This window comes from Grus americana, chromosome 27, assembly GCF_028858705.1.
Source record: "Grus americana isolate bGruAme1 chromosome 27, bGruAme1.mat, whole genome shotgun sequence".
In the NCBI taxonomy this organism is placed as follows: domain Eukaryota; kingdom Metazoa; phylum Chordata; class Aves; order Gruiformes; family Gruidae; genus Grus; species Grus americana.
Genome location: NC_072878.1, coordinates 4,257,716 through 4,385,072, shown reverse-complemented (window position 1 = coordinate 4,385,072; position 127,357 = coordinate 4,257,716). Strand labels below are relative to the sequence as shown.

Here is a 127,357-nt window from a genome sequence, read left to right as displayed (position 1 = left end):
CTGTGCCACCTCTTACTGTGATTTCCAGCCGAAGGGGGAAAGGGGAAAAATTGGGGAAGCAATAATACTAGATAGGGAGAGATCCTTATTTCCTCACTTTTCCTGTGAAAAGGACATGAAAGAACAAAGGGACTTGGATCTCATAGAGTTAAAACGCATGACGTGGTGTGAAGTTTCCTGGTCTCACTGGCATGACTGGGAATTTTGCCGTTGACTTCACCCACGTGCTTCGTGCTGCACTCCGTGAATACAAGGAACGGTGGGTTTTTCTGGAAGGCAAAAGTGCAAAGTTTGTTTTAAACAAGGTTAACTGCATCAGAAAGCATATGAGGTGTAAGTCTTTAGGGACAATTTTTTTCTCCGGCAAATATTCCCTTAAAATTGCATCTATAATGCTGCCCAACTTCAAGCTGTACTTCAAGCGGCATGGGCCCAGAGTCCCCTGCAGAATACAAGACTTACGTCCTAATGTTTGCAATGGAAGATGTGTTTCCTTAACCTTAATTATTTTGGAGTGTTACCGAGCAGTGCTGTTAATGGCAATGTGACTCTATTTTTTTTCCTGGTTTTACCCTGCCTTTTTCCTCTAGTGCTTTTTTTTGTGTCTAATTGTTACGGAGCAGTGACTTTTGCCAGAAAGTAAGTAAAAGTCAAGCATTTCTCAGTGAAAAAATGGTAGAAATCCTGTCTCTGTCATCGCAGAAAGCGACTGTATTCCAGGTACAGGATACTTCGCCGACACTGTGTTCCAGATAAACAGAAATGCTGACTTTAAGAAACTTGTGTCGTTCCAGATTCGTGGGGACGCCGTACGACTCGTGGGACACATTCTCAGGCAGAAGAGCAACAGGTGACGTGTGCCGATAAAGCCAAGGAAATTTTCACACAGCCAGTGATTGTGGATTACTATGAGCTCAAAGTAAGTCTAATTTCAATTTTGTTAATACTGAAACAGGACGTTGCCTTGCTACGTGTGAATTAAGTCAGTTAACCAATGCCAATTAAAACAATGTATGGGAAGGATATAAAGCTTGTGAAAGAATTCAACCTGTAATGGACTCTGACTGCTGTGTTGCCGCAGCTGGTGTAGGCTGCTGTTCTTGATTTTGGTTCTCTTCCTCATCTTTAATTTAAAAGGGCTTGTTGAATTTGAAAATAGCCCACTAACAGCCTGCTAGTACTGTTGGTTCCTAATGTCTTAACAGTTGTTATGATGGATTTGGGGGCTGGGTTTTGGGTTTTGCATGTTTTCAGTTATTAGGAACCTGAAAAGAACCTTTATTTCTAGCAGTGATGACTCGAAACCTGAAGTTAGGTTGCCATAAAGCTCATCAAGGATAAAATACTAATACCTACTTTTCTGAAATTCTTTCAAAACCCAGTGTGAGAATTTTACATTCCTACAGTTACAGTGTTATAAGGGTTTTCCAGTCCCTCGTAGAAGCCGCTATCCTAGGCTACAGTTGGGGAAAGGGTTAAAAATGGCCTAGCTGCAGGGGGTAAAGGAGATTCCTTTGCGTGGATTGCAGAGGGTAGAACAAGGGCCTCATCTTCAGGGGATATTGCAGTGAGGAAGTTAGGAAAATTGCTAGGTTGGAGTCCTGGAGGTTGGCCAAAGCAGAGGAGGCCTGCTCTTTACCTGCCCTGACGAGAGAGGGAGTAGTACACGGCTGTTTCCCCTGTGTGGGGAGAAGCCAGGACAGGCTGTGATGATGGGCATCCCCCAGCGAGTCGTATTCTAGGCAGAGGCCCTCACTTGGTCTGTTCGGTGACCCCAAGGGCTCTCCTGCCTGCACCGCTGGGGGGGTCCCTCACCCTGGAGCTGGGCCTTGGGCTGAGCGATGGCCTCACAAGGAGCGGGGCCGGGCTGTTCCCCTGGTGCTGTGTTACTGGGGTGCCTCTGCCCACCCGTGCTTCCCCGCTGCCTTTTGTTTATGCAGATTAGCCTTTAATCGCATAACCCAACATTATAGGCAGTTCCCAGGCATGCCTATACATTTTGTAGGACGATGTCTAAGCCATAGGCATCCAGCTGTAGGAATACTATGAGTACGTTTGCAGGTGAGATTATTTCTTGGTCTAGGGGTTTTTTCTAGTTGTCTCAGTGGCGAATGCTGAAAGTATTGGTTTAAGTCTTTCTATACTCCTGTGTGTGAGTGTGCACAAAAACTGCCTTCAAATAAATGTAGGGCTCTGACAAATTAAAAATAAGTTGACAGGCTTTCTGTTACAATTTCTTTCTTAAACCTTTGAGAGGAAGAATGTGAAAAGTGACTCTGACAGACCAGACTGCCTGTCATTAAGCTTTAGGTCTTGTTACATCCATCTACGCTGGATCTGAGAACTATAAAATAGCTTCAGGGGTTTCATCTCAGATGCCCCAACTTAAAGCCAGATATGGGAAGCATACCACGAGGCCTCGCTCCACCAGCTTGGAGAACTGCAGGAAGCGAGGCGCTCTTTAAAACGAGCGATGAAGGAAAGGTGATTGAAATCCTCCTCGTCGGAAGGTCTGTCTTCTCACGGCCAGTTGTGCGGTGAACGTTGGGGATGACTTGTTCAAGGCTGTCTGAAGAGAAGACCGTCAGGATCGCCCAGCTCTGTGGCTCAGGGCTGACCCTCCAGCAGCGGGCGGCCACAGCTCTCGCTGTGTGGCACTGCAAGGGCATTGCGTGTGCGTCATTGCTCTCCTGTAGCCGCGTTCTTCACGCTTCTGTTATCATCTCCATCAGCTACTAATGGAAGTACCTCTTGGTAAAGTTAGTGTCAAGAAGTGAAAGAATCTGGTCTGTTTTCTGCCCTTTTCGGTGTGAGACTTAGTTTGGCGTACTCCTAATGAAACTTTGGGTTGGCTGAACAAACTGAACAAGCCCCCTCTCATGGGTATAGCTTTCCCCCTCACATAGGAAAGGTGATAGTACTCACCCTCCTTGCAGAAATGCCAATGTGAACAAGATCAACAGCCATAAAAAAGTGTATCTTGAGTTCCCTTTGGTTTCCCGGGGATAAATACCGTCCTCTTGAAGGAAATCTTTTCATGTGCCTCTGAATGCAGTTATCAATGGAACAGAGAGAGGAAGAGAAACTCTCCTAACTAGATTTTAATCCCCGAACATGCAAAGTCAAGCTTGACTGCTCCTCTGAACCAACTTTTGAAATAAAAGATTTGGGGGTTTTTAATGAAACACTAAGTTTATCTGACAGGCTTTGCCGCAATAACTTTTTCAAAGGATATTAAGCTCAAGTTGTCCACAAGAAGAGTGTGGCAGAGGGGAGCTTTAGCTTTGCAAGTTGGGCTTTTTTTCTGAGAGCTCCTTCCTGGTGTACAAGTTACCTGCTGTTAGTTGCACCGCTATTGAATCAGGAGTGTTACAGAATAAACTTGCCTAAATGAGGCAGAAGTTCCTTCTTAACTCAATACATGTGGTTCGGATAAATACATTCTTATTTCCTTTTTTATTTTCCCTAGGATTTTTCCTCTGGCAAAATGGGATGTTTCAATGGACACTCTTTAAGATCAATGAGAAAAAACATGCCGCCCTGTTCAGACTCTAGCTTTGACAAAAGCATGGAAATATTAAGTGAAACCGTCAATCGAAGACACTTTAGAAGGTATTGTATTTCCAGGTGTTCAATCTCTGTTCAATTTCTAGAATGAAAAGTGAAAGCATGCACGAGTCACATCACGATACACCTACAGCTAAAAATCTGCAGAGGGATACGATTATGTTAATACCAGTGCCAGTATCTTAGAACTGGAATCCCTCTTCTTAGTAAAAGTCTTCTGCTTGTATAAAAAACATGTGTATCTTCCCAACTCCTTTGAGATCTCTCCTCCGCTTTGATTACTGAGATGTTATTTGTGCTGTTGAGACTTCAAGGTTAGCAGGTTAGGAAATGTCTGTCCTTATGGAATTGTGCATACGGTATGCAGCAGACATCTGAATCCTTGTGGTCCACAGGCTTTTTTTTGCATGATGTGGAGCACCGGATTGTAAACTTGGTGAAGTTCCCCAGTCTTGAGGGGGAACTATACAATGCAATACGATATGATATGCTATAATACAAAAATTGTAATACAACAATTCTTTTCTCCTTTTCTCTGTCTTCTTTCTTAACGTAGGCAGTTGGCAAAGCCGAAATCAGACCCAAAAAAAGAAGAATAGAAAGAAGGTAAGTAGTGATAATTCCTTAGGATTCCTTTTTAGCCTGGTTTCTGAGAAGGATTGTCTTTGGTCACTCTGTTGAACTTGGCTCCCAAAACTTCTGAACTCATCAGCCAAAATCAGCGGAAGTTGTGAGAATAGGTACCTCAAAGGCAGTGAATTTCCTATGAGTTGTATGAAGAGAGGTAGGTGCAAACAGGAGGATATGCTATTAATTCCTTGCAGGCTTGGGGAGAACGCAGTGTGAATCCCAGCCTGCTCTTAGGCACTGGAGAACCTGTTCCTTGGCTTGGGTTTCTTCGTGACATGGATTTTCTGGAGTCTGCAGGACACAAATTGATTGAAAATCAATCGTTCTTGCAAATAGGAGGGAATATTGCAGTATTCTATGTGAGTTAAAAAGTAATTCAGTCATGAGAAGCACAAACCCACAGACATGAGGAAGGTGTCCCTGAAGTTCAGCGATTTACCTTGGAACCGAATTGCGGCGCGGAGCACACGAACAGGCTTGGTGTCGTGAAGCTGCTTGCTGGCAGCTGGGAAAATCTGTTATTTGCAGGCAGAATCCTGCCAGGCGCAGGCTGAACACGGGAAGGGGCCTGAAATGCACTTTGTCTGTAGTTATTCAGGTTCTAATTGTGCTCTACTTTCTCATTGACCTCTCTTAATTATTTTAATGACAGTGTGTGGTGGCTTGACCCTGGCTGGAGGGCAGGTGCCCACCAAAGCCGCTCTATCATTGTCCGTCCTCCGCTGGATGAATAGAATGAAAGGCTTGTGAGTTGAGATAAGGACAGGGAGAGATCACTCACCAATTACAGTCATGGGCAAAACAGACTCAACTCGGGAAAATTAATTTCTTACCAATCAAATCAGTGTTAAGTAAGGAGAAATAAACCCAAATCTTAAAACACCTTCCCCCCCGCCCACGACCCCCCGCCTTCTTCCCAGGCTCAATTTCACTCCTGATTTCTCTCCCTCCTTTCCCCCCACCAGCGGCACAGGGGGACGGGGAATGGGGGTTGTGATCAGTTCCTCACATGTCTCTGCCACTCCTTCCTCCTTAGAGGGAGTACTCCTCACACTCTTCCCCTGATCCAGCGTGGGGTCCCTCCTATGGGAGACAGTCCTCCACCACCGTCTCCAACACGAGTCCTTCCCACGGGGCACAGTCCTTCACGAACTGCTCCAGCGTGGGTCCCTTCCACGGGGTGCAGTCCTTCAGGAATAGACAGCTCCAGCGCGGGTCCCCCTGTAGCCCTGCCCCGCTACCAAAACTTTGCCATGCAAACCCAGGACATAGTGCAAGTAACGAACCTGTGGCAAAGGATGCTGCGTGGTAAGTACTGGGCGGATGTTGTTTTAAAGCAGCAAGCGTTTGAGCTCTTTGATATTGGGGCGTTTATCTGGAGACATTTCTTATCTTCTAGAGCTTTTGTGTCACCATGCAGAAAATGAAAGTGATGTATGCTTAAACAGTGTACTAAAACTATGCATTTTAAGAAGAGACTTCCCACATAAACATTTTTTAAAAAAACAAACTATCAGATACGATTTTACATGAATGGAGTGAAAACACCTTAGAGAGACCTGTTAGTTGTTTTCACTTTTCCAGAAAGAAGTAACTGGAATAAACTTGCCTCCTGCATGAAACAAAAACTGCGTGTTTGTTTTCATCAGACTGGCTTTCTAGACTAATAAAAAGTTGCTATACAAGTCGTGCTTTTAACATAAGTCATTTAAGTTGAATGCTGTGGTCGTGACAATAACTTCTAATTCAGTATTTAAAGAAAAAATCCACGGCAGATTTTTTTTACATTTTACTAGAATAACGGTGAAATAAAGGGAATAACATATGTTCTGTCTCAAAATATTTCATCCATTAATGTATTTTAGTCAACAGGACACTGAAGACTAGAGCTGATGCAAAAGCTGCAGAACAAGTCCATGAAGAAAATGGGGATTTGGAGGTCCGCCGAAGCTGCAGGCTTTGACAAAGCCATTACACCACTACAAATCAATCTGTTTTATTTGACAAACTTATACCAAAGTGAGTGAGATTTTTGTCATCATCTTGCAAAGCTACTAAAATGAGCCTTACTAGCAAGCCTTTGTGCTATGGCATAGTATCAGCTAGCACCTTTCTCCTTCTTTTGACAACAGAAAAAGGTATTACTGTTCCTGGTAGCAAGAGCTAAATGTATTCAGTGGTTAGGCTGAGACTACATATAGGATATGGCCTTGTGATACCTGCTGGGCTCAGGTGCCCTCCACTGCAGAGTCCCACCAGGGTCGCACGGCTCGGAACTTGCAGGATGTTGTTAAGCAACCTCTGCTAACATTCCATTGCTGTTGGTCAGGTAGGGTGTCCTCCTCTGCCTCTGCCTCTGCCAGTATGTCCTGTAATTATTGTTAATACAGTGATTTAGGTAACGTGTGGGCCTTTGTCCTTCGCAGCCAAGCTGTTTAACCCGAGTCTTTTGGAAATAGATGCCTGTGGCTGTTTAAGACTTCCAGGTTGGAGAGTGTGTGTGTGTGTGTGAGGATGTATTTGGGAAGTGCTTCACGTGTAAAGAGTTTGGGCACAGCCAATGTTTAAATTGGCCCCCGGTGTCTTCATTTTGTGATTGCCAGCTGCAGAGAGATCTTCATACTAGAGCACCTTCTATGTCCGGGCTGGGTGGGTTTATGTGTTGTCTTGTGAACCAAAACACTCACTTTACGGTGTGACTTTCAGTAGATTTAACTTGCCCTCTAAATCGATTTTCTTAGCATCAGAAGCGCCTTCATTTTTAATTAACTTTTCTTCCATGCTTATGAATATTTGTCTAATGCTCGGTTGAGTTGAGATACTGAGGAAAGTTGGATACAGCCAAAGTGACGTAGTCCTAGTGTTTCTGCCTGTCTGTCCAAAGGGTTAATGACCTTTGTGAAGCCCAAATTGACCTTGTTTTCTGAAAAGTTTGTGAACTGGAACAGGAGCGGGATGGGGTTTTTTCCAGCATATACAGTCATGGGAAATCAACATGAAACTTAAATTACAGTTAAGAGAAGAATAAGCAACCTGTTGTCTGAGGAAGGCTGTGAACTAAACATGACTTAATGCTATCATGCAGAGCAACTGAAGCGCTATTAAAAACCGCTATAATTTCTTTCTGTTACATTACTATGATCTTCAGAATTCTTTTTTCCTACTAAATTAGATTCTTTTTTTTTTTTTTTTTTACTGTGTTCAGTGAGAGGGGAAAATAAACCCGAAAACAGTGTCTGCAAATCCTCAATTGCTTATTCTTAACTCTCTCTCTAAAAAAGTAAACATTTGACCTGATTTTTAAGTAGTGTTAAAAAACTTGGTTAAGCGTCAACGACTCTTACTTTGTGCATACTCTATTAAAATGTCATGCTGATTATGTGTACTGTTTTAAATATTTTTGTTTGTACTTGCCTATCTTTGTTCTTACATGTCAACTTTTTGTCGTAGTACTGCAGAAGCAGTCTTGCAAAAAATGGATGACATGGAGAAGATGCGTAGACGGCGAATGATGGAAGACCTTGGGGTGTTCCACGATGTAGGAGATACTAATCTATTTTACTCTTTTTGTATAAGTAGTGTATTCCACATAGGGAAATTATTTAGTTGCGATTTTAATTTGGCTGAAATAACTTATTCCAAAGAATAGTGTAGTCTACAATAACATTTGGTTTTGCTCTCTAATTATAGTTTAACATCTTACTGTTATGGTCACGCTACAGATACACTCGAAGGGTGGGTGGAGGAAAAATCTTCAGAAGACATGAAAAAGCAGTACTATGCTGAAATACATGTCTTATACTACACTTTCTGAATGGCCTTCTGATTTTTGAATGGAGGCTCTTTACAAACAGCTGTTTCAGGGCTTGGGTTTTCACTGCAAATCTTACTAAAAACTGAGTTCGTCGATGTCTGATTTATCTGTGTTTGGTTTTGTGCCAGCCTGGCCTGTGAGCTTAAGAAGTCCTCTGTCCCTAGATGAACTGAGGTTAAAATTATATACAGCAATCATATTTCCTCTTAGTTTTGCTCAATAAATTAAGTTCTACTGTCCTTTTGAATGACAGGCACTTCATTTTTTAAACATCTTCATAGCCTGCTTTCACAGGTTTTTGCTTAGATCTAAATTACTTTTTTTTTTTTTTTTAATGAAACCAGAATTGTCCATAGTACTTTGTACATCATGTCTCAAATGCCCATATGTGGGTTTTGGGGGTTTTTTTTATCTGCTAGAAATTGCTTTTTCCTGGGTTCTTGGATTATTAACCTGTGATTAATTGATACACTCGGTTTTGTATTTAAGCATTTAACTATCACATGTACAAAACCCTATTTTAGAGCAGAAATTCTTGTTATTAATCCTGGGTGCCAGAATGATGTTCCTGTTCTCCCGTACCTTAATTTAATCTTTTGTGTACATGGAGTGCTTTGATAATGTTACTGTATAGGCACTAAATATGCCCATGTCAGGTTTTCTGCATGTTTGTGACTGATCCTTCTTGTTTCTTTTATTTAGGAGAACCTCGATATGTATGCACAAGGAAAGAAAGAAATCCAAAGAGCTGACAAAGAAATAGCTGATAATCAAGGTGGCATTGTAGGTTAGTTCTGGTTTAAATTTTTTTTACTATGCTCTAGCCAAGAGCCTTGTCTTAAACAATTGAGATGAGCTGAACTACTGAGTATTTTTCTTCTGTTGAAAGAATCTGTGTTGCTATTGACATTACAAGCCATAGTCACGGACTCTAGAGCTGCACTGTAGTGAGCTCAGAACAGGTATTCGGAGGAAAAAAAACCAGTGCTTGTCCAAAATGCTGACAGGATAAAAGGCAACAGATGGCTGTGGACGGGTGGGAATAGAGAGAAACGGACAGTATTCCTCAGAATGAGAAAGAGTGATCTTGCTGCAGCAGGAGCATGACAGTTTTCACGGTTTTTGAGCAGCGCAGCAAGAATTTTCAGGCAGGCAGGCAGGCTGCCAGATGAGTATGGAAAGCTCCTCCAGAGTGTGACGATCAGCAGGGGAGAAGATAGTGGTGTTCATTTTTGTGTTTAGCAGGTAGTCGGTGGAAGCTGCTGTCTGGGCCTGTAATTAGGAGCTGTCATCCCGGCACTCAGTGGGAAATAAGATGAGGAATAAGGTGAAATTGTAAAAGGCCATATTAACTTTCTGTTTGAAGTGAGGGGGAAGAACCTCTAAGGTTTTAAGGAGAAGGATAGTTGTGATTAAGGCAGTCAGTCCAACAATCCTTGTAGGAGATTTCTGGATGGAACAGAATGGGGCGAGACTGTACTTAAGGATAGAAAAGGATGCGGCAGTAGTTGAGCTGATCAGTGTTAGGTTTTGTGACAGACCTCCTCTGCACACTCGCTCAGAGAGACAGCGGCAGGAGGGGGAGCCCGCATAACACCCTGCCGGGCTACTCCCAAGGCCATCAGTCCATCAAAGCCCTATCTGCACAAGCCCGGAGGAGCGCGTGGGTGTGCAATGGCAGACACCCAGATCAAAGCGAGGAGGAACAGCCACCCTGTCTGGGCCTCTCCCAGGGCTGTCCGTCCCATCAGAGCTCTCAGCCCCAGCATCCGGGCGGGAAACCTATCTGGAGGATTCATCGGGGGCAGCTCTGCATATCACCTTTTGGACTAGGGGGTTACTGCCCAGCAGTGGGGCATTTTGTGGGATGCAGGGGAAAAGCAGTTCACGCAGGACTTAAGGGATCTTAAGGGCAGGAACACGGGAGGCGTTCCGGTGACTTTGTGAGGAACAAGAGTAGGAAAATAGAGGGGCAAGGGGATAAAACGGGCCAGTCACATGTAAATAGTTTGCTGGTCAGTACTGCCTGTGCCCTGCGTCTGGTCACCTGTCTGACCATCAGACTATCAGAACTTGAACGAGAGGGGATTTATGCAATCTCCAGCGCGGGCGTTATCTTGTATGTGTTACACAGCCTGTGTACGACTTAACGACTGGCAACGGAGACCTACAAAAAGGTTCAAGCTAGATGTCCAGGTGTTAATGAGCACTGGGGTGATCTTGTTGCTAATCCCGATCAGGCCAGCGAACAGTCCGTGGCCTGGTTTTAGGCCTGTTGTTCAGCCTGTCATTAGTTCAGACCTAGCCTGTGGCTCCCGGGTGCGTACCTCGGTGACCAGACCTCCTCGTAGAGCAGTGAGAGAACACCTGGAGCCACAGCAGGAGTCCAGCGAGAGGCTGACTTCAAGAAGCCCAGGTAGAGCAAGGCATTACCAAAAAGAAACGACCAAGTGTGCCGAGGACATTTGACTGGTAAGGGAGGACAGCTGACTCATTTGGAGATCTAGTTAGGAGAATATCAAGTCAAGGCTTTAATAAGAGCAGCTTTAATACAAGGTACGGGCAGTCTAGAGGGAGGAACTGTATGGCTTGGTTCAAGTGTGTGGATCTCGAGGTGTTGGGCAGGAGAGACTTGTAGAAAGTAATTACAAATAGTATGTTGAAAGGGAAATAAGAGTATGGGGCAGTTCATTTGTGGTCAAAGTGATAACTCTGGAATTTTAAATTGGGAAAAAACTAAAATATACTTTTAGAATGAAACGTGTGCCAAGAAGGAGTGAGGAAGGTGTGTTAGTATAAAGAAAGTGAGTGGAACAAGGGGAAGGACTCGAGGAGCAGAAAAGCTCGTGCCTTTGTGACAGGAGTGTTGGAGAACCATGGACTGGGGATAGTAGTGATGCCAAAATAATTTTTCACTTTTCCATGTGCTGTCTACGTTATCTTGTGTAACTTATCTTGCATTCAGAAAGCAGTGTGACATTTTAGGGGGAAGAAATAAAGCTTAGTGCTTTCCAAGGAATCAAGCGTACTTAATTTTAGTGAGCAGGGAGGTGAACAGAGCATGTACATTCCTCACCCGGTGTGTAGCTATTAATGTGAGAGGGTGTTACTAGGAACCTGCTAGGTAATTATACTCTGGTTGTTGCATTCTTACCATCCTTCATGAAAAAAACATGAAGTTACTTTGCAGAAGCTAGTGGCATAAACTGTATGCATTTGACATTATTTTCTGATTGGGGAAGTTCAAACCTGAGACTTGCCCATTATTGCTTACGTAATCTGTGGCAGAGCTAGGGCTTGGAGCTAGCTTACCATGCTTAGTCTTACCACTATAGAATATTAAAAACATTTCCTTGAAACGCTTTCTCAAAATAACAAGAAATGACTTTCTGAAATAGCGGTTTTCATAGGAGCTGCATCTTAGCTAAGCAAGATGACAGAATTGGTGTTAGTAAGGCTGATGAGAAGTCACCCAGCAATTTCAGCGAGCACAGAACAGTATCTATATGTACGCTCCTCTGTGTTTTGTAATTTCTGGAATGTCTCTTGCATAAATTGGTCGTAAGGTTTTGCCAGTTTTCAGATCTATCATCATTAACATGAAGGTAATAGTAAAACCTATAGGCATCTGTGGAGTGCATTTTGAATTTAGTATCATTTGCAACAGTACTTAAACAGTTTAACGTTATGTCAATGTACAGTAGTTTCATCAGCAGAAAATGAAGAGAAAGATGATGGTGAAGACACTCGAAAGCGTTATGACTTTCGACAGAGGAAAACCGTTGAGCGCTATCAAGCTCCATTGGAAAGTAGGTTATATGCACAGTTTCTCTGAAGACCTAATTCCTTGCATAGACGATTTTTTTTAATGAAATATATACCCACTCAACTTCTATTTAAATTTCTTACCTTCATTCTGCAAGTAAATTTTATTAAATGCATGTAGCCTGTGCACGTTATATTCCTTTGCCATTTGGCATACTTGTTGTTGTTTTTCAATAAAAAAAAGGCCTGTGTATCCTTGAAAGAATAGTAATTAAGCAGACTTGATAATCTTACTCTTGTGGCTTTCAGTTCTCCTTAAAACACAAGTGTGTGTTTTTTCCCTTCTACTGTGCACTGATTTAAAAAAAAAAAAAAAATCCCCCCCCCTCCCCCAAATCACTTGAAACTTCCCCTGAAATTTTCTACCTCCTCCACTATCCTGCTTTCTCTTAACCTTGTTTGTAACATTATTCTAAATTCTTTGCTTTCAACAGAACCAAGACAACGTAAGAGAGATTTTTCGGGCCGGTCTTCACCTGTCAGACAGAGATACTCATTTAGAAGTGCTCAGTCAGAAGGCTCTTGCTGCAAAAGAGCTAACAGGTTGGTATATGGTTAGTGATAGTTCTTACTTATCAATAGTGCTGTTGCTCACATTACTGAATAATGCTTTCAAGGGTGTTTGGATTGGTGGTAATTACAGATTAATAGTGTGATTATCGCTGTGGTAGTCCGAGGGTATAAAGAAAACAACTATTGAGAGTGTAAACTGTACTTTTTATATTAGCCATTAGGTATTTTAAAATGCAGTATTGGTGGTCACTGATAAGGTAATTCCGGAGGTTGTGCTGAGATTACGTAGCTGCAATTCTTTTGTTCTTGAACCGAAGCCAGACTCTCTCTCTGAAAATCTGAGACTCATCCTGAAGAATACCAATTATTTTCTTAAAACTGAAGATAATTTAGTTAGAGGGAGAACCTGTGTGGAAGTTTTAATGGATTTGTTTTGTTTTTTTTTTTTAATCAGTCAAATACTGATTCTGGTTTCTGTCTGAAATCAGCTAATGATTCTGTATGAAACTATCCTTAAACAAGAAAAATGCTAAATGAAATTATAAATTATGAATTACAGTAGTAATGACAAAGAGGTTTTGGATCCTGTAAGCAGTTAGAGCATGCAGAATGCTGTCTCTTGCTAGATATGAGCACTTTGTTCAGCGTCTTTGAAAGCAGATAGTTATGGAAGGAAAGGTTTTTGAAGCCAAATTTGTAAACAAGTTAAAAAGGTTTATGTTTCACAGAGTGGATATATAATGCTAAGTGAAACTCCATTTATGTGTGTGTGTGAGAGAGAGATTGGACAAAATGAGTAATTTATTTTATGAAATTTCTTTTAAAAATAGTTAAACATTTTACCTTCCTCAGAAAAATTAAATTTTACTGTCACAAGGAAAATCATGTCATATACTTTGAAATCAGATTCAAAAGGAGTACAATGATCTGGAAACTTAATAGATCTCAAAGTAAATTCTGAGACAGAATTCACTTCAGTTTTGATACTATTTAGCGTGTACTTTAATGTTTTACTTGTTTGTTTAAATGTTTGCAGACGGAGACACGCAGTCCACAACACAGATTCCACATCCGCTTCATCCACATCTGATGACGAAGAGCGTTTTGAGAGACATAGGAAGCGCAGCCATAACAGAAATTTAAGAAGGTTAATGAAATTGGAGAATAGGGGAGGGAGAAATCTATTTGGGGGGAGTTTGCATCTGCCTGACTGTGAAGTGTTAGCCACTTTCTCTTGTACAATTTCTAAAAACTATTTTAATAACAATCTAATAAATAAGTTTTCAGCCCAATGTCTCTCAGACATGTGTGTCTTCTGGCACATGGATCCCAAAGTCCTTGGGAAGGACCAGCAGTAGTGGCCAGCCTTTATAATGTTAATCCACACTGAACTAAGTAGCCCCTTGGGCTGTAAGTCTTTGAATGTAGACGCGAAAAAATCTTTGAAAGATGTCAGTGTGTTTTGAGGAGTTCTTCCGTCACGCAAATCAAGGTCAGGTCACGGTCTCCACATATGGAGTAAGTTGTTTGAAGCTTGCATTCCTCTATATGCTGTGTGGTCTGGCATGGATATTTAGAAGTGCTAAGAGTTATTAAAATAATTAACGCAGTTTAATGTCTGGAGTGACATTTTCCTTTTTTTACTCACGGACATTAAATGTAAACCAACTTGAACAAATATTTCATTATTTAGGAAGTTTATCTCATTTATAAGGTCTTCTGCATTCACTTGCCATCGTTATAAAAGCAAAAAGCTAGCTGCATCCCAAGTTAGAAAGTGCCTTTCTCTTTCTCCTTAATTCAAATCAGGTGTCTTCCACTAAACTTTCGAAACGATGAGCTAAAGGGAATTCACAAGGATCGAATGAAAATTGGAGCAAGTCTGGCTGATGTTGATCCAATGCAAATAGATTGTTCAGTAAGTAATTTTAGTTCATTGTGTCCGTGAGATGTTTCCAGTGTTTCTGAAAGCTTTCAATAACGTGCTGTCTACAGCTACCTTGGTTTACAGTTTTCTCTCCAGCAATTTGAAAATTGCCCAGAACATTTCCTTTGTGCTGACATGTACTTTCTGATGGAACCTCATCAAGGTTGCAGCTTTCTTTAACATATAAAACGTGTTCCGCTGACTTTATTTTTAGGTGCGATTTGATGGTGTGGGTGGTCTTTCTGACCACATTTCAGCTTTAAAAGAGATGGTCGTTTTTCCACTGCTTTACCCAGAAGTCTTTGAGAGATTCAAAATTCAACCTCCAAGGTAACAGATATTGTTTAAAACTATGAATTCTAATTCACCCATTTTCAGGAGAATATTCAACTGAGGTATCAATATGTTTCCACGCTTCAGAATTTTCAGCAATGTTGATGGGGCTTTTTGGCAGTAGTAAAAAGCAATTTCTTAACAATGGAGAGAATCCAGAATATATGTAGGTTCAAAGATGTACCGTGTGGTGAGAGTATACTTTAAAAGTGTCTTGCCTTTAAAAGGTGGGGCTGAGTCATTTTTGGTTTGAGTTCGATGGCCACGTCCGCTTGATTAGTTTATAAGCAAGAAGGAATCATCTACTGGTAGTCAACTGTAATTTGTTGCTTGGAAGTCCAGTTGTCTCTCCCACCAACTGTCTTTTTGTTCAAGTGATCAGGGATACGTTTTAGAATTGACAGGACTTGCAACTAGAACCTTGCCGTGTTTGTCGTGCTTGGGCTAAAGTAAGGATCTGACCACTTTTTACACAGCTAAATTAGTTCTGCGTTATGACATTATTAGAGATTTAATTGTTAGCTTTATATATTCTTGATCAGCGCAGTTCAATTGTGGTATAGTGAAATATGACTTTAAATTCTTTGCTTTCGGTAACTTTAAAAGTATTACAAATAATGAAAAGACAATATTGCAGTGGGTTTGCTTCTTTATTCATTGAAATTCTTTTTGAAACAGCAGTGTATTGGCTTTTCTAGTTGATGGCTGTATTTATCTGGAAATGCAGAATACTCTCCCAGGTTTAGACTTCCACCTCATTTATCATCAGCAATGGATGGCCTGGGAGACCAAATCCAGTAACTTAAAGCTTTTTAAGGGAGAATGAAATGCTTTACTAGCAAATCTTGCCTTTTGTGAAAACAAGCATTTACATGCAGCGTATCATAAGTTAGCCAAGTCTCAGATTCTGCGCTCAAGTTTGTTCTGGTTTGGCTCCACTGTGCTGTAACCACCCCTGGTAGTTTGTCAGCAGTTTTGGAAGTGTCCTTCCGGGACACTAGGATCTTTTCTCGAGGTTTGTACGTCTTCATTATCCTCTTTATTTGTTGCGTTTACTGCCTTGTTGAATTGTGTAGGAACACAAAACTTCCATCTCTTTTCACTTTTCTCACACTTCAGCTGTTACCGCGATCTTATACACAAAGTGTTTTGGTTAGGAGAGAAGAGGGGTGTGGTTTAGGGATGAGGACTGTAATAGATACTTTTCCATCATATATGAATCTTTTCTTCTTTTTCTTTCTTTCTTTCTTTTTTTTTTTTTTTTTTTTTAATAATTGCAGAGGCTGTCTATTCTATGGTCCGCCAGGGACTGGAAAGACACTGGTTGCTCGTGCGCTTGCTAATGAATGCAGCCAAGGTGAGAGGAGAATAGCCTTTTTTATGCGAAAAGGTGCCGACTGCCTGAGTAAATGGGCGGGGGAATCTGAACGACAGCTTCGGTTATTATTTGATCAGGTAAGGTTGAAACGTGCTGTGTGTTCTGTCCGAGTGGTAACTGTAATCTTCTGTGGTCAGTATTTTTAAGAACAACTCACTCCTTTTTGGTTTTTGTCAGTTCTTTCCACTGAAACGGGTTTGTTAGTGTTTCCTTTTTCAGTGGGTTTTTTACGGGCTTGAAATCTTGAGATGTATTAGGGAAGATTAATAAAACAAGAAAACCTCGCAAAGCAAACCCCTGCTACCCACCTCAGAAAAACCCCACCAAAACCCCCAAAATAACCATCAACAAAAAAACCCCACCAAACCCAAACCAAAACAGCCACAAAAAGGGTTTCAAGAGGCAAGAGATGGATGGTGGCTTTAGATCCGAGGGAAACAGATGCAGGCTGACGGCATAGTCATTTAAATTCCTAATGGAAGCTTGCTTTCAGAACCTGTAATTGAATTAAGTCTCGGCTCTGTTCTCAGCGGTTGCCAAACAGCTGTAAAAACTACTGCTCTGATTTGTTTCCTGTCACCCGGTCTCAGTGGCTTGACACAAGCTGCCGTCTTCTGTTACTCGTGCCCCTCACTCCATTAGCCCAATTAGTAGAGATCCCTGATGCCAGTCTGAAAGATCTAGTTCCAGTGACTTCCCAACCAAAACATTTTTAATGCATTTTCTCTTTAAAATAGTCCCGGTTTACTTATGTCCATATTCCTCTGTTTTCATTCGAGGCCTACCAGATGCGACCTTCAATTATCTTCTTCGATGAGATAGATGGCCTTGCTCCTGTGCGGTCCAGTGAACAAGACCAAATTCATAGGTAGTACATTTTTGGTATCTACATAGAAGCTGCTTGATCTTTGTGAAAAGACCACCACAACCTGTTTAACTTTATGTGATACATTAATTTATCCTGAAAACTAGTAATTCAATGCTACTAAAATTCAGATGATTTTCAAACAATAACTGAAACCAATTCACTCAGCTTGATATCAGCACAAGGCCTGTGGTAGCTTACTGGTTTTGTTATGTCCTAAATTAAGTCTTTCGCTAATTGGCGTCTCATCAAGAAAAGCTTGTCCTTTTTGAGTGGTCATTGCAGAAGATTGCGTAGAATGTAACAAAATTTACTAAACCAGTGAATGAAAATTATATTTTTTCTGTTAGCTCTATTGTGTCAACTCTTCTGGCCCTTATGGATGGCTTAGACAGCAGAGGAGAGATTGTGGTCATTGGAGCCACCAACAGGCTGGATTCTATAGATCCTGCTTTACGAAGACCCGGCCGCTTTGATCGAGAGTTCCTCTTCAGCTTGCCAGATAAAGAGGTCAGAACTTAAACACAACCTTAATGCTCATGTGACAAAGTCCCTCTTTATAACAAAACCACGTAACAATGCAGGATTACAGAGCAGTTAAAGTCAAACCCAGTGTTGGACAACTTGGGCAAAAGAGAGACTGTGGGGAGCAGATCCGGTACTGAATATATACCATTAAGAGGATTTCCACAAGTAGTTAGTTCTGTAATTAGTTTTGGTTTCACTGTGACCAGCCAAGAAAATGGGATGCTGCTAGTCACTGAAACATGTAAGAAAGAGTGAATGCCCCAATTAGCTGTAAATTACTGCTATCTCATCTTGAAAATGAAAGAAATGGTGTGCGCACAAGAATTCCTTTTTGCAAGCAAAAACTTTTCTCAAGGCTGGTGCTGGAGCGATTGAATTTTTTTCCATTCCCAAATCTGTCCATGTTTGCTGACTGACTTAATCCACTTAGACACTTTCATCCTGAAGTGGTCTTGCTCTCAGTTCTTGGTTTACGAATGGATAGTGGATGTACCTGTGCTGGATCGTTCCCAGGCTGCGTATCCTGGGAGGGAAGTATTTTGGGAGCTGACATTCTTACTGGTAACTTCTTATTGGACAAAGATGCGAGGTACGCTGGACAGGTGTGGGGCTTGGGAAGCTTCTAGTTCAATGGCGATAGCTAAGCAATGAAAAAGTAGGTGTATAGCAACCAAAAAATATGGGGAGGAAGATAGTGTGGAACCCTGGTCTTGTGTGTTTTAATTTGGCTATGGTTGAAGGCTAGTAAAAGTGCACTAAACAGCATCTTTAACAGAAACATTTGTCTCCAGTTTTTATCTCCTTTCAGGAACAGGAGAGGAGGTGCCGTGAAACACATACACTATATGATTCCCTACTGTGGAAGAATTCTAGAAATCTGCCGTAATTAAACTGTGTACCAGGGAATACTTAAATAAAAGATCTTGCTAAGATCGGAGATGAAGACAGGCAACGTTTGACATTTTCTGGATCAGTGACAGTAGTTTGAGTCATAATTATTGTTCGTCTTTGTAGTAATTGTAGCAATTACTCTGCAAAAGCAGAGAGCGTATTAATCGAACTGTAAAATACTTAAAAGTTTAGCAGATAAACCAAGTATTTGTATTAATGGGAGGGTGTGGGGGGTTTTGTGTTGTTTCGGGGATTTTGAAGAGAAAACTCTGGACAAACTAAAATGCGACCATTTTATTTCCAGGCTAGAAAAGAGATTTTCAAGATTCACACACGAGATTGGACCCCAAAGCCATCGGACATGTTTCTTGAAGAGCTAGCTGAAAAATGTGTTGGTAAGTTTGAAAATACAGTGAGTTACTGCATGGGACTGAGTCCGAAGGAATCTGAGCTTGTAGCAGGCAGTACTCGAGCTCTTGCACCTTGCTGCAGAGTGAGGCGGCTGGCACGCCGTGGGAGCAAAGAAAGTTAGATGCTTCTTTTCTTTTAATTTTCTTTCTGTCTCTCAGAACGTTGAATGGGTTTTGGGCATCTTCCCTGGGAGCAAAGTTTTGATTAGGGGGCTGCTTAATAAGCGCAGGATATCAGGCTGTGAGCCACGTAACAAAACTTCTCTGCAGTGCAGTAACTCTTTACGTTCTCTCTTAAACTGTTAATTTTTGGCCGCATACAAAGTCTTTCAGTGTTGCGCTTGGGGAACGGAACCTTGGCCTTGACTTCTGTGTTGCCTGAGACTGATGTAACATTTGATTCTTGTTTTCTTTGTTAGGGTACTGTGGTGCTGATATTAAATCCTTATGTGCTGAAGCTGCCCTCTGTGCTTTGCGCCGCCGCTATCCTCAGCTATACAAAAGTAGCGAGAAACTGCAGTTAGATGTTGCTTCTATCAAAATAACAGCAAAGGATTTTGTCATGGCAATGCAGAAGACTGTTCCAGCTTCACAGAGGGCTGTGGCTTCACCTGGGCGAGCGCTATCATCTGTTTCAAAACCACTGCTTGAAAACACCTTAGCAAGAATTTTACAAGCCTTGCAGAGAGTATTTCCCCACGCAGAGTTTGCACTACAGAAGGACCAACAGCCAGGTATAACGATAACATTCACTACTTTAAAATTCTGTCAAAGCAAAAAATTCTCATTTGTGCAATCAACATACACAAACCTCTTGGCCATAATGACAGCAGAATTTCAGAATATGCATGTGCATGCTTTTATTTCAGGAACATGGTGGATAGGTTTTAGTCTGGATTCTAAACTGAAGTGCTGGATGGGAGCTGTGAATGACTCACAATAGGCCGTAGAGAACTATGCGTTCTCTACTACAGCACCCTGTTTCTGACAGTAGCTAACATCATATTTGTCATTTGTAGAGATGGATCTGAGGTTTAAAGTATGAGGCACCTCTTTCAAAATATTGAAATAGAGGGGAAAAAGGTATTTTTACATGAATGCTTCTAATTCCTGTCTGAAGAATGTCAGGACCACAATGCAAGCATAAGCGGTTTAAGCTAAATACTGTTTTAGCTATCGTGATTTTTTTTTAGCCATAGTCTCTTAACTTAAATGTTTGTGGATCACACTGTACACTTGTACAGGAGATGAGAATGGTTTAGTAGTGTGTACTTTGGGACTTGGCTTAGCATACGTGAGCTCACACCCCTGACTGCATCAGCCCTGATCAGGTTTACTCTGTCAGTTGGTGAGAGCAAAGAAATTGATAAACTCACTCCACTCTTGATTAATGGAAATCTGTTAATAGTTAGTTATGCTAATCTCTGGAGACTGTCCTACCAGGATGACTCCCAGTAGAGCCAGGAGATAGGTTAGCATTGGTAAAACAGAGGCAGAAATCCACCAACAAAACAAAAGCAGAGAGGCTAGGGGATTGGTAATTGCATCCCTTCTCTGTTGTCTGCCTTCCATTATCTACTCATTCGGTGATCTGTGAGGAGCCTTACTTAGCAGGTGTGTTGGTCTGTATATTCTGACTCACTAGTCCTACACAAATGGAAGTTTGTGGCCATCGCACTCGCTTAATTCCCTCGCTTCCAGTGCGGGAACCTGCCCCAGAAAGAAGTGGCCTTGTTGGGTTTTTCAGGTGTCTCGGAACCACCAAAGTTGTTCCTAAGCATCTTTCTTCTAAGGAGAAAAAAACCAAACAACCTCCCAAGCACTTAGGACAGCTTTGTAGAGACTTGTGCAGTCTCCTTAGGTCTGTGGTAGGACGAACTCTTCAGAAAATAGCATTCAGTGTGTGCCCTCAAATGAAGAAATAGAAGAAAAGGGATTTCCAGCACTGATTTGAAGCTGTGTTAATGCGAGAGTGAGATATGGAGTATTCAGGAAAGTTAACAAACCTCTCTTGTCTTTCAGACAGTGTAAATCATGTTTTAAGAAATTATGCAGTTGACAGTGATGAGGAATCGCCATCAATCTTTGAAGATAAGCCAACTCATCAAATGCCCAGTAGAGAAAAGGAAAAATTCCTCAATTTTAGCAGGTAAATGTTGATATTAAGCTTGTGACATTTTAATGTGGAAGTTGTATAAGCCAACAGTTGAAGAAATAAGATTGTTGTCATCACTGTTGGGTCAGTTATTTTTCTCCGTTTCTATCGCTATGCTGTCCAGAAAATGTGACCAGCTGAGTTTGGTTAGGTCTCTAAGATCTTTGACTTCAGCCAGTAAAGGTACAGTGGTATTGTGCTGGAAAAAACAAACGCTCTTCACAAATGTGTTTCATGCTAGGAAAGCAAGATTACTAGGAAATTAATACACAATTCAACGATGAAACAATTAGAATGACTGAATACAATCTTGTACGTATTTGGCGTACTGCTGTAATTTAACTAATCCAATTGCGTACTTCAGATACAGCTAATGTGTTTCAGCGCCCACCTTAATTTTTTCCTAGAAACGTTGTTCTGCTCCTTCCTTCCCGCTATCTCCAGTAACTACGGCCAAATTTCAGCTGAACTTGACAGATGTAGAGATCTCGTAGTTACTTAAACTCAAGACCTACTGAAAATTGGGGTGTACAGATCCAGATTGGTGTGTGTTGAGAGAGAGAGCGAGAGCGAGTTGTGTTTCTCCTCCATATCAGGTTACTGACCAGTTGTCATGTGTGTATTTAGCTGGACAAGTCCCCGTGTGTGATTTAAGAGCCATTACTTAAGCCAGCCAAACGAATAGCAGAGATGCTGGGGATTGGCAGGATTTCTTTGGGGAGCTATGGTACAAGTTTGTAAGAAAATGAGCTTTGATAGTCTTCCTGATCACAGACCAGCTTATTATTTACTGGAACATGGAGAGTATTTACCAAAAAAACGAGGTTAGGAAAAAACCTTTAACATCTGTGTGCCTAGTCATCACTTCATTTTGAAACTTACTATCTTCTAATTGTTCTAGAAATGCTTATTACCAGCCAACATCTTGCAGGCCACGGTTCTTACTAGTTGGAGAGCCAGGATGTGGGCAAGCTTCTCATTTGGCACCTGCGGTAATACATGCCCTGGAAAAGTTTCCAGTTTATACGCTAGACCTACCTGCTTTGTTTGTTACCGCCACATCACCGGAAGAAACATGTGCACGGGTATCTTTTTTTTCTTTTTAATCTCATAGGCTTCATGAACTGTATATAAACTAGTAAAATAAGCAAAATTCATTGTTAATAGAGGTGGCCTGGTTTGAACGTGCTGTTAGGTTTACTTCTGTCCGAAAATGCACGTTTCTTTTTAGCTCATATAATCCCGAGTAAGGATGTTGTAGATGGCCGTATTTTCTATTCCAAATTAAGCCGTGAGGAATTTGCTAGCAGCTTGGGAAGCTGGGAGGTGCTGCTAATAAATCCCTCTTTATCGCAAGAAATCCTGCCCATTTCGGTGGGATCCAGAAAGTTGTTTTCATTGCTGCTTACGAGACTCTGCTCCCAGTAGGTGGCTCTGCATCAGCCTGACTGCAGGTCACGCACTTTTTGTAGGCTTTTTTATTAAATATAATAAAAAGGCAATCAAGGTTTTGGGGAAAAGAAGTGTTTCTTTTTTTTACATATGTACGCGTGCGTGTGTGTGTGTATATATATACAGCTTCCACTGCTGTAGTATATGCAGTAAAAGCATTAAAATTCATGGAACACTTACATTTGTACACTGGTATGTTTTTCTTAACTGTGAAAATTAAATATAAGCAGATGTAGTGCTGTTTTCCTTTTTACTTTTAGGCAGGAAAGCCATTTTGTTGTTTGGCATCACTGTATTAAAATATCTTGACCTTTAGGCAGCAGCATTTGAGAGCTGGACAAGTAAGGACAGACACACTACAGGACTGGATACTCATTTGTCACAGAAGAGGCACAATTCCTTTTTTGTTACGTTACGGTTGCTTCTGCGGTCGTATAGCTACCGTGTCTAGTCACTGCCCAGACACACCACGTGCGCTTCCCATTTTGTGACAGGAACCCCCTGAATCTTAATAATCTGAAAGGGTCCACGGAGAAATTTGTCACGTGAAAGGGCTGTTGCCACTTCCCTCACGCAGTAGGTGCACGCTCTCTTCTGCGATCGAGGTACCATCTGTAGGCAACGGCTTGCGGCCATCCAAAGCGTGTAATCGGGTCTGATGGATCCTTTGGTAATGAGAGGCTGTGCGTGATTTAGCTGTTCAGGCAGGCTGAAGACTGGTCACCTCTTATAAAACATACTTGAAATTTTGAATTGTAACCAGGCTCCTCTTACAGCATCAGCCCCCATCTTTTCACATAGGTCTGTCTGTGTTTGTTCAGACTGTGCTCCAGACTGACTTGGCTATGTGCCTGCTCTGAATTGAAGATGGTGTAGTCGGTCGTGTAGTTGCAGTCGGGTAGTGACTTACCCAGACTAATACATCTTGAAGAAGGGTTAGTCTTGTGTTTTCAGGCACACCACTACACCAGCTAAGTTGTGAGGCGCTTTAGGAGTTCCCTTACACCTGAGTAGTTTTGAAATCAGGTAGAGCTTCAGGTCTGTCTGCGTAGCAATGTCTATATTTGAGTCAAAGTAAACGTTTTACCTTATTGTTAAGGAGTTGTTCTTTTGTTGGTTTGGTTTTGTGTTTTGGCTTCATGTACTCCCACTTCGTAAGATAGTTTGACTGATACGTAGTTATTTATTAGCCTATTGCACATGGTTTAGTTTTCTTATCCAAGCTTTCATTTCACCAGTTGATGCGAGAAGCTCAAAGAACAGCGCCGAGTATCATTTATATCCCACATATCCATTTGTGGTGGGAGGCTGTTGGAGCTACACTGAAAGCTACTTTTACAACACTGCTGCAGAACATTCCAGCATTTGCTCCAGTTTTGCTGCTTGCAACATCCGATGTGTGTCACGCAGATCTCCCAACAGAGGTATTTCTGTCGTTACTTTTTTTATTCAATTTCTTGTTCAGCTATAAATCCTTTAAGCATTGGAGTACTTAAGCAAATGCATACTGTTATTACTCAGGCACCCTACCCAGGTCTCTTAAAATTTGCTTAGACAACACAATGCTGAAAGCGTTTGTCTAAAGTGTCTTCTGAGTAAAGAGATTGACTTTGACCCAACTTTTTCCCCCTTCTCACACACTCATGCTTGTTAGACAGATGTATCCATTTACTTCAGACAATAAATCCAAGAATATATGGTCCTTGAAATGGAAATGGGAAAAAAATATTTTTACTGAAAACATTTGTACTGAAATTGAAAGATATTTTTACTGAAAAAGTACGGTGGTCACACTGTAATGATGGAACGGAATTTCATCTTTAAATTCTTTAATAAAAATTTCAATTTCTTTGTTCATGTAAGTGAAAGCTTTACAAATGAGAAAGCCGAGTTCCAACTTCGTTTCAGTAACTTGGAAGTGGATTTTTAGTGGTATTCCTTAACAAAATTCAGTAAGAGTACATGCTTAGCTTCCTAGACATCTGAGAGTGTGCATTAAAGGAGGATATTCAAAATGTGAAGATGCTGCCCTGATTATTTTGTCTCAGTTACTGCGGGGGGCTTACCTAGATGTGTTTGTCATCAACTGCTTTGAAAGGGCTTAACTTTCTAGAGGAGTTTTAATACTGTTAATGAAGTCCTTCTAAAATAAGTATTGAAATTCCTTCCATAACTTTTGGTAGTAGAGACTGAAAAACGGAGTAAAACCTGGAAGTATACAGCCTCAGACACCTCGCTTAAATTAATTTAACAAAAAAAAAACCCCCCCAAACACCTTACCAAAAAGCCCGCGTTTGTCTGCTGAACCCTGCCTGTTCCCTCTCTAGATGCCATAGAGATTGAAACCAGCAAGGCAGGTAAATAGAAAATAAGCAGTCCTGGAGGTGGTGAATGTCCCCACTTGATCAGTGTATCACACGGTCCCTTCATTGAGCTTTAAATCTAGAGGTGTTCCTTAGAGAAGATATTTTAATCTGCCGTGCTAACCTAGGAAGATCTAGAGTTTGAAGGACAAGCAGATAGCTTCTCACAGTTTGTCTTACTCAGGTGATTATTCGGTTTAATTTTGAAAGGTACTCATCTTTTTGGACTAGAGTATGAATTTGTGTGGCCTTATATCTGAAATATCTTTTCTCCTCATGCTTTAGATAAAAGAATTGTTTATTGATGATTATGAAGAAGTTTTCAAAATCCAGTTGCCTAATGAGGAAGAAAGAAGAATGTTTTTTGAGGACTTAATTGTAAATCAAGCTGCTAAAGCTCCTGCATCAAAAAACAGTGCAGGTGAGGCTATTCTACTTATAAAACTTTGCTAACTGTAAGTTAATAGCTATACACTATTTGCTTTGGTGGTAATTTTCTAGCGATAATTTGTCATACGCTTGTATTTGAGTACCGTAAATTGACTAAAAGTTTCTGATTCAATTAAGCGTGGCGGCCATTGGAAGTGCTGCCTGTAGCACCACCGCCTAAGCCTCAACAGCTGACTGAGGAAGAAATCAACCAACTGGAGGAGCAGGAGGAGGACACGTTGCGTGAACTTAGGATTTTCTTAAGGGATGTGACTCATAGACTTGCCATTGACAGACGTTTCAGAGCATTTACAAAGCCTGTTGACCCAGAGGAGGTAAGTTAGTGTTGATCTGTAATACCATTTTATCTGTCTCTGTTCATAATTTGTCTGCGTGTGTATTTCTCAGTGTCTGTGTGCTCTTTATATGAAGGTTTGTCTTTGTTTTTAGGACTGTACTATTCCAATTTTTCAGCAAGCAAGCAAGCAATGAATTTTGCTTTTACTTTGCTGACTCCTTGAGGCTGTCAAATGTCTGTTCTTTAAGTAATCAGTGAAAGCCCCAGGTTCCTTCTAAAATGTCTTTTAGAACTTCAGAATATTTCAGTTGGAAGGGCCCTACGATGACCATCTACTCCAACTGCCAGTCAGACCAAATGCCAACACAGTTTGCTCAGGAAAAGGCCTCGATGTGTAGGCATGTTACAGCAGTGAAAAGAGCAGAGGTCTCTTTCTTTATAAACAGCATCTATAGGACTGTTTTAATAAAGCCTAAAGCTCTTTGACTGACTGTCAATAGTTTCTGTAAGAACAGAAGTAGAAGCAGCAGTTTTTAAAATAAAGGTTGAGTCTGTTCTCTGTTTCAGCTGGGGCTCCTCAGTACAAGATCAACCCTAAGGGCTGTGTGGTTTCTTCTTCCACCCATACGCTTCTTATGTCTCTCTCTCTCATTTAATTCATTGAGTAAGTCTGGGTGTCTCTTCCCTTCTCTGCCCCGCACGTGCTTCTGACCTCCCTGCTGCTTTTTTTCCCCTCTTCAGGCCTGTCTCTTCAAAGCCAGTTGAAATAGCCCTTCTGTTTTCAAGAACCTAACTGGTTAATTTCCACATCTTTGGAGGTGCCATAAATATTTGGGGGTTTTAAGTCCTTTATTTGACTTTATTAAAAGAATTAATTTTGGTAGATACTGTGTTAAATCTCTGAGCACATACATTTCATTTGTAGGTACCTGATTATGACGCAGTTATTAAACAGCCCATGGACCTGTCGGCAATTCTCTCTAAGATTGACTTGCACCAGTACCTAACTGCAGGAGACTTTTTAAGAGACATCGATCTAATCTGTAGCAATGCTTTAGAGTACAACCCAGATAAAGATCCTGGAGGTGAGGATGTGTTTTTATCCCTAATTTGGAACAATTTGAAAGGTATAAATTGATAAATGTCATCTGTGGACAGTAGACCTGGGATCAGATCATTTTAAACATCAACAGAGAGCATTTCTTGCCAGGAAGTAAATGTTGTAGCATTAAACTACTTGGGCATGCAATTGTGATAGAAGCGTTGATCAGTAACTAGTGCTTTTGCTTTAATAATTAACTTTTATCTTGTTACGCTGAAAATATTCACTGAGATGACTTTTCAGAACCTACCTATGACAAGAGCAAAATCTTTCCAAGTAATCAAAGGATTTTGTTGGCTGTTAGAAAATACTCAGGTCTGACTGTAAAATTGCAGATCGTCTCATTAGGCACAGAGCTTGTACTTTGAGAGATACTGCGTATGCCATAGTGAGGGAAGAAATAGATGAAGACTTTGAACAACGCTGTGAAGAAATTCAAGAATCTCGTAAGAAAAGAGGTATGGTTTTTTGATACGAAGGATCTTAAGGCTTGTCTCAGGATTTGTAACCAACAACGCAAGACACAATTCTTTGCTATCTGTTCTTTATTGCAAGGTTGTAGCTCTTCAAAGTATGCTCCCTCTTACTACCGTGTAATGCCAAAGCAGAACTCCGTTCCTGGGTGTACGAAAACAGACCCAAAGTGTAATGAAAAAATGAAGATAGCAGCAGCACCTGTAGATGCCAGTACGCCCCGCTCTAACAGTAAGTTGCATTTTATTCAGACTTCCTTGGAGAAGGTGCTAAAGTCACCGATACCTTCTCTGTTCTTGTGACATAACAGGTTTCTCTGATGCCTGGTTCTTCATGCCAGAGGCGTTACGTTTTTTAATTTGTTTCAAAATGTGAGATAAATCCAGCGGTTGTTCATTCAATATGGTTATGAAGTTCAAGTGCAGTGGTTGGTTTACATTGAAAGACACTGGCCCTGATGGCCCAACCGACATTTAATGGCTCCCAAGTTGCTACCTCTCGGAGGCAAAAATGTTGTCCGTGGCAGTTTCTGAATACTCAACTAGTTTTTAGTTATACGAAACAGTATTTTTCCCTTCTCTGCCCTCAAACGTTGAACTCTGTGCCACCTCTTACTGTGATTTCCAGCCGAAGGGGGAAAGGGGAAAAATTAGGGAAGCAATAATACTAGACAGGGAGAGATCCTTATTTCCTCACTTTTCCTGTGAAAAGGACATGAAAGAACAAAGGGACTTGGATCTCGTAGAGTTAAAACGCATGACGTGGTGTGAAGTTTCCTGGTCTCACTGGCATGACTGGGAATTTTGCCATTGACTTCACCCACGTGCTTCGTGCTGCACTCCGTGAATACAAGGAACGGTGGGTTTTTCTGGAAGGCAAAAGTGCAAAGTTTGTTTTAAACAAGGTTAACTGCATCAGAAAGCATATGAGGTGTAAGTCTTTACGGACATTTTTTTTCTCCGGCAAATATTCCCTTAAAATTGCATCTATAATGCTGCCCAACTTCAAGCTGTACTTCAAGCGGCATGGGCCCAGAGTCCCCTGCAGAATACAAGACTTACGTCCTAATGTTTGCAATGGAAGATGTGTTTCCTTAACCTTAATTATTTTGGAGTGTTACCGAGCAGTGCTGTTAATGGCAATGTGACTCTATTTTTTTTCCTGGTTTTACCCTGCCTTTTTCCTCTAGTGCATTTTTTTTGTGTCTAATTGTTACGGAGCAGTGACTTTTGCCAGAAAGTAAGTAAAAGTCAAGCATTTCTCAGTGAAAAAATGGTAGAAATCCTGTCTCTGTCATCGCAGAAAGCGACTGTATTCCAGGTACAGGATACTTCGCCGACACTGTGTTCCAGATAAACAGAAATGCTGACTTTAAGAAACTTGTGTCGTTCCAGATTCGTGGGTACGCCGTACGACTCGTGGGAGACATTCTCAGGCAGAAGAGCAACAGGTGACGTGTGCCGATAAAGCCAAGGAAATTCTCACACAGCCAGTGATTGTGGATTACTATGAGCTCAAAGTAAGTCTAATTTCAATTTTGTTAATACTGAAATAGGACGTTGCCTTGCTACGTGTGAATTAAGTCAGTTAACCAATGCCAATTAAAACAATTTATGGGAAGGATATAAAGCTTGTGAAAGAATTCAACCTGTAATGGACTCTGACTGCTGTGTTGCCGCAGCTGGTGTAGGCTGCTGTTCTTGATTTTGGTTCTCTTCCTCATCTTTAATTTAAAAGGGCTTGTTGAATTTGAAAATAGCCCACTAACAGCCTGCTAGTACTGTTGGTTCCTAATGTCTTAACAGTTGTTATGATGGATTTGGGGGCTGGGTTTTGGGTTTTGCATGTTTTCAGTTATTAGGAACCTGAAAAGAACCTTTATTTCTAGCAGTGATGACTCGAAACCTGAAGTTAGGTTGACATAAAGCTCATCAAGGATAAAATACTAATACCTACTTTTCTGAAATTCTTTCAAAACCCAGTGTGAGAATTTTACATTCCTACAGTTCCAGTGTTATAAGGGTTTTCCAGTCCCTCGTAGAAGCCGCTATCCTAGGCTACAGTTGGGGAAAGGGTTAAAAATGGCCTAGCTGCAGGGGGTAAAGGAGATTCCTTTGCATGAATTGCAGAGGGTAGAACAAGGGCCTCATCTTCAGGGGATATTGCAGTGAGGAAGTTAGGAAAATTGCTAGGTTGGAGTCCTGGAGGTTGGCCAAAGCAGAGGAGGCCTGCTCTTTACCTGCCCTGACGAGAGAGGGAGTAGTACACGGCTGTTTCCCCTGTGTGGGGAGAATGGGACCAGATAGGAATCCCATGCGGTGCAGGGGCTTGCCAACACAATTTCTGTCACATTTTTAAGCTGTGACCTAATTTGTGGAGGTGAAACCAACTTTTTAAAGCTGGCTTCCTAAGGAAGCAGATTTCGGGGGCGGGGCGGCGGGGGGGTTGTTGTTGTTGTTCATGTCTGCTTCTGTGTGTAGAGAAGCCACACAGGTTTTTCAGAGAGTCAGGGTGCTAATAGTGTGTGCTCCAAAGTTACTGCCCACTGTGGAAATGGTACAGTAGAGCCCTTAGATATGTTTCAGCTCTGAGAGCTACAGTCATGAAACGCATCTTTTGGAAAATTTGTTTCATCAACATGGATGCCATTGGAACTAGCTGCTCGTACCAGAGAGCCTCTGTAGGATTCACCTGCAGTGAATAAGCTAGGTGAACCTCCAAAATGTAGCTGCTTGGTTTTGTTTGGGGGTTTTTGTTCGTTTATTTGCTTGGTAATAGGCCTAGAGCTTTATGAACGTGTAGAAACGCATGCAGTCATCTATGTGGCAGCAATTAGAAATCGTTTCACACGGGATGGTGACCATACACCTCTGTCGCATCCTGCCTTTTCTGTTTGCAGCAGCTGAAAGCACGCTGCGTGGGTTTTGTGCGTTTTATCTGCGGGTTGTGTAGAATGAAGTTGAGGGGAATACTCAGCTTTTGTGCTAGTTGATCTGAGGGAGGCAGAGTTTGACGACAGGCAGTTGTGAGGCAGTAATACTTTCCTTTGGTATGGCTGCTCTCTTAAGCTACATCTTCACAGCCTCACACAACACACAGGCACTGAATAGCCCCAGCAGTGGAAGAAGGTGCTGCCGCTAGTTTGTCACTGTCGTTTTCCCAGAGATGATTGCATTCGCATCTTTGGTAACAGAAAGGACTGTGTGCGAGATTGGTAATTTGCTACAGGCAGAGTCACTCTGCTAGTTTATCCACTCGTCAGTTTAAAGGCAGGAGCCAACTGAGGTAACTTTGCTCCCTGAGCTGCTTCAGACGTTTGAGCAGTGTGTTCTGCCAGCAGAGCTGTAGGCACACTACACGTTCAGCTAATGGGTAAAGGTGAGCACCCAAGGCTGCTTCTGTTTCCAGCTGGCACAGCTGGATCCAGAAGATTTGTAGCCTGGCTTCCAAAGATCCATTTTACAGTGCCCTGCATTGCAGCAACAGTTTCTCTAATAAAATGGAACAGTGGCTTTGCTGTGGCAGCAACTCTACCACAAAGTGGATTGTGTCATTCCCTGCTGTTCTGGAAGCAGTTGATTCGCAATTAGGATTGTTGATGTGATAGATTGATGACTAATAAAATACTGTCTGAAATTTAAGCTTTCCTTTTTCCTGAAGTATGAAAAAGTAACTCCTTTTCTTCAGTTAAATCTTGTGAGATGTTTCGTCTGTTCTCTGAAGTGTCACTCATGTTTCATAAAATAAGAAAGTAGGATGTCGTTTGTGTTGTATTGTTATTGTTTAGCTTCTGAAAACATGAAGAGCCTATTCAAAGGATCTTGCACTATTCCAAACTTGTAGTTTCCTTTTTTTTTTCTTCAGCAACTGTTGCGTTATGTCACGGCAGTAACTAAAAAGTTCACTATATTTTGCATGGAAAAACTATACGCTGTTCTGAGTCAGTCCATATACCAACATCGGGAAGATTATGACAAAACTGAATTAGTGCAGGTAATTTTTTTTTTTTTCTTACAGCACTTTCTATCACTGTTATGCATGTGTGTCTTAGGCATGTGTACGTGTGCACTCTGGACATCACGCTTCCTTAGCATTACTCTTTACTGCTTAGTTGCCTGTGTTACGAGGCTTTTTCATTTCAGTCTGGAAGAGGTTTATCCATATTGCAAACCCATTGTTGTATTTGGCATAATCGTTGGCAGTTTCAGCAGGAAATGGCTTGAACTGGAAGACAATGGGTCCACCCACACAGCCCTCTCAAAGCAGTTAACCTCAGTCTGTCAATAGTCCTTCTCCAGACCCTTTTTAGGGCTGGGGGGGCTACATAAGGAGGGTGCTTTCCCCAGTCTGTTGCTTCCTCTTTCTCCCCTTACAGGCAGTCAGACACGGTAACACTTCATAGAGTAGTCCTTCCCTTCCTGAAAAGAAATTAGGTATGAAACCTAACAAGAGTTTGAGACTTTTCTCTGGTCTCACCATAATCTCTTTTTAACAAGCATGGCTCGAGCATCTTTAATTTGACACATGGGGAGATTTCTGCCTCTGACGGTTTCATGTTAATGAGTCAAATTCTCTGTTCTTTTCCGCTAAGAGAGGATTTCTGAGTTGTCAGAAGTCTTCCGGAGATGCCCGTGGTCCCAGTCAGGCATTCCCAGCATTGAGTCGATTGAGATAGGTTGGATAGTCAGTTGTCAGATTCAAGATCCTTGAATCCCTTTGTCTTTGAGATGCTTGTGACTGAGAATAGAGAAAATTCTTTATGCCTCTCAGCCTGCCTTAAAAAAGAGGAAGCCTCTTCTCTTCAGCTCGGGTCATCTGGATCTCTTCTTCCACATCAGAGAAGGAGTTAGAACCGATGTTCTGTTCTGATTGTGCAACAGGGAGGATTATTTGGATTCAGGGAGGCCGTTCCTGAAAAATGGGCCCATCTCTCATCTAGTATAATGACGTTGTTTAGCATGAGAAGGCATTTATTAATGTTATCTTGGGGCTTGTGAGGTTTTGTGGCTTGAAGCATTGAAAGTTGAGACTTGATTTCTTTGTTTGCTACTTCTACCTTTAGCTTTAACAAAAAAAAATTCTCCTCTTCAGAGTGACACTGCAGGTCAGTCAGGAGCAAGCTCTACTGTATGAAGAGATAAGACTTTAACAAGTAAATATTCCGAGTGCAGAAAAGAATGTTTCCAGCTTTTAGTTGTGCCTTTTCAGGAACTGTCTCCTCTTTCTAACTGTTGGAACCGCTGTCGATACGGTTCCATAGTCTCTTGATACAGAACCACGCAGTCTCTGTAGTCTATTTGGGACACATAAGCATGTGTTTGAAGCCAGTGGGTATAGAAAGATGTTACGGTGGTGCTAGCGCATGTATTTGCTAAATCTTAGTACCAGTGGTATGTGTGTACAGATCCTTTGTTATTTTTTATGAAGAAATAAACAGGGTTCTTAAGCTTTTGTTCATGCTGACTGCTAGTTTGTCTTTTTTTCTTATTAGGAAATGAAGAAAGAAATTGCAGCCTTCAGTTATGCTCGGTGTTGATTTCCACATACTTCTCGTCTAATGTTTTCTTTTCACTGCATGTTGTTATCTGCGCATAATTAATTCAATAAAGATTACTTCTACATATGTTAAACAAATACATTTTTAAATTTGTTAAGAAAGCTCTAATAAAGTCCTTTAACTGCTTTTATTTGATATTTTCGTCCTATATATATTTTATGTGACATACTGCTGTGATTGCCTTTGGAACGCTGCAGACCCGAACATCTCCCAGATAACTGCAGTAGCTCTCTTTAACAGAAAAGGATAAACTTTTTCTCATCGTTTTCCAACTTGGGGGAATACGTTGTTCTGAACTAGTCTGTGGTGCTGTAGAGTCCATCGCATATTACATGAAGGTTTTAAACCAAGTCTCATTTTGGTACCTGAAAAGTAAATCCTTTAGAAACCTCTCAATGCAGTTGAGAGGTGGACTTTTTTAATTGTGTGATAGCACCTCAAGGGGCTTTCACAGAATTAACAACCTAAAGAAAGTATGTAGGAGAAACACTCCACAAACTTAAGAACTTTTGCTATGGCATATTTTTGCCTGTCCAAAAAACCTAACTTGAAACAAAGCAAAATTTACTGCTGTTAACTTTCTAAGGGAAAGTTTAGTCTTGCTCGTAATAATGACAATCTTCTTGATACTGGAGAATAGCATTTGAATGTCAATTGTTAGTTGCAGGTTAGGTGGCTTGTAGCTGAATTAACTTGTAAATAGTTTTCTAGTTACCTGGAGAAAATTTTATCTGTTTAGTACATAAAAGTGAATACATTGTTGGTGATAAAAATATTTAAGTCCAAGCAAAGCAATACCCCATTGTGAAGATGTATGCATCTTCAAACCAGCAGAGAAAATTTCTCTCAGTTAATCTGACAGTTACTGTTTTTTAAAAAACTTTGCCTATCTTATGACAATAACATTTTCTGTTGGTTGCGATAAAAGATGTGGCACCATACATTGCTGTTTTGTTCCATCACCTCACGTACACAAGGTCTGGTGATACTGAACGCCGAACTGTGCAATCCTTCTGTGTGTGTTTGGGTTCTTACCTATGTTTCAGTTTTCTTTTTTTGTTTCTTTCTAGTCTTTGTCCCAACATTTGCGTACTATGCAGAATTTTTTCTTTTAGCTGTATTGTTTGTATGGGTATCAATAACAAATGAAATCACCTTTTTGGGGGTTTTTTGTCTTCTCTATTTTATTAATCACAGTATAATTTTGATCAGTAACAACCTTACTCTTAAAAACCAGCATGAGTCTTAAGACTTTAAGATTTGTCTGTGAGCAGCTTACTCCTACTCTTGGTGTATTGGTTCACAGTGAAGGCAAGCCCAGGGGGAAGAACAAATATGTTGGAAATTTACACATGAATGCATACTACATTGGAAATATAATAAAGGAATTAAGGTTATTCTTCATTAACCTTGGCTGCTGTCACTGATTTTTGATGGGACTGTGGGAGCAGTTTGTTAGCCGTGCTCCCCAGGTAACTGTTGGGAAAACTGAACAGGAGTGACTGTGGAAAGGAAGAACCAGAAACAATCCTGGGATGAAAACTTTTGCTCTTCAAAGCTTTGCTCAAACTCCTTCCTGTCACTAGTCTGGACAGGATACTGTACCTCTACAGGGGCTTTGGTTTTTTAATTATAATTGCGTAAATCTTGGGTCTTCCATGACCAACTGGTAACTCTTTAACGGTTCCCACAAGCCACATCTTCATTTTCTCTCTCAGGGAAACAAATCGTATTTTAGTGTCTGAACCAAAATGGCAAACAGGGATGAAAGAAACAGAATGTAGAAACACAGCATTTCTGAGAAGTATGCCCTGGGAGTTAAAACTAAATACTTAAGTATCTAGGTATGTAGTGAAGGGTCTCCTTTCTCCAAATTCTCTAACTAAACCAAAAAAAAAGGGGGGGGGGGGAAGGTTGTGGGGTTTTTTCCTCAGAGCCGTTACTTGTCACTCGTCCCTGGTTTTGTAGCCAAAAAGAAAGGCCTGTAACGAAGGCCTGCTTATATTATACAGAATAAGAAAACGTAGCCAAGAAGAAAAGCCTGTAATGAAGGCCTACTTGTATTATAGGTGATAAGAAACTCTTCATTATTACTTTAGGTAGAAGGCTAACGATTCTTAGAATGAGCACCTGCTACACATCATGAGAAAAAGGAGGAGCTACAAGACACTTCAAGGTCCTTATGTACATACTTTGCAGAAAGGGAGGACATTAATTGCCTCCAGCAACATCCTTATCTTGGTGAGGCGTATAGCAGACAATTACCAACACCGAAATATTGAGAGACTAGGGGAAAGGTAATTTGGGCCAGGGTCCCCACGACCACCGACTCATAAGCCCCCTACCCAAATTATCCCACCTACTCAAAAGATAGAGGCGGAGAAAGGAACTGAGCATGCGTTCTAGTTTGCATACTAGGCGAAGAAATATGAACCAATTATTGTAACGGGGAGCGTACCACTTTGTAATCTTTGTAACATTTGCGTATAAATATGACAAGAGAACCAGCGTTAGGGGTGCCTGATTAGAGGAACTATCCTCCTGACACCCAGCGCTGCAATAAAGGAAATGCCTGCTTCTTAATGCTAAATTGGCAGTTTCCAGGCTGCGCTCTTGACTCCCGAGTTTCATGCTGAGCAGAACTGGTTAGAGTTTGTCCATGAAATAGATTCCTCAGAGCAAGCAGATTGACCAAAACCATGAACAGTTTAGAGGAAAGTGAATTTGACAAGTTTTGCCAGGAGAAAAGGGGGAAAAAATGGCAGCAAATGATCAAGAGGTGACAAGGCTTTCTTATTAGCCAGAGCTGAAAGGATGATCTTATGTTCTGTGGATTACTTGTAGGTTATGTTGGAAATCAGAGGAAATCTGTTTGTATCTTTAGCTCTGCTATCCCATCCCCATGAAACCCTCGGACGGTCACTTTCTCTCCTTACCTCTGGAATGGTAAATCAGGGCTGTCGACCCCCCAGCTCCAGTGGCCCTTCAGTTTGTGGCAGATCCAGAGCAGAGAAAGAAGAGGGCGAGCAGCTCACTCGCAGGAAGGGACTCCAGTGGCGGCAGGAAGACAGCCAGGCTTTGTGCATCGGGCGTTGTGCTTCAGGCTGCTTGCCCACGTGCTGTAGATTGCAAAGGACCTGCGAGAGACAGGGAATAGCCATGAGGCTGAATTTGGGGCAGGACTAGGGGCAGGAGTTACTGCCACTTCCCAGCCTTGCACCGGTACCCGGCACAAGGCTGCCTGTCCATTCAGTGACACTTGGGGCCAAGGTGACCCTGGATGCTGAGGCAGGGGTGAGACAAGTGTCAGGAGATGCTCCTGGTGGCAAAACCTGACGCAGAACTCAGAGCAGTCGTTCCCAAGCTGTCATGCCTTACAGCTTGCTGCTGCTGCTGCTGCTCTAGACCTGGGAAAGGCCAAATATGCATCCAACAGCTGGTCTGTCTCACCCCTGTCATCAGCCTACCAAAAGTTACCACGTCACCTTCTGCCATGCAAAGTGGTGCTGTGGCCGCATAGCACCTTTGAAACACCTGACACCAGCCAGCCCACCATTCCTGCAGACACCTCCCAACCAAAACCGGGCAGGGGCAGCAGTCTTCCCCCCGAGTGAGTTCCTTTGGTGTGAGTCACTAGCAAGCTCTTTTGGTGCTCCTTCAGAACATACCTTTCTGCAAAGGTTTTTGACGACCAAACTCCAGGCAGGCACTGCTCTCTAGAAGCACCAAATCTCTCACGGTAATTGTTTCTTCTCCATGAGGCCACCAGACTTGAGGTCCCCCAAGATTTAGGCCTTCTTTCCCATCCCAGTGACTGGTTTGAATTAACTTCCTCTATTGTTTTCGTCAGTTTGTTTGGGTTTAAGGTCCAAGTCTCCCTGCAGTGCTTCTCCCACACTGCCTCCTGCTCTCACTCATTTAGTCGTTCCCACTCTCGTTCCCACTCGCGATCGCCACCGTATCCAAGAAGAGGCGAAGGGAAGAGTCGTAACAATCGTTGCAGGTCAAGGTCAGATGGTTATCACCGTTCAAGGGCAAGGGCACCCCCATCCAGAAGATACCGTTCACGCTCAAGGTCTCCAGTACTTAGAGACCAGTCTTCCACTAAATGGACTATACCTCAAGGGGAAGAAGAAAGGCAGCATTTTAGCAGATACAGAGAAATTCCACCTGAATTCATTTATGTTCTTAATTCATCTTCATATCATCTCTATCAAAAATTTCTGAACTTGTCCATGCTCTTTAAGTTGGAAAAAAGCACACAGCATCCATTAGCTTCTCTCAGTGTTTAGCTATAGTCTCTAACATTTTCAGAGCAGAGCTATGCTGTAAAACAGTAAAACAGTCCAATGAAATGGAAGCACCGACTGCAAATGTGACGTTCATGTAACTCAGTTGGGCTAATAGTGGGATGTTCAGATAAGCTTACTGTGCTGACTGGCAGAGCAGATGAGAAACTGGCTTAGTGTAACTCAAGTCTTAAAGCGATTCAAAGAAAAAAACCCCACAACAATTTAAAAGATTTAAAAGACCTTACTTGCTGCCCTGATATTGCTCATTTATATCACTTACCAGTATTTGCTTAAAGCTTGCGGCTGGAGAATGAAACGTTCTCGCTAACCCTGATTTTAAGGCTGCAGTGTAATATTATACAATTAAGGTGTTAAAAAAAGTTCATTCGGCTAATTTTGTGCACTTTCTGTTCTTTCTCCGACATATGTGCTAAGGCTGTACAGACTGATGTGCATCTGGGAGAGCCGAGGGAGGATCAGCAGCAGGCAGTTAGCCCTAAATGCAATGGAACAATACAGTCTCTCTCACTATTGCCACGCACAAACTACTTGAAATCTCACATCTACACCCCCTCAGCTCCCAAATGTCCCCTATACAATTTGTTCCTCCATTTTCCTCGGATGGGCCTGAAGGAGTGTATTGGGTCTGGCTGAGATGGAGTTAATTCTCCCCACAGCAGCCCTCATGGTGCTGTGCTGTGTATTGGTAGCTAGCAAACTGTTGATAACTATAACACACCAGTGTTTTGGCTACTACTGAGCAGTGCCAGCACACATCAAGGCTGTCTTTCCAACATTTCTTTTTCCCCAGCAGCACGCTGGGGGTGGGCAAGATCTTGGGAGGGGACACAGCTAGGACAGCTGACCCAAACTGACCAAAGAGATATTCCATACCATATGACGTCTGCTCAGCAATAAGAAACTGAGAATAGGGGGAGGAACAGGGCGGGGGCATTCGTTGTTTTTTTTTTGTTTTACAATGTTTGTCTTCCGGAGTAAGGGGTACGCTTACTGAAGCCCTACTTCCCAGGAAGTGGCCGAACATCGCCTGCTGATGGGAAGTAGAGAATAATCTTTTGCTTTTTGCTTTGCTTCCACGCGCGGCTTTTTTTTTTGCTTTACCTACATTAAACTGCCTTTATCTCGACCCACGAGTTTGGGGTTGTTTTTTTTTCCATCCTCCTTTCTCCCCTCCCTGCCTTACTGAAGAGGGGAGTGATAGAGCGGCTCTGGTGGGCACCTGGCCCCCAGCCAGGCTCAACCCACCACAAGGAGAGGGAAAATAAAAAGTTAATTCAGTCTCAGTAACTGAGATGATTTTCTTTCACTTGAGTGTGCAAAATCATTTGGAAGGCAGTAAAAAAGTCTTCCAAATCTTTCTTCTCACGCCACAGACTTGTTTTGCACGGAACTGCATAAGCAGCGGTGGTTCCCATGGCCATCTCCTCCTGGAGATAACAGGAATGGAAACCAAAGCTCTCACCCTGCCTGAGCAACAGTGATATGCAAAAGAAGAGCTGTAACACGGTCGGTCCTCAAACTGCCACGTTCCTGCAGCACTGACTTGGGAGATCCTCTCAGCTTTGCATCACCCGTAAGCTACGCTGACGCTGCTACAGAGGGGCGTCCTTCCCAGCACCAAGCAGTTGCCCTTGGGAAAGACATGCTTGCTTCTTCTCTCCCTCTCCAAGCCCCCAAGCTGAATTCCCAGTGCTAGTGTCTTTTGAAAACAAATGGCAACCAAGCAGCCACCTGGAGCAAAACCAGATGGAGGAGGCTTGCTTTGAAGCCGACATCAGGAGCTTCCCTATCTCGCAGCTCAGTCCACGGGCCACGTGCTCAGTAGGGACGTACCCTCCAGATGACTGGGTTCTCTGTGGGTCACTTGGAGATTTCTCAAATCAACAAGGAACTCTTTCCTTGCCAATTACAAATCTCTCTTACACCAAGGTATGCGTGAGCACAACAGCAGGGACAGAACGCTTTGTCCTAAGTTTCTGAAATTCTTGCCGCACAGGGTAGAAACTCCTGATGTGGCTCAGGCCAAGCTGGGTTGAGCACTGGAAACCCCCGAGCTTGGGCAGCACCGTGTCTACTAGGAAGCAGGTGAAGTTATGCAGAGGAGAACCCCACAACTATGCTGAGGTGGCTTCTTGGTACCAAGGCACTTGTGTGACTTCTTTACTCCACGGCAATGTAAACACAGCCTCTGATTTTTCAAAAAGGAAAGATCAATCTGTAATACAATTCCTTGGACAGTAATAATATTCGTCAATTAAACACACACCTCGCCGATGGATTGTTTGTCTGTATACCTTTGCTTTTTCTGCAGTAACCAAGAGTACACATGGCTAAGGATACGGCTCTAAAAAAGTGGCTTCCATTTTGTGAGCTCCACAGAAACTTGCAATTCTCAGTTTTGCAAAAGCTAAAATTAAAAAAAAAGCCTAGAAAAACCAAGAAATAACCCATTTCAATAAGAGGCCATTGGTTTTCACTGTTCCCAGAAGGAGATTCTGCTGAGACGATCATAGCGGAGTTCCTATGAACACCGTTTATTCGGGACGCTCCAAACCAGGTGCTGAACTGCTGGATGAAGTCCAGTGCACATGATCCACGTGGCGGAAGCTTGTACAGAGTGCACCATCGTCATATGGAAACTCATTAGCAGTTATGGACTGGGAAGAGAAAGAGGGGACAAGAGTGGATAAAATGGCTAGCCGAGTCCGGCAATACAAAGAAAGCCTCTCTTCCTGCCTTGTCTCGGCCGTGGAGAAACTGTCCCGGGAGTTCCAGCCATTTAGAGAGGATATGTCCTACTCCCCACCTGTATGGAACAGTAGCTCAGCTATTAGGAGTAAGCGTGCCTCTGCTCAAGAGAGAGGATATAGAGGGTACACACCACGAGATACTCTGTGCTTTTACCTGCGTGACCACGGACAGGACATCAGGACATGGGATGGAAAACCCTACAGGCATGAATACGTGAGCTGCAAGGCAAAAGCATCACAAAGATGGATTCTTCCAGGAAAAATGCCTCTTCAGTTTCCAGTGGGCAGTTCCCCAGAGCGACTGGAGGGCTGATCTTACTTAAGATCCTCTTGAAGGGACTTCTAAGTCATTTTAACAAGAAGTGAGTAACAACTATGATGGGCAGGATTAGAGGGGCCCTGCCTCCAGCCGCAGGGAGAAAAGGGACCACTGGATTTACTGGACTGTGTGGATCCTGACACATCAGACCCACAAGAGTAGAAGGCTCTTGTGGACACAGGTGCACAGTGTACCCTAATGCCATCAGGCTATGAAAGGGCAGAACCCGTCCGTATTTCTGGAGTGAGAGGGGGATCCCCACAGGTAACTGTACTGGAGGCCGAAGGGAGTCTAACTGGGAATGAGTGAAAAAGCTCATGGGGGGGAGGGGGGTTAGAGTAGCTTTGATGGGACCTTTTCTCTTGTGTTTTATCAATTAAAAGCTGTTTCTCTGGAACTGCTCCGTGCCTGTGTGGGAGGGGGAGGGAGCGCAGGGGGTCCAGGGAAAACGGCACCCAAGGCAGTAGCTCCATGCCTGGGGAATCCGGTGGCACTGGTGCAGAGGGCACAGCGGTGGCCCCAGCCCCCCTGCTGTTGCCGGCGTCCATCCCCGGCTACCAGCACGTCCATGGGCAGCCTGCACAGGCTAATATCTCCACGGCCGGGTGGAGGCTTTCCCAACTCGAAAGAACGACTCAAAAGCGGTGGTTAAAGCTCTGTTGAAAGACAGAATACCTAGGTACGGAGTTCCTGAAATAATTGACTCGGACAGAGGAGCACATTTCTCTGCCGCAATTTTAGCGCAACTTTACCATTCATGAAATAGCAAGATGCAATTGCGCACACCTTATCACCCACAATCATCAGGGCAAGTAGAAAGGATGACTAGGACGATCAAAGCCAAATTAGTTAAAACCTGTAAACAAACTGGCTTGAAGTGGCCAGAAGCGCTAAATTTACTACTTTGGGACATTAGAAACACACCGAGGCAACCAGTGGGTGCATCTCCAGCAGAAGTTTTATTTGGGAGACTTTTAGCGGTACCTGGAACTTATATTCCAGTGAAAACGAGCCTTCTGGATGGAGACGAACAGGTAACTCAGTATTCGTTGTGCCTGCAAATTTTTTTTTTTTTTTTAATGCAATTGCAAAATCATGCTTATTGGTATCAAGGGATCGTATGTATAACAGTGATTTTTCCATGTTGTATACCCTGTCTTTCTAGTATAATAGTAAAATTGCAAGGAGCTTGGAGATATAAATAATTGCAGGGATGCAAAAAAAAAACAAAAGGAGGGAACTGTAGAAAATATAGAAGCTTAGCTATAAGAAAACTTATGCTAACCAGAAAGCTACTCAAGGCCTGGAAGGAAACTTCCAAAAAGGGGAAAATGTCATCGTGGGATAGAGGCCGTGAGACAGAAACTACACAATGATTAGCTTGGAATAATTAGTTTGTAATCAAGGTAACAGGTAATGAAGCTAACTGACCATGGCAATGTACAATGCTCCTACGTTCCACGTACAGTCCCTACCCAACCGGACAATAGGTTTGGAGATATTAATCTTATGAAGTAAGTTGTTACGGACAGGTGCATCCACGGCGAGGATACTGCGCGTGCCTGCAAGAAGAGGGTCATCCAGCAAACACGGCTGCGCGACCACTGACGACCACCAGAGACCCCTTGAGGGCCACCGACTCAAATCACTGAGCATGTGTGACGGGGAGGAGACTACGTAAATGAATTCCAAGAAATGATTATCATAGGGCTGCCTTTTTTTGAGAAAAATGATGAATATGTATGTTTTGAGTCTATATAACCTGTGCGTTGGTAATCACCTGCGTGCACGTTGGGCGGAGCTGATTCCCCCATGCATCCAGCGCTGCAAGAAAGCAAACCTAGGGCAACTCACGTCTGGTACATTTCTTTTACAGATGGAATCGCTCCCATGATAAAAGAGCTGCAGGAACAGGGGGTAATTATTCAAACTCACTCCCCTGATAACTCTCCAGTGTGGCCAGTTTGCAAACCAAACGGGAAGTGGCGGCTAACCATCGATTATTGGCCCTTAAACGCAGGCACTGGTCCCCTGATTGCGGCCGTGCCTAATACAGCCCAACTGATTGTCACCATACAGGAACAGTCCCACAACATTTTAGCCCCCACTGATGTAACAGATATGTTTTTCATGGTTCCTCTACAGGAAGGCGACCGAGATAGATTTGCATTCACACAGGAAGGTATACAATAGACCTTTACTCCTTTGCCACAAGGATATGGGCGTTCGCCTACCTTGGCACAACACGCCCTGGCCCCAGCACTATCAGAAATCATCCCCGAGGGGAGAGTTAAAACGTACCAATACATTGATGATATATCGGTGGGGGGTCCCATGCCACTGCAGTGGGACAAACCCAAAAGGAAAATAATTACTCACCTGGAAAGTTGAGAACTTCAGGTTCCGGCAGAAAAGGTACAACTCCCCTCCGCTGAGGTGAAGTTCTTAGGCAGCTGGTGGAAAGGAGGAGCCGTGTGTATTCCAACAAAACCTTGGCCACCTTACAACAGAGAGAAAGCCCAGAAGACAAAAAGGAGCTGCAACATACCCTAGGCTTGCTGGGATTCCGGAGGAAGCATCGTCCAGATTTCTCTGCCACAGCTCGTCCCCTGCACGCTCTAACGTGCAAAAGAGCTTCCTGGGATTGGACCCCTCTTCATGAGGAAGCCCCAAAATTGCTGGGTTTTGAAGCAGGGGCATAGCAAGCTTTGGGCCCAGCACACCCCACAGATCCACTCCAGGTGGAACGGGGTTTTGCCCTGCCTGGGGCATCTCTACACGTGTGGCAGCGTGCAACGGAGGGTTTCACTCAGGCAGCTTCAAAGCTGCAGAAAAGCAATGCTCGGTCTGGGAGAAAGGCCTCTTTGTGGTCAGTCTAGCCTTGCAGGAGGCTGAAAGAATGCTACGGCAACAATCCCTCACCCTAGGAGGGCCCTTTAATGCCCTGAGGCCTGTACTGGCAGCACCCCACCCCTGGGGGAGTCCCACCAGGAACCGGTTAGAAGTGCTATGCCCAGCTGGAGCCTTCCAGTCACACAGAGCAAGGGGGGGAGGGAGCGCCCAAGCTGCTCCAAACCCAGGCAAAATCACCCACTCCCTCAGGTGAGGAAACCCCTCCTTCCTGCAGAAAGTGGGCTCACCCGCCTCCCAACTGAAAACCTAGTTCCACAAGTTGCAGAAAGAGGATCTCTTCCATTAATAGGTATCTGCATGTTTTAGTTTTAAGATTTAGTTTTAACTCCCACCATATACTTTTCTTCAAAATGCTGTGTTTCCACAGACTGTTGTTTTTCTCAGTGTTTGCCCTCTAAAAGGGAAAAAAAAAAGAGAGACAAACTGTCAAGAACCATGAAAGGAAGCTTAGGAGCCCTGCTTATTTCTCCACTCCCAGAACCTCTCACCTCACTCACGCCGGTCCCCCTTGTTACCGCTCAAAGGGCAATAACAACTTTCCAAACAGAAATGCAGTTTAGAAAGCCAACATTGGTTTATTCAGCGCTGGGTGCATGGGGGATCTCTCCTCCTAACATGCACACCTAGCCTTTAATCCCTTATACATTTATACACTTAGGTTACAAAACCATTACAAAATTCCATTTGCATCACATAGTTACCTTATTGTGATGGGTAGAAAGTTTTCTCGCTTGGATTTAAAGCTATATGCTTAGAGAAATTCAAGGAGCATGCCCAATGAGGGGTGCTCATACCTCAAAGGTGGGTAGCTTTTAGAATGGAGGTGTGTTTTGGTATTAGAATTAGATTATAATGAACAAAGTTCAATCAAAGGACATGATTTTGACAGAAAATAAAATATTACTTGCACCCACTGCCAACTACAAGCTTTATTCTATCGTTCACTTCAGGTTGGGGCTATACAATGGACATAATTAGCAGCCACAAATTGGTTAGCAACCTGTGTTGGGTTTGCATGGCAAGGTTTTGGTAGCCTGGGGGGGCGTAGGGGGCTACAGGGGTGGCTTCTGTGAGAATGATGAGGGGGTGTAGAGATTCCACCTGCAGCCCATGGAGGACCCCACACCAGAGCAGGGGGAGGCACCTGAAGGAGGCTGTGGCCCCGTGGGAAGCCCACACTGGAGCAAGCTCCTGGCAGGACCTGTGGACCCGTGGAGAGAGGAGCCCACGCCAGAGCAGGTTTGCTGGCAGGACTTGTGACCCCGTGGGGGACCCACGCTGGAGCAGTCTGCTCCTGAAGGTCTGCACCCCGTAGGAGAGAGACTCACGTTGGAGAAGTTGGTGAAGGACTGTCTCCTGTGAGAGGGACTCCTCCATGCTGGAGCAGGGGAACAATGAGAGGAGTCCTCCCCCTGAGGAGGAACAAGCAGCAGAAACAACGTGTGATGAACTGACCCTAACCCCCATTCCCCGTCCCCCTGTTCTGCTGGGGGGGGGCAGAGGTTGAAGCCAGGAGTGAAGTTGAGCCTGGGAAGATGGGAGGGGTGGGGGCAGGTGTTTTCAGATTTGATTGTATTTCTCATTCCTCTCCTCTGTTTTGCTTAGTAATACATTAGATGAATTTCCTCTCTAAGTTCAGTCTGTTTTGCTCATGACAATAACTAGTGAGTGATCTCTCCCTGTCCTTATCTTGACCCAGAAGCTTTTTGCTATACTTTTTCTCTCTCCCCTGTCTGGTGAACAAGGGACATGATAGAGCGGCTCTGGGGGGCACCTGGCCCCCAGCCAGGGTCAACCCACCACAACCCTCCAAAATAGATGCGGAGTCCCCAGCATTTCACAAGGCCCTGCACACAGGGAGGACCCTCCCTCAATCCCAGGAGTTATGCAAAGTCCATTCCCCTTACAAATGTCCTTCCATTCCCTCAGCTTGCCTCTTAGTTTCCTCAATTTCTTGCCTCACAGCAATGCTGCAGAGCTGGGCCCTGGCTCCCACACAGTCTCACTACCTCCCTCTTGGGTTTCCTGTACGTGCATTTTACCAAAGCCTCGCGCTTCTCAGCTTGAATGGTTTAAAATGCATTACAAGAAAGCTATGGAGTATTTGGAGACAAACTCCCTATTTCATTTATTCTCCAAAATCTCCAGCATGAGGTTCCTTGCTCGAGGAAAACTTTCTCCCAGACTGGGAAACAACCCAGTGCGAGGTGTAAGTGCCCATCAGCCGTGCCCGGGGGCTGCAAGCCAGGTCTGTCACACCAAACCCTGGGCAAAAAAAACCCCAAAACACCACCACCAGCTGTTCCTGGTACAGTCCAGCCCCCATGAGATGAAGGGACAAGGTGCCACCGAGTGGGTGAGCCACCTCCAGGCGTGGGCAAGCTGCTGCCGAGTGCGATCATACCCACGATGCCGGGCCCGGGTGTCCCGGAGTGGGGGAGACCGGAACCAGGACCCGAGCATCCCCGGTGCCAGGGGTGGGGGGAGCCAGCCTTCCCCAGGCCAGGAGCCACTAGAGAGCAATAGCTGTATGTCCCACACCCACAGCAGCTGAAGGCCAGCCAGGGAGCAGCTGAGGGACCCCCAGGGATGCACAGGGACTGCTCGGGTGTCCACAGGGACACACCAGGGCATCTTTCCTGAAGATTAAAAACAAAAACCCAACAAGTCTTTTTGAACTTTTCTGCTCAGTGGGTAAGGGAGACACACCTTTAGCATCCAGGACATCCCAGATGCTCCCAGGCTATTGCAGCTCAGAGCCACCCCTCCAACACAAAGCAGAGAGAGACACAGCCCCAGGTGAGCTGCTTTTTATCCCCTGCTAATTAGGCTAATTTAGGGAAAACCTGTTCCTGCCCAAGATAGGCAGGTGTCAGCAGTTACTTTCCACCTTGCAAGAAATACTAGAGCCACTCTGGTGTGCCTCTGAGTTTTGTGGGGATGTATTTCCTCGCTCCCACAATGCTCCCATCACCTCTCCATTGGGCATTCCCTTTGCCCCAGGCCTGGAAGCTGGTTGCTCCCCAGTATGACCCTTTGCTCTCTGTTACCCTGTGGGGAAGGGCCTGCTCTGCTGCTTCCCCTCCACCACACTGTTACTGGAAAGCGGCAAAATAGTTCACTCTCTAAGGCTTATTTGGAAGTTTTAGAAAGCAGGCATTCTTTATTGCAGCGCTGGGTGCACGGGGGATAACTCCACCTAAGGTGCACACCCAAAAGACAAAACTAGCAAGTACTTCTACTATGTTCATAGACATATTCAGTATCTTTCCCAGTAGTGCTTATCACAGGCAGGGATCTTCCTTGGGAACTCGTTAGCATATGCTAAGGTCTTTCCCCCATGTTTGTTGACACCTCGGGGGTCTTCAGACTCACTCCTGGTATCACATATACCTTATCCCTCAAGGCCAGTTTTGGGATCACCTTGTAACTCTCTTATCTTTTTTTGCACATCTGTTCTTCCAAGGCCCAGCTCTTTAAAATGAGATTGTTCCAGAGCTCCTTAGCTTACAACTAATTGTTTTCTAAGTGACAACGGTTTCCCTTTTGCTTGGTTACATGGATTGAGCAATGGCTCTAATTGCTTGAATTGATCTTAAGATTTCCATAGTCACAGGTATCAACACCCTCATTGACAGGGAGGGGCTCACGGGAGAAGCACCCCAGCCCTGCCACCTTTGTGTTTGGCCAGTCCCCAGCTCCATCCCCTGCTCTGGGCGCTTCCCCCGGGTGCCACCAGCCCCTGGTTTATCAGGCCGGGGTGGTGGGAGATAGGGAGGGAGGCCGATAAGCCCTCCAGTGGCAGCGTGCTGGAAACAGTCCCACTGGTGCTGTTAGATCAGAGCGCTGGGAAAATGCCTCCAGCTCCCCGGCCCACCAGCGCAGTGGGCTGGGGCTGGGGGGCTGCAGAGCTGTTGAAAAGCACAGAAGGAGGAGCCGTGTTGGAGCTGAAGTGTTTCGCTAGCAGGCTGCAGGGCTGGCTGCTGCCTCCCAGCGTACCGGGGCTTGTCAGGGGTCTGACCAGCAGCCCTAGGAAGGCTGCTTTGGCATCTGACCCTGCAGTCCGTCTCCATCCATAGGCTTCACTGCCTTTTTTCCCCAGCTGGTAAGAAAACTCACTTCTCCCTCCCTCCCTCTCCCAGGCCACCGGTGGCCAGAGGTCTCAGCTGGCTGGAAACATGCTGGTTGGGTATTTGAGCTCCTTCGCAGGAGCTCTGGTATCCACACAGACCTCTCTTTGCATGTACCTGGAGGACCAGCACGTGTGAAAGGCTGTGGTCCTCCTTTCATAATGATCTCTACCCATTGTAAACCCTTTTTCCACCAGTAAAAACAACCAATCACAACAAGGTTTAGCAGATTGCACCCTGCTTACTACAAGTTATTGTGGAGCGGAGAACGCAAACCCTTCAAGCCACTTGTCATCGAGGAAAAGGGACTCTTGCCTTGCAGCAGCTCCTCTGCATGGGCTCAGCCCAAGCTGAGACCCTGTCACCCACCTCTCACCTGGCACTAACTTTATCTAGATTCAGGTTTGGAAATGCTGATGCTTGTCAGGGTTCCTATTCTTGGCTCTGCAAAATGAGGCGTATCTGCAGAGGCATCCTCAGCTGGGGCACACCATCAGCCGTGCCACGGCTGGAGCGGGCACGGCAGCGTGCAAACTGAACAACCCATCCGACTTGCACCCCAAGACCATGCAACTGGCAGGTTTCAAAGCCTGCAGGTGGTTGCAGGGTTCACAGAAACGTCATCCAGTTCCTAAATATCTTAAAACAAAGCCTTGGTGGGTGTCGGGACAGAAGAACATAATCTGACACCAGAACAGTGCTATCCTCTCCAAAACACCTGGTGCATCGAGACTGGCCCACGGATTGGAGGGAACCTGCCTTGGGAGTCTTTTCCCATTGAAACTGAAAAATCTGGAATGCCACCTCTGATTTTTCTTCTTCCTTGTCAGGGCTTGAATGCAGCTCCCCCAAAGCACAGCACTGGCATGGACGGTCTTACTCCGAAGCGATACTGCTGTAAACGGGAGCAGACCAGAGGCAGTCCTGGCTACAGCACAAACAGGGTGGCATGTGTCACCGGAGATGACCGGTCCTGGCAGAGCGGTGGCACCTGGAGGAAGAGTGCCAGCAGTGGGAAAGGGGGCACAGCCTCACGTCGCCCTTCCCAAGCAGACAGAGCTGGGGCTGAGAAACAGATGGAGCCGGCAGGACAAAAAGCCCAGTGAAAATCTATCCATGGGGTGGGTACCACAAAAGTCAGGAGAAACGGGTGCTGGCAAAGCAGCACCGGAGGGAGAGGGGGCTGTAGCCCTGCAGAGCCCCACGCTGCAGTCTGAGTCACCGGTTGTAAATCCTCACGCACTGGGGCTGATGCATCTCTCTGCTGGGTAAGAGAAGTGGGAAACAAGCTACTGTTCTGGGACACTCGGATTCCTCTGCTTTGAATTGTTATTGTTTCCATTCCAATGTTAGGACTTTCACGTGAGGTTTTACAAACCATGTTATTGGTTGGTTTCTTTATGGTCTTGTTTTCCTTCCCCTCACACAGCAGACACAGCTCCTGTACCAATCTGTGCAGCAAACAGAGCTAAATGTCCCCAGCGTGAAACCCATGTCTGTATTTTTTCTAATTTTAATATACGCAACTAATCAATTTGTACTGAGTTACAAATGCAGAAGCTGGAGTGTACATTCTCCTCCCAAACTTGGGTTAACAGTATGATGTTTACCGTGTGTGCGCGCTTCTCTCTTTCCCGCTCTCTCTACATTATGTAGACAGGAATGTATATATGCACACATTCTCCTAAACAAGATATTTTTTTCTACGGAAATGGAGTTACATTTAATTTGGTTGGTTTTGCCTGCCCTTTAGCTTAGCACAGTTGGAAGAAAAATCTGAGAAGAAATTCAACCTCCTCCCTCAATACAGCCCTGTTCCTTTTGACAGGAGAAATTCAGCTGTGCCAAGGAGAAAGAGAAAGGCTGGAGGCGCCTCATCTGAACAACCAAAATCCAAGGTAGGTGCATTACCATGTGCAATACATGCTTGAGCAACAACAATGCTACGGCCACCTCAGGAATTTATACTTTCTTACTTTACTGCTGCATAGGAAAAGCGTGAAGTCCAAGAAAATAGTTTTCTAGCACTGAAGTCAGTGGCTTGTCACCAGTTTCCAGGCTGCACTCTTGACTCCCGAGTTTCATGCTGAGCAGAACTGGTTAGAGTTTGTCCATGAAATAGATTCCTCAGAGCAAGCAGATTGACCAAAACCACGAACAGTTTAGAGGAAAGTGAAAAATGGCAGCAGATTTGCATAGCCATCACAGTGGCCTCCTGATGTCACAAGCTACCTCACCACATTCTGTTCCGGACCCTATAAATACTGGCCCCCCAGCACTTGTCCCACATTCGCTGAGGTTTCGAGTCCTCAGATTCCACGCTGGTTGGAAGAATGAAGATGCAAAGAGGCGAAGCGAGCGGGCGCTCACCTCTGTGTGGGTGCCCACAGGAGGAGCTGCAGGAGGCGTGGAGGAAGAGGCTGCGTCAGAGGGGAGGCACCATCAGCTACGCGGTCCTCTTCCACGTACCTGATGGTGCAGAGCCAATGGAGGTGGATCCACCTGAAGACGAGGAGGAGCCGATGGAGGTGGATCCACCTCCAGGATGGCTCCCCTGGCACCACAACATCGTGCCAGGGCTCCCCTCCACACCACCATCGACGCGGTGCCGTAGGGTCATCCGGCCAGTGCCCTACCGCCGGCCCTGCCTCCGCGCTCGGCGCTAGCCGGGAGGCTGACCCTCCGCGCCTGGCCGGCCTGCAGGCTTCCTTCCCGTCCCCCGTCCTCTGCCCTACCCCTCACCCCTTCTGAAGGGGTGTCATCTCTTCTGCACTGAGCCCCGAGAAAAGGGGACAAGACAACATGGCGTCACAGCTTCAGCCGCTGCGCCAGGAGAAGTCCCTCAGCGGGCCACCGAGGTCCCTGGGGCCTGGAGACGGGGTCTCTTCGGCCTGGAGACGAGAAGGCTGCCCGACGGGAGGCTGCAGAGGAAGCCAGACGCTCCACGGCGGCACACGAAGAACAGCAGTGTGTCAAGCAAAGACGTAAGAGACAGCCGCTCCTCTGGAGAGGCAGACCACCACAGGCCTGCCAGGAAGGAGTGCTGGCCTTCAGCATTAAGGCCCCTTCTAGCTGTCTCGTTCGTTCTTTTCAAGGTTGAGCAAGTAAAAAATAAATAAATAAATAAGTAACAGTGAAAATGCTTTCCCTCTCTCTTCTTTGGTACTTTGGTAACTGTGTCCGGGCTCCACTCGGCCCATGGAAGGGGACGTGTGAGTGCCCCCTGCATTGCAAAATCAGCCAGGGGCTCCTGACAGCAGTTTAACTGGGCTTTAAGGGATGCTCCTGTACCCTGTTCTGCTCTGAAGGGGCAGCACCTTCCAGGGGAGGAATGGAAACCCCATCCAGGACCCTGCAACATCTGAAGCCCTGATGGCTCTTGCTCTGCAGCCTGGAGGGCTCAGAGCAGTGGACACAGGGTCCCCTGTGCTGGCAGGGCTTCGGCAGATCTGTTGGCGAGTGGGCCAGTGACTTTGGGTCATCATGGCCACTGGGGTCTGTCCTGGGCCATAAAACTCTTCTAGGGGTCACACAGTGACTTAATGAAATCCTGTAGTCACCTGGGGACAGGTTCAGGTAATGGAGAAAGAAAAAAACAGGCGAGAACAATAATCCTTTGCAATGGCTTCTCTTCCTCTTGCTTTCTCTTAGTCTGTTGGGTTTTTTGTTGCTTTGGGGGTTTTTTCCCTGTTATTGTACTGGTTCCTGGTTTTTTCCTTCTGGTCTCCTGACTTTTCTGTAGCACTTTCTTTTCCCAGTATCTCTTTTTCCCCCCCCCGCCCCCCCCTTTTCTGCCCTTGTGGTTTTTTCTGTGCAAACCAGGGCCCACATTTCATTTACATCTTGCCTGGCACGCCTGCTGATGTTTGTGCACAGTGCCCTAGGCCGTGGTTTGCATGTGTTGATGTGCTCCCATTTAGTCTCTCCTTTTTTTTCTTTGGAGAAAAAAAAAGATATAGCTTTCCTTAGTGGTGCCTTCATATTAAAAAAAAATCCCCCACACTTTAACCTCTTCTCTAATGCCCTTTCTCTCTCCTTGATCAGGCACTGGGCACTGCAAAGGGACACACAGGGACCACAGTCCCAGTGCCTGGCAGTGCGGCACCGCTGCCCGTTCCTGTCCCAAGTAGACCAGCGCTGGAGGAAGAGCCCAAGATCTCAAACACCTCCAGACAGGTCTGGAGGTCTGGCCTGACAACACATTCCATCCTCTCCTGCAGCACCTTCTCCCCCTGCCCAGCACCAAGGAGGTCTCGGGCTGCTGGCAGACTCAGGAAGCCTTCAGTTATGCTTCCATCATGGCTCCAGCCCTGGAAGAAATGTATTTATTTATCAATAAAAAATGAGACTGTGATCTCATGTCTGGGATGAAGCAGGTCCTGACAAGTCATGCCAAACAGTTCCTGTTACTGCAGGGACCAGAATAGCAACATCCATGCCAGGGCTCTGCTAGCGGACGGATTATCTTCAGAAAGACACTTTGGGAACGTACCCTGGGAAGAGCAGGATAATTTTGGTTTCAAAAAGCTCCTTCTGCATTAAGATCCAGGGGGAGAGTGAAGAGGAAGGTGGGCAAAGTGTGCTGGGCACAGTGCTTCCAGCACCCTAGTGTTGGATTTGCATGGGAAGGTTTTGGTAGCTGGGGGGGGGGCGGGGGGGCGGTCTACAGGGGTGGCTTCTGTGAGAAGCTGCTAGAAGCTTCCCCTGTGTCTGATAGAGCCAATGCCAACCGGCTCCAAGATGGACCCACCACCGGCCAAGGCCAAGCCCATCAGCACCTCCATGATAACATATTTAAAAAGGAAAAAAACAGTTAGAGAGGGAGCTTTTGCAGCCGGAAAGAGGAGTGAGAAGATGTAAGAAACTCTGCAGACACCATGGTGAAGCAGGCTGTCCCCCTGCAGCCCATGGAGGAAGGATGAGGGGGTGTAGAGATTCCACCTGCAGCCCATGGAGGACCCCACACCAGAGCAGGGGGAGGCACCTGAAGGAGGCTGTGGCCCCGTGGGAAGCCCACACTGGAGCAAGCTCCTGGCAGGACCTGTGGACCCGTGGAGAGAGGAGCCCACGCCAGAGCAGGTTTGCTGGCAGGACTTGTGACCCCGTGGGGGACCCACGCTGGAGCAGTCTGCTCCTGAAGGTCTGCACCCCGTGGGAGAGACTCACATTGGAGCAGCTGGTGAAGGACTGTCTCCTGTGAGAGGGACTCCTCCATGCTGGAGCAGGGGAACGATGAGAGGAGTCCTCCCCCTGAGGAGGAACAAGCAGCAGAAACAACGTGTGATGAACTGACCCTAACCCCCATTCCCCGTCCCCCTGTTCTGCTGAGGGGGGGCGGAGGTTGAAGCCGGGAGTGAAGTTGAGCCTGGGAAGATGGGAGGGGTGGGGGCAGGTGTTTTCAGATTTGATTGTATTTCTCATTCCTCTACTCTGTTTCCTTTAGTAATACATTAGATGAATTTCCTCTCTAAGTTCAGTCTGTTTTGCTCATGACGATAATTAGTGAGTGATCTCTCCCTGTCGTTATCTCGACCCAGAAGCTTTTTGTTATACTTTTTCTCCCCTGTCTGGTAAACCAGGGGAGTGATAGAGCGGCTCTGGTGGGCGCCTGGCCCCCAGCCAGGGTCCACCCACCACACTGTTGCATAGGAAAAGCGTGAAGTCCAAGAAAATAGTTTTCTAGCACTGAAGTCAGTGGCTTGTCACCAGTTTCCAGGCTGCGCTCTTGACTCCCGAGTTTCATGCTGAGCAGAACTGGTTAGAGTTTGTCCATGAAATAGATTCCTCAGAGCAAGCAGATTGACCAAAACCACGAACAGTTTAGAGGAAAGTGAATTTGACAAGCTTTGCCAGGAGAAAAGGGGGAGAAAATGGCAGCAGATGATCAAGAGGTGACAAGGCTTTCTTATTAGCCAGAGCTGAAAGGATGATCTTATGTTCTGTGGATTACTTGTAGGTTATGTTGGAAATCAGAGGAAATCTGTTTGTATCTTTAGCTCTGCTATCCCATCCCCATGAAACCCTCGGACGGTCACTTTCTCTCCTTACCTCTGGAATGGTAAATCAGGGCTGTCGACCCCCCAGCTCCAGTGGCCCTTCAGTTTGTGGCAGATCCAGAGCAGAGAAAGAAGAGGGCGAGCAGCTCACTCGCAGGAAGGGACTCCAGTGGCGGCAGGAAGACAGCCAGGCTTTGTGCATCGGGCGTTGTGCTTCAGGCTGCTTGCCCACGTGCTGTAGATTGCAAAGGACCTGCGAGAGACAGGGAATAGCCATGAGGCTGAATTTGGGGCAGGACTAGGGGCAGGAGTTACTGCCACTTCCCAGCCTTGCACCGGTACCCGGCACAAGGCTGCCTGTCCATTCAGTGACACTTGGGGCCAAGGTGACCCTGGATGCTGAGGCAGGGGTGAGACAAGTGTCAGGAGATGCTCCTGGTGGCAAAACCTGACGCAGAACTCAGAGCAGTCGTTCCCAAGCTGTCATGCCATACAGCTTGCTGCTGCTGCTGCTGCTCTAGACCTGGGAAAGGCCAATTATGCATCCAACAGCTGGTCTGTCTCACCCCTGTCATCAGCCTACCAAAAGTTACCACGTCACCTTCTGCCATGCAAAGTGGTGCTGTGGCCGCATAGCACCTTTGAAACACCTGACACCAGCCAGCCCACCATTCCTGCAGACACCTCCCAACCAAAACCGGGCAGGGGCAGCAGTCTTCCCCCCCCCCCCCCCCCGAGTGAGTTCCTTTTGTATGAGTCACTAGCAAGCTCTTTTGCTGCTCCTTCACAACATACCTTTCTGCAAAGGTTTTTGACGACCAAACTCCAGGCAGGCACTGCTCTCTAGAAGCACCAAATCTCTCACGGTAATTGTTTCTTCTCCAGGAGGCCACCAGACTTGAGGTCCCCCAAGATTTAGGCCTTCTTTCCCATCCCAGTGACTGGTTTGAATTAACTTCCTCTATTGTTTTCGTCAGTTTGTTTGGGTTTAAGGTCCAAGTCTCCCTGCAGTGCTTCTCCCACACTGCCTCCTGCTCTCACTCATTTAGTCGTTCCCACTCTCGTTCCCACTCGCGATCGCCACCGTATCCAAGAAGAGGCGAAGGGAAGAGTCGTAACAATCGTTGCAGGTCAAGGTCAGATGGTTATCACCGTTCAAGGGCAAGGGCACCCCCATCCAGAAGATACCGTTCACGCTCAAGGTCTCCAGTACTTAGAGACCAGTCTTCCACTAAATGGACTATACCTCAAGGGGAAGAAGAAAGGCAGCATTTTAGCAGATACAGAGAAATTCCACCTGAATTCATTTATGTTCTTAATTCATCTTCATATCATCTCTATCAAAAATTTCTGAACTTGTCCATGCTCTTTAAGTTGGAAAAAAGCACACAGCATCCATTAGCTTCTCTCAGTGTTTAGCTATAGTCTCTAACATTTTCAGAGCAGAGCTATGCTGTAAAACAGTAAAACAGTCCAATGAAATGGAAGCACCGACTGCAAATGTGACGTTCATGTAACTCAGTTGGGCTAATAGTGGGATGTTCAGATAAGCTTACTGTGCTGACTGGCAGAGCAGATGAGAAACTGGCTTAGTGTAACTCAAGTCTTAAAGCGATTAAAAGAAAAAAAAACCCCATCTCACATCCACACCCCCTCAACTCCCAAATGTCCCCCATACAATTTGTTCTTCCATTTTCCTCGGATGGGCCTGAAGGAGAGGGAAAATAAAAAGTTAATTCAGTCTCAGTAACTGAGATGATTTTCTTTTACTTGAGTGTGCAAAATCATTTGGAAGGCAGTAAAAAAGTCTTCCAAATCTTTCTTCTCACGCCACAGACTTGTTTTGCACGGAACTGCATAAGCAGCGGTGGTTCCCATGGCCGTCTCCTCCTGGAGATAACAGGAATGGAAACCAAAGCTCTCACCCTGCCTGAGCAACAGTGATATGCAAAAGAAGAGCTGTAACACGGTCGGTCCTCAAACTGCCACGTTCCTGCAGCACTGACTTGGGAGATCCTCTCAGCTTTGCATCACCCGTAAGCTACGCTGACGCTGCTACAGAGGGGCGTCCTTCCCAGCACCAAGCAGTTGCCCTTGGGAAAGACATGCTTGCTTCTTCTCTCCCTCTCCAAGCCCCCAAGCTGAATTCCCAGTGCTAGTGTCTTTTGAAAACAAATGGCAACCAAGCAGCCACCTGGAGCAAAACCAGATGGAAGAGGCTTGCTTTGAAGCCGACATCAGGAGCTTCCCTATCTCGCAGCTCAGTCCACGGGCCACGTGCTCAGTAGGGACGTACCCTCCAGATGACTGGGTTCTCTGTGGGTCACTTGGAGATTTCTCAAATCAATAAGGAACTCTTTCCTTGCCAATTACAAATCTCTCTTACACCAAGGTATGTGTGAGCAGAACGGCAGGGACGGAACGCTTTGTCCTAAGTTTCTGAAATTCTTGCCGCACAGGGTAGAAACTCCTGATGTGGCTCAGGCCAAGCTGGGTTGAGCACTGGAAACCCCCGAGCTTGGGCAGCACCGTGTCTACTAGGAAGCAGGTGAAGTTATGCAGAGGAGAACCCCACAACTATGCTGAGGTGGCTTCTTGGTACCAAGGCACTCGTGTGACTTTTTTACTCCACGGCAATGGAAACACAGCCTCTGATTTTCAAAAAGGAATGAGTAAGGGAAACTAATTAGCCTAGAACAATTTTAAAACACAACGTATAACTTGGCAACATTTGAGTCAGGCCGCACAAACTCAGGCTTCGCCTCTCTCATGCTCCAGTACGAAAGAAAACAATTAGTAAAAGAGTTGGAATGTAGAAACGGGATAAGAGAAGCCATAAATAGGGGAACAGTCCTTGGGTATGAACTAGAAAAAAGACACAAAGTTTGAGGAAACCTGATAAAGGGGGCCCAATATTGTGGGTAATTAGCTTAGATTAATAGTAGCATTGACGTGTAAGTTTGGATGTCCTTTATTGCCGTGTTAAAAGACTAACTAAAAATCTGAATGGTGCAGCCCCTGAAGTAGAATTGTTGGTAAATGTGGGAACCAGAATATTGCCTTTTACAACCTGAAAAATAGTGTAAACCAATAATTATTTTTGAATGTTTATGGTATAAACAGAGATTGTGAATGCAATCTGGGACAGCCGTAGAGTGTGCTAAGTAAGTGTAAAGTGTGGACCCCTTGGGAAAAGAAGGAGCGTGCTACCGAAATAGTAAAGATTGTTCGTGGTTGGCAAGATAGACATTTAAACGAGTAAAATGAGAAGCGATCAGAGCGGATGAATCTTGAAGAAGAGTCCATTAGGATGCATACTGAGACACTGGAAAGAAACAGAAGGTTCACCGGGAGGTGTAACAGATAAGAGAACTCTGATAAAATATTATCATCACTGGTGACCGATGGATAAATTGGATGATCAGGAAAAATGGCCCAAGAATAAAAATTTGGAATAAAAGGACAATGTGACAATTGATGTTGTTTTGTAGAAGGGAGAAGAAATGGCATGAGGTACCTTATGTTGATGTGTATTTCACCCTGTGAAATCATCCTGAGTGGCTGAAGGACTGTGGGTTTACCCTGCAAGACCCCCTGGCATCAGCATTAGAAAAGCAGGAAAAGGCAGCAGGAGGCTGTGAAGGTGTTGCTCTGCTTGTAGTACGGGGCAACGGGGTTTGAAGTGCGGGCGTGATGAGGAGGAGGATTTGGAATTACTGAGAGATGTCGGAGGTTGCATGGCTGGGTTTTGATAACAGGGAGCAAGAGAAGAAAGTTAGAGAAGAGCAAGGAGAAAACGAAGGAGAGCGGAGACAGGCACGGAGAGACAGGGAAAGAGAGGGTAACCTGAGAGCTGCACTGCAGGGAGCGTCAGCAAACAGCAACTTCAGGGGAGGATGGCAATACTATGGGGGGAGAGGCGAGGCCCCTCCAGCACAAAAAACCAGGGATACCTTAGGAGATCATCAGTGTGCCTATTGGAAAGAACTGGGACATTGGAAAGAGTAAGGACCGTTTTAGGGGTCCTATTCCTGTCAGTGCAGAGGTTCTGGAGGAGGCACCATACGATCAAGAAGCAGCTCCCTTTCCACGTCAGTTCCCCTGAACTAAGTCCTGAAGGGGACCGGGGGAAACCTCCCCAGCAGAACCCCTGGCTACAGTAGAGCTGGGAAAATGGAAAATAGATTTTCTTGTAGATACTGGGGTGACTTATTCTGTTAAATACTTTATCAAAGACAATTGAGCGATGATACAGTAAACGTTGTGAGTGCCACAGGGAAAGCGGAACAGCGTGCCTTTTCCCATCCTTTAAATTTTAAGCTCGGAAAACAATGGGTAACTCACCAATTTTTATATATGCCTGCATGTCCCATATCACTCTTGAGACGGGACCTATGGAGTAAATTGGAAGTGCAAATCAGCTTTAAAGATGGGGAGGTTGAGTTGTTAATTCCTGAATCTAAACTTGAACAAGCATCTGTGCTCCTGTTGCAGGAAGATAAAACTTGAGAAACTGGCATTCCAACGGAAGTGGAAAATGCAGTGACACCCCTTGTACGGGCTGGAGAAGTCCCTGGTAAAGCTAAGAACGCCGAACCAGTAAAGATTGAAGTCAAAGCAGGAATGAAGCCGGTGAGGCAAAAACAATATCCTTTGAAAGTAGAGGCTAGAATCAGGCTAAAACCCAGAGTGGTTCACAGTTCTGGATTTGAAAGATGCCTTTTATCTGCATACCTCTCGAGCGAGAAAGGCAAAATATATTTGCCTTTGAGTGGGAAGACCCAGAAACGGGTTGCAAATCACAGTACACTTGGACAGCGTTGTCACAGGGATTTAACAATAGTCCCACAATATTTGGAAATCCATTAGCCAAAGAATTGGAAACCTGGACAAGAAAACATAAAACAGGGACTGTGTTGCAGTATGGTGATGCTATTTTCATTGCAACTGTAACCTGGGAAGAATGCTTACAATTAACCATGGATCTTTTGAAATTTCCGGGATTAAACGGTTAAACTGAGTTTCAAAAGAAAAAGCTCCAGTCACACAAGAATCTGTTAAATGCTTGGGATTTGAACTTTTAAAAGGACAAACAAGATTGAGCACAGAGAGAAAAGCAGCTATCTGTCAACTCCCAGAGCCCCAGAATGCACACGAACTGCGAACCTTCCTTGGAATAGTGGGGTGGTGCAGGCTGTGGATCGCCACTTATGGACTCATTGTGAAACCTTTCTATGAACTACGGAAAAATGCACCACCTTGTCACTGAAATCCGGGAATAAACCTCATAACACCAATGTAGTGTTAAAAGGCAGGCATTCTTTATTGCAGCGCTGGATGCACGGGGAATCAGCTCCACCCAACGTGCATGCCAGGTGATCACCAACACACAGGGTATGTAGCATCAAAACATACATATTCATCGTTTTTCTCAGAAAGGGCAGTCCTATGATAATCATTTCTTGGAATCCATTTCCATATTCTCCTCCCCGTCATGCATGCTGACTGATTTGAGTCGGTGGTCCTCAAGGGTCTCTGGTGGTCATCAGTGGTCTCGCACCCGTGTCCGCTGGGTGACCTTCTTCTTGCAGGCATGCGCAGTATCCTTGCTGTGGGTGCACCTGTCCATAACGACTTACTTCATAAGATTAATATCTCCAAACCTATTGTTCAGTTTGGTAGGGACTGTACATGGGACATAGCAGCATTGTACCTTGCCATGGTCAGTGAGCTTCATTGCCTATTACCTTGGTTGCAAACTAATTATCTCAACCTGATCCTATAGTTTCTGTTTCAGGGCCCCTATCCCACGGTTACAGTCCTGTTGGCAAGAGTCAGCTGGAAGCAAGGGACGTGGTCTCAGCAGCCCCACAGGAACTGGATGCTGTTGTCCTTCTCTCGCACCAAGCAGCATCCCTCTCTCCTGCCCACATCTCTGCGTGTCCCTCCTGACCTGCTGAGGATCAGCACCACCCTGCACCTTCATCTCCAAGGTGGGAACAAGGAGCAGATCTTCTCTGTCCACCTAACCTTTTTCTCTTTAGCCTGGGAAGGACCTGAAACGATCCTATGTTTAGGCATGTCCACCAGCAGTGGAAGATCAGTGCTGAGCAGAGCCGCCGCAGCTGCCTTGCCGTGCCGCTCAGAGGCAACCTTCCTTCCTGCTCCCATTGCCCAGCATCTCCTTGGCCTTCGGGCAGCTTTCAAAGCTCACAGGCAGGCAACGCCGAGCCATGGGAACGCCCCGCTCCTACTTTCTCCCTAATATTTCCACAGTGAGTAAATCTCCATCCTTTTAGGGCTCTCAAATCTATTATTTTTACATTTGCAGTGGATTCCCTGGCCCTGTTATTAATGAAAACCTCCAGGAAAGCTCCTCAAATACAGCTTTGACTTTCTGCCCAGGACCTGTGGACAAGGGGAAAAAAAAAAATAAAAAATAAGGCAACATTAATAAAGCAGGAGGTTTCTATTAAGTCTGAGGGACTGGACGCTCTGGCTTTCTTGGATGCTGAAATCCTCTAGTGCGAGCTAAATCTCATACACTTCATTTTCCCAATCTCTCCTTCAATATATTTTAAGAGAACATTGCTAGTAGCAGAGTAAATAGTGTCCTAACTGCAAACGTGGGGTCTGCAGGGTGGTGTGGGGTCAGCCTATGGGCTGTGGCATTCTCCACTGTGCTCTGCTTGTGGTCTCAGCCCTCACTCCGTAATCAGGGGGTTGAGCTTGAAGAGGTTTTAATTAGCACCATTTGGACGAGAGGCACAAATCCACTGGCAGTTCTGAGTAGCCAAAAAAGGACTATTTTGGACTATCTGCCCAGTTCACAGGCCACCTAGTTTGCAAACACATCCCAGCCCTCTCTACAAGATCAAGGTACGTAAGGCACGATACAAATGTAAATCTCACTTTGAAAGCCACAGTGAGTGGCCCTGCTTTGTGACGTGCTGCCTTTGTCCTACGTAACACTCAGAAACCAAGGTGTAATCACGTTGTTTTGGATGCAAAGCTTAGAAAGACCGTCTTCTCCAGCTGAAGTTTCCTCTAGTGGAAAGATGCATGCAGGAACAGCGCTGGGATGGGCAGTCATAGCTCTTGGATGGAGATGATGCATTCTAGGGCTGGAGCAGCGTGGATCCGATCTGTTCCTAGCAGTGCCAAAATTGCTCTGGGTTCTTGCTGTTCCCTGTCTGGCCAGGGCTGGGAGAGGCTGAGAACTGCGTCTGTAAGCAGTGCTCTGCACAAAGCACTGCGGGTTTGGGATGGATTGATAGCTGCTGTGATTTTAGATGTCATGTGGCTTCACACATAGTCGGTAAAGCTCCTCTCCATTTTCCCAGTAACCAAACGTGAATCACATCACAACAGGGCTCCATTGCCATCCACCCTGAGAAAGCAGCAATGGATTCTTCTACGAGGTTGGTAGAAGGATGGTAACAGCATCTTCATAGCACTCATCCTCCTTGCCCTCTGCCCCACTTGATCCATCACAGGTCAAATTCAGCGCTGCCACCATGAAACACGTGGCCTGCTCCTGTTGGGGAGAAGGGTCCAAGGATGATGCTGTCAACAATTCACATCCTTGGTAGGTGAGGTGTGAAATGGGTCCCTGAACAGATGATGTAGCTTTAGCACTGGGAAAGCATCACAACACATCCGTGCAATGGCTCGCTCAGGTGGGGCCAAGAGCATGGAAGGAGGTTTCCTCTCTGCAGGCTGTGCTGCGGGAAGCCCTGCGAGGAGCCGGGTACAGGATCGCCCTGGCTCCATCCCCCCGCAGTGGTTTTACAGGCCCCGGCAGGACTCGTATTGAGTGGAAGCACGTGAATTGAGGGGAGGGGGCAGAGAGAGAGAGAAACTCCCTGAGAGTGGCCAAATGTCATAAACACACTCACTAACCACTTTTCAGAATCGGATTTTCCCACCCTGACCCAAATAAACGTTCAGGAGTGGAAAGAACAGATTGCCTTTGCCGGAAACAACCATGTCCTCATTCCAGGGGGATGGCAGATGAGCGATCTTCATTTCTCTGGACCACTTAGACCTTGCAAAGCTTCCCCCTCTTCTCCCTGAGCTCTGGAGAACCCACTCACATTGGGCCTGATCCAAGCTCCACCAAAGTTGGTGGAAAGTCTCCATCTGGCTCACACAGATTTGTACCAATCCCTCGGCCATTAAAATGGAGCCAAAAAGGTTGGGTGGGTAGAGTCCAAACATCTCCATCCCTCCTCAGAAAAATCTTTACCCACATTTCAGACCTGATCCCTGAAATGTCCCACCATTAGGAATGGACACGGGGGAGCGATCCCCAGGAAAGGGCCGCCCTCCCCTACCCCCAGTAGGGTACCTTTAAGGCCACAGGCTCCCCAACTGCCAGGATAGCCCTTGATGGCTATTTGCATAGCCATCACAGTGGCCTCCTGATGTCACAAGCTACCTCACCACATTCTGTTCCGGACCCTATAAATACTGGCCCCCCAGCACTTGTCCCACATTCGCTGAGCTTTCGAGTCTTCAGATTCCACACTGGTTGGAAGAATGAATGCTCAACGATGCGAAGCGAGCGGGCACTCACCTCTGTGTGGGCGCCCACAGGAGGAGCTGCAGGAGGCGCGGAGGAAGAGGCTGCGTCAGAGGGGAGGCACCATCAGCTACGCGGTCCTCTTCCACGTAGCTGATGGTGCAGAGCCAATGGAGGTGGATCCACCTGAAGACGAGGAGGAGCCGATGGAGGTGGATCCACCTCCAGGATGGCTCCCCTGGCACCACAACATCGTGCCAGGGCTCCCCTCCACACCACCATCGACGCGGTGCCGTAGGGTCATCCGGCCAGTGCCCTACCGCCGGCCCTGCCTCCGCGCTCGGCGCTAGCCGGGAGGCTGACCCTCCGCGCCTGGCCGGCCTGCAGGCTTCCTTCCCGTCCCCCGTCCTCTGCCCTACCCCTCACCCCTTCTGAAGGGGTGTCATCTCTTCTGCACTGAGCCCCGAGAAAAGGGGACAAGACAACATGGCGTCACAGCTTCAGCCGCTGCGCCAGGAGAAGTCCCTCAGCGGGCCACCGAGGTCCCTGGGGCCTGGAGACGGGGTCTCTTCGGCCTGGAGACGAGAAGGCTGCCCGACGGGAGGCTGCAGAGGAAGCCAGACGCTCCACGGTGGCACACGAAGAACAGCAGTGTGTCAAGCAAAGACGTAAGAGACAGCCGCTCCTCTGGAGAGGCAGACCACCACAGGCCTGCCAGGAAGGAGTGCTGGCCTTCAGCATTAAGGCCCCTTCTAGCTGTCTCGTTCGTTCTTTTCAAGGTTGAGCAAGTAAAAAATAAATAAATAAATAAGTAACAGTGAAAATGCTTTCCCTCTCTCTTCTTTGGTACTTTGGTAACTGCGTCCGGGCTCCACTCGGCCCATGGAAGGGGACGTGTGAGTGCCCCCTGCATTGCAAAATCAGCCAGGGGCTCCTGACAGCAGTTTAACTGGGCTTTAAGGGATGCTCCTGTACCCTGTTCTGCTCTGAAGGGGCAGCACCTTCCAGGGGAGGAATGGAAACCCCATCCAGGACCCTGCAACATCTGAAGCCCTGATGGCTCTTGCTCTGCAGCCTGGAGGGCTCAGAGCAGTGGACACAGGGTCCCCTGCGCTGGCAGGGCTTCGGCAGATCTGTTGGCGAGTGGGCCAGTGACTTTGGGTCATCATGGCCACTGGGGTCTGTCCTGGGCCATAAAACTCTTCTAGGGGTCACACAGTGACTTAATGAAATCCTGTAGTCACCTGGGGACAGGTTCAGGTAATGGAGAAAGAAAAAAACAGGTGAGAACAATAATCCTTTGCAATGGCTTCTCTTCCTCTTGCTTTCTCTTAGTCTGTTGGGTTTTTTGTTGCTTTGGGGGTTTTTTCCCTGTTATTGTACTGGTTCCTGGTTTTTTCCTTCTGGTCTCCTGACTTTTCTGTAGCACTTTCTTTTCCCAGTATCTCTTTTTCCCCCCCCCCGCCCCCCCCTTTTCTGCCCTTGTGGTTTTTTCTGTGCAAACCAGGGCCCACATTTCATTTACATCTTGCCTGGTACGCCTGCTGATGTTTGTGCACAGTGCCCTAGGCCGTGGTTTGCATGTGTTGATGTGCTCCCATTTAGTCTCTCCTTTTTTTTCTTTGGAGAAAAAAAAAGATATAGCTTTCCTTAGTGGTGCCTTCATATTAAAAAAAATCCCCCACACTTTAACCTCTTCTCTAATGCCCTTTCTCTCCCCTTGATCAGGCACTGGGCACTGCAAAGGGACACACAGGGACCACAGTCCCAGTGCCTGGCAGTGCGGCACCGCTGCCCGTTCCTGTCCCAAGTAGACCAGCGCTGGAGGAAGAGCCCAAGATCTCAAACACCTCCAGACAGGTCTGGAGGTCTGGCCTGACAACACATTCCATCCTCTCCTGCAGCACCTTCTCCCCCTGCCCAGCACCAAGGAGGTCTCGGGCTGCTGGCAGACTCAGGAAGCCTTCAGTTATGCTTCCATCATGGCTCCAGCCCTGGAAGAAATGTATTTATTTATCAATAAAAAATGAGACTGTGATCTCATGTCTGGGATGAAGCAGGTCCTGACAAGTCATGCCAAACAGTTCCTGTTACTGCAGGGACCAGAATAGCAACATCCATGCCAGGGCTCTGCTAGCGGACGGTTATCTTCAGGAAGACACTTTGGGAACGTACCCTGGGGAGAGCAGGATAATTTTGGTTTCCAAATCTCCATCTGCATTAAGATCCAGGGGGAGAGTGAAGAGGAAGGTGGGCAAAGTGTGCCGGGCACAGTTCTTCCAGCACCCTTGTGTTGGATTTGCATGGGAAGGTTTTGGTAGCCGGGGGGGGTGGTCTACAGGGGTGGCTTCTGTGAGAAGCTGCTAGAAGCTTCCCCTGTGTATGATAGAGCCAATGCCAGCTGGCTCCAAGACGGACCCACCACTGGCCAAGGCCAAGCCCAGCAGCGCCTTGTGACAACATATTTAAAATGGGAAAAAAAACAGTTAGAGTGAAACAGGCTGTCCCCCTGCACCCCATGGAGCCCATGGTTGGTACGGTCCTACCAACCCTCACTGCCTCAGGCTCCTCCGATATTGAGTGCCTCAGCCACGCTGAGGATGGCCTGCCATCTTTGTGCTCCTCCATTACAGGTCCCCCAGCTGCTGGACATGGTGGTGTCCCCAGTGGTACCTCTGGCCTCTCTGACATTTTCTGGCTGTCTCATCATCTTTCCTGAGTGAGTACATCTGCAGATGTGACCTCTAGTTGCTCAGGTGTGGTTTGGTAGCATTTGCTCCATGTGACCACAGGTGTCCTGCCACGAGGGCACCAGGCAGCGACATGTCCCCCCTGCCCACAGTCCTTTGTGTGAGGCAGATCTGATGGGAAAGATGGAGGACTTCAGGCAACTCTTTGCAGGGTGACTTCACTTCCCACAATAGTCCTTGGGGATGGGGTGTAGTCAGCGCGGGGAAAAAAAGGGGGTTTTGTGCAACGCCAAAATCTGCGTGCGAGCAGGGGATCGTGGCAAGTGGCAAGGGCTGGTGGTGCTGTGGGTCGTGCTGTGGGTCATGCTGGTGTCATCTCTTTGTCTGCAGGTTTGAAATGTATGTTGTGCGCAAACCACCACCAAGGAACCCTCCCAGGAGAAACGTTGCTGGTGAGGACAAGGAGAAGAAAGAAGAAGTTTTGCCAGGTCTCAACCAGGACAGAAAAGGTAAAGCTGCTCCTGGCTCCTTTCCGCAGCATAGCCATCCTGCTTCTGTGATATATTGGGGAAAATCCTTCAGTGATGATTGTCAGAAGATCTGACTAGTGCCCGAGCTTCATGACGGCTCGGCACTGCCTTTTCTGCTAACGACTTCTTGGCTTCCACAGAACCGAACCCCAGGGTGGGATGTGCCCCAGGGCGCAGTGGGAGGCTGGCAATCCAAGGCCCTCGGGAAATGACCCCTCTGCAAGAGTCCCTGTCCCAGCACCAATTGGCTCCTCATTCCCAAATCTGGTGCTGATAACACGGTCACAAAACCACGTTGCACCTTGGAAATGAGGTGCCAGGCAAGCCCCAGTGTCGGGGTGGCTGTGAGGGGAGCAGAATTGCCCTCTTGCACATGTTTGGAAGGGGCATGAGCACCTCTACATGTCACCAGGGCCGGTAGCATCCCAGCAGTGCTCTTCTGACAAGGTCTCTCCTTCCCAATTCTAGCGGCATTTCCTGAACTGTCCTCGCTTGCCTGTTCGACACTGACTCAAAGTGAAGCCCCACAGCTCCAGGACATAAAGGAGACGGAGAACAGGGTGAAGTCTTGGCTCAGGTGAGTATGGAGGTTCAGGGCTGGCATCTGCACAGGGTCATTTTCTGACCCAGCAAGAGGCCATTCCCCAGCCCCAAACACTCACCGTTCATCACCACCCAACAGTGGTGAAGGCAGTGCCAGAGGGGCGGGATGATCCTGCTGGGAGCCCCCCATTTCACAGGGCTGGCTCCTCTCCTTCCCTTCAGGAGAGCCCCAGCGTGGCCTCCTGAGCTGCGCATGGGGACAGCCGTGTGTCAGCCGAGGGTCTTGGCTCAGGGGGTTTCCTCTCCGGAGCTGAGCGCAGCCACTGGCTGAGCTGCCAGCAGCTGCGCAAAGAGGCACGTGGCTCATGGGGGCAGGATGTGGCCCCAAACCCATTGCGTTCTCAGACAGAGTCCTCCCATTGTGTCCTTTCAGGCAGCTGCCAGAGATCCCAGAGCACTCCTCTGGGAAAAAGCAACCTGCGACCAGCACACCCAAGGGCAAAGCCAAGCTCAAAGGCCAAGCGTCGCAGCAGGGCCAAGCGTCAAAGCAGGGCCAAGCGTTGAAGCAGGGCCAAGCGTTGAAGCAGGGCCAAGCATCGAAGCAGGGCCGAGCACAGGCAGCAAAATCTCGGAGCTGCAGAGGAGGGGGACAAGGAGAACAGAAAGTTCCCTTTGGAAGCAAATTACCATCGTTGAGCTCTGAGACCAGGCTGCCCGAGGAGCCCACCTACAAGGTCTTCGTTCCACAGCCACCAAGACCTGAGACAACAGAATTACTGAGATCAAGGCCTGAGATGTTCTGGTCAGTGCTGAAAGAGCCACAGAAGACCATCTTAGCTGGATACAGCTTTGATCCCTCCCTTTTGGTGCCACCAATCTACGAGAGGTCCAGGTCTGCGCAATGCCAACCACCGAAGACCACATCAGTGGTCTCCAGGATGGAGTGGCCCTGGCCGGAGTGATCATGGCTTGGAGTGCCTGGAGCTGAGGGAGCACCGCCTGAGGTGATGTCAACAGGTAGGTGATTGGGATCTGTGTCATCCTGGGTGCTATTTCCTTGCAGAAATGCAGAGTTAGAGGGACAGTGGGGACTCTTCCAAGAGCCCTTGGTTCTGATTGACGGGGGGCTCAGTTCCATCACCGGGGGCAAGGTTCTCCTTCTCCAGTGTTGCCCTCTCTTCTGTAGCCTCAGGCAACACACAAGACCATGTTACTTGGCTGTGTTTGGAAGGCCTGACTAACCGCAAGGCTGCTCTGGGCCGGAGAGGGGACTGTTTCTTCCCAGCTCATTGCTGCTTTAGATCCCCGGTGGGAAGAGAAAGGATTTTTGGGTGGGTCTGGCACAGCCTGGGAGCAAACCACTGCTGCTGGAGCGGCTGCAGAGGGAGAGAAACGGCTGCCCTCTGCTCAGTGTCCTGACCTGAAGCCATCTAAGGGGTCTGTGTGTGGGGAAAGAGTTCCCAAAACCTGCAGTATTGTTTGAGAAGAGTCTCTCTTCTTTTGCAGAAACCCATCTGTGTTCAGAACACGAGGAGCCCAGGAAAGAGATGAATAAAAGCACAAAGGAGAAGTTGCCAAAAAAGCGTCGACTCTTCTGTTGTTCCCAATGGTCCTTGACCGGAACAGGGGAGAGGGGTTTTACAGTTGGCCATGGCTCTGAGATCAGCCCAACATGGCGCTGGAAGCAAGGCCACCTGAGGGACCTTCCTCAGGTCTTTTTCCATCCAGGGGACCGTTTGCATGGCTGCTATGGAAAGAAACCAGCTTTCTGGGGCAAGAGAGGGAAAGCGGGCACTTGGAGCTATGTAGTGAAGCACTGAATGTCCCTGGAGGGGAAAGGAGAGGATACGAGTGCAGCTGGGGAGACATGAAGGGCACCTACACGCAGGAGCAGTGGAGGCACCTGAGCTTTCACCCAGGGCCATAAGGGAACGAGGAAGGCACGAGAGCAAGGTTGAGCCCAGCTCCACTGGGCTGGACTTTCTACTTCCACTTGGGTAGAGCCAGATCTCTTTACCATCCTATTTATCTCCCCGTTTATCCAATTTATATTCTATTTTTGGCTCTACTTCTGAAATCCTCCAAGTAGATCCGCCCTCTGGCCAACCCATGGGCCACCTGCAGTGACAGAAGGCCCATCTCCTGTCCCAGCGCTATGGCAGTCGTGTCCCCTGCTGTTACCTGGCATTTTTCTCCTTGCCCAAATCCATGCTACTCAACCCAGGAACCCAACCGTCCTTAAAGGAAGCTTCTGCTTAGGACCCCTCCAGCATCTGGGAGAAGGGCCAAATGATGAGGGTCTACCAAGCCAAAGGCCACTTTGCAGGGCCAGATCTTTCTGCACCGGTTTGCAAGAGATCCGGGGGTGCCAGGCTGGAAATTTGAACACATTGTTGAAGTGCCAAAATGGAGAGATCTGCCCAGAACCAGGAGCTCAGTGCTGGGCTGAGTTGTGTCTCTCGCTGGGGAGTCTGTAATGTCCCCCTGTCTAGCTGAGCGTGTCAAATCAGGTCTTTCTACTGAGGGAAATCACAAAATCATGGAATAATTCTGGTCAGAGGGGACATCGAGAGGTCTCCAGCCCAACCCCGTGCTCAGAGCAGGTCCCATCAGGCTGCTCAAGGACATGCCCAACGGAGGGAGGTATCAACACCGCCAAAGTCTTGTCCCTCTGGCTACAAGAGCTGCCCACCCTTTGGGTAAAAAGCTCTCCTTCTTAACTTCCAAAGCCTCATTTTTGAGTCACAACCATCGTGGTTACAGCACAAAGCATCTACATGTTTTTATTGTCCAAAGCTGCATCTTCAAGGCACTAAAACCTATTTAAGGCTCCAAAAGCCTCAACTGAGAGCCTAAATCGGCATTTCCAGAGTCCAAAGCCTCATACAAGTGTCCAAACCCTCATTTTTAAGGTCCAATCTCGCGTTTTTAAAGCCCAAACCCTCATTTTCAAGAGGCAAGCCTCATTTTCAGGGCCCAAAGCGTCACTTTTTAAAGGCCCAAATTACCCCTTTGGGGGTCCAAATAGTCATTTTTAAGGTCCAAAGCCTCATTTTTAGGAAACAAGCCCTCATTTCTAAGTTCCAAACCCTACTTCAAAGGTTCAAAGCCCCATTCTAAGGGCCCGAGGGCTCCTTTGCTGGGACCAAATCCTCATTTTCAGGAACCTCAGTCTTTAGTCTTAGGATTATTTTTAGGATCCACTCCACACTTTGGAGGGTCCAAAGCCTCATTTTTAGAGTCCAAAGCCTCATTTTAGCATCCGAACTTCTCATTTAGGGAAAATTTTAGTCTCAGTTGTTTCATGTCCAAAGCCTCGTTTTAAGCCTCCAAAGACCTTAGCTTTTGGTACCAAAGCATCATTTTAGGGCACAAAAGCTAATTTCAGCATTCAAAACCTCATTTGCCTTTCCAAAGTCCCGTTTTTAAGGCTGAACCCCTCCAAACTCTCCTTTTGAGGGCCCAGACCCCTCTTTTACAGCTCTAAGCCTCCATGGAGTGCCCAAAGCCCTGTATTTTGGACCAAAGCTTCATTTTGTGGGGCCATAGAGGAACCAAGAGGTTCCCCTTGTATTCAGGGTCCAGAGCATCATTTGTAGCATCTCACCCATCCTTACTAGTGCCCAGAGCCTCATTTGAGGGCTAAAATCCTCAACTTCAGGCTTCAAACTTGTCTTTTATTACGCATAGACACTTTTTTACAGGCTACAGTTTCATTTCTTGGGTCTAAAACCTCATTTTTAGGGCAGAAATCCTCTTTTTAGAGTGTAAAGCCTCATTTTCCTTTCCAAAGTCTTAGGTTTTGCTTCCAAAGCCTCATTTCAGGGTCCAAAGCCCTTTTTTTGGCTCAGAGCCTTGTTTTTAGGGTCCAAAGGCTTACTTCGAAGTTCCAAGTCACAGTTTTAAGGTCCAAAGACTCATCTGAAGGGCCCAGAGCATCATTTTCAATGACCCAACTCTGACTGTGAAGGTCCAAAGCCTCGCTTTAGGGTCCAAAGTCTCATTTTCACGTCCAAACACTCAATTCAGCTCCTAAAGCCCCATTTCCCTCATTTTTTAGGATACTGCCTGTAATTTTTAGGGCCCAAAGCTTCATTTTCAGGGTCCAAAGCCTCATGGGTTTTGTGTCCAAATTCTCATTATTAAGGCCTAATGTCGTATTTTTGTTTTCCAAACCTCAAGTTTGATGGCCAGAACTCTCATTTATAAAGTCCAAAGCCTCATTTTTAGGGTCCAAATCTTCATTTTGGGTCCAAAAACTTTAAATTGGACCTGATGCATCGTTTTCAGGGTCAAAGTCTCAGTTTTCACTTCCAAAGCCTCAGTTCTAGGATCCCAACTTCATTTGAAGACACAAAAGCTCATTTCAGAGTCCAAAGCCTCATTTTTGTTTCCAAACCTTACATTATAGGGCTCAAAGCTTTGTTTTTACAGTCCAAATTCTCATTCACAGGGTCCGAACCCCTCTTTTACAGATCAAAGTCTTATTTTAGGACTGATTTTTAAGGCCCAAAGCTTCATTTTAAGGGTGTAAACGCTCATCGTTAGGGCCAAACCCACTTTTTTTAAGGTCCAAAGCTACATTTATAGAGTCTGAACTATCGTTTTAGGTCCCAAAGCAAAATTTTTTGTTTCAAAGTTTTAGTTATAGAGTCCAAAGCATCAATTCTAGGGTCCAAAGCATCAATTTATTCATCCAAACCCTCGCTTCAGAAAACAAAACCTCATTTTGGGGCTCAACGCCTCATTTTCATTGTTCAAAACCTCATTTTTGGGGTCCAAACATGTTTTTCAGGACTGAAAGCCTTGTTTTTAAGGCTCTAAGAATCTGCTTCAGATCCAAATCTTCATTTTCACCATACAAAGACTCATTTGTAGTGTTTTAACCCTCCTTTTAGGGTGCCAGGCCTAATTTTTAGAGTTCAAAGCCTCAGTTTTAGTTTAGAAACTCAGATGTTGAGAGTTGAAGCTCCCATTCCTGTGCCCCAAAACCGCATGATTTGGATCCAATGCTGCATTTATAGCGTCCAAATCCTTATTACAGGACACAAACCCCGATTTCACGGTCCAAAGCCTCATTTGTAGGCTACAAAGCCACAAGTGATGGTGCAAAGCCGCATGTAAAGAATCCAAACTCTCATTTTCAGATCCAGACTCTCATATGGAGTTACCAAAGCCTCCTTTATGTGCTCCAAAGCCTCATTTTTAAGGCCCAAAGTTGGGTTTTGAGGGGCCAAATACCGATCTGTAGGGACTAAACCCTCTTTTTAGGGAACAAAGGCTGGGGTTTAGGGTCCAAAGCTTTATTTGGAGGCTCCAAAGCCTCATTTATATGGCCCAGATCTTTCTTTTGGAGTCCAAAATCTCATTTTCTTGTCCAAATCCTTGGGTTTGGTTTCTAATCCCAAAGCTTGAGGGTCCAAACTCTCAGTTTCAGGGCCCAGTGCCTCCTTCTTAGGGTTCTAAGCCTCATTTATCGGGTCCAAATAGTAATTTTTAGGGTCCAAAGCCTCACATTCAGAGTTTAAAGGCACAATTTCTGTTTGCAAGTCTCTTCTTCAGGGCCCAAAGCCTCATTTTTAGGATCCCTCCACTCATTTTAAGGGTCCCAAGCCTCATTTTGACAGCCTAAATGCTCCTTTGCAGGGTCCAAGCCCTCACCTCAAAAGCAAATCCTGAGTTTTAGGGTCCAAAGGTTTATTTGGAGAGTAAAAGGAGTCATTTCTAAGGGCCTAAGCTTCATTTGGAATGTGCAAACAGTCACGTTTATGGTCGAGATATTCATTTTGGGGTCTAACTCTTCCTGGCCTAAAGTCTAATTGGAAGGGCTGAAAGCCTCATTGTAGGGCCCAAGCGCTCAGTACCTTTGAGGACCGAAAGCCTTATTTCCAGGGTCCAAGCCCAAACTTCGAGGTCCTGAAGCCTCATTTTGGGGGACTAAATCCTCCTGTTTTGATCCTAACGACTTGTTCTGAGGGTACAAAGCCGTATTTCTATGGTCTGAAGCCATAGGCCTCGTCTGCGGTAGTTTGTTGTTCTAAGCAAGGTGGGCTGCCCTTAGCATCCTGCCTTTCGCAGCAGCAAGAGCTGCAGCATCATCTGCGAGGGCAGGATCAGGCCCCTGGCTGCCGGAGGTGCTTTTGACGTCCCTGGTGGCGTCAGCCAGGGCTGTGGGGCTGGGCCGGGCCAGGCTGCCATGACAACCGCCCCCTGCCCGCCTTCAGCCCAGATGCGGCCGCCAATCGGCTGCTGCCGTGGGAAGCGCGGCCACTCAGAGCTCTGCGTGCAGTGCCCAATCCCAGCGCTGCTCTGGGGAGGCGGCAGAGAGGTGGGAAGGCCTGAGGGGAGGGACCCGTCCCCGGCTGAGGCCTGGCCGCTCCGGCCCGTCCAGCCCCCGGCTTCTCCCGGACCCCTCGGCTTCTCCCGGACCCCTCGGCGTCCTGTGCAGCTCCTCAGCGGTAGTTCTTCCGTTGGTCTTGCCTCCTCAGGGCTGAAGCACTCCCCCCCTGTGGCTGCAAAGTATTTCTGGTGGGGCGCAGCCTGCTTTCTCTCCGCAGACTCCTGAAAGGTACCCACTCAAAAAGTTTTTATCTCCTGTTGCAAGGATGACCATGGTTTGTAGTGGCTCAGGCTTCCTGCCAGGACTTGCAGTGTCTGTTGGCCACCTCAGGAGGGAGCAGAACTCTTGGGTAAGAGAGTTCCTCCAGATTCCTGCAAGGCAGCTGCCAGAGGACTTTTGTATAAGGTGGAAGCAGACCCATGGCCAGTAGCTGCCTGAGTCTCTTCCCAGTGTCACCGAAATCTGGGAATAAACCTCGTAACACCAATGTAGTGTTAAAAGGCAGGCATTCTTTATTGCAGCGCTGGATGCACGGGGAATCAGCTCCACCCAACGTGCATGCCAGGTGATCACCAACACACAGGTTATGTAGCATCAAAACATACATATTCATCATTTTTCTCAGAAAAGGCAGTCCTATGATAATCATTTCTTAGAATCCATTTCCATTCCTCCCCATCACGCATGCTGAGTGATTTGAGTTGGTGGTCCTCAAGGGTCTCTGGTGATCGTCAGTGGTCTTGCACCCGTGTCTGCTGCATGACCCTCTTCTTGCAGGCATGCGCAGTATCCTTGCTGTGGGTGCACCTGTCCATAACGACTTACTTCATAAGATTAACATCTCCAAACCTATTGTTCAGTTTGGTAGGGACTGTACATGGGACATAGCAGCATTGTACCTTGCCATGGTCAGTTAGCTTCATTACCTATTACCTTGGTTACAAACTAATTATCTCAAACTGATCCTATAGTTTCTGTTTCACGGCCCCTATCCCACGGTTACATTTCCCCCCTTTGGAAGTTTTGAAATTATAACTTTTCAAGACTTCCACTCATATTTTCCTATCCTAGACACATTGCAGATGTTCTTAAACTTGTAACCGTAGCACCTACACCCCAGTGTGTCTGCTCATGTTTCTCTTTTGCAAGTGCTAACATAACTTGCGGAGTTACTATTACCTGATTTTCTGGTGTTACCCACCATCCTTCCGTATTCTGAGATGCTTTTAAGTGCTCTGCCAATTGTTCATCTAGTTTGCTGTATCTTGCTTTGAAATTTGGAATTTTCATCTGTTTTACTGCTACTAGTGCAAGGATACCTTGTCCTGCAGCCTCCTTTGCAGCTTTATCTGCCAATCGATTACCGTCTCATCAAATTGATGAGCGGTGCAATGCATTACAGCCACTTCCTTTGGTTTCTGCACATCTTGTAGGAGTTGAAGAACTTCCTCCTTATGCCTTATCGGTGATCCTTGGGCCGATAACAGTCCTCTTTCTTTCCAGATGGCTCCATGAGCATGGATCACACCAAATGCATATTTGGAATCCGTCTGTATGTTTACCCTTTTCCCTTCTGCCATCCGTAAAGCCTGCTTTAACGCCACCAATTCTGCTTTCTGCGCTGATGTATTTGCAGGTAGTGTCCCTGCCTCCAATACCTTGTCGGTGGTGACAACAGCATACCCGGCCATTCACCTCCCTTCTTGCACGAAACTGCTTCCGTCCGTAAACAGTTCCCGATCAGGATCCTTCAAAGGTTCGTCCTTCAGGTCCGGCCTGCTGGAATAAACTTGTTCAATTGTCAGCAGGCAATCATGTTCCAATTTCCCGGTGGGATTTTGTTGTCAAGTTGTTTGGAGAAGTACCCCACCGGTCGCTTCCACGATCCCAGCCGTTGCACCAGCACTCCAAGGGCCAGATGTTGCCTTTCATGCACAAACAGCTCAAAAGGTTTGGTTAGATCAGGTAAACCCAATGCAGGGGCCATCATTAATGCCTTTTTGAGTTCTTTAAATGATTTGTGGCATTCAGGTGTCCAAGTCAGGTATTGGTCTTTGGATTCCTTCAGGGCTTCATATAGGGGTTTCACGTGCAGGTCATAATTTAGAATCCAGAGCCGACACCACCCAATCATTCCCAGAAAGGCTCTCAGTTCCTTTGGACTGTTAGGTTCGGGGATCTGACAAATGGCTTCTTTTCTTTTGTTTCCCGATTGTCTCTGTCCTTGAGATATCTCAAATCCCAAATAAATCACTGCGTCTTTCCCTGTCTGGGCCTTGTTTCTGGAAACTCTGTATCCTCCTTGGCCCAGGAAGTTCCATAAACTGATGGTCATTTCAAAACATGTTTGCTTTCTGCTGCTATCAGAATGTCATCCACATACTGCAACAGTGTACCTTCTCCTTGATTCTGTTTCTTCCACATTTCTAACTCTTTTGCCAATTGATTTCCAAATAGTGTGGGGCTATTCTTAAATCCTTGCGGAAGTACAGTCCATGTTAGTTGCATTTTTTGTCCTGTAGCAGGACTTTCCCACTCAAAAGCAAATATGCTTTGACGTTTTGTATCCAGAGGTATGCAAAAGAAGGCATCCTGTAAATCCAGTACAGTAAACCATTTATGTTCCTCTTTCAAAGATGTCAGTAAAGTGTATGGATTGGCCACTACTGGGTGTATATCTTGAACTATCTGATTTATGGCCCTGCAATCCTGAACTAATCGATATCCCTTGCCTCCTGATTTCCTTACTGGTAATATAGGGGTATTGTATTCTGATTCACATTCTACTAACAACCCATATTCTAAAAATTTTGTAATTAATCCCTCTAATCCCTTCCGAGCCTCCCACTTAATAGGATACTGTTTTTGTGTTACCGGCTTGGCCCCAGGTTTTAAAGTCACCTTTGCCAGTTCTGCCAGTTTGGATCGTCCTGGAACTTCACTTGCCCATACCAAAGGGGTTACTGCATTGTCCACCACTTCTTCTGGACTCTGTTCCTCCTTGGAGGAATCCTGTAACATAAACACTCTCGCCTCTATGGCTTTAATTCTGGTGTTAGTAATCTAATTTCTCCATCTTTAAAAATTATTTGCGCATCTAATTTGCTTAATAGATCTCGTCCCAATAAAGGCAACAGGCATTCGGGCATGTACAAAAATTAAAACAGTTTCAAGAAAGGCCAGTTCTCTTCTCGCCCCCTCGCACCAACACCCTCTGCTGATTTATGGCTGAGTTTTGCTTTACATGTTTATTATTCTCAGTCAAGATTGCCAGAATTTTCCATCCCTTCGCATTTGTCTGACTTCTTTTTCTTTTTCTCTGTTGTTATACACAGTCCAGGCTACTTCAAGCATTTCGCCTAAGTCTCTGGACTCAGCCCCTTCCAGTCTCTGGAGTTTTTTCTAGGGCTGATTGTCCCATAAATATAGAGGCCAATTGTATAGCTTCTTCTGTGGTGGTTTTTTTTTTGTTTGCTTGTGGTTTTGTTTGTGGGGTTTTTGGTTTGTTTTCTTCTCTGGGTCCAAATTAGTGTATTTTCTAGCAGTCGCCTTTAGTCTTTCCATAAAGGCTGAAGGGGACTCATTTAATTCTTGTCTCACTTCATAAAGTTTAGACCAATGAATTGCTTTTGGCATTGCATGTCGAATGCCAAACAAAATCCACTTCTGAGATCTAGTCAGCATCCCTCTGGGCCCCGGTTGATTAGGGTCCCACTCAGGATTTGTGGATGGAAAATTCTGGTCCACTGTCCCTTGTATAATCCCATTAGCATGAGCTCCTTCTACTTGTTTTCTGGCCATATTCAACCATTTTCTTTTCAATATCTTCCAACAAAGTATCCGACATTACTTGCAAATCCTCCCAATTGGGGTTTTGGGTTCTGATTATTGTTTCAACTACTTTGGCAACTCTTTCAGGATCATCCCGATAAGTGCCCGCAGTTTCTTTCCATGCTCTTAAATCGGTTATTGAGAAGGGAACTTTTACCATTACCGGACCCTCATTACCAACCGCCTGTCGAAGAGGGGCCTGGAGGGGAGTGAATCCGTCTCCTCCCCCTCTTCCCCTTGTCCTCCCAGCAACCGGGCTGAATCCTTCCGCCTCCCCTTCCACAGGAGGGGCGGAAGCATTATTACCCTCCAGATTTTCATCCCCCTGATCATTTCCTAGCCTACTACGAGGTGCAACCAATAATTCAACATCATCTGCTTGAAATTCACATTTAAAACACCGTTTACCAATATGACAAGCCGAGCAACCTTTTCCAAATTTTTATCAGGTTCCTGCCCCTTTAATGCCATTACCGCAGAACTAGGTGAAACCAATCCACATTGCCTTTGCCATTCTGGATGATTTCGCAGTGTGAAAAACAGATCTGCATATGCCATTCCATTCCATTTACCTTCCCTCTTACAAAACAGCATCAATTGCAAAATTGTGTTATACTGCAATGTCCCATTTTCCGGCCACTTTTCCCCACTCTCTAAAGTATACGGTGGCCACCAGTGATCACAATGTTCAATCAATTGTTCCCGAGTCAAAGGATCAATTCTTCCCAGATCTTTCCAGTGCTCCAAAATGCATCCCAGTGGTGTTTTTTGTGGGATTGGTTTCTTACTCGGAAAAGTGCCCATCTCCCAGGGACTTAGTGGTTGTGATTGTGCACTATCACAAGCACTTAGTCAGAGGGACCCCAACCCGTGTTAGAGCTCCCTCAGGGATTTCCCCTGCCACCGGAAATCCCAGGGATTTCTCCTGCCACCAGAAATCCCAGTCTTGGAGGCTTCCCCTCCCCGGTGGGCCCTGCTCCACAGGCTTTCGCCTAGCAGAGACTTTTCCCTGAGACGTCTCCCTAGCCCAACTCTGCGCAGCTTTCCCCGCGCCTTACGAGCAGGCCTCTCGTGCTCCTGGTGTGGGCCTGTCCCGTCGCGGTGGTGAGAGCCACGGGACTCCTTGAATAAGGCCTTCAACTCGTGCAAATATTCAGATCAAATAAGAATGCCTTTACCTCTCCCAGGGGTCTTGCTCAGAGCTCCTCGGTCCGGGGATCTGAGGTTCTCCCCGAGAATTACCCGGTGCCGGCTGGAGGTCCTGCGATCCCACGGATCCGTCGAGGTTCAAAAGCAGTGTCCCATCTGGGTTGCCAAAAACTGTCACCGAAACCCGGGAATAAACCTCGTAACACCAATGTAGTGTTAAAAGGCAGGCATTCTTTATTGCAGCGCTGGATGCACAGGGAATCAGCTCCACCCAACGTGCATGCCAGGTGATCACCAACACACAGGGTATGTAGGATCAAAACATACATATTCATCATTTTTCTCAGAAAAGGCAGTCCTATGATAATCATTTCTTAGAATCCATTTCCATATTCTCCTCCCCATCACGCATGCTCAGTGATTTGAGTCGGTGGTCCTCAAGGGTCTCTGGTGGTCGTCAGTGGTCGCGCACCCGTGCCCGCTGGATGACCTTCTTCATGCAGGCATGCGCAGTGTCCTTGCTGTGGATGCACCTGTCCGTAACGACTTACTTCATAAGATTAACATCTCCAAACCTATTGTTCAGTTTGGTAGGGACTGTACGTGGGACATAGCAGCATTGTACCTTGCCATGGTCAGTGAGCTTCATTACCTATTACCTTGGTTGCAAACTAATTATCTCAACCTGATCCTATAGTTTCTGTTTCAGGGCCCCTATCCCACGGTTACAGTCCTGTTGGCAAGAGTCAGCTGGAAGCAAGGGACGTGGTCTCAGCAGCCCCACAAGAACTGGATGCTGTTGTCCTTCTCTCGCACCAAGCAGCATCCCTCTCTCCTGCCCACATCTCTGTGTCTCACTCCTGACCTGCTGAGGATCAGCACCACCCTGCACCTTCATCTCCAAGGTGGGAACAAGGAGCATCTGACCCTGCAGTCCGTCTCCATCCATAGGCTTCACCGCCTTTTTTCCCCAGCTGGTAAGAAAACTCACTTCTCCCTCCCTCCCCCAGGCCACCGGTGGCCAGAGGTCTCAGCTGGCTGGAAACAATTAGTAAAAGAGTTGGAATGTAGAAACAGGATAAGAGAAGCCGTAAATTAGGGAACAGTCCTTGGGTAGGAACTAGAAAAAAGACACAAAGTTTGAGGCATCCTGATAAAGGGGGCCCAATATGCCAACAAGCCTGGGACCATCTGGGCAGGACGGATAACGAGGTTGCTGAGCTTGCAAAATGGAGATCATGAAGAAGAGGTCACCCCACTGTGTACGCTGAAGAAGAGGAGAAAGAGGAAGATTTGAGGAGGACGACCCCTGACGACCACCTGAGAAAGAAACTGCGCAGGCATATCAGGACATTAGCATATATTCAGGAGTTCCCGGAATAATAATGAATATGTATTACATTTATCAGAAACCTGATGAATATGTAACTCTTTTGTAATATAAATCACGTACAATTTGTGCCTCGTCGAGACGCACACTCGTGGAAATATCCCCGTGCGACTCCCAGCGCTGCAATAAAGGATCCCTGCTTAATAGTCACATTGGCTATTGAGTGAATTTTTTTCTATTCAGGGCTCCACTGCCCCTGTACATAGGTGCCCTCCATGCCTCCCCAGCTGCACTCGCATCCACTTTTCCCCTCCAAGGACATTCAGATCTTCACCACTTTGCTCCAAGGTCCCAGGTGCCTTTGCTCTTGCCCCAAAAAGCAGGTTCCTTTCCATAGCAACCATTGAAAAGGTGCCTTGGATGGAAACGGTCCTGAAAGAAGGTCCCCGACATGGCCCTGCCTCCAGCATCATGTTGGGCTGATCTCAGAGCCATGGCCAACTGTAAAACCCTTCTCCCCCGTTCCAGTGAAGGACTGTTGTGAACAATTAATTGCAACTTCTCCATTGAGTCCTTATGCATCTCCTTATGCACGGCACAAGGGAGGAAGGCGATGGAAGAGATGCATGGGAGGAGGCCAGGGAGAGTTCTTCGTACAGAGGAGGTCGGTCGGTCGAGTTGTCTTGCACACGTGTTGGAAGCCATCTCTGTCTGCGGACATTTTCTTGTGTAAAATGCTGCACCCCTTGCGTGCGTGCGTGTGTGTGCACGCGCGCGTGTGTGTGAGGGGGCGGGGACAGACCATATAAGGCCATACTGCCCCACCCCTGCACTGTGAGCTCAGGGCCAGGACACACATATAAGGCCACGCTCGCTCACCCTGGCCGTGGCAGACGCTGCCTGTGCTTCTGCACGGTGAAGGGAGGCCGCGGCTGCAACGGGGTCAGGGGGCTGCCGCCCCTCGCAGACCCAGGAAACGCAGCTGTTGGTGCCCTTTGGCAGCAGCCTTTGGTGGCCGACACCATGACGTGGAATGTTGTGGGCCGGGGGCTGGTGGCGCGCAGCTGCGCCTCGCCCCACCGGGGCCCGGCGCGAGCCCCCGGCAGCCTTGCGCAGAAGGAGGAGCAGAGGCAGGAGCTGGAAGCGCTGCGGGCTGAGCTGGAGGAAGAGCGGCTCCACACGCAAGAGCTGCGCCGCCACTTCGCTGCCGAGACCCGGGAGCTGAAGGTGGCTTTGGACAGGGAGCAGCAGCTCCTGGCACAGCGGCTCCAATGCGAGTGGGAGCAGCGACAGGCTCAGTCGGTGCGGCAGCTGCAGGAGCTGAACCAGCGGCAGCGGGTGGCAGAGACCCGCCAGCTGCTGCGCTGGAAGGAGGCTGAGCTCCGCGAGGGGCAGGAGCTGCTGCGGCGGGAGTTCACCGCCGCCGCTCGCCAGGCACGGGACCTGCAGCGGCAGCTGGCCGAGGAGATGGCAAGGCCCACCAGGAGCATCAGGGAGGCCGGAAGCAAGCTCCAGGACGTCCTCAGCCAGCTCCCGTGGGAGACGGATGGCGACCAGCCCGCCCACATCCGCCACCTCCAGAACCAGCTGCAGCTGGAGAGGAGACTCTTCATCAAATACATCCTGCAGCGGTTCGAGGGCGAGCTGCCCGCCTCCCCCAGCACTGCCCAGCCCGAAGGCCCTTCTGGGCACCAGGGGCGTCAGGAGATGCAGAGCTCCTGCTCCTCTGGCCAAAACGGGCCCCAGGCCCTGGAGGCACTCCAGAAAAGACCGCTGGAAAGCCCCAACGCTGGGCAGCGAACAACACGCAAGGCTGTGGCAGATGCTCAGCTCCAGGTGCCAGAGGGGGAAGACGTGGTGCTGCCTGGCAGCACGTGCAGCCAGCTCCTGGAGCAGAACACCCGCCTGCAGCGTCTTCTAGAAGAGCTGGCGAGGCAACAGAGTGCCCTTGAGACGGAGAACTGCCTCCTGACAAAGGACGGCTCTGCAGAAGCATGCAAGGAGGCAGAGAGGCTGCAGCAGAAAAATGCGCAGCTAGCTGCCCTTGCCTTGCAGCTGGCAGAAAAATCCAGGCACCTGCAGGCAACCATCGATCGCCTGGTCAGTAGTTGCGAGCCACTGCCCATCCAAAGCTCCGCTGAGGAACTGTGTATGGCATCCTTTCCTCAGCAGAGGGATGGAGACATGGGAGAGCCTGCCGGAGCTTTGCTGGTAGGGGACAGGCGGGATGACTTCTCCCACAAGGTGGCTGAGGAGCTTCAGGCCCAAGTGGCTGCAGATGAAGGGGGCTCCTCTGATGTGAGCACCCGCTGCCCAGCTTGTGAGGAGCTACAGCTGCAGCTCACGGAGGTGACAGATGCAAACAGCCGACTGGCGGAAGAAAATGCTCGCCTCTGGGGGCAGATGGGTCGGACACAACAGGTTCAAGCTGAAAATGCTGACCTGAAAGGGCACCTGGCGCGAGTGGCAGACGAGCGAGACTCTGCCATCCGAACGAACATCTGCCTTCAAACCCAGCTGCAAGAGGCAGAGCGTGATCTGGAAGCCATGAGAGAAATGGCAGAAAGGAGTCAACAGCTGGGGAAGGAACTGGAGGAGACAAAGTTAGCGCTCCAGAGGAAAGAAGAGGAAGGCAGGCGTTTGCAGAGGGCTGAGACAGAAGTATACAGGGAACACAACAAAACCCTGCAACTCTTCCAAGCCCAGTTGATTGAACTGAATAGTCAGTATCGGAAGCTAAACAAGCAACGCCAGCAGCTCTATCAGGAACTTGGACAGCTGGGAAGAGAAAGATCTGACCGCATCAATTCCAGGCCGCTCCAGGCTCAGCTGGCAGCAGGCAAGGAGACCGTCCTCTGGGAGGCCATGAGAAAACAACCATCAGAGCTTCGAGCATTCATAGCTCGATACAGCTATGACCCTTTCGATGGTCCCAATCAGCAGCCTGAACTAGAGCTTCCTCTAGTTGCTGGACAATATGTTTACGTCTTTGGAGACGTGGATGAAGACGGTTGGTATGTGGCAGAGCTGACCAACGGCACAAGGGGATTTGTCCCCTCAAATCTTGTGGAAGAGGTTTCAGATGACGGACAATCTGATGACACCAGAGCCTCCGCAGAGACAAGTGACTGATAGAAGACACAGATGATGTCTGTCATGTCTTCTCCGATCTTCTTATTAAATCTTTTCTTAACAATCTCTCTGCGTAATCTCACTCTCTCTCCTGTGTGTATGTGACCTGAAAGGGCGATGTGCCAGCTACTGGGGGGCTGGCGTGGGTGGACTGGGTGCCAGCTACTGGACTCAACCAGGGGTTCCCAGTGCTGTTAGTGGAGTGAATGGAGGGGGGGGGTCTGAGTGCAGGTACCTGAGTGAGTGGGGGGTCTCAGCCAGCAGCCACTGGGGCAGGAGCAGTGTGTGTCCTGAAAACTACCGGCTGAGGGGGACCGGCACGAGTGAGGTGAGTGAGAGGTTCTGTGAGTGGAGAAATAAGCAGGGGTCCTAAGCTTCCTTTCATGGTTCTTGACAGTTTGTCTCTCTTTTTTTTTTTTTTTTTTCCTTTTTTAGAGCAAACACTGAGAAAATAAATAGTCTGTGGAAACACAGCATTTTTTAAGAGAAGTATGTGGTGGGAGTTGAAACTAAATCTGCATTAAAATAGGCAGATGCCTGTTAAAGGCAGAGGTCCTCTTTCTCCAGGTTCTGGAACTAGGTATAAAAGGAGACATTTGGGCTCTCTACTGCAGATCTTTTCCTCTCCCTGTCTCTGCAGAGCCCGCAGCACCCTCTTCATAGGGACCATACTGATGCTGGCTGCTTCCTCGGATTTCCCAGGATCAGCAAGGTCTGAGCTGCCAGGGAACGGACTGAGGGCTACTCAAGGTGTTTTGTCTGTGTTGGGACAGGTCCATGTCTGGTAGCTGGTTTTGAAGCTTGCCAATTTCTATGCAGTATATGCTGCCTTTGGATAGCTTCATAGCTAAATAGCCTTCCAGTGAAACTCTTTTCATACCTCTGAGATGAGTCTCCAAAATAGTCTAGAAATCCATTTCATTCAAATTTTGAAAATGCCTTAAATTGGAGGTAGCAAAGCACAAAAGTCCGGAGTCTAGCTAGGCTAGTTCAGGGCGTAAAGGAGGGGGCTGTAACTGTGTCAAGGTGAAGAGGAAGCGCTGGGGAAGGAGCAGCAGAGCAATTAATAGATGAGAAAAGGGATAATAGTAACTTTCCAATCCATCTTTACAAGTGAAGATTAAAGGGAAATTAAGTCCCATTCATTAACCCCCAGGCCCTGCATGGCATGGGCCACATCCAGACGAGCTGGACAGCGAGATCTGGACAGCCAAGAGAGCTGGACAGAGAGGAACCAAAATGAAATTCAACAAGGGTAAGTGTAGGGTCCTGCACCCAGGGAGGAACAACCGCAGGCACCAGGACAGGTTAGGGCTTGACCTGCTGGGAAGCAGCGCTGCGGAGAAGGACCTGGTGGACAACAAGCGCTCCATGAGCCAGCAGTGTGCCCTCGTGGCCAAGAAGGCCCGTGGTGACCTGGGGGGCATTAAGAAAAGGGTGGCTGGATGCTGGTCCAGGGCGCCAAGGCCGGAAGGCGCTTTTCGCACCCCTATGGCGGATAGGTGAGCCCGTAGCCCCAGTGTCAGTGGGGCTGTGAAAAGGCTGCTGAGGGAGGTTTCAGGCCAGACACCCCTTTGGGTGCTGGCACGTTTCACCTGGGAGCAGGGGCTGGACATTTTCAGTTTCATATCTCCTCCCCCTTTTCCCTTTGCTTTACTTCCCACTGATGTTGCTCCCAAAAGGAGAGCCACTCCGTGCACCCCTTGATACGGCACAAGAATCAGTGTAGATGTGTACGGGTTCCATCCTGCCTGTCCCTCTCATTACCACACCCCAAAGTGCCATCAGTTCCCCCAGCTCAGCGCTCCCTTCTCCTTCTGGTACAATGTGCTCCCCAGAATCAACGTGTAGAGCCACTGCTCGGTACTTCCATAGTTTGCCCTCCCTCCTCCAAGAGGTGTCACTGAACCAGACAGGCATTTGTCAGGTGGGATTCAAAGGAAGGGGCTGCCTTTCTGCAGGAAGGAGGGGTTTCCTCACCTGAGGGAGTGGGTGATTTTGCCTGGCTTTGGGGCAGCTTGGGCGCTCCCTCCCCCCCTTGCTCTGTGTGACTGGAAGGCTCCAGCTGGGCATAGCACTTCTAACCGGTTCCTGGTGGGACTCCCCCAGGGGTGGGGTGCTGCCAGTACAGGCCTCAGGGCATTAAAGGGCCCTCCTAGGGTGAGGGATTGTTGCCGTAGCGTTCTTTCAGCCTCCTGCAAGGCTAGACTGACCACAAAGAGGCCTTTCTCCCAGACCGAGCATCGCTTTTCTGCAGCTTTGAAGCTGCCTGAGTGAAACCCTCCGTTGCACGCTGCCACACGTGTAGAGATGCCCCAGGAAGGGCAAAACCCCGTTCCACCTGGAGTGGATCTGTGGGGTGTGCTGGGCCCAAAGCTTGCTATGCCCCTGCTTCAAAACCCAGTAATTTTGGGGCTTCCTCATGAAGAGGGGTCCAATCCCAGGAAGCTCTTTTGCACGTTAGATCGTGCAGGGGACGAGCTGTGGCAGAGAAATCTGGACGATGCTTCCTCCGGAATCCCAGCAAGCCTAGGGTATGTTGCAGCTCCTTTTTGTTTTCTGGGCTTTCTCTCTGTTGTAAGGTGGCCAAGGTTTTGCTGGAATACACACGGCTCCTCCTTTCCACCAGCTGCCTAAGAACTTCACCTCAGCGGAGGGGAGTTGTACCTTTTCTGCCGGAACCTGAAGTTCTCAACTTTCCAGGTGAGTAATTATTTTCCTTTTGGGTTTGTCCCACTGCAGTGGCATGGGACCCCCCCCCACCGATATATCATCAATGTGTTGGTACGTTTTAACTCCTGAATCAAAAAAACTTCACTCAATAGCCAATGTGACTATTAAGCAGGGATCCTTTATTGCAGTGCTAGGAGTCACACTGGGATATTTCCACGAGTGTGCGTCTCGACGAGGCACAAATTGTACATGATTTAGATTACAAAAGAGTTACATCTTCATCAGGTTTCCGATAAATTTAATACATATTCATTATTATTCCAGGAACTCCTGAATATATGCTAATGTCCTGATACGCCTGCGCAGTTTCTACAGGTATCTACATTCCAGCTATTTTACTAATTGTTTTCTTTCGTACTGGAGCATGAGAGAGGCGAAGCCTGAGTTTGTGGGGCCTGACTCAAGTGTTGCCAAGTTATATATTCTGTTTTAAAATTGTTCTACGCTAATTAGTTTCCCTTATTCATTCCCCCCTTTTTAACACATTCTCTTTCTGCAGTGTTCTCTTAAAGTGTTTCCCTGACTCTACTGCATGTCTTGTCTTATTTCGTGTCCAGTTCTCATATTCTCCTGAAGTTTGCCTGCTACACCAAAATGCATATTGTATTAATATACAAGTCAGGATTATCATCAGTCCTATAAGCAGGACAAAAACCTAGAGCTGCCGGAGCCAGGTCAAATTAGGTAGCCAGGAAGTTAACTTGTGCCAAATTTCTTCAAAACCCCATGAGGTATCATCTTTAGTTATTTTATGCAATACTTCGCTTTGTCTACGGATTTTGTCTAAATCTGTGGAGATTGTACCGTTTTGGTCTATGTACATACAATAGCTTATATTTATGGTTGCACAAACACCACCTTGTGAAGCTAGTGGTAAATCAAGGGCCATTCGGTTTTGAATTACTTCTTTCGACAGACTAGTTATCTCAATTTGCAAGGCCTGTATTGCATCAATGGTTTTGTTCTCAATGTTTTCTGTTACCGCCGAAATGTTCACTATGGTTTTTTCTAGTTCAGTTACCCCTAGCCATGGGAGAAACCACCTTACAAAACTATGGAACTTAGTAAGCCTATCCGCTATTGCATTATGAGTTTTCTTTATCCTTTTGAGGGAAGTTGTTATTCTTTCATCCTGTGGGTATAGTTTGTCAATGATAGTGATGTTAGGAACTAAAGCTCCAAGAGTACAAGCTCCTTTCCATCCAAGGGGTAATATCTTCAAAGCTAGTGTACCACATAGCCAATACCATCCCGTTCCTAATGGGACCGGGAGTCCAGTATAGTTCAACCTTTGAAAAACAGGATCAATCAACGTCATATTTAAGGAAACGGACTTGTTCCATTTCAAATATTCTCCTATAAAGGTGCCCTTTCCTGAACTTACCAAACAGCTATTACTCGAGGTAGAATTTGCTATGACAGCTACCTTCCACTCCTTGTTCCATTTGGATTGGGAATCTTTTCTAAGGGTGGTGTTGGCCTAATAAACCGGATTTGTCCAGGAGACATTAGATGGAAGCAGAATATTAAGGAATTAAGGATATGCCGGAATATTTAGGCATCGGGGTGCAGATCCAACAATCATTCTTATGTAAGATTTGGGTGATGTTTTGGACTAGGGATGAGTGTAGATTTTGATTCCGTCCTTCTACCTGACTGACATGGCTCAGGACCATTACTATCACGAGTAATGTCCAATTGATCATGATGTCCTTTTTATTTTCATCTTAAGGGGTGATTGTGGTTCCATAGTCCATGATGCAGGGGCCTTCTTGATCCATGAATAATGAATCCACACGGGCTGCTCTTTGATCTTGATTGCGGTGAAGGTTGTTAACAGCATTTAAAATGGTCTGTTCCACTTCTCTTCCAATGGTTTACCTGTGAAATTCTTAACATAAACCCAGTCTCTGGGTTTAAAAGGATGTAGGGGTTGATCTAATTCTCTAACTCGTGTTGCTAGAAGAGTTTGTTCGATGACATTGAACTGTCTCTGTAAACTAATTAGGTACTGATACAGGTATCCTTCTCCAAGTTGGGTAAGATCCTCCCCTGAATATTGCAATTGATACGGCCTCCCATATAAAATTTCAAAGGGGCTAATATTTTCTTTAGATCTCGGTTTTGTCTGAATTCTTGGTAGGGCTAATGGGAGGGCTTGATTCCATTGCAAGTTTGTCTCCTGACAAATCTCAGCTAGTTGTTGTTTGATTAAATGGTTCATTTTTTCCACTTGGCCACTAGCTTGTGGTCTGTGAGGGGTGTGTAATTGCCAATCAGTTCCTAAGATTTTACTGATTTTTCTTACTACTTTTGCACAAAAGTGAGTACCTCTATCTGAGGATATTGTTGCGGGTACCCCAAATTGTGGTATTATTTCATTTAGTAACGTTTTTGTTACTTCTCTAGCCTTGTTGGTTCTACAGGGAAACGCCTCTGGCCAGCCTGAGAAGGTATCCGTTAACACCAACACATATCTGTATCCCCCTTTTCTGGGGAGTTCAGAAAAATCTCTTTGTCAATGTTGCCCTGGACTAGTATCTTTTCCTGTTACACCCATCTGAATTTTGTTTGACGTATTTGGGTTTTTCTTTAAACAAATTTCGCACCTTTGGGTTACTTGTTTCACAGTGGTGTACAAATTTCAGCTTACAAGTTTCTGGTTTAATTGTTTACATAAAGTATCTGTACCCCAATGTGTTTTCTTATGTTCATCTAAAACTAATTTCCATAACAAATGAGGGGGTACTATTATTCGTCCATCTGGAACATAAAACCATCCATCTTTTCCTTTGTTGCCTTCTAAATGATTGATTAATTTTTTGTCTTCTTTGGAATATTTATCTGGCTCTAAATCAGAATTTGGAATTTGAAGTTTACCGTCCGGAATTAAGGCTGTCATCACTTTACCTTTTTCTGCTGCCTTTCCAGCTTCTGAGTCTGTCAATTTATTGCCAATCTCTTGGTCGGTGTTATCTTTTTGGTGTCCTTTACAATGCATAATAGCTACTTTTTCTGGAAGATTTACAGCTTCTAGTAACTTTAGAATTTCTTTTGCATGTTTAATATGTTTTCCTTGAGCAGTGAGAAGTCCTCTTTCCTTCCAGATAGCACCATGGGCATGTACAACCCCAAAGGCATATTTTGAATCTGTCCAGATATTAATCTTCTTCCCTTTTGCCAGCTCTAATGCTCAGGTTAGGGCAATGTTTTCAGCCTTTTGAGCTGATGTCCCCGCAGGTAATGATTTTGCTTCGATTACCCTTTGGGTAGTGGTCGCAGCATACCCTGCTTGGCGTTCTCCTTGTTTCACAAAGCTGCTTCCGTCTGTATACCAGGAGTCCTCAGCATCGTGGAGCGGCTCCTCTTTTAGATGGGGGTGGCTGGAATATACCGCTTCCATCGTTTTTAAACAGTCGTGGACCACTGGCTCCGAGATTTCCCCGCTAAGGAAAGAAGCTGGGTTCACAATGATAGTGGTGACTATAGTTATAGCATCTTGTTCCACTAGTATGGCTTGGTATTTCAGAAATCTAGAGGGGGAAAGCCAATGTCCTCCTTTTTGTTCTAACACGGCTGAAACCGTATGAGACACCGTTACTATCATTTTCTGGCCCATTGTAAATTTGCGTGCTTCCTGTACATTCAGGATAACTGCAGCTACTGCTCGTAGACATCCAGGCCATCCTCTGCTTACTTCATCCAATTGCTTGGAAAAGTAAGCTCCTGCTCTTTTATAAGGGCCTAGTTGTTGGGCCAGCACCCCTAAGGCTATTCCTTGCCTCTCATGAGAAAATAGCCTGAAGGGTTTAGACACGTCAGGAAGACCTAGGGCTGGTGCTCTCATCAGTTCTGGTTTCAGTTGTTCAAAGGCTCTTTTTGCTTCTCCCGTCCAGGTCAACTTTAACTGATTATCTTTTAGCAATTGATACAACGGTTTTACTAAGAGTCCATAATTACGTATCTATAATCTGCACCATCCTGTCATACCTAAAAAGGTCCTAAGTTCTTTCGCAGTTCCCGGCAATGGCGTGCGGCAAATAGCTTCTTTTCGACCTTTACCGAGTTCTCTTTGTCCTCCAGAGATCTCAAATCCGAGGAAGGTGACTTGTGGTTGAATCACTTGGGCCTTTTGCTGGGAAACTTTGCACCCACTTAATCCTAGAAAATTTAACAAGCTCTCTGTCCGTTGGGCACAATCCTCCTTCGTAGTTGTAGCTACTAGTAAATCATCCACATATTGTAATAAAGTCCCTGTCTGAGATGGAGGAGTCCATGTTTCGAGTTTTTGGGCCAACTGGTTCCCACAGATAGTGGGGCTATTCTTAAATCCTTGAGGTAACACCGTCCAAGTTAATTGTGTTTTTCTGCCTGTTTCAGGATTTTCCCATTCAAAAGCAAACAGCTTCTGACTTTCTCCTGCCAAGGGCAGACAGAAGAAAGCATCCTTTAGGTTCAGTACGGTAAACCAAATTTGATCATTTTTCAGTTGAGTTAATAATGTATAAGGGTTTGCAGCCACTAGGTGAATGTCCTGCACTATTTGGTTCACAGCTCGTAAATCTTGCACTAATCTATATTCCTCACCCCCTGGCTTTTTAACGAGTAAGATTGGAGTGTTAAATTCTGATTCGCATTATACGAGCAACCTATATTCTCTAAAGTTGAGTATTAACCTTTTTAATCCTTTTTGGCCTCTATTTTCAATGGGTATTATTTTTGTCTTACCGGATTTGTTCCAGGTCTAAGGATAATTCTTACGGGTTCCGCTCTTCTGGATCTACCCAGGACCTCATCAGCCCATACCAAAGGTGTCGCTGCATTCTTCACCTCCTCGGGAATTCCTTTGTTAGTCTTCGGTTGTTCCTGCAACATCAAAACTCTTGCCTCAATGGCTTGAGATTCAGGGATTAATAATTGAACTTCCCCATCTTTAAAGGTGATCTGCATTTCCAGTTTACTCCATAGGTCCTGTCCCAAGAGTGGTATAGGACATTCAGGCATATATAACAATTGGGGAGTTACTCATTGTTTTCCGAGCTTAAAATTTAAAGGATGGGGAAAGGCACGCTGTTCCGCTTTCCCTGTGGCACTCACAACGTTTACTGTATCATCGCTCAATTGTCTTTGATAAAGTATTTAACAGAATAAGTCACCCCAGTATCTACAAGAAAATCTATTTTCCATTTTCCCAGCTCTACTGTAGCCAGGGGTTCTGCTGGGGAGGTTTCCCCCGGTCCCCTTCAGGACTTAGTTCAGGGGAACTGACGTGGAAAGGGAGCTGCTTCTTGATCGTATGGTGCCTCCTCCAGAACCTCTGCACTGACAGGAATAGGACCCCTAAAACGGTCCTTACTCTTTCCAATGTCCCAGTTCTTTCCAATAGGCACAGTGATGATCTCCTAAGGTATCCCTGGTTTTTTGTGCTGGAGGGGCCTCGCCTCTCCCCCCATAGTATTGCCGTCCTCCCCTGAAGTTGCTGTTTGCTGACGCTCCCTGCAGTGCAGCTCTCAGGTTACCCTCTCTTTCCCTGTCTCTCCGTGCCTGTCTCCGCTCTCCTTCGTTTTCTCCTTGCTCTTCTCTAACTTTCTTCTCTTGCTCCCTGTTATCAAAACCCAGCCATGCAACCTCCAACATCTCTCAGTAATTCCAAATCCTCCTCCTCATCACGCCCGCACTTCAAACCCCGTTGCCCCGTACTACAAGCAGAGCAACACCTTCACAGCCTCCTGCTGCCTTTTCCTGCTTTTCTAATGCTGATGCCAGGGGGTCTTGCAGGGTAAACCCACAGTCCTTCAGCCACTCAGGATGATTTCACAGGGTGAAATACACATCAACATAAGGTACCTCATGCCATTTCTTCTCCCTTCTACAAAACAACATCAATTGTCACATTGTCCTTTTATTCCAAATTTTTATTCTTGGGCCATTTTTCCTGATCATCCAATTTATCCATCGGTCACCAGTGATGATAATATTTTATCAGAGTTCTCTTATCTGTTACACCTCCCGGTGAACCTTCTGTTTCTTTCCAGTGTCTCAGTATGCATCCTAATGGACTCTTCTTCAAGATTCATCCGCTCTGATCGCTTCTCATTTTACTCGTTTAAATGTCTATCTTGCCAACCACGAACAATCTTTACTATTTCGGTAGCACGCTCCTTCTTTTCCCAAGGGGTCCACACTTTACACTTACTTAGCACACTCTACGGCTGTCCCAGATTGCATTCACAATCTCTGTTTATACCATAAACATTCAAAAATAATTATTGGTTTACACTATTTTTCAGGTTGTAAAAGGCAATATTCTGGCTCCCACATTTACCAACAATTCTGCTTCAGGGGCTGCACCATTCAGATTTTTAGTTAGTCTTTTAACACGGCAATAAAGGACATCCAAACTTACACGTCAATGCTACTATTAATCTAAGATAATTACCCACAACGGTATCATTAATCATTCGCTTTGTCCTCCTCCGGCTGTTTCCCTCGCGGGATAAGAGCACCGCAGATCCGGACTCCACACTCGCTTCGTGCGTGATTGTACGTCTCACACACTCACACAAATTCAAACACATCAAGTTATATTTGAGAAAGAAAAACTTCTTGAAACAGTAGCTGTTAAGCTTCTAGACAACCAGGACCTCCAGACAGTTACTTTTTAAATGTATGCGAATAAGACGCTAGCAGTCCCGCATACGCTCACCCTGCATTGTAACGTAACAACCTACGGGGAGCTAACAGATGAACCGGTTCCGGAAACAGAGTAGTAACTGTTAAACTCCTAAACAACCAGTACCTCCAAAAAGTTACTTAAAAAAAAAAAGCAAAATATTTTCAAGAATGCCTTTCAATAGATGGTCCTTGTCTGTCCCCGCAGTGATCCGACAGAGGAGAGGAGTCTCTCCGGAGAAATCCCCGGGGGTACCCAAGAGAGACCCAATCTCAATGGGTCCTGCAGCCGGGCAGAGAGTGTCCCATCTGGGTCGCCAATCTGAATCAAAAAAATTCACTCAATAGCCAGTGTGACTATTAAGCAGGTATCCTTTATTGCAGTGCTGGGAGTCGCACGGGGATATTTCCACGAGTGTGCGTCTCGACGAGGCACAAATTGTACGTGATTTATATTACAAAAGAGTTACATATTCATCAGGTTTCTGATAAATGTAATACATATTCATTATTATTCCGGGAACTCCTGAATATATGCTAATGTCCTGATACGCCTGAGCAGTTTCTTTCTCAGGTGGTCGTCAGGGGTCGTCCTCCTCAAATCTTCCTCTTTCTCCTCTTCTTCAGCGTACACAGTTGGGTGACCTCTTCTTCATGATCTCCATTTTGCAAGCTCAGCAACCTCGTTATCCGTCCTGCCCAGATGGTCCCAGGCTTGTTGGCATATTGGGCCCCCTTTATCAGGATGCCTCAAACTTTGTGTCTTTTTTCTAGTTCCTACCCAAGGACTGTCCCCTAATTTACGGCTTCTCTTATCCTGTTTCTACATTCCAACTCTTTTACTAATTGTTTCCAGCCAGCTGAGACCTCTGGCCACCGGTGGCCTGGGGGAGCGAGGGAGGGAGGGAGGGAGGGAGAAGTGAGTTTTCTTACCAGCTGGGGAAAAAAGGCAGTGAAGCCTATGGATGGAGACGGACTGCAGGGTCAGATGCCAAAGCAGCCTTCCTAGGGCTGCTGGTCAGACCCCTGACAAGCCCCGGTACCCTGGGAGGCAGCAGCCAGCCCTGCAGCCTGCTAGCGAAACACTTCAGCTCCAACACGGCTCCTCCTTCTGTGCTTTTCAACAGCTCTGCAGCCCCCCAGCCCCAGCCCGCTGCGCTGGTGGGCCGGGGAGCTGGAGGCATTTTCCCAGCGCTCTGATCTAACAGCACCAGTGGGACTGTTTCCAGCACGCTGCCACTGGAGGGCTTATCGGCCTCCCTCCCTATCTCCCACCACCCCGGCCTGATAAACCAGGGGCTGGTGGCACCCGGGGGAAGCGCCCAGAGCAGGGGATGGAGCTGGGGACTGGCCAAACACAAAGGTGGCAGGGCTGGGGTGCTTCTCCCGTGAGCCCCTCCCTGTCAATGAGGATGTTGATACCTGTGACTATGGAAATCTTAAGATCAATTCAAGCAATTAGAGCCATTGCTCAATCGATGTAACCAAGCAAAAGGGAAACCGTTGTCACTTAGAAAACAATTAGTTGTAAGCTAAGGAGCTCTGGAACAATCTCATTTTAAAGAGCTGGGCCTTGGAAGAACAGATGTGCAAAAACAGGTAAGAGAGTTACAAGGTGATCCCAAAACCGGCCTTGAGGGATAAGGTATATGTGATACCAGGAGTGAGTCTGAAGACCCCCGAGGTGCCAACAAACATGGGGGAAAGACCTTAGCATATGCTAACGAGTTCCCAAGGAAGATCCCTGCCTGTGATAAGCACTACTGGGAAAGATACTGAATATGTCTATGAACATAGTAGAAGTACTTGCTAGTTTTGTCTTTTGGGTGTGCACCTTAGGTGGAGTTATCCCCCGTGCACCCAGCGCTGCAATAAAGAATGCCTGCTTTCTAAAACTTCCAAATAAGCCTTAGAGAGTGAACTATTTTGCCGCTTTCCAGTAACAGTGTGGTGGAGGGGAAGCAGCAGAGCAGGCCCTTCCCCACAGGGTAACAGAGAGCAAAGGGTCATAGTGGGGAGCAACCAGCTTCCAGGCCTGGGGCAAAGGGAATGCCCAATGGAGAGGTGATGGGAGCATTGTGGGAGCGAGGAAATACATCCCCACAAAACTCAGAGGCACACCAGAGTGGCTCTAGTATTTCTTGCCAGGTGGAAAGTAACTGCTGACACCTGCCTATCTTGGGCAGGAACAGGTTTTCCCTAAATTAGCCTAATTAGCAGGGGATAAAAAGCAGCTCACCTGGGGCTGTGTCTCTCTGCTTTGTGTTGGAGGGGTGGCTCTGAGCTGCAATAGCCTGGGAGCATCTGGGATGTCCTGGATGCTAAAGGTGTGTCTCCCTTACCCACTGAGCAAAAAAGTTCAAAAAGACTTGTTTTTTGTTGTTTTTTTTTTTTTTTTTTTTAATCTTCAGGAAAGATGCCCTGGTGTGTCCCTGTGGACACCCGAGCAGTCCCTGTGCATCCCTGGGGGTCCCTCAGCTGCTCCCTGGCTGGCCTTCAGCTGCTGTGGGTGTGGGACATACAGCTATTGCTCTCTAGTGGCTCCTGGCCTGGGGAAGGCTGGCTCCCCCCACCCCTGGCACCGGGGATGCTCGGGTCCTGGTTCCGGTCTCCCCCACTCCGGGACACCCGGGCCCGGCATCGTGGGTATGATCGCACTCGGCAGCAGCTTGCCCACGCCTGGAGGTGGCTCACCCACTTGGTGGCACCTTGTCCCTTCATCTCATGGGGGCTGGACTGTACCAGGAACAGCTGGTGGTGGTGTTTTGGGGTTTTTTTTGCCCAGGGTTTGGTGTGACAGACCTGGCTTGCAGCCCCCGGGCACGGCTGATGGGCACTTACACCTCGCACTGGGTTGTTTCCCAGTCTGGGAGAAAGTTTTCCTCGAGCAAGGAACCTCATGTTGGAGATTTTGGAGAATAAATGAAATAGGGAGTTTGTCTCCAAATACTCCATAGCTTTCTTGTAATGCATTTTTAACCATTCAAGCTGAGAAGCGCGAGGCTTTGGTAAAATGCACGTACAGGAAACCCAAGAGGGAGGTAGTGAGACTGTGTGGGAGCCAGGGCCCAGCTCTGCAGCATCGCTGTGAGGCAAGAAATTGAGGAAACTAAGAGGCAAGCTGAGGGAATGGAAGGACATTTGTAAGGGGAATGGACTTTGCATAACTCCTGGGATTGAGGGAGGGTCCTCCCTGTGTGCAGGGCCTTGTGAAATGCTGGGGACTCCGCATCTATTTTGGAGGGTTGTGGTGGGTTGACCCTGGCTGGGGGCCAGGTGCCCCCCAGAGCCGCTCTATCATGTCCCTTGTTCACCAGACAGGGGAGAGAGAAAAAGTATAGCAAAAAGCTTCTGGGTCAAGATAAGGACAGGGAGAGATCACTCACTAGTTATTGTCATGAGCAAAACAGACTGAACTTAGAGAGGAAATTCATCTAACTTATTACAAAGCGAAACAGAGGAGAGGAATGAGAAATAAAGTAAAATCTTAAAACACCTGCCCCCACCCCTCCTATCTTCCCAGGCTCAACTTCACTCCCAGCTTCAACCTCCGCCCCCCCTCAGCAGCACAGGGGGACGGGGAATGGGGGTTAGGGTCAGTTCATCACACGTTGTTTCTGCTGCTTGTTCCTCCTCAGGGGGAGGACTCCTCTCATCGTTCCCCTGCTCCAGCATGGAGGAGTCCCTCTCACAGGAGACAGTCCTTCACCAACTTCTCCAACGTGAGTCTCTCTCCTACGGGGTGCAGACCTTCAGGAGCAGACTGCTCCAGCGTGGGTCCCCCACGGGGTCACAAGTCCTGCCCGCAAACCTGCTCTGGCGTGGGCTCCTCTCTCCACGGGTCCACAGGTCCTGCCAGGAGCTTGCTCCAGTGTGGGCTTCCCACGGTCCACAGCCTCCTTCAGGTGCCTCCACCTGCTCCGGCGTGGGGTCCTCCATGGGCTGCAGGTGGACTCTCTACACCCCCTCATCCTTCCTCCATGGGCTGCAGGGGGACAGCCTGCTTCACCATGGTCTTCACCACGGGCGGCAGGGGGATCTCTGCTCCGGTGCCTGGAGCACCTCCTGCCCCTCCTTCTGCACTGGCCTTGGTGTCTGAAAAGTTTCTTAAGTCTTCTCCCTCCTCTCTCCGGCTGCAAAAGCTCTCTCTAACTGGTTTTTTTCCGTCTTAACTATGTTATCACAGAGGTGCTGATTGGCTTGGCCTTGGCCAGTGGCGGGTCCGTCTTGGAGCCGGCTGGCATTGGCTCTATCAGACACAGGGGAAGCTTCTGGCAGCTTCTCATAGAAGCCACCCCTCTAGCCTGCCCCCCACTACCAAAACCTTGCCATGCAAACCCAACACAAGGGTGGATTTTATTGCTGTAAAAAGCTGGGGTGAAATTGTTTTACTGCCCTGTTTTTAAAATGGGAACTGGAACCTCTAAAAGGGAATTGATCTGAAAGAAATCTCCTCTTGGGTGCATTTTATTAAATTGGAAGCAAATAGCAGGACCCCCAGGAGGAGTGGCAAAGAGAGAGGATCTAATCAACTATTGTAATCAGTGGTGGCCATTGTATAGACTGAATGAGGGAGAAAAGTGGCTGGTTAATGGGACTTTTAGGATACTCTGTTCCAGTTGTTGTTATTCTTAAGAGGGGAAGGAAAATGGGATGAAGTTCCCCATGTTGATTTATTCTCTGCTTTACGAGATCATCCTGAATGGAGCAGGGAATGTAAATGAATAGGGAGAGATCCTTTGGTTCTGACCTGGGCAAAAGATAATCAGAAACTCTGTAAGCGTTGTTGTTCGGCGTGTAGTATGAGTCAATGGTGCGTCCAATACGGAGGAGCGGACGAGGAGGATGTTTCTGATGAAGGGGACTCTTTTGGTGGAAATGAGAAATTCAGTGCTATTGCAGGGAGAACGAGGGGAGGATGGGGAGGTCGAGTTGTGCAAGCTCTCAACCCGTGCACCCAGCGCTGCAATAAAGAGTGCCTGCTTTCCAAACCTTCAGAATAAGTCTTAGAGAGTGAATTCTCTTGCCGCTTTCCGGTAACAGGATGGTGACAATCAGTTGGGCTGTATTAGGCAGGGCCGCTGTGAGGGGACTAGTGCCTGCCTTGAAGCGCCACTAATCGATGGTTAGCCGCCACTTCCCGTTTGGTTTGCAAACTGGCCACACTGGGGAGTTATGAGGGGACTGAGTTTGAATACTTACCCCCTGTTCCTGCAGCTCTTTTATCACCGGAGCGATTCCCTCCCTCTCTCTCCCCGCGGTAAGGGACAGCCTTTCACTGTCACGAGTTTAATTGGGGGAAGCGTAGGGGCAGTCTGTAAAAAGCCTTATCAGGGTTGACGGAACCCCAAACTTCCACTGCCTCCCTGCCGAGACCGTCCAGGACTTCCCCTTCACTAAATCCGATCCCAGACTATTGGTGGGGAGCACTGCCAACACCATAGTGGTCTCGGTGGGGGTGGTGTCTGCCAGCAACCAGCACTTTACTCGGGCTGTAGGTTGGGCTTTGCCATATCCAAATACATCGGTAACCCATATCTGTTATGAATCAGGGACGATCCCACTCCGGCCTGCGGTATCGGCATTTAAAGCAGAGATTTGGGCCCCTGTGCCTAGCAGAAAAGTGACCGGAGTCTTCAAAGAGCCAAGGAGAAAGGCACAGAGCGGTTCTGGAGAAACAGCTTGTAATTGACAAAACACAAAAGGAAAGGTCCCATCAAAGCTACTCTAACACCCCCCCCCCCCCCCCCCCCCCCAATACACCACCCCTCCTCCCCCATCCCCCACTCCCCCCACCTCCACCTCATCCCTGCTCGGGCTCTACTTCCCCCCCTGCCACCCGCGTGCTGCCTGCCAGAGCCCTGCGCTTGCTGTCTGGCTTTGGCAAGGCGCTCTGCCCCTGCTTCTTCCCCCGCTTCTCGCAGGCGGCAGCCTGGGACGGTGGCAGGGCCATCCCCGCAGCCCCCCACGGCTCCTGGGGCTCCATCCCCATGGTGTAGAACTCTCCCAGGCTCAGGATGGCGTCGGTGGTCTCGGGGATGCTGTAGTCGGGGGTGAGCAGCTCCTTGGGCGGGGTGAACAGCTCCTCAGGCAGGGACAGCGAGGCAAAGTCACAGTGGGGGGTGGCTGTGCCGGTGCCACTGTCACCGAAATCCGGGAATAAACGTCGTAACACCAATGTAGTGTTAAAAGGCAGGCATTCTTTATTGCAGCGCTGGATGCACGGGGGATAGCTCCACCCAACGTGCATGCCAGGTGATCACCAACACACAGGGTATGTAGGATCAAAATATACATATTCATCGTTTTTCTCAGAAAGGGCAGTCCTATGATAATCATTTCTTAGAATCCATTTCCATATTCTCCTCCCCATCACGCATGCTCAGTGATTTGAGTCGGTGGTCCTCAAGGGTCTCTGGTGGTCGTCAGTGGTCGCGCACCCGTGCCCGCTGCGTGACTCTCTTCTTGCAGGCATGCGCAGTATCCTTGCTGTGGATGCACCTGTCCATAACGACTTACTTCATAAGATTAACATCTCCAAACCTATTGTTCAGTTTGGTAGGGACTGTACGTGGGACATAGCAGCACTGTACCTTGCCATGGTCAGTGAGCTTCATTACCTATTACCTTGGTTACAAACTAATTATCTCAACCTGATCCTATAGTTTCTGTTTCACGGCCCCTATCCCACGGTTACAGTCCTGTTGGCAAGAGTCAGCTGGAAGCAAGGGACGTGGTCTCAGCAGCCCCACAAGAACTGGATGCTGTTGTCCTTCTCTCGCACCAAGCAGCATCCCTCTCTCCTGCGCACATCTCTGTGTCTCACTCCTGACCTGCTGAGGATCAGCACCACCCTGCACCTTCATCTCCAAGGTGGGAACAAGGAGCAGATCTTCTCTGTCCACCTAACCTTTTTCTCTTTAGCCTGGGAAGGACCTGAAACGATCCTATGTTTAGGCATGTCCACCAGCAGTGGAAGATCAGTGCTGAGCAGAGCCCCCGCAGCTGCCTTGCCGTGCCGCTCAGAGGCAACCTTTCTTCCTGCTCCCATTGCCCAGCATCTCCTTGGCCTTCGGGCAGCTTTCAAAGCTCACAGGCAGGCAACGCCGAGCCATGGGAACGCCCCGCTCCTACTTTCTCCCTAATATTTCCACAGTGAGTATATCTCCATCCTTTTAGGGCTCTCAAATCTATTATTTTTACATTTGCAGTGGATTCCCTGGCTGGCCCCGTTATTAATGAAAACCTCCAGGAAAGCTCCTCAAATACAGCTTTGACTTTCTGCCCAGGACCTGTGGACAAGGGAAAAAAAAATAAAAAATAAGGCAACATTAATAAAGGAGGAGGTTTCTATTAAGTCTGAGGGACTGGATACTCTGGCTTTCTTGGATGCTGAAATCCTCTAGTGCGAGCTAAATCTCATACACTTCATTTTCCCAATCTCTCCTTCAATATATTTTAAGAGAACATTGCTAGTAGCAGAGTAAATAATGTCCTGACTGCAAATGTGGGGTCTGCAGGGTGGTGTGGGGTCAGCCTATGGGCTGTGGCATCCTCCACTGTGCTCTGCTTGTGGTCTCAGCCCTCACTCTGTAATCAGGGGGTTGAGCTTGAAGAGGTTTTAATTAGCCGCGAATACAAATAACAGGCAATTCCTCGGAGGCTGGGGAAGGAAGTGGGTGAGCTAACGTTATGGAGATGTGCACTGAGTCACAAAATAGGCAAATCAACGAGCTCTGTAACCAACACCACCTTGGTGTCAGCAAACCTCCCCCAGCCCTCTTTCCTGCTAGCAAGACGCGTTTCCCATCTGCCCGCGAGGGAACTCTCCATTTGCAGGCTCTGCTGTCTTCTTTGCACAGCACCTGCTTTTTATACCTCTCAGCTCCTCCTAAAGATGCCGGGTTTCCTTGGTAAAAGCTGTTATCTGGGAGTGTGCACGCCAGCTTTCACTGCAGAAGAAAAGGGAGCAAGTCCACGGGGTCCTGCGAGCCCAAGGTCAGGCTGGGAGATGACTTGACTTTGCTTTTATGCCTTTCACTGCTTCACAGAGCACGCTGAAGGTGAGCTAAATGCAGCATCATCAGCATGGGCAGGTGAGGGACCATCTTTGTGTCTTGTTTTGGCACCAACAGCTCGCACGCAGCCACCAGCCTGTGACGGATGCTGCCAGCACAGGCGCAAGGGTTGCTTTCCATTTGTGTGCTGGCACCTCTTTCACTCTGGATTGCTCTGCGTTGCTGGGGATGGGGCTGCTGTGCTTGCAGAAGACATGAGGACCAAACGGATTGTTGCCTGGGGCTGTTTTGGGGAGTAAATCTGAAGGGACTGTGCTAGCTAGAAAGACATAACCTTCCTTGGGAGCAGGAGCCTGCATGTTCTTCGCAGTCATTCACGCTGGTGGTTTTAACCCAGCAGGACCCTTAGGTGTTGCTATAACGCAAACGCTGCTGCTTTCTGATCGTGCCAGAGTACCAGAAGCACCTTTCTCCCGCCTGAAAAACGCCAGGCCAGTCCCAAGCTGCAGAGGCAGCGGAGTTCAGCCAACATCAGGCAGGAGCCTTGAGCTCAGAGTGTCCTGATGCTGACACACACACAACCAAAGCCCCCTGCAATAAGCAGTAAATGAGAGAAGGGGACAGCACCGATTCAAATTAATAACCTAGGTGCTAACCTAGGAAAATCTGGAGTTTTAAGGACAAGCAGATAGCTTCTCACAGTTTGTCTTACTCAGGTGATTATTCGGTTTAATTTTGAAAGGTACTCATCTTTTTGGACTAGAGTATGAATTTGTGTGGCCTTATATCTGAAATATCTTTTCTCCTCATGCTTTAGATAAAAGAATTGTTTATTGATGATTATGAAGAAGTTTTCAAAATCCAGTTGCCTAATGAGGAAGAAAGAAGAATGTTTTTTGAGGACTTAATTGTAAATCAAGCTGCTAAAGCTCCTGCATCAAAAAACAGTGCAGGTGAGGCTATTCTACTTATAAAACTTTGCTAACTGTAAGTTAATAGCTATACACTATTTGCTTTGGTGGTAATTTTCTAGCGATAATTTGTCATACGCTTGTATTTGAGTACCGTAAATTGACTAAAAGTTTCTGATTCAATTAAGCGTGGCGGCCATTGGAAGTGCTGCCTGTAGCACCACCGCCTAAGCCTCAACAGCTGACTGAGGAAGAAATCAACCAACTGGAGGAGCAGGAGGAGGACACATTGCGTGAACTTAGGATTTTCTTAAGGGATGTGACTCATAGACTTGCCATTGACAGACGTTTCAGAGCATTTACAAAGCCTGTTGACCCAGAGGAGGTAAGTTAGTGTTGATCTGTAATACCATTTTATCTGTCTCTGTTCATAATTTGTCTGCGTGTGTATTTCTCAGTGTCTGTGTGCTCTTTATATGAAGGTTTGTCTTTGTTTTTAGGACTGTACTATTCCAATTTTTCAGCAAGCAAGCAAGCAATGAATTTTGCTTTTACTTTGCTGACTCCTTGAGGCTGTCAAATGTCTGTTCTTTAAGTAATCAGTGAAAGCCCCAGGTTCCTTCTAAAATGTCTTTTAGAACTTCAGAATATTTCAGTTGGAAGGGCCCTACGATGACCATCTACTCCAACTGCCAGTCAGACCAAATGCCAACACAGTTTGCTCAGGAAAAGGCCTCGATGTGTGGGCATGTTACAGCAGTGAAAAGAGCAGAGGTCTCTTTCTTTATAAACAGCATCTATAGGACTGTTTTAATAAAGCCTAAAGCTCTTTGACTGACTGTCAATAGTTTCTGTAAGAACAGAAGTAGAAGCAGCAGTTCTTAAAATAAAGGTTGAGTCTGTTCTCTGTTTCAGCTGGGGCTCCTCAGTACAAGATCAACCCTAAGGGCTGTGTGGTTTCTTCTTCCACCCATACGCTTCTGATGTCTCTCTCTCTCATTTAATTCATTGAGTAAGTCTGGGTGTCTCTTCCCTTCTCTGCCCCGCACGTGCTTCTGACCTCCCTGCTGCTTTTTTTCCCCTCTTCAGGCCTGTCTCTTCAAAGCCAGTTGAAATAGCCCTTCTGTTTTCAAGAACCTAACTGGTTAATTTCCACATCTTTGGAGGTGCCATAAATATTTGGGGGTTTTAAGTCCTTTATTTGACTTTATTAAAAGAATTAATTTTGGTAGATACTGTGTTAAATCTCTGAGCACATACATTTCATTTGTAGGTACCTGATTATGACGCAGTTATTAAACAGCCCATGGACCTGTCGGCAATTCTCTCTAAGATTGACTTGCACCAGTACCTAACTGCAGGAGACTTTTTAAGAGACATCGATCTAATCTGTAGCAATGCTTTAGAGTACAACCCAGATAAAGATCCTGGAGGTGAGGATGTGTTTTTATCCCTAATTTGGAACAATTTGAAAGGTATAAATTGATAAACGTCATCTGTGGACAGTAGACCTGGGATCAGATCATTTTAAACATCAACAGAGAGCATTTCTTGCCAGGAAGTAAATGTTGTAGCATTAAACTACTTGGGCATGCAATTGTGGTAGAAGCGTTGATCAGTAACTAGTGCTTTTGCTTTAATAATTAACTTTTATCTTGTTACGCTGAAAATATTCACTGAGAGGACTTTTCAGAACCTACCTATGACAAGAGCAAAATCTTTCCAAGTAATCAAAGGATTTTGTTGGCTGTTAGAAAATACTCAGGTCTGACCGTAAAATTGCAGATCGTCTCATTAGGCACAGAGCTTGTACTTTGAGAGATACTGTGTATGCCATAGTGAGGGAAGAAATAGATGAAGACTTTGAACAACGCTGTGAAGAAATTCAAGAATCTCGTAAGAAAAGAGGTATGGTTTTTTGATACGAAGGATCTTAAGGCTTGTCTCAGGATTTGTAACCAACAACGCAAGACACAATTCTTTGCTATCTGTTCTTTATTGCAAGGTTGTAGCTCTTCAAAGTATGCTCCCTCTTACTACCGTGTAATGCCAAAGCAGAACTCCGTTCCTGGGTGTACGAAAACAGACCCAAAGTGTAATGAAAAAATGAAGATAGCAGCAGCACCTGTAGATGCCAGTACACCCCGCTCTAACAGTAAGTTGCATTTTATTCAGACTTCCTTGGAGAAGGTGCTAAAGTCACCGATACCTTCTCTGTTCTTGTGACATAACAGGTTTCTCTGATGCCTGGTTCTTCATGCCAGAGGCGTTACGTTTTTTAATTTGTTTCAAAATGTGAGATAAATCCAGCGGTTGTTCATTCACTATGGTTCTGAAGTTCAAGTGCAGTGGTTGGTTTACATTGAAAGACACTGGCCCTGATGGCCCAACCGACATTTAATGGCTCCCAAGTTGCTACCTCTCGGAGGCAAAAATGTTGTCTGTGGCAGTTTCTGAATACTCAACTAGTTTTTAGTTATACGAAACAGTATTTTTCCCTTCTCTGCCCTCAAACGTTGAACTCTGTGCCACCTCTTACTGTGATTTCCAGCCGAAGGGGGAAAGGGGAAAAATTAGGGAAGCAATAATACTAGATAGGGAGAGATCCTTATTTCCTCACTTTTCCTGTGAAAAGGACATGAAAGAACAAAGGGACTTGGATCTCGTTCAGTTAAAACGCATGACGTGGTGTGAAGTTTCCTGGTCTCACTGGCATGACTGGGAATTTTGCCGTTGACTTCACCCACGTGCTTCGTGCTGCACTCCGTGAATACAAGGAACGGTGGGTTTTTCTGGAAGGCAAAAGTGCAAAGTTTGTTTTAAACAAGGTTAACTGCATCAGAAAGCATATGAGGTGTAAGTCTTTACGGACAATTTTTTTCTCCGGCAAATATTCCCTTAAAATTGCATCTATAATGCTGCCCAACTTCAAGCTGTACTTCAAGCGGCATGGGCCCAGAGTCCCCTGCAGAATACAAGACTTACGTCCTAATGTTTGCAATGGAAGATGTGTTTCCTTAACCTTAATTATTTTGGAGTGTTACCAAGCAGTGCTGTTAATGGCAATGTGACTCTATTTTTTTTCCTGGTTTTACCCTGCCTTTTTCCTCTAGTGCATTTTTTTTGTGTCTAATTGTTACGGAGCAGTGACTTTTGCCAGAAAGTAAGTAAAAGTCAAGCATTTCTCAGTGAAAAAATGGTAGAAATCCTGTCTCTGTCATCGCAGAAAGCGACTGTATTCCAGGTACAGGATACTTCGCCGACACTGTGTTCCAGATAAACAGAAATGCTGACTTTAAGAAACTTGTGTCGTTCCAGATTCGTGGGTACGCCGTACGACTCGTGGGAGACATTCTCAGGCAGAAGAGCAACAGGTGACGTGTGCCGATAAAGCCAAGGAAATTCTCACACAGCCAGTGATTGTGGATTACTATGAGCTCAAAGTAAGTCTAATTTCAATTTTGTTAATACTGAAATAGGACGTTGCCTTGCTACGTGTGAATTAAGTCAGTTAACCAATGCCAATTAAAACAATTTATGGGAAGGATATAAAGCTTGTGAAAGAATTCAACCTGTAATGGACTCTGACTGCTGTGTTGCCGCAGCTGGTGTAGGCTGCTGTTCTTGATTTTGGTTCTCTTCCTCATCTTTAATTTAAAAGGGCTTGTTGAATTTGAAAATAGCCCACTAACAGCCTGCTAGTACTGTTGGTTCCTAATGTCTTAACAGTTGTTACGATGGATTTGGGGGTTTGGTTTTGGGTTTTGCATGTTTTCAGTTATTAGGAACCTGAAAAGAACCTTTATTTCTAGCAGTGATGACTCGAAACCTGAAGTTAGGCTGACATAAAGCTCATCAAGGATAAAATACTAATACCTACTTTTCTGAAATTCTTTCAAAATCCAGTGTGAGAATTTTACATTCCTACAGTTACAGTGTTATAAGGGTTTTCCAGTCCCTCGTAGAAGCCGCTATCCTAGGCTACAGTTGGGGAAAGGGTTAAAAATGGCCTAGCTGCAGGGGGTAAAGGAGATTCCTTTGCGTGGATTGCAGAGGGTAGAACAAGGGCCTCATCTTCAGGGGATATTGCAGTGAGGAAGTTAGGAAAATTGCTAGGTTGGAGTCCTGGAGGTTGGCCAAAGCAGAGGAGGCCTGCTCTTTACCTGCCCTGACGAGAGAGGGAGTATTACACGGCTGTTTCCCCTGTGTGGGGAGAAGCCAGGACAGGCTGTGATGATGGGCATCCCCCAGCGAGTCGTATTCTAGGCAGAGGCCCTCACTTGGTCTGTTCGGTGACCCCAAGGGCTCTCCTGCCTGCACCGCTGGGGGGGTCCCTCACCCTGGAGCTGGGCCTTGGGCTGAGCGATGGCCTCACAAGGAGCGGGGCCGGGCTGTTCCCCTGGTGCTGTGTTACTGGGGTGCCTCTGCCCACCCGTGCTTCCCCGCTGCCTTTTGTTTATGCAGATTAGCCTTTAATCGCATAACCCAACATTATAGGCAGTTCCCAGGCATGCCTATACATTTTGTAGGACGATGTCTAAGCCATAGGCATCCAGCTGTAGGAATACTATGAGTACGTTTGCAGGTGAGATTATTTCTTGGTCTAGGGGTTTTTTCTAGTTGTCTCAGTGGCGAATGCTGAAAGTATTGGTTTAAGTCTTTCTATACTCCTGTGTGTGAGTGTGCACAAAAACTGCCTTCAAATAAATGTAGGGCTCTGACAAATTAAAAATAAGTTGACAGGCTTTCTGTTACAATTTCTTTCTTAAACCTTTGAGAGGAAGAATGTGAAAAGTGACTCTGACAGACCAGACTGCCTGTCATTAAGCTTTAGGTCTTGTTACATCCATCTACGCTGGATCTGAGAACTATAAAATAGCTTCAGGGGTTTCATCTCAGATGCCCCAACTTAAAGCCAGATATGGGAAGCATACCACGAGGCCTCGCTCCACCAGCTTGGAGAACTGCAGGAAGCGAGGCGCTCTTTAAAACGAGCGATGAAGGAAAGGTGATTGAAATCCTCCTCGTCGGAAGGTCTGTCTTCTCACGGCCAGTTGTGCGGTGAACGTTGGGGATGACTTGTTCAAGGCTGTCTGAAGAGAAGACCGTCAGGATCGCCCAGCTCTGTGGCTCAGGGCTGACCCTCCAGCAGCGGGCGGCCACAGCTCTCGCTGTGTGGCACTGCAAGGGCATTGCGTGTGCGTCATTGCTCTCCTGTAGCCGCGTTCTTCACGCTTCTGTTATCATCTCCATCAGCTACTAATGGAAGTACCTCTTGGTAAAGTTAGTGTCAAGAAGTGAAAGAATCTGGTCTGTTTTCTGCCCTTTTCGGTGTGAGACTTAGTTTGGCGTACTCCTAATGAAACTTTGGGTTGGCTGAACAAACTGAACAAGCCCCCTCTCATGGGTATAGCTTTCCCCCTCACATAGGAAAGGTGATAGTACTGACCCTCCTTGCAGAAATGCCAATGTGAACAAGATCAACAGCCATAAAAAAGTGTATCTTGAGTTCCCTTTGGTTTCCCGGGGATAAATACCATCCTCTTGAAGGAAATCTTTTCATGTGCCTCTGAATGCAGTTATCAATGGAACAGAGAGAGGAAGAGAAACTCTCCTAACTAGATTTTAATCCCCGAACATGCAAAGTCAAGCTTGACTGCTCCTCTGAACCAACTTTTGAAATAAAAGATTTGGGGGTTTTTAATGAAACACTAAGTTTATCTGACAGGCTTTGCCGCAATAACTTTTTCAAAGGATATTAAGCTCAAGTTGTCCACAAGAAGAGTGTGGCAGAGGGGAGCTTTAGCTTTGCAAGTTGGGCTTTTTTTCTGAGAGCTCCTTCCTGGTGTACAAGTTACCTGCTGTTAGTTGCACCGCTATTGAATCAGGAGTGTTACAGAATAAACTTGCCTAAATGAGGCAGAAGTTCCTTCTTAACTCAATACATGTGGTTCGGATAAATACATTCTTATTTCCTTTTTTATTTTCCCTAGGATTTTTCCTCTGGCAAAATGGGATGTTTCAATGGACACTCTTTAAGATCAATGAGAAAAAACATGCCGCCCTGTTCAGACTCTAGCTTTGACAAAAGCATGGAAATATTAAGTGAAACCGTCAATCGAAGACACTTTACAAGGTATTGTATTTCCAGGTGTTCAATCTCTGTTCAATTTATAGAACGAAAAGTGAAAGCATGCACGAGTCACATCACGATACACCTACAGCTAAAAATCTGCAGAGGGATACGATTATGTTAATACCAGTGCCAGTATCTTAGAACTGGAATCCCTCTTCTTAGTAAAAGTCTTCTGCTTGTATAAAAAAGATGTGTATCTTCCCAACTCCTTTGAGATCTCTCCTCCGCTTTGATTACTGAGATGTTATTTGTGCTGTTGAGACTTCAAGGTTAGCAGGTTAGGAAATGTCTGTCCTTATGGAATTGTGCATACGGTATGCAGCAGACATCTGAATCCTTGTGGTCCACAGGCTTTTTTTTGCATGATGTGGAGCACCGGATTGTAAACTTGGTGAAGTTCCCCAGTCTTGAGGGGGAACTATACAATGCAATACGATATGATATGCTATAATACAAAAATTGTAATACAACAATTCTTTTCTCCTTTCCTCTGTCTTCTTTCTTAACGTAGGCAGTTGGCAAAGCCGAAATCAGACCCAAAAAAAGAAGAATAGAAAGAAGGTAAGTAGTGATAATTCCTTAGGATTCCTTTGTAGCCTGGTTTCTGAGAAGGATTGTCTTTGGTCACTCTATTGAACTTGGCTCCCAAAACTTCTGAACTCATCAGCCAAAATCAGCTGAAGTTGTGAGAATAGGTACCTCAAAGGCAGTGAATTTCCTATGAGTTGTATGAAGAGAGGTAGGTGCAAACAGGAGGATATGCTATTAATTCCTTGCAGGCTTGGGGAGAACGCAGTGTGAATCCCAGCCTGCTCTTAGGCACTGGAGAACCTGTTCCTTGGCTTGGGTTTCTTCGTGACATGGATTTTCTGGAGTCTGCAGGACACAAATTGATTGAAAATCAATCGTTCTTGCAAATAGGAGGGAATATTGCAGTATTCTATGTGAGTTAAAAAGTAATTCAGTCATGAGAAGCACAAACCCACAGACATGAGGAAGGTGTCCCTGAAGTTCAGCGATTTACCTTGGAACCGAATTGCGGCGCGGAGCACACGAACAGGCTTGGTGCCGTGAAGCTGCTTGCTGGCAGCTGGGAAAATCTGTTATTTGCAGGCAGAATCCTGCCAGGCGCAGGCTGAACACGGGAAGGGGCCTGAAATGCACTTTGTAGTTATTCAGGTTCTAATTGTGCTCTACTTTCTCATTGACCTCTCTTAATTATTTTAATGACAGTGTGTGGTGGCTTGACCCTGGCTGGAGGGCAGGTGCCCACCAAAGCCGCTCTATCATTGTCCGTCCTCCGCTGGATGAATAGAATGAAAGGCTTGTGGGTTGAGATAAGGGCAGGGAGAGATCACTCACCAATTACAGTCATGGGCAAAACAGACTCAACTCGGGAAAATTAATTTCTTACCAATCAAATCAGTGTTAAGTAAGGAGAAATAAACCCAAATCTTAAAACACCTTCCCCCCCGCCCACGACCCCCCGCCTTCTTCCCAGGCTCAATTTCACTCCTGATTTCTCTCCCTCCTTTCCCCCCACCAGCGGCACAGGGGGACGGGGAATGGGGGTTGTGATCAGTTCCTCACATGTCTCTGCCACTCCTTCCTCCTTAGAGGGAGTACTCCTCACACTCTTCCCCTGATCCAGCGTGGGGTCCCTCCTATGGGAGACAGTCCTCCACCACCGTCTCCAACACGAGTCCTTCCCACGGGGCACAGTCCTTCACGAACTGCTCCAGCGTGGGTCCCTTCCACGGGGTGCAGTCCTTCAGGAATAGACAGCTCCAGCGCGGGTCCCCCTGTAGCCCTGCCCCGCTACCAAAACTTTGCCATGCAAACCCAGGACATAGTGCAAGTAACGAACCTGTGGCAAAGGATGCTGCGTGGTAAGTACTGGGCAGATGTTGTTTTAAAGCAGCAAGCGTTTGAGCTCTTTGATATTGGGGCGTTTATCTGGAGACATTTCTTATCTTCTAGAGCTTTTGTGTCACCATGCAGAAAATGAAAGTGATGTATGCTTAAACAGTGTACTAAAACTATGCATCTTAAGAAGAGACTTCCCACATAAACATTTTTAAAAAAACAAACTATCAGATACGATTTTACATGAATGGAGTGAAAACACCTTAGAGAGACCTATTTCTTGTTTTCACTTTTCCAGAAAGAAGTAACTGGAATGAACTTGCCTCCTGCATGAAACAAAAACTGCGTGTTTGTTTTCATCAGACTGGCTTTCTAGACTAATAAAAAGTTGCTGTACAAGTCGTGCTTTTAACATAAGTCATTTAAGTTGAATGCTGTGGTCTTGACAATAACTTCTAATTCAGTATTTAAAGAAAAAATCCACGGCAGGTTTTTTTTACATTTTACTAGAATAACGGTGAAATAAAGGGAATAACATATGTTCTGTCTCAAAATATTTCATCCATTAACGTATTTTAGTCAACAGGACACTGAAGACTAGAGCTGATGCAAAAGCTGCAGAACAAGTCCATGAAGAAAATGGGGATTTGGAGGTCCGCCGAAGCTGCAGGCTTTGACAAAGCCATTACACCACTACAAATCAATCTGTTTTATTTGACAAACTTATACCAAAGTGAGTGAGATTTTTGTCATCATCTTGCAAAGCTACTAAAATGAGCCTTACTAGCAAGCCTTTGTGCTATGGCATAGTATCAGCTAGCACCTTTCTCCTTCTTTTGACAACAGAAAAAGGTATTACTGTTCCTGGTAGCAAGAGCTAAATGTATTCAGTGGTTAGGCTGAGACTACATATAGGATATGGCCTTGTGATACCTGCTGGGCTCAGGTGCCCTCCACTGCAGAGTCCCACCAGGGTCGCACGGCTCGGAACTTGCAGGATGTTGTTAAGCAACCTCTGCTAACATTCCATTGCTGTTGGTCAGGTAGGGTGTCCTCCTCTGCCTCTGCCTCTGCCTGTGCCTGTGCCAGTATGTCCTGTAATTATTGTTAATACAGTGATTTAGGTAACGTGTGGGCCTTTGTCCTTCGCAGCCAAGCTGTTTAACCCGAGTCTTTTGGAAATAGATGCTTGTGGCCGTTTAAGACTTCCAGGTTGGAGAGTGTGTGTGTGTGTGTGAGGATGTATTTGGGAAGTGCTTCACGTGTAAAGAGTTTGGGCACAGCCAATGTTTAAATTGGCCCCCGGTGTCTTCATTTTGTGATTGCCAGCTGCAGAGAGATCTTCATACTAGAGCACCTTCTATGTACGGGCTGGGTGGGTTTATGTGTTGTCTTGTGAACCAAAACACTCACTTTACAGTGTGACTTTCAGTAGATTTAACTTGCCCTCTAAATCGATTTTCTTAGCATCAGAAGCGCCTTCATTTTTAATTAACTTTTCTTGCGTGCTTATGAATATTTGTCTAATGCTCGGGTGAGTTGAGATACTGAGGAAAGTTGGATACAGCCAAAGTGACGTAGTCCTAGTGTTTCTGCCTGTCTGTCCATGGCTTAATGACCTTTGTGAAGCCCAAATTGACCTTGTTTTCTGAAAAGTTTGTGAACTGGAACAGGAGCGGGATGGGGTTTTTTCCAGCATATACAGTCATGGGAAATCAACATGAAACTTAAATTACAGTTAAGAGAAGAATAAGCAACCTGTTGTCTGAGGAAGGCTGTGAACTAAACATGACTTAATGCTATCACGCAGAGCAACTGAAGCGCTATTAAAAACTGCTATAATTTCTTTCTGTTACATTACTATGATCTTCAGAATTCTTTTTTCCTACTAAATTAGATTCTTTTTTTTTTTTTTTTTTACTGTGTTCAGTGAGAGGGGAAAATAAACCCGAAAACAGTGTCTGCAAATCCTCAATCACTTGTTCTTAACTCTCTCTCTCTAAAAAAGTAAACATTTGACCTGATTTTTAAGTAGTGTTAAAAAACTTGGTTAAGCGTCAACGACTCTTACTTTGTGCATACTCTATTAAAATGTCATGCTGATTATGTGTACTGTTTGAAATATTTTTGTTTGTACTTGCCTATCTTTGTTCTTACATGTCAACTTTTTGTCATAGTACTGCAGAAGCAGTCTTGCGAAAAATGGATGACATGGAGAAGATGCGTAGACGGCGAATGATGGAAGACCTTGGGGTGTTCCACGATGTAGGAGATACTAATCTATTTTACTCTTTTTGTATAAGTAGTGTATTCCACATAGGGAAATTATTTAGTTGTGATTTTAATTTGGCTGAAATAACTTATTCCAAAGAATAGTGTAGTCTACAATAACATTTGTTTTTGCTCTCTAATTATAGTTTAACATCTTACTGTTATGGTCACGCTACAGATACACTCGAAGGGTGGGTGGAGGAAAAATCTTCCGAAGACATGAAAAAGCAGTACTATGCTGAAATACATGTCTTATACTACACTTTCTGAATGGCCTTCTGATTTTTGAATGGAGGCTCTTTACAAACAGCTGTTTCAGGGCTTGGGTTTTCACTGCAAATCTTACTAAAAACTGAATTCGTTGATGTCTGATTTATCTGTGTTTGGTTTTGTGCCAGCCTGGCCTGTGAGCTTAAGAAGTCCTCTGTCCCTAGATGAACTGAGGTTAAAATTATATACAGCAATCATATTTCCTCTTAGTTTTGCTCAATAAATTAAGTTCTACTGTCCTTTTGAATGACAGGCACTTCATTTTTTAAACATCTTCATAGCCTGCTTTCACAGGTTTTTGCTTAGATCTAAATTACTTTTTTTTTTTTTTTTAATGAAACCAGAATTGTCCATAGTACTTTGTACATCATGTCTCAAATGCCCATATGTGGGTTTTGGGTTTTTTTTTTATCTGCTAGAAATTGCTTTTTCCTGGGTTCTTGGATTATTAACCTGTGATTAATTGATACACTCGGTTTTGTATTTAAGTATTTAACTATCACATGTACAAAACCCTATTTTAGAGCAGAAATTCTTGTTATCAATCCTGGGTGCCAGAATGATGTTCCTGTTCTCCCGTACCTTAATTTAATCTTTTGTGTACATGGAGTGCTTTGATAATGTTACTGTATAGGCACTAAATATGCCCATGTCAGGTTTTCTGCATGTTTGTGACTGATCCTTCTTGTTTCTTTTATTTAGGAGAAGCTCGATATGTATGCACAAGGAAAGAAAGAAATCCAAAGAGCTGACAAAGAAATAGCTGATAATCAAGGTGGCATTGTAGGTTAGTTCTGGTTTAAATTTTTTTTACTATGCTCTAGCCAAGAGCCTTGTCTTAAACAATTGAGATGAGCTGAACTACTGAGTATTTTTCTTCTGTTAAAAGAATCTGTGTTGCTATTGACATTACAAGCCATAGTCAGGACTCTAGAGCTGCACTGTAGTGAGCTCAGAACAGGTATTCGGAGGAAAAAAAACCAGTGCTTGTCCAAAATGCCGACAGGATAAAAGGCAACAGATGGCTGTGGACGGGTGGGAATAGAGAGAAACGGACAGTATTCCTCAGAATGAGAAAGATTGATCTTGCTGCAGCAGGAGCATGACAGTTTTCACGGTTTTTGAGCAGCGCAGCAAGAATTTTCAGGCAGGCAGGCAGGCTGCCAGATGAGTATGGAAAGCTCCTCCAGAGTGTGACGATCAGCAGGGGAGAAGATAGTGGTGTTCATTTTTGTGTTTAGCAGGTAGTCGGTGGAAGCTGCTGTCTGGGCCTGTAATTAGGAGCTGTCATCCCGGCACTCAGTGGGAAATAAGATGAGGAATAAGGTGAAATTGTAAAAGGCCATATTAACTTTCTGTTTGAAGTGAGGGGGAAGAACCTCTAAGGTTTTAAGGAGAAGGATAGTTGTGATTAAGGCAGTCAGTCCAACAATCCTTGTAGGAGATTTCTGGATGGAACAGAATGGGGCGAGACTGTACTTAAGGATAGAAAAGGATGCGGCAGTAGTTGAGCTGATCAGTGTTAGGTTTTGTGACAGACCTCCTCTGCACACTCGCTCAGAGAGACAGCGGCAGGAGGGGGAGCCCGCATAACACCCTGCCGGGCTACTCCCAAGGCCATCAGTCCATCAAAGCCCTATCTGCACAAGCCCGGAGGAGCGCGTGGGTGTGCAATGGCAGACACCCAGATCAAAGCGAGGAGGAACAGCCACCCTGTCTGGGCCTCTCCCAGGGCTGTCCGTCCCATCAGAGCTCTCAGCCCCAGCATCCGGGCGGGAAACCTATCTGGAGGATTCATCGGGGGCAGCTCTGCATATCACCTTTTGGACTAGGGGGTTACTGCCCAGCAGTGGGGCATTTTGTGGGATGCAGGGGAAAAGCAGTTCACGCAGGACTTAAGGGATCTTAAGGGCAGGAACACGGGAGGCGTTCCGGTGACTTTGTGAGGAGCAAGAGTAGGAAAAAAGAGGGGCAAGGGGATAAAATGGGCCAGTCACATGTAAATAGTTTGCTGGTCAGTACTGCCTGTGCCCTGCGTCTGGTCACCTGTCTGACCATCAGACTATCAGAACTTGAACGAGAGGGGATTTATGCAATCTCCAGCGCGGGCGTTATCTTGTATGTGTTACACAGCCTGTGTACGACTTAACGACTGGCAACGGAGACCTACAAAAAGGTTCAAGCTAGATGTCCAGGTGTTAATGAGCACTGGGGTGATCTTGTTGCTAATCCCGATCAGGCCAGCGAACAGTCCGTGGCCTGGTTTTAGGCCTGTTGTTCAGCCTGTCATTAGTTCAGACCTAGCCTGTGGCTCCCGGGTGCGTACCTCGGTGACCAGACCTCCTCGTAGAGCAGTGAGAGAACACCTGGAGCCACAGCAAGAGTCCAGCGAGAGGCTGACTTCAAGAAGCCCAGGTAGAGCAAGGCATTACCAAAAAGAAACGACCAAGTGTGCCGAGGACATTTGACTGGTAAGGGAGGACAGCTGACTCATTTGGAGATCTAGTTAGGAGAATATCAAGTCAAGGCTTTAATAAGAGCAGCTTTAATACAAGGTACGGGCAGTCTAGAGGGAGGAACTGTATGGCTTGGTTCAAGTGTGTGGATCTCGAGGTGTTGGGCAGGAGAGACTTGTAGAAAGTAATTACAAATAGTATGTTGAAAGGGAAATAAGAGTATGGGGCAGTTCATTTGTGGTCAAAGTGATAACTCTGGAATTTTAAATTGGGAAAAAACTAAAATATACTTTTAGAATGAAACGTGTGCCAAGAAGGAGTGAGGAAGGTGTGTTAGTATAAAGAAAGTGAGTGGAACAAGGGGAAGGACTCGAGGAGCAGAAAAGCTCGTGCCTTTGTGACAGGAGTGTTGGAGAACCACGGACTGGGGATAGTAGTGATGCCAAAATAATTTTTCACTTTTCCATGTGCTGTCTACGTTATCTTGTGTAACTTATCTTGCATTCAGAAAGCAGTGTGACATTTTAGGGGGAAGAAATAAAGCTTAGTGCTTTTCAAGGAATCAAGCGTACTTAATTTTAGTGAGCAGGGAGGTGAACAGAGCATGTACATTCCTCACCCGGTGTGTAGCTATTAATGTGAGAGGGTGTTACTAGGAACCTGCTAGGTAATTATACTCTGGTTGTTGCATTCTTACCATCCTTCATGAAAAAAACATGAAGTTACTTTGCAGAAGCTAGTGGCATAAACTGTATGCATTTGACATTATTTTCTGATTGGGGAAGTTCAAACCTGAGACTTGCCCATTATTGCTCACGTAATCTGTGGCAGAGCTAGGGCTTGGAGCTAGCTTACCATGCTTAGTCTTACCACTATAGAATATTAAAAACATTTCCTTGAAACGCTTTCTCAAAATAACAAGAAATGACTTTCTGAAATAGCGGTTTTCATAGGAGCTGCATCTTAGCTAAGCAAGATGACAGAATTGGTGTTAGTAAGGCTGATGAGAAGTCACCCAGCAATTTCAGCGAGCACAGAACAGTATCTATATGTACGCTCCTCTGTGTTTTGTAATTTCTGGAATGTCTCTTGCATAAATTGGTCGTATGGTTTTGCCAGTTTTCAGATCTATCGTCGTTAACATGAAGGTAATAGTAAAACCTATAGGCATCTGTGGAGTGCATTTTGAATTTAGTATCATTTGCAACAGTACTTAAACAGTTTAACGTTATGTCACTGTACAGTAGTTTCATCAGAAGAAAATGAAGAGAAAGATGATGGTGAAGACACTCGAAAGCGTTATGACTTTCGACAGAGGAAAACCGTTGAGCGCTCTCAAGCTCCATTGGAAAGTAGGTTATATGCACAGTTTCTCTTAAGACCTAATTCCTTGCATAGACGATTTTTTTTAATGAAATATATACCCACTCAACTTCTATTTAAATTTCTTACCTTCATTCTGCAAGTAAATTTTATTAAATGCATGTAGCCTGTGCACGTTATATTCCTTTGCCATTTGGCATACTTGTTGTTGTTTTTCAATAAAAAAAAGGCCTGTGTATCCTTGAAAGAATAGTAATTAAGCAGACTTGATAATCTTACTCTTGTGGCTTTCAGTTCTCCTTAAAACACAAGTGTGTGTTTTTTCCCTTCTACTGTGCACTGATTTAAAAAAAAAAAAAAAAATCCCCCCCCCCCCAAATCACTTGAAACTTCCCCTGAAATTTTCTACCTCCTCCACTATCCTGCTTTCTCTTAACCTTGTTTGTAACATTATTCTAAATTCTTTGCTTTCAACAGAACCAAGACAACGTAAGAGAGATTTTTCGGGCCGGTCTTCACCTGTCAGACAGAGATACTCATTTAGAAGTGCTCAGTCAGAAGGCTCTTGCTGCAAAAGAGCTAACAGGTTGGTATATGGTTAGTGATAGTTCTTACTTATCAATAGTGCTGTTGCTCACATGACTGAATAATGCTTTCAAGGGTGTTTGGATTGGTGGTAATTACAGATTAATAGTGTGATTATCGCTGTGGTAGTCCGAGGGTATAAAGAAAACAACTATTGAGAGTGTAAACTGTACTTTTTATATTAGCCATTAGGTATTTTAAAATGCAGTATTGGTGGTCACTGATAAGGTAATTCCGGAGGTTGTGCTGAGATTACGTAGCTGCAATTCTTTTGTTCTTGAACCGAAGCCAGACTCTCTCTCTGAAAATCTGAGACTCATCCTGAAGAATACCAATTATGTTCTTAAAACTGAAGATAATTTAGTTAGAGGGAGAACCTGCGTGGAAGTTTTAATGGATTTGTTTTGGGTTTTTTTTTTTAATCAGTCAAATACTGATTCTGGTTTCTGTCTGAAATCAGCTAATGATTCTGTATGAAACTATCCTTAAACAAGAAAAATGCTAAATGAAATTATAAATTATGAATTACAGTAGTAATGACAAAGAGGTTTTGGATCCTGTAAGCAGTTAGAGCATGCAGAATGCTGTCTCTTGCTAGATATGAGCACTTTGTTCAGCGTCTTTGAAAGCAGATAGTTATGGAAGGAAAGGTTTTTGAAGCCAAATTTGTAAACAAGTTAAAAAGGTTTATGTTTCACAGAGTGGATATATAATGCTAAGTGAAACTCCATTTATGTGTGTGTGTGAGAGAGAGATTGGACAAAATGAGTAATTTATTTTATGAAATTTCTTTTAAAAATAGTTAAACATTTTACCTTCCTCAGAAAAATTAAATTTTACTGTCACAAGGAAAATCATGTCATATACTTTGAAATCAGATTCAAAAGGAGTACAATGATCTGGAAACTTAATAGATCTCAAAGTAAATTCTGAGACAGAATTCACTTCAGTTTTGATACTATTTAGCGTGTACTTTAATGTTTTACTTGTTTGTTTAAATGTTTGCAGACGGAGACACGCAGTCCACAACACAGATTCCACATCCTCTTCATCCACATCTGATGACGAAGAGCGTTTTGAGAGACATAGGAAGCGCAGCCATAACAGAAATTTAAGAAGGTTAATGAAATTGGAGAATAGGGGAGGGAGAAATCTATTTGGGGGGAGTTTGCATCTGCCTGACTGTGAAGTGTTAGCCACTTTCTCTTGTACAATTTCTAAAAACTATTTTAATAACAATCTAATAAATAAGTTTTCAGCCCAATGTCTCTCAGACATGTGTGTCTTCTGGCACATGGATCCCAAAGTCCTTGGGAAGGACCAGCAGTAGTGGCCAGCCTTTATAATGTTAATCCACACTGAACTAAGTAGCCCCTTGGGCTGTAAGTCTTTGAATGTAGACGCGAAAAAATCTTTGAAAGATGTCAGTGTGTTTTGAGGAGTTCTTCCGTCACGCAAATCAAGGTCAGGTCACGGTCTCCACATATGGAGTAAGTTGTTTGAAGCTTGCATTCCTCTATATGCTGTGTGGTCTGGCATGGATATTTAGAAGTGCTAAGAGTTATTAAAATAATTAACGCAGTTTAATGTCTGGAGTGACCATTTTCCTTTTTTTACTCACGGACATTAAATGTAAACCAACTTGAACAAATATTTAATTATTTAGGAAGTTTATCTCATTTATAAGGTCTTCTGCATTCACTTGCCATCGTTATAAAAGCAAAAAGCTAGCTGCATCCCAAGTTAGAAAGTGCCTTTCTCTTTCTCCTTAATTCAAATCAGGTGTCTTCCACTAAACTTTCGAAAAGATGAGCTAAAGGGAATTCACAAGGATCGAATGAAAATTGGAGCAAGTCTGGCTGATGTTGATCCAATGCAAATAGATTGTTCAGTAAGTAATTTTAGTTCATTGTGTCCGTGAGATGTTTCCAGTGTTTCTGAAAGCTTTCAATAACGTGCTGTCTACAGCTACCTTGGTTTACAGTTTTCTCTCCAGCAATTTGAAAATTGCCCAGAACATTTCCTTTGTGCTGACATGTACTTTCTGATGGAACCTCATCAAGGTTGCAGCTTTCTTTAACATATAAAACGTGTTCCGCTGACTTTATTTTTAGGTGCGATTTGATGGTGTGGGTGGTCTTTCTGACCACATTTCAGCTTTAAAAGAGATGGTCGTTTTTCCACTGCTTTACCCAGAAGTCTTTGAGAGATTCAAAATTCAACCTCCAAGGTAACAGATATTGTTTAAAACTATGAATTCTAATTCACCCATTTTCAGGAGAATATTCAACTGAGGTATCAATATGTTTCCACGCTTCAGAATTTTCAGCAATGTTGATGGGGCTTTTTGGCAGTAGTAAAAAGCAATTTCTTAACAATGGAGAGAATCCAGAATATATGTAGGTTCAAAGATGTACCGTGTGGTGAGAGTATACTTTAAAAGTGTCTTGCCTTTAAAAGGTGGGGCTGAGTCATTTTTGGTTTGAGTTCGATGGCCACGTCCGCTTGATTAGTTTATAAGCAAGAAGGAATCATCTACTGGTAGTCAACTGTAATTTGTTGCTTGGAAGTCCAGTTGTCTCTCCCACCAACTGTCTTTTTGTTCAAGTGATCAGGGATACATTTTAGAATTGACAGGACTTGCAACTAGAACCTTGCCGTGTTTGTCGTGCTTGGGCTAAAGTAAGGATCTGACCACTTTTTACACAGCTAAATTAGTTCTGCGTTATGACATTATTAGAGATTTAATTGTTAGCTTTATATATTCTTGATCAGCGCAGTTCAATTATGGTATAGTGAAATATGACTTTAAATTCTTTGCTTTCGGTAACTTTAAAAGTATTACAAATAATGAAAAGACAATATTGCAGTGGGTTTGCTTCTTTATTCATTGAAATTCTTTTTGAAACAGCAGTGTATTGGCTTTTCTAGTTGATGGCTGTATTTATCTGGAAATGCAGAATACTCTCCCAGGTTTAGACTTCCACCTCATTTATCATCAGCAATGGATGGCCTGGGAGACCAAATCCAGTAACTTAAAGCTTTTTAAGGGAGAATGAAATGCTTTACTAGCAAATCTTGCCTTTTGTGAAAACAAGCATTTACATGCAGCGTATCATAAGTTAGCCAAGTCTCAGATTCTGCGCTCAAGTTTGTTCTGGTTTGGCTCCACTGTGCTGTAACCACCCCTGGTAGTTTGTCAGCAGTTTTGGAAGTGTCCTTCCGGGACACTAGGATCTTTTCTCGAGGTTTGTACGTCTCCATTATCCTCTTTATTTGTTGCGTTTACTGCCTTGTTGAATTGTGTAGGAACACAACACTTCCATCTCTTTTCACTTTTCTCACACTTCAGCTGTTACCGCGATCTTATACACAAAGTGTTTTGGTTAGGAGAGAAGAGGGGTGTGGTTTAGGGATGAGGACTGTAATAGATACTTTTCCATCATATATGAATCTTTTCTTCTTTTTCTTTCCTTCTTTCTTTCTTTCTTTTTTTTTTTTTTTTTTTTTTTTTTTTTTTTTTTTTTAATAATTGCAGAGGCTGTCTATTCTATGGTCCGCCAGGGACTGGAAAGACACTGGTTGCTCGTGCGCTTGCTAATGAATGCAGCCAAGGTGAGAGGAGAATAGCCTTTTTTATGCGAAAAGGTGCCGACTGCCTGAGTAAATGGGCGGGGGAATCTGAACGACAGCTTCGGTTATTATTTGATCAGGTAAGGTTGAAACGTGCTGTGTGTTCTGTCCGAGTGGTAACTGTAATCTTCTGTGGTCAGTATTTTTAAGAACAACTCACTCCTTTTTGGTTTTTGTCAGTTCTTTCCACTGAAACGGGTTTGTTAGTGTTTCCTTTTTCAGTGGGTTTTTTATGGGCTTGAAATCTTGAGATGTATTAGGGAAGATTAATAAAACAAGAAAACCTCGCAAAGCAAACCCCTGCTACCCACCTCAGAAAAACCCCACCAAAACCCCCAAAATAACCATCAACAAAAAAACCCCACCAAACCCAAACCAAAACAGCCACAAAAAGGGTTTCAAGAGGCAAGAGATGGATGGTGGCTTTAGATCCGAGGGAAACAGATGCAGGCTGACGGCATAGTCATTTAAATTCCTGATGGAAGCTTGCTTTCAGAACCTGTAATTGAATTAAGTCTCGGCTCTGTTCTCGGCGGTTGCCAAACAGCTGTAAAAACTACTGCTCTGATTTGTTTCCTGTCACCCGGTCTCAGTGGCTTGACACAAGCTGCCGTCTTCTGTTACTCGTGCCCCTCACTCCATTAGCCCAATTAGTAGAGATCCCTGATGCCAGTCTGAAAGATCTAGTTCCAGTGACTTCCCAACCAAAACATTTTTAATGCATTTTCTCTTTAAAATAGTCCCGGTTTACTTATGTCCATATTCCTCTGTTTTCATTCGAGGCCTACCAGATGCGACCTTCAATTATCTTCTTCGATGAGATAGACGGCCTTGCTCCTGTGCGGTCCAGTGAACAAGACCAAATTCATAGGTAGTACATTTTTGGTATCTACATAGAAGCTGCTTGATCAATGCTACTAAAATTCAGATGATTTTCAAACAATAACTGAAACCAGTTCACTCAGCTTGATATCAGCACAAGGCCTGTGTTAGCTTACTGGTTTTGTTATGTCCTAAATTAAGTCTTTCGCTAATTGGCGTCTCATCAAGAAAGGCTTGTCCTTTTTGAGTGGTCATTGCAGAAGATTGCGTAGAATGTAACAAAATTTACTAAACCAGTGAATGAAAATTATATTTTTTCTGTTAGCTCTATTGTGTCAACTCTTCTGGCCCTTATGGATGGCTTAGACAGCAGAGGAGAGATTGTGGTCATTGGAGCCACCAACAGGCTGGATTCTATAGATCCTGCTTTACGAAGACCCGGCCGCTTTGATCGAGAGTTCCTCTTCAGCTTGCCAGATAAAGCGGTCAGAACTTAAACACAACCTTAATGCTCATGTGACAAAGTCCCTCTTTATAACAAAACCACGTAACAATGCAGGATTACAGAGCAGTTAAAGTCAAACCCAGTGTTGGACAACTTGGGCAAAAGAGAGACTGTGGGGGGCAGATCCGGTACTGAATATATACCATTAAGAGGATTTCCACAAGTAGTTAGTTCTGTAATTAGTTTTGGTTTCACTGTGACCAGCCAAGAAAATGGGATGCTGCTAGTCACTGAAACATGTAAGAAAGAGTGAATGCCCCAATTAGCTGTAAATTACTGCTATCTCATCTTGAAAATGAAAGAAATGGTGTGCGCACAAGAATTCCTTTTTGCAAGCAAAAACTTTTCTCAAGGCTGGTGCTGGAGCGATTGAATTTTTTTCCATTCCCAAATCTGTCCATGTTTGCTGACTGACTTAATCCACTTAGACACTTTCATCCTGAAGTGGTCTTGCTCTCAGTTCTTGGTTTACGAATGGATAGTGGATGTACCTGTGCTGGATCGTTCCCAGGCTGCGTATCCTGGGAGGGAAGTATTTTGGGAGCTGACATTCTTACTGGTAACTTCTTATTGGACAAAGATGCGAGGTACGCTGGACAGGTGTGGGGCTTGGGAAGCTTCTAGTTCAATGGCGATAGCTAAGCAATGAAAAAGTAGGTGTATAGCAACCAAAAAATATGGGGAGGAAGATAGTGTGGAACCCTGGTCTTGTGTGTTTTAATTTGGCTATGGTTGAAGGCTAGTAAAAGTGCACTAAACAGCATATTTAACAGAAACATTTGTCTCCAGTTTTTATCTCCTTTCAGGAACAGGAGAGGAGGTGCCGTGAAACACATACACTATATGATTCCCTACTGTGGAAGAATTCTAGAAATCTGCCGTAATTAAACTGTGTACCAGGGAATACTTAAATAAAAGATCTTGCTAAGATCGGAGATGAAGATAGGCAACGTTTGACATTTTCTGGATCAGTGACAGTAGTTTGAGTCATAATTATTGTTCGTCTTTGTAGTAATTGTAGCAATTACTCTGCAAAAGCAGAGAGCGTATTAATCGAACTGTAAAATACTTAAAAGTTTAGCAGATAAACCAAGTATTTGTATTAATGTGAGGGTGTGGGGGGTTTTGTGTTGTTTCGGGGATTTTGAAGAGAAAACTCTGGACAAACTAAAATGCGACCATTTTATTTCCAGGCTAGAAAAGAGATTTTCAAGATTCACACACGAGATTGGACCCCAAAGCCATCGGACATGTTTCTTGAAGAGCTAGCTGAAAAATGTGTTGGTAAGTTTGAAAATACAGTGAGTTACTGCATGGGACTGAGTCCGAAGGAATCTGAGCTTGTAGCAGGCAGTACTCGAGCTCTTGCACCTTGCTGCAGAGTGAGGCGGCTGGCACGCCGTGGGAGCAAAGAAAGTTAGATGCTTCTTTTCTTTTAATTTTCTTTCTGTCTCTCAGAACGTTGAATGGGTTTTGGGCATCTTCCCTGGGAGCAAAGTTTTGATTAGGGGGCTGCTTAATAAGCGCAGGATATCAGGCTGCGAGCCACGTAACAAAACTTCTCTGCAGTGCAGTAACTCTTTACGTTCTCTCTTAAACTGTTAATTTTTGGCCGCATACAAAGTCTTTCAGTGTTGCGCTTGGGGAACGGAACCTTGGCCTTGACTTCTGTGTTGCCTGAGACTGATGTAACATTTGATTCTTGTTTTCTTTGTTAGGGTACTGTGGTGCTGATATTAAATCCTTATGTGCTGAAGCTGCCCTCTGTGCTTTGCGCCGCCGCTATCCTCAGCTATACAAAAGTAGCGAGAAACTGCAGTTAGATGTTGCTTCTATCAAAATAACAGCAAAGGATTTTGTCATGGCAATGCAGAAGACTGTTCCAGCTTCACAGAGGGCTGTGGCTTCACCTGGGCGAGCGCTATCATCTGTTTCAAAACCACTGCTTGAAAACACCTTAGCAAGAATTTTACAAGCCTTGCAGAGAGTATTTCCCCACGCAGAGTTTGCACTACAGAAGGACCCACAGCCAGGTATAACGATAACATTCACTACTTTAAAATTCTGTCAAAGCAAAAAATTCTCATTTGTGCAATCAACATACACAAACCTCTTGGCCATAATGACAGCAGAATTTCAGAATATGCATGTGCATGCTTTTATTTCAGGAACATGGTGGATAGGTTTTAGTCTGGATTCTAAACTGAAGTGCTGGATGGGAGCTGTGAATGACTCACAATAGGCCGTAGAGAACTATGCGTTCTCTACTACAGCACCCTGTTTCTGACAGTAGCTAACATCATATTTGTCATTTGTAGAGATGGATCTGAGGTTTAAAGTATGAGGCACCTCTTTCAAAATATTGAAATAGAGGGGAAAAAGGTATTTTTACATGAATGCTTCTAATTCCTGTCTGAAGACTGTCAGGACCACAATGCAAGCATAAGCGGTTTAAGCTAAATACTGTTTTAGCTATCGTGATTTTTTTTTTTAGCCATAGTCTCTTAACTTAAATGTTTGTGGATCACACTGTACACTTGTACAGGAGATGAGAATGGTTTAGTAGTGTGTACTTTGGGACTTGGCTTAGCATACGTGAGCTCACACCCCTGACTGCATCAGCCCTGATCAGGTTTACTCTGTCAGTTGGTGAGAGCAAAGAAATTGATAAACTCACTCCACTCTTGATTAATGGAAATCTGTTAATAGTTAGTTATGCTAATCTCTGGAGACTGTCCTACCAGGATGACTCCCAGTAGAGCCAGGAGATAGGTTAGCATTGGTAAAACAGAGGCAGAAATCCACCAACAAAACAAAAGCAGAGAGGCTAGGGGATTGGTAATTGCATCCCTTCTCTGTTGTCTGCCTTCCATTATCTACTCATTCGGTGATCTGTGAGGAGCCTTACTTAGCAGGTGTGTTGGTCTGTATATTCTGACTCACTAGTCCTACACAAATGGAAGTTTGTGGCCATCGCACTCGCTTAATTCCCTCGCTTCCAGTGCGGGAACCTGCCCCAGAAAGAAGTGGCCTTGTTGGGTTTTTCAGGTGTCTCGGAACCACCAAAGTTGTTCCTAAGCATCTTTCTTCTAAGGAGAAAAAAACCAAACAACCTCCCAAGCACTTAGGACAGCTTTGTAGAGACTTGTGCAGTCTCCTTAGGTCTGTGGTAGGACGAACTCTTCAGAAAATAGCATTCGGTGTGTGCCCTCAAATGAAGAAATAGAAGAAAAGGGATTTCCAGCACTGATTTGAAGCTGTGTTAATGCGAGAGTGAGATATGGAGTATTCAGGAAAGTTAACAAACCTCTCTTGTCTTTCAGACAGTGTAAATCATGTTTTAAGAAATTATGCAGTTGACAGTGATGAGGAATCGCCATCAATCTTTGAAGATAAGCCAACTCATCAAATGCCCAGTAGAGAAAAGGAAAAATTCCTCAATTTTAGCAGGTAAATGTTGATATTAAGCTTGTGACATTTTCATGTGGAAGTTGTATAAGCCAACAGTTGAAAAAATAAGATTGTTGTCATCACTGTTGGGTCAGTTATTTTTCTCCGTTTCTATCGCTATGCTGTCCAGAAAATGTGACCAGCTGAGTTTGGTTAGGTCTCTAAGATCTTTGACTTCAGCCAGTAAAGGTACAGTGGTATTGTGCTGGAAAAAACAAACGCTCTTCACAAATGTGTTTCATGCTAGGAAAGCAAGATTACTAGGAAATTAATACACAATTCAACGATGAAACAATTAGAATGACTGAATACAATCTTGTACGTATTTGGCGTACTGCTGTAATTTAACTAATCCAATTGCGTACTTCAGATACAGCTAATGTGTTTCAGCGCCCACCTTAATTTTTTCCTAGAAACGTTGTTCTGCTCCTTCCTTCCCGCTATCTCCAGTAACTACGGCCAAATTTCAGCTGAACTTGACAGATGTAGAGATCTCGTAGTTACTTAAACTCAAGACCTACTGAAAATTGGGGTGTACAGATCCAGATTGGTGTGTGTTGAGAGAGAGAGCGAGAGCGAGTTGTGTTTCTCCTCCATATCAGGTTACTGACCAGTTGTCGTGTGTGTATTTAGCTGGACAAGTCCCCGTGTGTGATTTAAGAGCCATTACTTAAGCCAGCCAAACGAATAGCAGAGATGCTGGGGATTGGCAGGATTTCTTTGGGGAGCTATGGTACAAGTTTGTAAGAAAATGAGCTTTGATAGTCTTCCTGATCAGAGACCAGCTTATTATTTACTGGAACATGGAGAGTATTTACCAAAAAAACGAGGTTAGGAAAAAACCTTTAACATCTGTGTGCCTAGTCATCACTTCATTTTGAAACTTACTATCTTCTAATTGTTCTAGAAATGCTTATTACCAGCCAACATCTTGCAGGCCACGGTTCTTACTAGTTGGAGAGCCAGGATGTGGGCAAGCTTCTCATTTGGCACCTGCGGTAATACATGCCCTGGAAAAGTTTCCAGTTTATACGCTAGACCTACCTGCTTTGTTTGTTACCGCCACATCACCGGAAGAAACATGTGCACGGGTATCTTTTTTTTCTTTTTAATCTCATAGGCTTCATGAACTGTATATAAACTAGTAAAATAAGCAAAATTCATTGTTAATAGAGGTGGCCTGGTTTGAACGTGCTGTTAGGTTTACTTCTGTCCGAAAATGCACGTTTCTTTTTAGCTCATATAATCCCGAGTAAGGATGTTGTAGATGGCCGTATTTTCTATTCCAAATTAAGCCGTGAGGAATTTGCTAGCAGCTTGGGAAGCTGGGAGGTGCTGCTAATAAATCCCTCTTTATCGCAAGAAATCCTGCCCATTTCGGTGGGATCCAGAAAGTTGTTTTCATTGCTGCTTACGAGACTCTGCTCCCAGTAGGTGGCTCTGCATCAGCCTGACTGCAGGTCACGCACTTTTTGTAGGCTTTTTTATTAAATATAATGAAAAGGCAATCAAGGTTTTGGGGAAAAGAAGTGTTTCTTTTTTTTACATATGTACGCGTGCGTGTGTGTGTGTATATATATACAGCTTCCACTGCTGTAGTATATGCAGTAAAAGCATTAAAATTCATGGAACACTTACATTTGTACACTGGTATGTTTTTCTTAACTGTGAAAATTAAATATAAGCAGATGTAGTGCTGTTTTCCTTTTTACTTTTAGGCAGGAAAGCCATTTTGTTGTTTGGCATCACTGTATTAAAATATCTTGACCTTTAGGCAGCAGCATTTGAGAGCTGGACGAGTAAGGACAGACACACTACAGGACTGGATACTCATTTGTCACAGAAGAGGCACAATTCCTTTTTTGTTACGTTACGGTTGCTTCTGCGGTCGTATAGCTACCGTGTCTAGTCACTGCCCAGACACACCACGTGCGCTTCCCATTTTGTGACAGGAACCCCCTGAATCTTAATAATCTGAAAGGGTCCACGGAGAAATTTGTCACGTGAAAGGGCTGTTGCCACTTCCCTCACGCAGTAGGTGCACGCTCTCTTCTGCGATCGAGGTACCATCTGTAGGCAACGGCTTGCGGCCATCCAAAGCGTGTAATCGGGTCTGATGGATCCTTTGGTAATGAGAGGCTGTGCGTGATTTAGCTGTTCAGGCAGGCTGAAGACTGGTCACCTCTTATAAAACATACTTGAAATTTTGAATTGTAACCAGGCTCCTCTTACAGCATCAGCCCCCATCTTTTCACATAGGTCTGTCTGTGTTTGTTCAGACTGTGCTCCAGACTGACTTGGCTATGTGCCCGCTCTGAATTGAAGATGGTGTAGTCGGTCGTGTAGTTGCAGTCGGGTAGTGACTTACCCAGACTAATACATCTTGAAGAAGGGTTAGTCTTGTGTTTTCAGGCACACCACTACACCAGCTAAGTTGTGAGGCGCTTTAGGAGTTCCCTTACACCTGAGTAGTTTTGAAATCAGGTAGAGCTTCAGGTCTGTCTGCGTAGCAATGTCTATATTTGAGTCAAAGTAAACGTTTTACCTTATTGTTAAGGAGTTGTTCTTTTGTTGGTTTGGTTTTGTGTTTTGGCTTCATGTACTCCCACTTCGTAAGATAGTTTGACTGATACGTAGTTATTTATTAGCCTATTGCACATGGTTTAGTTTTCTTATCCAAGCTTTCATTTCACCAGTTGATGCGAGAAGCTCAAAGAACAGCGCCGAGTATCATTTATATCCCACATATCCATTTGTGGTGGGAGGCTGTTGGAGCTACACTGAAAGCTACTTTTACAACACTACTGCAGAACATTCCAGCATTTGCTCCAGTTTTGCTGCTTGCAACATCCGATGTGTGTCACGCAGATCTCCCAACAGAGGTATTTCTGTCGTTACTTTTTTTATTCAATTTCTTGTTCAGTTATAAATCCTTTAAGCATTGGAGTACTTAAGCAAATGCATACTGTTATTACTCAGGCACCCTACCCAGGTCTCTTAAAATTTGCTTAGACAACACAATGCCGAAAGCGTTTGTCTAAAGTGTTTTCTGAGTAAAGAGATTGACTTGGACCCAACTTTTTCCCCCTTCTCACACACTCATGCTTGTTAGACAGATGTATCCATTTACTTCAGACAATAAATCCAGTGACTTCAGGATGGTTAGGTATGTACTTAGTCAAGAATATATGGTGCTTGAAATGGAAATGGGAAAAAAATATTTTTACTGAAAACATTTGTACTGAAATTGAAAGATATTTTTACTGAAAAAGTACGGTGGTCACACTGTAATGATGGAACGGAATTTCATCTTTAAATTCTTTAATAAAAATTTCAATTTCTTTGTTCATGTAAGTGAAAGCTTTACAAATGAGAAAGCCGAGTTCCAACTTCGTTTCAGTAACTTGGAAGTGGATTTTTAGTGGTATTCCTTAACAAAATTCAGTAAGAGTACATGCTTAGCTTCCTAGACATCTGAGAGTGTGCATTAAAGGAGGATATTCAAAATGTGAAGATGCTGCCCTGATTATTTTGTCTCAGTTACTGCGGGGGGCTTACCTAGATGTGTTTGTCATCAACTGCTTTGAAAGGGCTTAACTTTCTAGAGGAGTTTTAATACTGTTAATGAAGTCCTTCTAAAATAAGTATTGAAATTCCTTCCATAACTTTTGGTAGTAGAGACTGAAAAACGGAGTAAAACCTGGAAGTATACAGCCTCAGACACCTCGCTTAAATTAATTTAACAAAAAAAAACCCCCCAAACACCTTACCAAAAAGCCCGCATTTGTCTGCTGAACCCTGCCTGTTCCCTCTCTAGATGCCATAGAGATTGAAACCAGCAAGGCAGGTAAATAGAAAATAAGCAGTCCTGGAGGTGGTGAATGTCCCCACTTGATCAGTGTATCACACGGTCCCTTCATTGAGCTTTAAATCTAGAGGTGTTCCTTAGAGAAGATATTTTAATCTGCCGTGCTAACCTAGGAAAATCTGGAGTTTTAAGGACAAGCAGATAGCTTCTCACAGTTTGTCTTACTCAGGTGATTATTCGGTTTAATTTTGAAAGGTACTCATCTTTTTGGACTAGAGTATGAATTTGTGTGGCCTTATATCTGAAATATCTTTTCTCCTCATGCTTTAGATAAAAGAATTGTTTATTGATGATTATGAAGAAGTTTTCAAAATCCAGTTGCCTAATGAGGAAGAAAGAAGAATGTTTTTTGAGGACTTAATTGTAAATCAAGCTGCTAAAGCTCCTGCATCAAAAAACAGTGCAGGTGAGGCTATTCTACTTATAAAACTTTGCTAACTGTAAGTTAATAGCTATACACTATTTGCTTTGGTGGTAATTTTCTAGCGATAATTTGTCATACGCTTGTATTTGAGTACCGTAAATTGACTAAAAGTTTCTGATTCAATTAAGCGTGGCGGCCATTGGAAGTGCTGCCTGTAGCACCACCGCCTAAGCCTCAACAGCTGACTGAGGAAGAAATCAACCAACTGGAGGAGCAGGAGGAGGACACATTGCGTGAACTTAGGATTTTCTTAAGGGATGTGACTCATAGACTTGCCATTGACAGACGTTTCAGGGCATTTACAAAGCCTGTTGACCCAGAGGAGGTAAGTTAGTGTTGATCTGTAATACCATTTTATCTGTCTCTGTTCATAATTTGTCTGCGTGTGTATTTCTCAGTGTCTGTGTGCTCTT

At 45.6% G+C, this 127,357-nt stretch overlaps 1 protein-coding gene and 2 long non-coding RNA genes across 3 annotated transcripts; 2 read left to right on the top strand and 1 right to left on the bottom strand.

Moving 5' to 3' along the window:
- Positions 1-6,196: 6,196 nt before the first annotated feature.
- LOC129196992 (ATPase family AAA domain-containing protein 2-like) lies at positions 6,197-65,550 on the top strand (the record flags this gene model as incomplete). The annotated part of the gene is made up of 28 exons (XM_054804957.1): positions 6,197-6,216; positions 7,648-7,735; positions 8,714-8,785; positions 11,733-11,820; positions 12,271-12,379; positions 13,386-13,496; positions 14,159-14,267; positions 14,491-14,606; positions 15,890-16,064; positions 16,767-16,855; positions 17,203-17,362; positions 18,576-18,666; positions 19,101-19,405; positions 20,814-20,830; positions 21,738-21,921; positions 23,527-23,712; positions 24,937-25,072; positions 25,219-25,415; positions 26,304-26,463; positions 26,816-26,938; positions 27,036-27,176; positions 28,331-28,473; positions 30,819-30,947; positions 32,446-32,478; positions 64,090-64,175; positions 64,537-64,655; positions 65,145-65,253; positions 65,442-65,550. Coding segments are annotated over 28 exons (3,405 nt in total), but the record flags the coding sequence as incomplete, so codon positions are not given.
- Positions 65,551-72,233: 6,683 nt separating this feature from the next.
- On the bottom strand, positions 72,234-77,004 carry LOC129197052 (uncharacterized). The gene is made up of 3 exons (XR_008574251.1): positions 76,569-77,004; positions 74,434-74,571; positions 72,234-72,366 (listed from the first exon to the last, which is right to left on the bottom strand). It is a non-coding gene; the product is annotated as an uncharacterized LOC129197052 (long non-coding RNA).
- A 25,713-nt stretch (positions 77,005-102,717) lies between these two features.
- LOC129197051 (uncharacterized) lies at positions 102,718-108,024 on the top strand. The gene is made up of 4 exons (XR_008574250.1): positions 102,718-102,778; positions 105,329-105,471; positions 105,983-106,032; positions 107,917-108,024. It is a non-coding gene; the product is annotated as an uncharacterized LOC129197051 (long non-coding RNA).
- The last annotated feature ends 19,333 nt before the right edge of the window (positions 108,025-127,357 follow it).